General features: G+C 44.2%; 8 protein-coding genes across 10 annotated transcripts; 4 read left to right on the plus strand and 4 right to left on the minus strand.

Annotated features, from left to right (window-relative positions):
* Window positions 1-3946: 3946 nt before the first annotated feature.
* On the plus strand, window positions 3947-7288 carry gtpbp10 (GTP-binding protein 10 (putative)). The gene is made up of 10 exons (XM_079733656.1): window positions 3947-4046; window positions 4498-4691; window positions 4841-4932; window positions 5015-5159; window positions 5259-5332; window positions 5458-5510; window positions 5605-5712; window positions 6182-6259; window positions 6414-6537; window positions 6861-7288. The coding sequence occupies exons 1-10, from the start codon at window positions 4014-4016 to the stop codon at window positions 7082-7084; spliced, it is 1125 nt and encodes a 374-aa protein (XP_079589782.1). The 5' UTR covers window positions 3947-4013; the 3' UTR covers window positions 7085-7288.
* Window positions 7289-7505: 217 nt separating this feature from the next.
* Window positions 7506-60257, minus strand: adam22 (ADAM metallopeptidase domain 22). The gene is made up of 31 exons (XM_079736566.1): window positions 59937-60257; window positions 59447-59610; window positions 54906-54982; window positions 45610-45676; window positions 41345-41427; window positions 37851-37914; window positions 28771-28837; window positions 28398-28474; window positions 27582-27656; window positions 26978-27049; window positions 25594-25760; window positions 25393-25477; window positions 25129-25219; window positions 24685-24736; window positions 21425-21524; window positions 21053-21124; window positions 20362-20454; window positions 20164-20244; window positions 19315-19365; window positions 19135-19198; window positions 18933-19038; window positions 18672-18791; window positions 18343-18511; window positions 16962-17073; window positions 16099-16189; window positions 15950-16003; window positions 15353-15550; window positions 14749-14849; window positions 14575-14641; window positions 11382-11505; window positions 7506-10591 (listed from the first exon to the last, which is right to left on the minus strand). Exons 1-31 carry the CDS (start codon window positions 60025-60027, stop codon window positions 10571-10573), a joined length of 2856 nt encoding a protein of 951 aa, XP_079592692.1. The 5' UTR covers window positions 60028-60257; the 3' UTR covers window positions 7506-10570.
* Window positions 28994-32743, plus strand: cldn12 (claudin 12). The gene is made up of 3 exons (XM_079736577.1): window positions 28994-29108; window positions 30279-30534; window positions 31160-32743. The coding sequence occupies exons 2-3, from the start codon at window positions 30316-30318 to the stop codon at window positions 31994-31996; spliced, it is 1056 nt and encodes a 351-aa protein (XP_079592703.1). The 5' UTR covers window positions 28994-29108; window positions 30279-30315; the 3' UTR covers window positions 31997-32743.
* A 609-nt stretch (window positions 60258-60866) lies between the features above and the next one.
* Window positions 60867-66211, minus strand: dbf4 (DBF4-CDC7 kinase regulatory subunit). Of its 2 annotated transcripts, none has more exons than XM_079749948.1 (12): window positions 65747-66211; window positions 65485-65610; window positions 64945-65151; window positions 64756-64806; window positions 64272-64341; window positions 64078-64154; window positions 63924-63969; window positions 63771-63816; window positions 63547-63663; window positions 63281-63377; window positions 61939-62054; window positions 60867-61822 (listed from the first exon to the last, which is right to left on the minus strand). In XM_079749948.1, the coding sequence occupies exons 2-12, from the start codon at window positions 65599-65601 to the stop codon at window positions 61051-61053; spliced, it is 1716 nt and encodes a 571-aa protein (XP_079606074.1). In that variant the 5' UTR covers window positions 65602-65610; window positions 65747-66211; the 3' UTR covers window positions 60867-61050. The 2 variants fall into 2 exon arrangements, with proteins under 2 accessions (XP_079606074.1, XP_079606073.1); XM_079749947.1 differs by having other exon boundaries at window positions 65485-65614.
* A 540-nt stretch (window positions 66212-66751) lies between these two features.
* Window positions 66752-75031, plus strand: slc25a40 (solute carrier family 25 member 40). Its single transcript, XM_079735752.1, has 9 exons — window positions 66752-67105; window positions 69179-69238; window positions 69415-69521; window positions 72456-72523; window positions 72633-72757; window positions 73719-74002; window positions 74104-74185; window positions 74330-74413; window positions 74499-75031. The coding sequence occupies exons 1-9, from the start codon at window positions 67009-67011 to the stop codon at window positions 74630-74632; spliced, it is 1041 nt and encodes a 346-aa protein (XP_079591878.1). The 5' UTR covers window positions 66752-67008; the 3' UTR covers window positions 74633-75031.
* A 1167-nt stretch (window positions 75032-76198) lies between these two features.
* rundc3b (RUN domain containing 3b) lies at window positions 76199-81473 on the minus strand (the record flags this gene model as incomplete). Its single annotated transcript, XM_079739802.1, has 11 exons — window positions 81376-81473; window positions 80383-80503; window positions 80067-80195; window positions 79292-79377; window positions 78966-79055; window positions 78455-78535; window positions 78178-78352; window positions 77649-77806; window positions 76831-76977; window positions 76439-76560; window positions 76199-76344 (listed from the first exon to the last, which is right to left on the minus strand). Exons 1-11 carry the CDS (start codon window positions 81468-81470, stop codon window positions 76199-76201), a joined length of 1350 nt encoding a protein of 449 aa, XP_079595928.1. The 5' UTR covers window positions 81471-81473.
* An 8420-nt stretch (window positions 81474-89893) lies between these two features.
* Window positions 89894-108381, plus strand: abcb4 (ATP-binding cassette, sub-family B (MDR/TAP), member 4; the record flags this gene model as incomplete). Its single annotated transcript, XM_079749315.1, is given in 28 exon segments — window positions 89894-89961; window positions 90329-90359; window positions 90361-90387; window positions 90951-91095; window positions 91202-91235; window positions 91674-91865; window positions 92484-92655; window positions 93163-93287; window positions 93976-94147; window positions 94434-94547; window positions 95729-95839; window positions 95943-96068; window positions 96218-96421; window positions 96876-97046; window positions 97340-97501; window positions 97615-97812; window positions 97991-98140; window positions 98225-98329; window positions 98522-98599; window positions 98809-98892; window positions 99146-99349; window positions 99448-99548; window positions 99628-99768; window positions 101962-102118; window positions 102406-102603; window positions 107021-107227; window positions 107656-107802; window positions 108178-108381. Coding segments are annotated over 28 exon segments (3828 nt in total).
* A 13691-nt stretch (window positions 108382-122072) lies between these two features.
* Window positions 122073-130608, minus strand: crot (carnitine O-octanoyltransferase). Of its 2 annotated transcripts, none has more exons than XM_079751880.1 (17): window positions 130539-130608; window positions 129810-129934; window positions 129515-129639; window positions 128916-129097; window positions 128695-128819; window positions 128481-128589; window positions 127919-128012; window positions 127686-127811; window positions 127471-127572; window positions 127281-127364; window positions 125865-125993; window positions 125653-125783; window positions 125440-125563; window positions 125219-125297; window positions 124954-125047; window positions 124593-124712; window positions 122073-123601 (listed from the first exon to the last, which is right to left on the minus strand). In XM_079751880.1, the coding sequence occupies exons 2-17, from the start codon at window positions 129922-129924 to the stop codon at window positions 123481-123483; spliced, it is 1860 nt and encodes a 619-aa protein (XP_079608006.1). In that variant the 5' UTR covers window positions 129925-129934; window positions 130539-130608; the 3' UTR covers window positions 122073-123480. The 2 variants fall into 2 exon arrangements, with proteins under 2 accessions (XP_079608006.1, XP_079608007.1); XM_079751881.1 differs by having other exon boundaries at window positions 122074-123601; window positions 125865-125972.
* Between the last annotated feature and the right edge of the window lie 729 nt (window positions 130609-131337).

The raw sequence follows: 131337 nt of genomic DNA on the forward strand, positions 1-131337 counted from the left end.
CATGTCTTTTCTCAAGATAATGCTTGTTTATGAGTTTTTGTAAAAATACATTTGCAGGGTTAAATAAGGGACATTATATCTCTAAGAAAATGTAAATTTTATAACAGCTGCGAATTCAAATCATTTTTTAATAGAAATGATTTGACATTTGGCCTATGTTAGGTGTGAAGAATTTGGTCCAAATTATTAAAATATAATATCCTGAGCTGGAACAATATATTTTTCTTATAATTTAACATGCCCTCCTTCAGATGATAAGATAAAATCATGGAACATTTTAAAGTTTTTGATAGAAAGTTACCAGACTGAAATGGCACCGAATAGTAGGAATGACCCATTAGTGATATGTCATTGACATCTTGCTTGGTAAGGTCAATAAAAAAAAATCCTAATGCCTATCTCTGTGAAACAGTACGCATCAGATATCTGTGCGCAACGAATAAAAGTAGGTCGGTTGAGCTGATGTGTTTGTCTGTGTGTTTGTGTGTTTGTATGTGTTTGTGAATTTAATGCAACCAATCAGTCTTAATGACAACCCACGATAATAGTATAGTTGTGAATTACATTTTACATCTCGACATGTTTACATTTAATAAGTGGCATGAATTTTTTAGTAGCCAAACAGATTGAGGCCCTGTCCACACGGAGCCGATTTTTTGGTGAAACCGCATAAATTTTGTGCGTTTTGGCCGACCGTTCAGACTGAGCAGGCGGATCCGGTGCCCGAAACCGCACAATTCTGAAACCATGTCCCAGGGTGGTTTCAAATATATCCGAACCTATGCGGTTTCGTGTTAGGATTCGTGTTGACGCCTGAAACGCAAACGATTACTGAATCGCCCCCCCACCAGCTAGGCGACGTCAGAATTGCGTTTATTTATTTGTATTCTTTTTGTAACTTTAAACACAGTCCCTTGATATATTTAATTACTAACTACATTAAAAAGTATTTCTGCTCAACTTAAAAGGTTGAATCTCCTCGCGACTGAATGTTTGTATGCATTGCGCAGGCTATATGCACGCAGGCTTGATGCGCCACACTTTTTTCTGTGGAGAACCAGCGCCTTGAATATTTACTACAGCGTTTCTACAGCTCGATGCAGTTTCGCAGTGAATCCGTCTTTAAAGATCTCCTATTATACTACTTTTCTGGTCTTAATTTCTTATTAATGACTCCTATAGAGCAACCTGACACGAATCACAGCACAAAAAACGATGCAGATTTTCGGGAAACTCTTCCTCTCATCTGGGCGTTTTCAGCATTCTCTGTCAACACTCGGCTTTGTCCTTCTCTGCCCCCTCTGTCCCCTCCTGCCAACCCCAGTCCGTTGTGATTGGTTACCTTCCGGAAAAGCATGTTGCAGCATTACCATACATGGAAAATCCGGATTGTTCTACTAGATAAATCCCGGAAATTTGAACAAATGAATCCCGACCGGCGACCCTAGTGTTTAGGGCTCTGCACAGCCACCAAGCCCCCAGGAACAGTGCATACTCCCGCAATCCACCAGTGCTCAGCGGCCAAGCCTGGTATTGCAGCTGTTTAAGCGGGCTGTGGACGGGTCCCTCGACTCAAGGGGCCCAGAAGTAGATATCTCCATTCACTCCAATACAAGTGGGGAACAGGAATGTGTCTCCGCAAAAAAAATGTTAGCTATGTATGACAGTTATCAATGTTGGTGTACTACAATTATTTATGTGGGTAGGCTACTCCAACCTCGTTGCTGATCGATATGTAACCATTTATTTGTATGTAAATTATTGATTGCATTTTTCGTAAATAGTTGGAAGGAATCTGTTTCTTAAGCAATAACATTGAACTATATTTTTTTCTAAGCCTACATACATTTACTATGTTGTTGGTGTTATATTTTATATGGAGCAATCTTTCATATTTATGAAGTTAATTTATACTTCCATGGTCGGTAAACAATGCGATCGTTCAGACCTCTCGCTTATGATGCTACAATGCTAACAATGCTAGAAAACAAGAATATTTCTGCATCCGGTACGTCATGAGCTAGGGTGTGGCTAGGCTCCCATGATGCGGAAGCAAATCTCTCCTTGATGTTGCCCTGCGACATTGAGCAGTTTTCATAGGAATTAATGGGCGCCATTTTGGAATCCGCTGTCCGTTCTATAATAGGTCTATGACAGCCACCCCAGATGGTCAGCAGGGAATAGTCTAAATGCATGTTCTTCATTATTTGACACTTTAGTATGGTTAAACATGACTATAAATCATTATAACAACGTTTATAGGTCATAAAAGTCGGAAAAGGCATAATAGTTGCTCTTTAAGGAGATATTCCTGAACCGCATAAAACGAAACCGGATCGTTTTCGCCCGTTTCGGCTCCGTGTGGACGGGGCCTGAGTCATGTCCTTAGATGTTGCTATAGAGGGATTATCAGTCTACGTCACTCTATGTCACTCCCCGCTCTACGCGCATGCTGTTGGCAAAAAGAGATGAGACCGACAAGAGCCGCAATCATGTCTTGTTGTGCGGTTGGTTGCACAAACCCTTTTATAAGACTGATTATCCCATTTATTCTACTTCTTGCTTTTCACCATAATAAAACAATTCAAATACTTTAATAATTATGCTTTTTCTTATTGTTATATACTCTCGGGTCTATAGCAGGGGTCTCAAACTCAATTTACCTGGGGGCCGCTGGAGGTAGAGTCTGGGTCAGGCTGGGCCGCATCAAGTATTCCACAAAAAAAAGGAACACAACTGACCCAATCTAAGTTAATGAATGGGCTATAATTAGATCACATTGGCTATGTATTCGCTGACAACAGGGGTCATTTCATAGCGGTTGGTGGAAACCAGGACATTTTAGTGTCCTTTGGCTTTTGTCGGGACTCAGGACATGCAACTTAAAATTGGGACTGTCCCGGCAAAACCGGGACACCTGGTCACCCTATCACAAGTGATAAAAAAGCGTGGCAAGCCACTCTGCAAAAATGTGCGTTTGACAACAACGCTGGGGCCGCACTACCACTAAACTTTGATGTCAAGGAGGGGGCCACCAAATATCATACCGCGGGCCACAATTGGCACCCAGGCCGCGAGTTTGAGACCCCTGGTCTATAGCATTTAACCGCCTTTTCTGATTACAATTAAATGTAACAGTAAGCTGACAAAATCGTTAATTAACACCGCAACTGCAAATTAACCACACGGAGATAACCATGGCAACCGGTCAAAAATATATATATTTTTTGCCATCTTTCTGCGCGCGCATCCGTCGTGTTGATAAACAAATAATCCCCCACGCCCCTTCCGGTAGAGCCCGTGGGACCTATGAGATCGAAAAATATGAATGGGTTTCAATGGAGAGTAAGTAATTATTTTCTGGTCCCAGTCTTTATATGCCCCGCATAACACATATGTTGTTTGTGCATTTAAATGCTAATTTTTCACGCAAAGAAAACTAAACATTTTCGTGAAGAAGTTTGATAATGTTAGGTTTTTTCCAAGGGGAGGATAAAAGCATCGAAAGAGGTGAAAACCATTATAAATCGGGGCATGTGGAGAGATTCAGTTATGCCGATAGTGAGATTGTCGGTCTTGTCCACGCCAGTCGCAGGGAGCGTGACGGCACATACGAGACATGTAGTCTTTCTCATTGTGTTTTCTCTATAGCCTTTAACTGAACAATTTCACAATAAACGGTCAAACTCTTGACATGAAAAATTAGCATTTAAATCCACAAACAACATATGTGTAATCCAGGGCATATAAAGACTGGGACCAGAAAATAATTACTTTCTCTCCATTGAAACCCATTCACATTTTTCGATCGCATAGGTCCCATGGGCTCTACCGGAAGAGGCGTGACTTTGCCACTCTATGAATACGGGTTTCCCCGCCCCCAGCATCGCATCAACCAATGAAAAACCAGTACTCTGGTCTGTCCCTCCTCTCATTCCACCAAACACATACACGCCTGCTAGCTACCACTAGCTTCTTAGCAATATGAAAAGACTACATCAGCTCATATTAAAATGGTTAATCTAAGTAGGATTTGCTACCGGAAGGTAAACAGCCACTGCAGTACACTTCGTTTATTATCCTTCATGGTGTTAATTTGGTCTGAAGCAAGTAGCAGTTTTGCTGAATGGGTAACGTTAGCTAGCTACCCTTCTTGAAGGTGAATGACATCTAGCGGGCAGCCTCTGCCATCTGTTCATATAATTTATATAATATAATGTATATGCTTCATTGACAATTGAATGATGTGCTCTGTGCAGCTCAATTTCATATCTATTACAGTGAGCTGAATATATTCTCAGGATGCTACATGTTTACATATGATATATATATATATATATATATATCATATGTGTGTGTTCTAACCCTCTCTGTTGTCTTAACGCTAAATGTGTTTTTTTTAAAGAACAAGTCTCTGGGTGTTCTGAAGAAAATGTTCTGGGAAACAGATGCAATGTTCAGTAAAGATGTTGAATGCTTGATTTTTTTTTCTGCTAGTATGGGAACTTGGTGGACAACCTCCGGCTCTATGTGCGTGGAGGCAGTGGGGGCATGGGTCTGCCTCGCCTCGGGGGACAGGGAGGCAAGGGAGGAGATGTCTGGATGGTGTCCAAAAAGGAGGTGACTTTGAAGCGGATCCACGACAAGTACCCCCATAAACGCTTTGTCGCTGGCGTCGGAGCTAACAGCAGGTTAGCCTTTTCCATTAAGCTTGAATTTTTCCATTAAGCTTGATGTATGATGAAATGTATCAATAGGAAGGGTGAGGATCTATTATGATTAATGGTAGAACCAAAGCTATGTGATGTTATTAACAACAATACTTTTTATTTGTCAACAGCGTTCGAGGGTTAAAAGGGGAGAAAGGAGGGGATTATGAACTCCATGTTCCTGTTGGCATCACCGTCACTAATGACGATGGCAGAGTTATGGGTAGGTCAAATACAATATCATTGTCATCAGCACCAGAGTCTTTCTTTCCTATGACTTTCCTTCTTAATGCCTGGCTGATAAGGTGAACTGAATGCCGAGGGCGATCGCGTGTTGGTGGCTAAGGGCGGACAGGGAGGGTCTTTCCACTCTGCATTCACACCCTCCAAGGGTCAGACCAAACACATCCGCCTAGACCTCAAACTCATCGCAGACATCGGCCTGGTCGGGTGAGTAGAGTTAAGGCTAATTTTGTCCAGGTATGAATGTGCACACCACGTAGCGACATACCAGTTACAATGTGACTGATGCCTCTATGTGACACACAGGTTCCCCAACGCTGGGAAGTCCTCCCTGCTTACTGTCATCTCCCAAGCCTCGCCCCAGATTGCTAACTATGCCTGTAAGTAGTCATCATGCATATACCTTCGCTATTTTGTCTTAGATGACATCTCTTCTTTGTCACAAATAATTATGTTCCTCGTCTGTCCTCATTTGTCTTCCTCTATTCATGTCTGTGATTGACAGTTACTACATTAAGGCCAGAGATTGGTAAAGTGATGTATGACGATCATAAGCAGGTATGTTGACTGTTTGTTGGTTTTCCTATTTTCTTTCCTATATTGCGTTTGGAGTGGCTGGTATTGTAATGGATGTGGTGCTGCAAACCCTTAGATCTCTGTGGCAGACCTTCCTGGTCTGATTGAAGGGGCTCACCTTAACAAAGGAATGGGCCACAAGTTCCTCAAGCACGTGGAGAGAACCAAGCAGCTGCTGTTTGTGGTCAGTGGAAAGGGTTATAGTAAATAAGATAGGGTATTGTAACTAATTTGCGGAATATTAACTGAGTTACGGTATAGTAACTAGTAACAAAGTTAGGTTATAGTAAAAAGTAACTAGTAAGTAAGTTTACAGTGTATTAACTAAGATAGTGTATAGTAACTAGTGACTAAGTAACAGTAGTCACTAAGTAACGGTGTAGTAACTAGTAAAAAAGTTAGGTTATAGTAACTAGTATGTAGGTGAGTGTATGGTAATTAAGAGGGTATAGCTAATTACTGGTACCGTAGTTAGGGTATAGTATCTAGTGTATAGAAACAAATAACTATGTGAGAGATACAAAGTATAATCAGCTTGGGGAATGTGTCATTGGCTCTTGGTAGCTGACCTACCAAGGTATTGTAGTAGTAGTAGAATGATGGAAGTGTTGACTGTTCACAGTATGGATCTGGTCTTCCACCACTGGCTCTAGGTGGATGTATGCGGATTCCAGCTGGCAAGCAAAACACCATTTAGATCAGCCTTTGAAGCTGTGCAGCTCCTGACCAAGGTATGACAAGAGACAGTATATTGTTCCTCCAATCGGTCAGTGTGAAACCCCAAAGACCAGGGCAAAGATCATAGCACGACAACACCTAGAGTGATCATAGACACAGTCTCCCAGTTTTCCGAAACCTAAGCTACGCGGAACCCCTGTTGTGAAGGAGCTGGAGTTGTACAAGGAGGACCTGCTCTCCAAGCGTGCCCTGCTGGTGGTGAATAAGATGGACCTCCCTGATGCAGAGCACAAACTGGAAGAGCTGCGGCAGCAGCTCCAGAACCCAGAGGGTAACTTCAGAACAGTCTCCTAGCTGTACAAATTTACTATGTGGGCATTCTTTTAAATGTTTTGAATGTGTTGATTTATGTCAAAAGTGTTTTATAACCCGAATAACACCAGGTGACCCTGGCCAATGGCCCTATTGTGACAAGTATATTTTAAAAGAGTGGACATTTAACAGAAAGCACTATGTAGCCTGATGAAGTGACAGATGTTAAATCCCTATCAACAATAAGGGAAGGACCACAACCTGTTTAAAAGCCGACATTGGAAAGCAAAGCGCCTAGTAACTCAGCATCTGTGTTTGTCTTGGCTGTCTGCTCTGGCCCAGAGTTCTCCCACCTGCTGCCACAAGACATGATCCCCCGCACCAACCTGGCTTTCCGAGACATCGTCCCCGTCTCCACCATCACAGGCCTGGGTTTAGACCAGCTGAAGCGCCGCCTGCGTGGGTCGCTGGATGAGGAGGCGGCTAAGGCCTCGGAGCCCCTCCACAGGGAGCGTCTGGGGGCCCTTAGGCCAAGCAGGACGCCCCTGCCCGTCTGGGGGATCTGAGGCCCGTTTGGGGGGGCTGAGGCCAAGCAGGACGCCCCCGCCCATCTGTGGGCTCTGAGGCAGAACCCCCTTCCCGCCTTGGGGATTTGAGGCCAGGCCCTGAGCTGGACTGTGTACAGAGGTGCTGGATGGTTTCTCTGGACTCCCATCATCACTGGTGTACGTATTAGACTGCAGCACGCTACAGCCAAGTGTAAATACTGATGTAATGAACAGATTAATTGTTTTGACATATAAAATGCATTTCAGAACTTTTTATTTCAGTGTGTTTATTTCCTGGGCTGCCATTAAACATATCTTAATAAATCCCACCTTTATGTTTTGTACAGATGAGGGAACAGACATTTCACCAAACAAGGACATGTTGTTGAAAGTTTTATTTTATATTAAATATATTACAATACTGAATAATTAAGAGAAAGAAAATATGGGCATTTGCATTTTCAATTCATGTACAGCAGAACGCAAAAACAACATTTAAGCAAACCAAACTAAAACCATACCAGGTGTGCAGCTAGATCTGAAACTATTACATCTATTAATGTGGATGAGGATCAGCTCTGAACGCGTTGGATGGAAGGTCACAGCTTGGCAGTTGGTGAGCTCAAGTGTACTGATGAATGCTGAACGTCTGCCTGGCTGTCTGGTGTGTCTTCGTAGGGGAGAAGGAAATCACAGTTGTCCTGTTGGATATCTCCAGGCAGGACAGTCTTATTAGTGAGTGGATGTAGCACGGTTGTCTCTCTATTCTCTACCACTACAGTTCAAAGACATGAAACCATGGCAATTTTGCAAATGGTTTGGCCACAATATCTGTTTGTTGGCCAATGACAGAGAAAAGGGTCATTGTTTGTTGTTGGCACACTACGTTGAATATATTGCTGTAGTGTTCCTCTTACTCGTCACACACTTTAATAATGAAAAGAAAGCTCTTGTAGCAAAAGAAAGACAATGCAGGAGCCTGTCGGTATAGTTATGGTTGTTATACTCAATGCTTCTTATACTCAATGCTTCTATAGCTTCCCTTCATCCTCCTACTGTGGAACCTTACAGATGGACACGAGCCAGAGTAAAGCCACGGGAACAACTCCAAAACTAGTGCTTAAAGACCCAAATCACCACCAAATCCCACCCAAACTAGCCAATGCAAAGAACGCACAATAATGCAATTCATTTAATTACTGTAAGATTAATTGCAGTTCATAATACTGAGAAAGAAGAGAATATTATAAAGGTAATTAAGAAAAATATATATATATCTGTCACCCAGTTACAATATCAATCCAATATTGTGGGGACATTAGCTATACAGTCAGAATGCTGACAAATTAAAATGAACAGGGCCCACTTCAAACAAAGACATATAGAGACATAAAGAAATATCAGAACGAACGCACAAGAAGCATTAAGGCAATTTATGCACATGAAAGGCGATGCCGTGGAGCTGAACAAGACAGGTTGGTGATGGATCTTGGTTTGCCCATCTCAATAAACAAAACAAACGATATTACCTCTAATATCTGCAGAGTTTTTAGTCTTTGCCAAACCCATGGCTGGATGTTCTATTGAAACTTAACCATTTCAGACAGACTGAATTATTGAGCAGACTATATTAATAGTCGTAAATTACCGTCAGTGCATTGTGGTATAAAAAACAGTAAGACAACTTTAATAAAGTAAAAATTATTTCATTGACATGCTTTTTTTTTAGCCCAAATAGTCTTGCAGGTAGCCTAGGAGAGGACGGACATGATGTGCTCATTGCCCTGTCATTCTGTTGGTCGTCATAAAAGCTTAAACAGCAAGCACTATACAGCATATTTCATCATTTACATAGGTCAATCCAAGTCATCGCAGATAAAATCCAAAATGCAAATTTTTAGATGTCAATACTATTTCCATGTTATTTCATTACAATTGTCATAATTTGACTTAGCTAAGCGCCCTCCCCTGATCCCAATGCTACGTTGTATAGTCTTAATAACGGCCAAGCACGCCATCCAGAAGTAGAAACAGGAGGGAAACGAAACACATCTTTACATGAACCAAGTGAGATTTCTGAGCGAAATCGTCCATCACCAAGTGAATAAGACTAAAATGTGGCGTTCACATCTACAACTTTTACCAAAAAACACATCTTTCTCCGTTTATCGCCTGCAGAAAGACCACATTTAAACGGTTTTACTTAGTTAAACAAATTTCAAAAAGAAAGGTTTACAAGCTTCGCCATAACACTGTTCATGTGCTAGGACATGCCCCTCGCAGCTATTTGATCAATGAGGGCTGAGCACATCTGTGTCACGTATAAGCATATCTCCCCGAGAAGGATGTAATAGACTGAGATGAGACACTGTTACATTCTGCTGTGGATGGAGAAAGCTTAGGGCGGAGGGGGGGGGGGGTTACATAGGAGGAGGAATGAGGTTCTGCAGGGTTCAAAAACAAACACGCGGACATAAGGAGGGTATGATAGCCTGGGGAAAACCCCCAGGAACCCCACCAACCTTCCCGCTTTATGACACAACACAGTATGAGCAATGGGGAGAGGACGCACATCCCCATCCCCTTATCCTTAATAAAAAAAGAAAACAACATTATCATGGTATGTATTTAACTGTACATATTTACACCCATTACTCACTGAGTGGACCCCGTAAGGTGTGGCAGCGGGATGTGAGCAAGTTGGGGTCCGTCTTCTCGAGATAGGGTAGCTATGATGATTATTGATACATTGAGAATTGGTGATAGATGAAGTAGAAGTGGCAGCCTACACATTGAAGAGGAAACGTCAATGGCTAGGTATAAAATCCCTGCTCCTCTGCATGCTTTCCATCCAGGTCGTACCAGCGCTCTTGTCCTTTCTTCGACAATAGACGGAGGTTGTCTATAAACAAAGTTATCTCATGCATACATTGTTGGGTTTGTCTACAGCGGTTTGCGTGCTTTTGAAATGTCTCCATTTGGATCGGAGATAGGTTGACCTGTTTCCCGGTTCCGCCTCCTTTTTGAAAGGAAAGCCAATAAAAGTGTAGAGTTAAGTGTGGGTATCACCGTGGAACTGCTGGGGTTGTCGGTAAGCCAGTCGGTAAGAGCCAGGGCCACAGAAGCGTGTTGTGGGTAAGGGGCAAGGAGAAGACGGGCTGAATGGTGGGGTTATGTCCGGTCCTGAAGGCCTGAGCCCTCAAGAGCAGCTCAGTCTGACCTGACCTCCAGCGGGTCAGAAGTGGAGCCGAGGTTCTCTCATCTCAAAGACGTCCAATGTTTGGACAATTGCTGCCTGCTGCTGTTTAGCAAGTCAGACTAAACAGGTCCTTGCAGAAAGTAATACACATGAACCTGGGATTATCCTTCTGTTCCGCTGGGGCGCGCTCACACTCTCATTGTCCAGTCAGGAAGTCTTGATCGATAGAAAAACAAGAAAAGAAGGTAGGTAGAACAAGGTAGTTCTCACCGACTTCTGCAGATCAGAGAGGGCAACGCCGGCTGTTATATTGAGGTCTCCCACAGCTGAGGAAGAAAAACTATTTCAGTTTAACAAGATCTTAGATTTCCTACATTTCCATCTTATTTATCAAATTTTTACACTGCCAACCCAGTTCCATCGCGGCTTGGCACCCCGGCAATTTCAATGCATTGCCTGTGTAAAACTGAGGGGGTAAAATCCCCCGTTGTCACAGAGCAGGCTTTCTTGGTTGACTGGAGAAGGCGGGGCTGCGCACGGAGAGTAGACCTCTTTAGAGTAATTTGCATACAACAAGTGTTTTTATTTTTTTATGATTCAAGGGACTCGCATGCAAGAATGAGTATACATCTGAGTGTAGGCTAAGAACGCGATTAACTATTACCAAGAGCATAAACGCCAACATATTCTTTATTTCGCTGACCACAAAAACGTCTTTCTCGTGATCTGCAGCTCTCGGATTTCACTGTCTCTCCAGTTAGAACTACTCATGTTGATATCGCTGCGTTGTCTCTGTCTAGCAACACCCCTACCCAAGTCCCGCCCCTGGAACCGTGGAGCCGTCTAATCGCATTAACATCAGAATGAAACCCCCAATGTGTGTAGGGTCCGGGAGGGTAAATTGGGGTGCTAGCTCAAGCCAGCTTTACCTCGGTCAGTGAAAACGCGCGGACCATGCCGGGAAAAAGGCGTGCATAAGACGGGCATATTTGGCAGTGTAAAAACGCTTGTTCCTCTCAGCTCATACTCCTGTGTGGTTGGTGTTGCTGATCATGTCTTTTTTTTTTTTTTTTTTAATTTTTTTTTTTACATACAGACTCGAGTGTATGGATTTACCCTGGCACTCTGCCTGTTGGCTTTCCTCTTGTCGTCGGGGAGCGGCGGCATGGGGTAGGGGTACCTGCGGCTGGACGCGATGGACCCTGTGGAGGAAGTGGGAGACTTGGCAGGAGACAGCGTCCTGTGGAAGACAGGAGGTCAGATACGGATCAGACAGGAACTTCTCTCTCTGTCCCTCAGTGTGGGCGTGGCGGTACGTTGGCCAAAGACACAGATCTAACCATAGGTTTGGATAAAAACAGCATTCCAGAATTTCGTCCTAGGTCTATGACTTTGGGCAATGTCCTTTGACTGACCAGTTCTGTCCAGTTTGAGAGTCGTTGCTCTTAAAAGTTGTCATGGAAACGTTTACTTAAAAAAATAATAATAATTTGAAAGAAGGATAACTCATATTAAATATTCAATTTAAAATCCTTATGTTGTAATTTAAGGCCTGCTTTTAGGGACAACCTCTCCATTGAGTGTTTAAGAACTGCAGCACTGGTCTGGGCATAGGTCTCTCTCTCTCTTACCACTCAAATCTACAACCCCCTGTTACAACACGTCATCAACCCATCAACCTGTTGCTGACATGTGGATGAGTAATGAGGTGGCTCTGAAGGTTAATGTGGATATTTAAAAACTGAGCGGAGGAGGTTGACAACAATGACAGACCAGATCTGCTTGGTAGCAACAACCCAATCAGAGAGAGAGAGAGGACTTTGAAACACAATATTGAAGTTTGTCTTTGTTCTCCATAGTGGGTCCTGGGACAAGGGCGGAATAAAAACACATCAAAGACATTTTGGCAACAGTACTTAATATATTTTTTGGGAGTATGAGATATTTGTGAAGAAGTTTGTGTTCAGCCATCTTCAATGAGCTACATTTCAATTAGAAAGCCGTTTCAAAAGAACACTAAGCTAGAAAGCTTCTATTGAGATTAATTAGTGATGTTCTTTTCTATAGAACTGAACTATATCACAGGAGCAGAGAGTGGATGTCAGAACATGGCACAAGGTGGGTGATGCAGAGCAGGCACAGTGTGACACACTTGACCACGCACATATGTACAGTGAGCATGCAGAAATAAACAGAGTCTGCTGCACGAGTAGGACAGCGTGTAACATGAAACAAAGGAAACCATAAAATCCAATATCAAATTACAACACAAGCAATCATTATTATTTATACTATTTGAACTGCTCTTTCAAGAGAATCAGTCATCTTATGAACACATGTGGTGTGGTCTTTATCAACCCCCTCCAGATGGTCTGAGGGGGGTTAACCTCAGCCCCAGGAAAGGCCAGAGGGGAGGGTGAGTGGGATGTAAGACCGGATCTCGGTGGGGAGGTGGGAGGTCAGGAGGTGGGAGGTTAGGAGGTTAGGAGGTGGGAGGTAAGGAGGTCAGGAGGTGGGAGGTTAGGAGGTGGGAGGTTAGGAGGTTAGGAGGTCAGGAGGTGGGAGGTTAGGAGGTGGGAGGTTAGGAGGTGGGAGGTTAGGAGGTGGGAGGTTAGGAGGTCAGCAGGTGGGAGGTTAGGAGATGGGAGGTTAGGAGGTCAGGAGGTGGGAGGTTAGGAGGTATGGAGGTGGGAGGTCAGGAGGTGGGAGGTTAGGAGGTAAGGAGGTGGGAGGTCAGGAGGTTAGAAGGTGGGAGGTCAGGAGGTGGGAGGTCAGGAGGTTAGAAGGTGGGAGGTCAGGAGGTGGGAGGTCAGGAGGTGGGAGGTCAGGAGGTGGGAGGTTAGGAGGTTAGGAGGTGGGAGGTTAGGAGGTCAGGAGGTGGGAGGTTAGGAGGTTAGGAGGTGGGAGGTCAGGAGGTGGGAGGTTAGGAGGTGGGAGGTTAGGAGGTTAGGAGGTGGGAGGTAAGGAGGTGGGAGGTTAGGAGGTCAGGAGGTGGGAGGTTAGGAGGTGGGAGGTTAGGAGGTCAGGAGGTTAGGAGGTGGGAGGTCAGGAGGTGGGAGGTTAGGAGGTAAGGAGGTGGGAGGTCAGGAGGTTAGAAGGTGGGAGGTCAGGAGGTGGGAGGTCAGGAGGTGGGAGGTTAGGAGGTCAGGAGGTGGGAGGTTAGGAGGTTAGGAGGTGGGAGGTCAGGAGGTGGGAGGTCAGGAGGTGGGAGGTCAGGAGGTGGGAGGTTAGGAGGTTAGGAGGTGGGAGGTAAGGAGGTGGGAGGTTAGGAGGTGGGAGGTTAGGAGGTCAGGAGGTGGGAGGTTAGGAGGTTAGGAGGTTAGGAGGTCAGGAGGTCAGGAGGTTAGGAGGTCAGGAGGTGGGAGGTTAGGAGGTTAGGAGGTGGGAGGTTAGGAGGTCAGGAGGTGGGAGGTTAGGAGGTTAGGAGGTGGGAGGTCAGGAGGTGGGAGGTCAGGAGGTGGGAGGTCAGGAGGTGGGAGGTTAGGAGGTTAGGAGGTGGGAGGTCAGGAGGGGGAGGTTAGGAGGTGGGAGGTCAGGAGGTGGGAGGTCAGGAGGTGGGAGGTAAGGAGGTGGGGAGGAATACCTAAGGAAGGGTCCTTGAGTGTTTCTATTCACATCTTCTACCCATTTAGTGACATCATAATGCTCTTTTTTGGAGGGGGGGGTCAAATACCTGTCGAAGAGGGGGAGTGATGGATACAACACAAGGAAGAGGAAGAGGAGGAGAGAGAGAGAAAGGATAGAAGCAGAAGAGAAGAGGGAGGGGGGAAATGAACAGGACGCGTCATTTCAGGAATCAAGCATGTGGAGGAAGAAGGAGGAGAGTTGTTTTAGGAAAGTGGAGCAAACATTCTGAAAAGACATACCACCAAGATGCAATTGAGACGATGGGGCAAGATTGGGGACAATGAATTCACTGTGTGGTTTTAGATGAACACTACAACGTGCTGTGTGTGATAGGCTCAGATGCATGTTGGTTATTTGTCAAAGCATTCCAAGCATTCGTTCTTGGCCAAGTCAGAGTCATGCCTGCCATGACACCATCAGTGTCCTGCCTTACATGTCCATCATGAACCCTAGCAGACAGACAGAGTGGCTGGGGGCGGCCATTGATGCTTTAGTAAGTTCACAAGCAAATGCAAATCAGAACCATAGGTATCCATTGATTCTATGAACTCTATGAACGAGACGGTTTCTACATTAAGGGTAATCACATCTTTTTTATGTTTTTTCGTAACCATTTGTTTACGCTTTTCTACTGAATATGGCTATCCATCTCCAATATCAGGCAGCACTACAGGGAACTCACTCTGTGGAGTTGGAGCGGGCACGGAACTTCTTTCCTTTCATCTTCTTGCGTTGACCACTCAGATTACCTAGAACACACACACACACACACACACACACACACACACACACACACACCTTTAGTCAAAGGTAGACATGTGCCAGGGATCATTCTTGTTCCTGGTCTGAGGCTCACCCTGCCAGGAGTTGCTCCTCGGCCGCCCGTTCTCGCAAATGTCAGAGATGTGCTTGGCGTCGGGAATCCTCTCGCTCCAGGAGTGGGACAAACCGTTAGATCTGCACGCCAAAGCCACCACACGTTTAACGCAGACTCAAGAACGGTACAGTTCCTGATGTTATGAACCATTCCAACTCCTCAAAGATCATTACAGATGCGGTAGAGTCACACAGGTTTACAGAAGTGTCGCTGTGTGTGTGGGGGTACAGGATGGTGTTAATGGTTGGAGTAAGAAGATGGGAGTCTATTTGAGCCGTCAAATGACCACAGTGGTACCTCAATGGCAACGCAACATGGCTGAATGAAGGCATGATCAACAAATGGTGGCAAATTATCCAGTACACAGCCGCGAAACGGCTACACACACACAGACACAGCGAGCAGACACAGTGGTGGACACAGTGGTGGACACAGAACACAGCAGTGGACACAGTACACAGTGTTCGACACAGTACCCAGCGCTGGACACAGCTCACAGTGGTGGACACAGCGGTGGACACAGTGGTGGACACAGTGCACAGTGGTGAACACAGTGAATGTGGCGATGGGCGAGATGGCGGACCTGAACACAAAAGGCGTGATACTCTGGGGGATGGAGCGGATGGAGTGGGTGAAGGACGGAGTGCAAATCTGCAGGTGAGACAGACAGGCGGACCTCTTCTTGGAGCTGCAGCCAGAGTTGGTGCTGACCCCCGGGGGCCCGTCGCTGTACGAGTCGGGGTCCCCGGGCTTCTTGACGTAGTCCCCAGCCGGCATTTGCCTGGTGTAGGACAGAGGACTGGCGGATGAACACTTACACTCTACATCGCTTTCTTCTTCCTAACATTTAAGTTATGGTTACGTTAAAATTTACGTCACGTTTAAATGAGCGTTGTGTTTCAGTTACTTTAACTCTACGCCTGTTAAGGTTATGTTTAAATGTAAATGTGAATGTCAGATTTAAGTGAATGTTTTGTTTAAAAGTCGACGTTAGGTTTAACGTTACTGTTTAGTTTATGTTCCATTGAGATTTACGTTTAAATTAACATTACGTTAAAGTTGATCCGATGTAAACATTAACGTAACATTGAGTTATCGTTAGGATTATTTGTGTAACTGCCATATATCCTGAATAAAAATGAAAATACTAAATGACAAAACACTGGTGTTGCAAACAAACCGGCAAAATCTTCGGTGAACTTCAGATTCAACATATCTTTTCTGCCTGTAGCTCCTATGAGGGAAGGACAGTGTTTTATTTAGAGGCTAGTGCTGGTGGGAGTTAGGTCAAAGGTGCTCTCTGTAAGACAAAGCCTCGTGAATACTTACTTGTAGCGCCAGGCCGTTATGGCCAGGATTAGGCCGAGGAAGAGAATAGAACCTGCAAAGGCCCATATGATGATGTTGGTAGTGGTGATACCTGAGCCAGACAAGAGGAGAGGGGAAGAGGATAATGGGAAAGGGGCAAGTTTATTCTATTCACCCTAATCCTTTTTTGAGTAATAGACACACAAAAGGAATTCACAAAATGCAAAAAATCACAGCAGCAACACGTAAAACATAAAACACCTAGAACAAAAGGTTTGATATCAGAGCAAAGGGCAAAGTAACAACAAACAATCTGTTAAACTATATTTTTAACGACCCTTGTAGTTCAACCGGGGAGAACTTACGCGTACAGTAAGTTCCCTACAGTGAGAAAACAACTACTGATTGTGGGTCAAGACAAACCAATCATCATTTTTAACAGAGATGTACGAAAAGTAGGATTATGGGGTAGGAAGAGCTGGAAATGACACCAAAGACAGAACAAGCACAATAAAAGAGGAACTCAAATCTGACCTCGAGTGACCCCGTCAAAGACATGAGCCTGTTGACAAAGAATGAGTGTGAACAAAATGGCCAAAAGAAAAGAATGGCGTGCATGGTTCAATGAGCGCAGCTGGTTTTAATGAAAATGCATGAACCCAAAGGCCCAGAACAATCAAAGAAAATGGTCTGGCACACATTTAACTAAACACTCCATTGTGAGGTAACATTGGAAGAAGAGAGGGAATGGCTGAATGAGGTAGTGGAGGTGGACAGAGAAGAGGACTCTTTATGAAGAAAAAAAAGAGCAGAGAGAGAGAGAGAGAGAGAGAGAGAGAGAGAGAGAGAGAGAGAGAGACCGACCGGTGTGGATGGGGCTCTACCTGAAGTAGTGGCAGTGGGTCTCACGACCAGGTAGCTGAGAGGAGAGGATGAGTTACAGTCCTCCCCGGTCCATCCCAGGTGACACACACACTTCAGCTCACTGCTGCACACCTGGAGCAGGAGAAACAAGGGCTTCACAGGTGAGACCAAGAACAAGGTTTTCATTGTCTCCCAGGTCAAGAGCCTCGGCGTCATTCTGGACAACGCCCTCTCATTTGCACCCCATATTCGAAACATCACCCAGACTGCATTCTTCCACCTCCGCAACATCTCCAGACTCCGCCCATCACTGACCCAATCCAGCACCGAAATCCTGGTTCACTCATTTGTCACATCACGCATCGACAACTGCAATGCCCTCCTCACCGGACTCCCCACCAAACTCATCAACAGACTGCAAATCATTCAGAACTTGGCCGCCTGGATCATCACCCGCACCAAATCAGCTGGCCACATCACCCCTGTTCTCATCCAACTTCACTGGCTCCCTAGCCTAGGTAGCCCAACCCATTCTTCCGGTGAATTGAGTTCGCTCTGCACAAGGGTCTGGAGAAGAGCAATACATTTCTTTCTGCTTCCGTTTTTGCAGGAGCCAATCACCAAGCTGGCTTTTCCCCTTGGCGCGCTATTGGCTGGTTTAACACAACGACGACAGGGAAGTGACAGAAAGCAGCCAATCGCGTACAGAGTCAGTTGAACTAGGCCCGTTGATCACGCCTCTTGTGCTGAAGCAAATGACGGCAGCTTCCCCAGACCAACGTGCAATCTACGATTGGCTTGGTCTGGTAATAGCTAAGCTACTGGCTCCCGGTACAATACGGCATCCACTGCAAAAACCTCCTCCTCACCTACAAAGCTTCTCAACAACCTAGCCCCCACTTACCTCTGCGACGTCTTTCATGACTCCCTCCCGCTCCCTCCGCTCAACCTCTGCTGGACTACTAACCATCCCCACATCACGCCCCACCCAGTACCATGGGTGCCCGATCCTTCAGCTGCTCAGCACCCAGGCTTTGGAATTCCCTTCCCCCACACATGAGACAGTCAGACACCATCACAACATTCAAGTCACAACTCAAAACTCACTTGTTCAAACTGGCATACACCTTTTAACTAGACACTATGCACTTCACTTATTTTTATGACAATATCTTTATTTATTTATTTTCTAAGATTTTATACTCATACTTTGTAAGGTGAACTTGGGTGACTTGAAAGGCGCCTTTAAATTAAATGTATTATTATTATTTGGGAAATATATTCTCCCAATGTTTCCAAAGTCTCCGCTGGCTCCACACAGAGGTGGGGGTATGCATGCGGTGTGTGTTTGTTGGGGTCCCGGCATCAGTGGCGTGGTCCTCGTATGAAGGGTGTGTTTACCCCGTGTCCCGAGCAGATGATTTTGTCCGTGGTGCCGGGGCAGGTGCTGAAATTGAACTGCTGGAGGGGGAGACACTTGTGGTTGAAGCAGATGCTGTCTGTGCCGCACGCCGTCCCGTCCTCCACATAGCCCAGGTCTGTGTCTCCATCGATCACCACGTGGCCCCCGCTGCCCCAGACAACACAGCTCAGTCAGTCTCACAGGGGGGCGGAGAGTCATATGCCCGTGTCATTCACAGCGTCTCTCCCCACGATGAGGGGTGTGTGTGTGTGTGTGTGTGTGCGTGTGCGTGTGCGTGTGCGTGTGTGTGTGTGTGTGTGTGTGTTACCTGCAGTCCAGAGATGCGCTGTGCTGGGCCACGGAGAAGGACGTCAGACCCCCATGCAGCTCTCCCAGTCGCGGGGATGGGGAGATGTTGGAGCACAGCAGATATCCACAATGTACGTCTCTGGAACACAGATGAACGAAATGTCAGGCTACGTCAAGAAGTCAAGATCATGGATGATGATGATGATGATGATGATGAGGAGAACGAATTGGAAGTTGACGATGGTGGAGGCAGTGGAGGACGTGGTTGTGGTGGACTCACTGTTTGTTACACTGGATCCAGGTGTCCTTGTCCTTCCCACAGTTGCCCTTCTCTGTGCCCTCAATGTTGAGCTTCTCGTAGCAGAACTTGTCGGCAGCCATGGCCTCTGAAGACGGAGCAGAGGAGCACATGGTACATGGTCAACGTCTGGACGGGGGTTTACTTTGATAAGGTTGAATGAGATCCAGAAGATGTTACTTACTCTCTCCCCAGATGTACTTGCACTGTCTGTCTTTGGTTTTGCAGCGTCCGTTGAAGCATCGACCCTGTGACCAAACAGACATTGAATGCCAGGTGGCAGAAGTCATACTCTGTGGTAATTAACGTTATTTAAACTGCAACAAGGGAACACCTGTTGGTAACCATTGTTGAAAGCACTGACCTGGTCTTTTTCACAGGTGTAGCCATCCATCTTGTGGACATTGGGCGGACACTAAAGTAAACACAGAGACATCTGCTTTAGAGGAAAGGAGAGACCCAGGTAATACCCACCCTTTTAACAGAGAACTTATCGAAGCGCAAACACAGGTGTGGCCCATAACACAAGTGAAGACATCGAGCATGGACCACTGGACCATGGACCAATGGACCATGTGGTGCATAAAGGAGCAGACCAATCGTTGATTTTGTGGCGCCTGGGTTTGGTCTACAAAGAGCTCTGTGAAAAAGGTCAAAGGGTCTCTGACTGTAAGAGATGTACGGTGTTTCTCAGTAACAAGTAGGCCAAGTTCAGACTTTGGTGCTTGGTAGTTCAGACTTTGGTACTTGGTAGTTCAGACTTTGGTACTTGGTAGTTGGGACTTGGGTACTTGGTAGTTGGGACTTGGGTACTTAGTAGTTGGGACTTGGGTACTTACTTGGTAGTTGGGACTTGGGTACTTGGTAGTTGGGACTTGGCAAGGTGGAGTCAGGAGGACGCAGTAACAGCAATCAGTTGTGGGTTTTCTCCACTGATATTGCTTTTGTTAAGTTTTTGTTAAGAAATACATTCCGGGATACTTGGCTGTCTTAACTCCTAAAAAGTGACCTCCTGATGCATTCTCTGGGCAGAGTAAGCAGCCAGCAGGGCATTAGGTGAGTACTAGTTCTAGGTTCTAGGCTCCATGCTCTTTGTTCCATCTTGGATGGAACAAAAGTCTGCGACTTATGTTGACTTGTCTGAGGTACAGACAAGAACGCTGATGGAGAAATGGCTTCAGTGTACTCTTTGTGTGCATACGGTCATACCCACCTGGCTGGAGTTACCCGTGCAATTCTCTGGGATGTCACAGTTGTTCACTGCCTCTCTGCATACCACACCCATGAACTCCATCTACGGTGGACATCGTCGACAGAAGACAGAAGAGTATGTTAAACAAAGGAGGGAGAGGGAGAGAACAGGGTCATGTATAATACCTCCTCCTCCCCCTGCTACTCGTGTGAAGCCCACCTGGCAGCTGCTGCAGCACAGCCCATTACTGCACTTGGAGCCCTGAGTCAGGGTGCACCTGTTGCAACAGTTCTCCCCTTCCTTGGCACACTCCTGGATTAAAAAGACAGGACACAGTACTTCAAACAGTGTTGGTCCTTTATTATTAGAACGTCTACTTGAGTTAAGGTAAAGTCTGAGTTTCCCTGTAGTCCACAGCGGTGTTTTTCAACCTGTGCTACGCATACAACTGGTGGTAAGTGAGAGTACTGCAGGTGGTTTGTGGGATTATATTCTTGAAATACACATTCACAAGAATATATAAAATATATAATAATATATTGTAAATATTGTTTTTAAAACAAGGTATCATGGCTTGTTAGTATTTCAAAAAAAGTGTCACTTTGTTTCATCATATGTTTCCCATTGTAATGTTGACCCTTGATGTTTCGTATTTCTTTGTGTTTGCTAAACATACACAATGGGAGCAGGTCACCTTTTCTTTCCAGGTCCGGTTGCAGTAATAACGTGTACAAACGATGCGCTGGCACTCTTTGCTCAGCCACTGCATGTGTATTTATTAATTTAACCGTTTGCATATGAGGTGGTCCGCGGAAGGTCGTGATGACAACTTAGTGTCACACCTGAAGTAAAAGACTGGTCGAAGGCTGTATCATCTCATGGGTAGCATAGCTAGCTGCTCTCTACTCACCACTGGGCTTCCACAGTCACACTCCTCCCCTGGTTCCACAAAGCCATTACCGCATTCTGGAGGGTCCAGGAGCTGGGAGGGGAAGTGCCACGTTAGCAATCAATTAACTAACTCACACATGGTGGATAGGATTAAGTGTGTTTGTGTGTGTCTCTGTGTGTGTGCCTTGTGTGTGGATGCGTTTGTATGAGCCTCGGTGCACCCCTGCATTTGAGTGTGCCTCCGTTTGTGCCTACGTTTTTGTGTACCTGGATGCGTGTGTGTGTTTGTGTGTGCCTCGGTGTGTACATGCGTTTGCGTATGCCTGTGTGTGTTTGTGTGTGCCTGGGTGTGCACGTGCATTTATATATGCCTGTGTGCGTGTGTAAAAACCTTCAGGGGCTTGTTGAAGAGACAGGCTCCTCCCCCACTGTTAAGGAAGTTGTGGAACTCCTCCACGTTGCACTCAGAGAACTTCTTCGGGAGGTAGAAGCTATCCAACACAACCACAGAGCAGTTATATGAGGTTCCACTGTAACACCACATCCACATCATTATCTCCACCCTCATGATAATGTGGATAATTTGGCCAACCCTAAGTCAAAATCAACCACGCGTGGACACTGTTCCTGTGTAAAAACATTGTGAAACTGATATTTTAAGAATGAATAGCAGTCAGTGTTAAGTATCACAAAACAAATCACATCATCTTAACTGTTCCTAAAAAAGTCACAATACAAAGACAATACAAAGACAAAACAAAGACAAAACAGTAACTTCTTTGTAATTTTTTCATTTCCGGTTTTTCAAACCATACTCACAGTTAGGATGAGCTCCTATAAGAACAAGACAGAAGTGTAATGCTACTGTGTTTGTATGTGTGTGTCTGTGTGTTTGTGTGAGTGTGTGTGTGAGTGTGTGTGTGAGTGTGTGTGTGTGTGTGTGTGTGTGCGTGTGTGTGCGTGTGTGTGTGTGTGTTCTTGAGAGCGAGGAGAGTCTTTGCATTGCTAAATGCAACATGAAATGAAAAATTCATTATTTTCATTGCATCCCCTCAGAATGTTGCGAATGTAATGGATGAACCGTTATTGCATTCCTTAGTCTATCCTTTCAAATGCTGTTCACTTTTCCTGCCCGGACCTCACAGTGGATGAGAAGCCTGAGCAGGAAGGCAAGCAGCAGCTGGAGCCCTACAGAGAGCCCCATGAGGGGAAGTCTCTTCCAATGAAACATATTGCATTTGATCTGAATGCTATACGTGGTTTCTATCCTAAAGCCTCATGTTCCAGCATCAGCGCTACGATCCCACAGTAGATGAGTTCTGCCTCTCTATCCATGGCTGGACGGCGGACCGGAAGCAGCTCAGTGTCGCAGGGAGAGACACAATGCAATAACACGCAGGCTTTCTCGCCACACTGCCAGAGAGGGTGAGCAGCCTGGCTTCTTCCATCTTTTTTAGTGAGTATGATTCAAGAACAATGCGATGTGGCTGAGTGACGATGGCAGGCCATGTTACCTTTGGGGGGAGTGCACTGCAATATTTTGCAAGGATGTCCAGGAACATTTTAGAATGTAATTTGAGGTCAATAGGACATAAATCTGGTGTTGTAGGTTCAACCTTCCCAAAACCTTGTAATGATAATACCACCCCCCACCCCATCCCGCCTCTCTATTTTATAGCAAGATTGAATCATTTGTTTAATAAAATAAGAGGCAATGTGTGGGCAAATGGTAAAGTGGGCACAAGAATAGTAATTATGTAGGTTCACATTATCATCATCAGTACAGTCGCCATCAGAATAGAACAACACACCAGCCTTCTTCAAATATATATTTTAAAGGGTAAAGACATGCTTTTGTAAGGTTTGTTGCAGTATAAATGTTAACTTTATTAGATTTATTATTCTATTTTAATATTATTTAATAAAAGTCCCAATATTATTGCCCTTTAAAATGTATATTTATATGATTTTCCAGTGAAGCCCAATATTTTCCAATGAAAAAAATGAAAATTCTCACAACATTAAATCAAAGCAAAGTAGGAATAAAGTAATGTCATAAAAGAAAACCCATAAACCATGGAAAGAGAACCTCAACATCTTGACTCAATTCATTCATTCCTGCTCCTGTGGTATTGATTGTTTGGGGGTACCATCTGCCAAATTAGAGCAGGCTTAGTTGGGCAGATATATTTAAGATCTATGTCCATTATAAGCCAATATACACATACATGCTTGCAAGCTAGGAAAAACAGAGAGACACACACAAACACGCACACTTAAGCACACAATCTTTCTGAATGTAAACCCTGTGAAAGAAATCTGTGGATAGTTTAGTTGATTATACATGCACTCGCTCATAAAAAAATAATAAATAAAAGACCACCAATTGGCATGATTGAGATGAGATTTTCTTGTTGAATACAAGTGTCTGAAATACCATTGACCTAATTCCTAATAATATCCTTATTAAGGCCATGCCCATTTTTGGAAAAAAGAGTCATCGTAACTATGGTAACCAAATAGTACATGGAGTCGGAACTGTGAAGGATATAGAGACAATAGATGTGTCTAAGATGAGAATGACATTGCAGACTGTATCTTGTTGTTGATCAAGTGGCTAAACACACCAAAACTAAACAAAATATACTTAAAAAATATGTAGAAAAATTGATCATGAAAAATACAACCAGAATTTAAAAGGGCCAATCAGACTGTATTTGTTCATATCAATTGAATTGGAGATGATTCTAAGGGCGGGACATTGGGCCACAGAGGCTGTAATGGTATTGGATGAGGAGGGAAGAGTTGTGATGATTGACAACCCTTCTGCGGCAGCCAGTTGGTTGATAGAGCATGAGCAGCATTCTAGCCAAGCTTCTGCTCACCTGCTGTCCCATTTGGGATTCAGGGACACAGGGGAGGTATTTAAGAAGAAACGTAAACAGACACTCTCTTAGAGCCCAGTCACACAGAGACTGAGGACATCACACAAGTAATACCATCCTGATGCACACACTAGCACTTGTGTTTTGCACCATGACAGAAAAACATAAAATTAGTTATTAGTTATTACTTCCTGAAAAAACCCTAATAGCATTCAACACTACTGTACCAACACAATATAAGCAAGAGTCAAGTGACATCTAGTGGTAACATTCTTAGTGACTGAAATAAGGGTCCTGGACATGTGGTTTAAAACCAGACTCTACTGACATCTACTGGTGACTGAAACAAAGTAAATACTCCAAATTATCAGAGATCTGTGACGATATAGATTGAGAACCATAATTATTTGAATATTGACTGGGAATCATTAAAAAATAAATTATGTAATATATATTCATAGGGTTATACTATCTTCATTCTAGGAACATTCTTGATCAAAATATAACTAAATATATGTTACAGATGCCACCTGCATAGAAATTACTGGTCTTCACCAGTCACTGTCAATCAAAGTGTTTTGGCCAGCAAGAACACATGTACGATGTGGACCCCTGTCCTACCGTAGAACCACCTTCAACCATTATGTAAGGGATTCATTAAGGAAACACTGATGATTATTGCACCAAGGATGAATGGTGAACTTGGAGATGGTTCATAAAGATACATTTGGATTGAACATAGGAGAGGAGTTCAGAAGAAGCTTACCCAACATCATCCATGATGCAGCCTGACCAGCGGTCTTCACATTTACACTCGCCTGCAAAGTACACATACACACACACAGAGACACAGAAGCACACCCACATACACACACATGTGAAGACCCCCCCCACAAACATACACACACACAGAGACACAGAAGCACACACACACATACACACACACGTGAAGACCCCCCCCACAAACATACACACACACACACAGACGCACACACACACACACACAAACACACACACATACCCCCCCGCGCACACACACACACACACACACACACACACACACACACACACACACACAGAGACACACACAAGCACATGCGCATGGACACACACACACACACACAAAAAATAAATATTTTCATGAGCAATGTTGGCTGTAAAGGAGTGTGTATGTGGGAGGGGCCAGACAGATGAATCAATATTTAGCTACCGTTCAGAATCCTCTTCTTGTCAGAGAAGATTCCAATGTTCTGTCCCAGAGACTGGGCGAGGGTGATAGACATCTCGTCTGTTTTCCCATACTAAAGAAAGAAGGAGGGAGAAGGGTAGAGATAAAGCAAAGCTGTGTATTTTTGCCTTCACATAACCTCAAACATCACCACATCAGTGCAGTACAGTCAGTTTGGATGCCTGTGTGCATATCTTTCCCATGAGAATAAACAATGTAATCATTCTTGTGGGACGCTGGGCTCACCTCATTAACACCGCCTCCTTTAGTAAGGGAGCAAACTCCGCCCATATATGAAGCTCCACCCCAGCTGCTATGGAAACGGTTCCCACTGAAACAGAACAACAGCTTTGCTTTTAGTCCTCATGTGATCCTTGATGCACCGTTTGAATCCTGTGTCTTCCCCAACAGTTTCATAAGCTCATTAGTGTGATTAGTAATACTCACGAGAAAAGGTGCACCGAGTCACACTTCTCTTTGATGAAGTCTCGGCGGTACTTCATGAACTCCTTGAGGGTCACCATGGGGTCGTCGTCGATGTTGAACCGGTTGTCAGCGGCCCATGTTTCCATGGCAACCAGTACTATGCGTGTGTTGAGCTGTTCCTTGAAGAGCTGGAAGAGGACCAATTTAGACAGTTTATCAGCAAACAAAACGACTGTGTGTTAAAAACAAAATGTTCAACACAGTCCCTGTCTTACAGAGCTAGCGTCAACAGTACAGATGTATTATCATATACATTATTTCAATCTTATATACGTACATATCCTCAAGGTCCTCTAGGTAAGGTTTAAGATCTATCTTTTAAAAAAAGCCCTTCTTCACCTATTAGTGAAATAGTCAATCACAGGTGGGTGAAATGCAACGCTTTTCAATGGTAGACAAACATGAGTGAGGGGATGTATTTTTGGGTTGCTTAGTTTCAAGATATTGCTCTCTTCAGCTCTTTTCTGCTCCCTCTCTTTACAACTCTTGAATCTTCCCAACAGCAGCTGGAAGCACATCTTGATAACACTTGTATTACAACAACTTGTCATCCCTATAAAAGGCCAGTAGAACATTGAGGAAGGCCAGACAGAGTCAGAACCGACGCTATGAGCTCAGAGGCACACTCAAAGATTGGGTTTGATTTAATAGGATCAAAATCAATCAGGCTTCCCGGCCAGACAAACAGGAGAGGAAAGGGCAGCAGACACTTCTCTCTGGGTAGGCTGAAACCAAGAGTCTCCAGACACACCAGAGAGGCTAAACCAGCACTCTTCTGTCTGCTCTTGCTAAAGGCATGACAAGAATACTTGAATACTTGCACACACATTTAACCATGCTGATCCTTCAATATATTATCTTTAATGTAAAATATAGATAATAGAAAAGATCTGTAATAAATAGAGGAAACTGAGGTAATGTATGAATATATTTTTTTCATGTGTAGGCTTTATCTTAACAGGCTGGGTAACATGGGGAGCCGAGGCAGGTCTGTATTTCTGTATCACAATCAATGGAGCTCATTCACATGACCCCCTGCTTGTTTCAATATCATCGCCTGATTTTCAAGGACAATATATGTATAACCTCAACTTTCACAGGCAATCCTCTTTCTCCTTATCAGGTTTCAGCCGCCCCGCAGACAGAGCACCGCACAACAGATAATGTCAGTATGACAATAATTAGCATTGTGTTTGTTTTGCCGTGGTATCTGTGGAGCTAGGGCCAGTAAGCTATGGGGGTGTAATGATAAGTCCTCCACATATACAGTGTACATCCTGTACATTAAGTGAGGGCTGAGTGCTTGTGGTAGGCTTTCCAAGAACCCGGATCGATGAAATCTTACCATGTCAGCCATGTTGACCACTGACTTTGCATAGTTATTTGTCTGTCCAACAGAAAGACGATGCTTCTTATACTGAAAGGAGAAAGAGTACACGTTATTATACAACATATACAATAAAAAGCCTTCTCATATATATGATCCCTTAGAACAGGCCTTTTAGAATGTGGTCACCAAGTCACACACTAAAAAGACACTTTAGTGTCATAGAGACATTGCTTCCGGTAATGGATGACAAACGTTTTTTTACCATGGGTACTAATTAAGTTATCCTAGTATGTATAAAGTCTGTGCTGTTTTGAAATAATAGATTGCAACTGTACAATCAAATTACCAATATCGTCGTTGAACCAAATACCAAAAGCCTACAGATAGCCTGATAGAGGCATTAAAGTATTTTAACCTTCTGTTAACATTTCAAGAATGTTTCATTAACCACGTAACACATGGCACACATCATACTGAGTCCCTTGACCATGGAATCATCCATATAAGAGGAGACTACTGTATTGATGATGTCATATGTACATAACTTACAGCTGAAAAACACGGAAATACCATTGTATCTTTCTGTACATGATAGCAGAATATGAACAAGAATACTTACCATGAGATGGTCATTAATCACCATCAACTCAATGTATTTGGTCTCCTCTTCCACACTGCGCTGCTCACGAGGGGCCTAGAAGCACACAGACCAGTCCATGAGCTTAAAGACACATCATGAATAACACATGAAGGAAGACAGATTCCCTTGCGGATATTGCAGATGACAGTAAAAATATCTTCAAATGACACATTTGTGCCTAAAATGACACAGACCAACCTTATAGACAGGGGATTAGAAAGTAGATTCACAGAACCGAAGTGTCCTAATGCTATCCTGTATCCTGGCCATGTCCCTTAGAACCAAAGTCTCCTAACGCTATGTCCCTTAGAACCAAAGTGTCCTAACGCTATGTCCTTTAGAACCAAAGTCTCCTAACGCTATGTCCTTTAGAACCAAAGTCTCCTAACGCTATGTCCCTTAGATTCTAAGGGACATTAGAATCGTTAGGACACTTTGGTTCTAAGGCTTAGAACCAAAGTGTCGTTAGCCTTCACTCAAGTTGTCGATATTTGATGTCCCTCCCTATGCAAGGGGAACACTGGAAGTGTTTCTGTGGGAGGTGGCAGAGGTGAAGCTAGCCTCTGTGGTTTTTAGAGCACTCAATTAACAGTGCGCATAAAGGCGGGAAAGAGAATAATTAACTTTGAGGCAAATAGCATGCACACCATAATTATACTTCATCCTTATCTTCCCTGTCTCTCTTTATCCAACACACACCCACACACACACTCATACAGGAATGCACTCACTCACACTCACACACACACACACACACACACACACACACACACACACACACACTTGGTGCTATACCTGTCTCTTCTTTCTTCTTTGTCCAGTCCTGGACCCTGGAAACGGAGGACTGGGAAAGGGGGGCTCTGGAAGATCACCTAGAAAACAATTCAATCTTTGATATATTTTAATGTGTAATAATCTGCTGACCTTTATTATTTTCTATTTTATTTTATTTGGATGTTTATAGTTATTTTCCACAATATATTTATTAGTAGGCCTAGGTATTATTAATTTGGTTTGGTTAATTAATAGTATTGTTTTTATAAATCAAAACACCTTGCTTATTGAGCATCCTATTGGGGAGGGTTCACTGACTAATGGCAAAACTCGCTGTGGTTAAAGCTATGTCCTAATGCATTAGGTAACGTATACTTAATGTTTCCCATCTCACCATTGAGGAGATCAACCAGTCCCTCCTGTCCAGCAGATTTGTAGATCAAGTGGATTTGTACATCTCCCTTAAAAGAAACATAAATATGTAGAAGCAACCATTCATTAATAATGTACAGTCGTACATGTAGAAAAAATAATTATCCTAATCACATTTTACTAACAAAAATATGTTAAACGCCCCTGCGCCTGCGCACATGGCAGGCTAGTGCTCCACAGTCCACATCCCGTGTGTCGCTGCGGGCTATGGAGGCTTCGTTCGTTTCTTAGCTCATGAAAAAACGAGCAAAAATGAATCCAGGTTGTTCCTAAAGTAATTTGAATCGTTGAAAGGCAAAGGTAATGTATATTCCAAGTATTTGTGTGACTTGTGTGGTGATCACTCGGTCAGGGCGTCAGTGTATTAACTGGAGTTCGCACATCATCAGGTTGGGCTACTCAGCGTTAGCATTAGCATGTTGTAACACAACAGCCCGACCTGAGACTTCAACAAGATCAGTATGTTGGGTGAATAAAGCATTTGGATCGCAGAGGCTTTGGTAATGATCGATTGCTAATCTCAGGAAATTAGGAGACCCGACATTACGTCTGCTCTGTTGCTGTGCGGAAAGGAAGGGTCTGAACATGATCAGAATCAGTTACTTTTATTACATCTTATTGTACATAAAAGTAAAATTATTAGGCTTCGCTCCTCAACAGCCACATAGCAGCAACAATACAAGATAGAGTAAATAAAGTAATAAAGTAGTATAAAGTACAAATTAAAACATGTAAAAAAAAATAGGTAGAAGCATAGATCACAATAATAAATAATAATAAAGTAAGTAATAATAAGAGAAACTAAGACAGTGGTAATAAGATAATAAGTACTGAGGTGTAGTGTAAAGTTAAAACGTATACACACTCAAACCCAGAGTTACTGGATCGATGTACATGGTTGACAGGAGCGACACTGTCTCCACTGTGGTAATGGCCGAAGATTTCACCCCTTCGGGTTGGTAAATCAATAGTATTGTTTGTGTGTGCAGCGTAATGTACTTTAGTTTAGACCATTGAGTTGTGTCATGGCCATACATAGTGGTTCTTTCTCCTGGATCCCCCATAAAGGGAGAGCATTGTTTCCGTGGGAGAGTAGATAGTAGGTCAACTATGCTTCAGTGACCATACTGATAGGGGTGCTGCCCATAGCCAGGTCAGTGTGGCCGAGTTGGCCAACTTCAGTTAATGAGAGCATTTCAAGAAACCTGGTAGGTGTCGTATGGGAAGGTTGATTGACTGTTTACTAATTTACTTGAAAAATTACTTTAGAAAATCATTTTTATTTAGCTGTAATGTTTAATCTGCTCCCCTTTTTGGAATGTGAATATTGGTTTGAAAATGTTTCTCACACATTTTCTATTTCAGAAGGATATTTCTTTGGATTCGTAATCTGTCGTATTTCGCGCCGGTGTTCTCTTGTTGTAACTATAATTTCTCTCCTTGTGCCTCTCTCCTCCACATGAACAACAGTGATTTGCGGTGTCCTAGTCGCCTGTCTGAGTTGACCATGTCGTGCCGGGACATCCATGCCACTAATGCCTTCTCCTTCATCCTGGCCTTGGTGTCAGTGGTTGGGATGGCCATCGCGGCCCTAATCCCTCAGTGGCGCGTCACCAGGCTTGTCACCTTCAACCGCAATGCCAAGAATGTCAGTGTGTACGACGGACTGTGGGCCAAGTGTGTGAAGCAGGACGGCTACTCGGGCTGTTACTTCTATGACTCAGAGGTATGGAGAAACACTTCCCTTAAAACCTCAAATCTCAAAGCTGTGTATTGGTTAACAAGTCCTTTCCGCATGCTTGGTTCGATCCTCAATATCTCCCAACGACCTGAAGCATTCTTGACCAAGATACAGAACCCCTACCTGCTCCTCAATAACATGTATCCGAATTCCATGTTCACTCCCTTTGGACTGACTGGCTGCTAGTTGTCATTTAAATATAGGACATTGAGCAGACGATTTTATCCAAAGCGACTTACATAAGTACATTTGTCAAAAGAAGGTGAAACAATATACCACTGTCGTTACAGTAAGGATGTTCATAGAACCAAGTGCAAATCACTTACAATCGCTAGGTTAACCCATTCCCTGTATACAGCAAAGATAGCTTGGATAACATGCTATACAACTAAGTACTATAACTAAGTACAACATACAATAAGTGCGTACATTAAGTGCCAGGACGTACAACATACAATAAGTAGGAGGGGTGGGACAGGGTGGCTATGCAGAGTCTTGGTGAACTCTGAACAGGTGAGTCTTCTGCAGTAGCTGGTGAGCGACTCTGCAATCCTGATATGGGCACAGTGGTCCAGACAGTACTGAGCGGTGTGCCCTGTGTGTTTTCCAGTGGTACTCTAAGGTGGACCAGCTGGACCTGAGGCTCCTGCAGTTCGGCCTGCCCATGGGCCTGCTGTTCGGCACCATGGCCCTGCTGCTGAGCATGGGCGGGCTGTGCAAGACCTGCTGCTGCTCGGACAAGCCGGAGCCGGACATCAAGACGGCCCGCTGCCTGGTCAACAGCCCCGGCTGCCACCTGGTGGCTGGGATGTTCCTCTTCCTGGGCGGAGCTGTCGCCATGGCGCCCTCGGTGTGGTTCCTGTTCCGCACCAAGGAGATGAACCGGCGCTACGAGAACATCTTCACCGACGGCTTTGCGGTGTACGTTGCCATCGGCTGCTCTGGAGGACTGATGCTGGCCTCCCTGATGATGTTCATGTGGTACTGTATGTGTAAGAAGCTGCCCTCGCCCTTCTGGCTGCCGCTGCCGTCGGTGCCCAACTCCCTCTCGATTCAGGCCCTCACCGCAAACGGCTACCCCCCCTCGCCCATCTACGGCCCCCAGGCATTCCCCCCTCACACCTACATGCCTGCCGTCATGGATGGCCAGCCGTACGTACCAGGGTCGCAGGGTTACACGCAGGGGGTGGCGGTCCCTGGCCCTGTCCCGCCCCAGGTCTACATGTCCCAGATGTCTGCCCAAGACGCTTATGGGTCAGAGGTGGGCGGCGCCCAGGCCTACAGCTACGCCCCCGCACAGAGCTACGCGGCGTCTCAGAGCTACGCCCCCTCCCAGGGCTACGCCCCCTCTCAGGGTTACGCCCCCTCCAGCCACGCAGGCCAGCGATACTCCTCACGCTCCAGGATGTCCGCCATAGAGATTGACATTCCTGTTCTGTCTCACTAAAAAAGAAACATTGAAGAAGACATGCTGCCACTCCAATTGTATATAGAAATTCAATGTTGATGCATTATGGATGGGAGCTGAAGAGCTGTGTAAAAGCTTCCACCAAGTGATGAAGGTCATTGTGTCCCCGGGACGGAGCCCGGTCTCAGGCTGGGGTACCATTTGAAGGTGAATTCCCAGCTGGGGTCTTGTACAGGTTAGGGTTGTAGGTTCACTAGCTCTAACAGTGGCCTTTTCTTTTACTTTTGTAAAACTTTTTATGATGTTTATACACTAACTGTCATTTTGTACTTTCTATTGTGTCCTGTAGCACTACTGTAACTTTTTCCTCCTTAAAATGGCCAAGTGAAGAACCACTTTCCTGAGTGACTTTTGAAGGATGACCTGCTAAAGATCATACCATTGTCTTGATCATGTCTAAAATAACATTTTAGTTTTACTCACAATTTACTAAAGATGCGGCTGTGGATGGGATGGATCACTATATGTTGTTGACTATGTGGAGTTATAGTTTTCTGTCTAGTATAACATAGCAAAGAATGCACAAACCAACCCTAAAGTGGTGCCTTATGTTTGGATCCCTGTGTAAGTGTTGTATCAGTTACATGTCAATATTGTTTACTATTAATGCCATTACGGCGGTCAAAAACACTAATAGAAAGCCATACCAGCAATTGGTGTATCTTTTTTTAACAAATCTGCTGTTCTTTCATACCGATAACTAATGTCTTGATCAATTAAAGTCAATTTAATTGTCTGAAGATTAATAACTTTTTTGACTGCGCCACACGATACTGAACTGTTGAGGGTGAATGAGTTCAGCTGGTCAGCTTCAACTTTACATTGATTCTGAAAGAGACAAAACTCTCTTCAAACCATTTGATTATGGGGAACGGGCCCCACTGCTTCTAACAGGTTGACACAAACACCTGGCACTAGACATTCAATCATCACCTGACGGTGATCTGATACAAAGCCATGTGTAGAGATCTGTTGATAGGTTTATTTTCATATTGCACTGACAAACAGTTTGGACAGTGAAGCCAACTCTTCTTTCTCAAGTGTAGTTTGCAGGCTTTGCGTGTCTTTCATAGCGGTAGCATTGAGAAAGGGTCTGCCAATTATTTGAGACAGCAGTAGGCGGTTTCAAATAATTAGCTGCAGAGATGTGGACTCGAGTCACATGACTTGGACTCGAGTCAGACTCGAGTCATGATTTTGATGACTGGTCCCATTGAAGCCGTCTGGCCAGCCTCTGACACTTAAGACATCGTAACTAAATCATTGTTCAACCATTTACCTTCGTTCAAAAAATATAAAAAATCAACACACTCGTATCTTCAATAATATCTAAACTGAATTTCGATATCATAGATGCTTTCTTCCGAATCACTTTAAGTTTCACATTGGCTTCGTTTCAGTTGGTCTCATTGATTTACGCTGACGCAGGAGGTGAGGACGTTCAGCAGTGTTGCCAGATTTGGCGTTTTTTACCGACCTATTGGCCTACGTTTTGAGGAGGTTCAGGCAGTGTTGCCAGATTGGGCGGTTTTCCCACCCTATTGGGCTACTTTTAACAACATAAGATTTCGGCGCATGCGCATATCATAACACATTTGAAGACAGAAACAATGAACATATTATTATATTATTATTATTATTATTATAAACTGTATTGATAAGAAATGACTACATTAGAGTGACATGTTGAAATTATGATCAATAGCCTAATAATGACATTATTAAGTAAGAATACATGGTGACTTGTTCAAGACTTGAAAAAGTTTGGGACTTGGACTTGGACTCGACTTCGCTTTGGTGTGACTTTGACTTGGACTCGACTTGCCTTTCCCTGTCTTGACTTGGGACTCGACTCGGACTTGACTTGCTTGGGACTTGCCAAACAGTGACTTTGTCCCATCTCTGATTAGTTGTATTCATTCTGATTGTATGGACTATACTACAACTTTTATCTGAATTCTTAGGGTACGCACTTTCGCATCACAACCAAAAACAATGAAGAGTTGCAAAACCTTTCTGTTTCCCAAAGCTGTCTTTGATCCAAACAACCAGTCTCTCCCTCTCTCCAGTGTGGTTTTTCTAATATTCAGGGTTTGGCTGAACAAGTTAAAATAACTGAAGACCTATTGCGTTGTGTGCTGTTAGATCCAAAGTCTCAGTCTCCAGTAGTAAAGTAATATATATATCACTTTATAGAACATTAACAGGCAATCTTCTTTTTTTATAGTTTTGGATGGATTTCAAATAGAATAAACTGCTGTTTAAGGTGGAGTGGGGTACTTGGAGGGAAATAATTAAATAAGTGATATATTCCCTACAATATTAACATAGGACCCTTTTCAAATATGAGAACAAACACTACTTATTAAATGGACTTCCAGTGATGTTCATCCATGTCTTTCTCAATTTGTATGCACGCACAACATGAACAACCCAACACATACACACTCACTGGTTTGAAGATCCTAACCCAGATGGCTCTAAGCATGTCTCAGTACAAAGGAAAGGGGCGGGGACTCTGTTGCCATGGGAGATGGTTCGTCAGATGCACGGCCAACTCATGAAATTAAAATTGGGAGGTGTAGTGCCGCTTTCATTTTGCGTTTCTCTTCTCCTCCATCTCTCTCTGGCCTCTGCGTCTCCCTCCCTCTTACTTCATCTGTCTGCATGAATGAGTCAGGCTTTGTTATGGTGGCTGAGGACCACAGGGAACCCCCCGTCTCTACCCAGCCACTTAAGCCTCCCCTTTTCCCCCCATCCCCCCTCTTCCCTTCCTAACCCCCGCTGTCAAACCCAGGAAAAGAAAGCCCCTCCCCAACCACGTGCCCCCTTGTCACCAAACCACATCTCGCTTCCAGAGCCCTCCGCGATGGAGAGCCAAGCCCCCGTTCCTCTACTCGTGTAGGCCGTCTCAACCCTCTGCCCTCCCTCCCCCTCCATCACTCCCCCCACAGCCACCCCCATCCCCCACAACGCCTGCCGTCTCAACCCTATGACCTCCCTCCCCCTCCATCACTCCCCCCACCTCCACCCCCACCCCCACAACGCCTGCCAGTCCACTCATCTCGGCCTTGATGGACCACAACTGATCAGACGCCAGCTCTGGGTTTGTGCTGCATGTGCGCACACAAACGCACACACACCTACCAACACACACACACACACACACACACACACACACACACACACACACACACACACACACACACACACACACACACACACACACACACACACACACAGCAGGAAAGCCCACAAAGAAGGGGAGATGTTGTATGTTGTCAATCAAATGCTAGTCTTTGTTAGATGGAGAGCTAATGTTAGGCTGGGAGGGGGGAGTCAGCCGGGTTAGGGAACCTGTTGGGGGCAGGCAGGTTGCGTTGGGGGGCAGGACTAGAGACAGAGGGAAACATATGGTGTAATCTGCATAATGCAAGTCAGCATCATGCAGCATCCCTCTTGCTGTAACTGCTACACCTAGACACACACAGGCCCAGCCTTGGTATGCTCACACACAGTTGACGGGCGCCCGGTTGGCACCGACGGGCAGGCGCCCGGTGGGCCACCACAAAACCACCAGGATGACATCCCTGCAGCAGGCAACCCAAGCAAAGCTAACTCAAGAACTACAAGTCAAAGAACTACAAGTACTCTCTTCTCTTAAGATAGACGGGGCACTTATAGTGTGTCTGATTGAATCACGCTGATTTGCACGTCGACAAAAAGTGTGTGTTTTGTTAAGTGTTCACTTTTATAATCAAATTTCCTTTAACTGCATTTAAAGAATGATGACAGCTTTTTTTGAGAGACATGCTAATGTTGACAACAACTTTCTGTCCGTCCCGGCGGAAGCAGTGCAGATGGGTCGTCCATATGGCCCACAGGAGTGAGGTACCCCACTCCGTCTCCCGCCCGTCTTGCTCTCTCTTTGTCTCAAACATGCACTCAATATACCATGGGCCTGGAGCATCACACCTTCTAGAGACTGAAGGGCAGGTGTCTGTATGCTGTGTTATTAGACCAGTGTCCACAATGAGTTATCTGTTTTTCTCTCAGCAAACATTGATAGAGATGGCACTTGAGGAATACACTTCAAAAAATATTTTCTTTTTGGCAACAGTATGAGAGTGTAAAAACATGTGTGAGTGTGTGAGTGAGTGAGTGAGTGAGTGAGTGAGAGTATTTGATGCTTTTTTGAAAGAATTCTGTCTGTTTGAGATATCTCCTTGGATAAACTGCAAAACAACCAGCCTGTCAATTAAGGAGGAAGTCAGAGCTTTGTTGTGTGTGTGTGTGTGTGTGTGTGTGTGTGTGTGTGTGTGTGTGTGTGTGTGTGTGTGTGTGAGTTGAAAGGAGTAGAGAGGAAGAGGATCAGGATGGACTATCAGGTCTTAGCAGGTCAGTACTTTCAATCTGACAGGCCCCAGTGGGCCCTGAGGGAGAGAAGATGTCCCTGCATTGTCACTGAGCCAGGATTCTCCCATCTAACAAACCAAGCCACACATGCCTCTGGTGCCTGACCACACAGTCATATACTAGTCTGCTTCCCCAAGGTACACAACCATGATTAGAGAATTATGCTCTGCATAGCATCTGCTCCAATTTAATCAATTACTTCAGCCCATGCTTTACTGTGGTATACTTTCTGTCTGTCTGTCTGTCTGTCTGTCTGTCTGTCTGTCTGTCTGTCTGTCTGTCTGTCTGTCTGTCTGTCTGGAGCAGCAGAAACAGTGGAGGATGAGGATGAGGGGCTTGGGCCAAACAACATATCCAGTCCTTTCTCAGAGTCACCCTTTAATACTGTCTTGTCTTCATGCCAAATTGAACATCCAAAACCCAACCCAGAATAAAACTATTTTAAACCCGGCGAACATATATATATATATATATACCCTGCATTATAGAAAAATAATTGATGAGACAGTATGCTACTATCCAGGGTGCTGTTATTATCAAATGGCTAATGGCTTCACTTAGAAGAGACATTACAGCCAATGTGCTCTACCTCCTCCTGCTCCTCCTGAGTCACCATTCATCTGCTCCTCCTCCAATTGCTCTTCACATCTCCTCAATCCCTCCCCCTCCCCCCAACCTCCCGTTAACACCGTCACCTCCATGTATCTGCCCCCCCCCTCTCCTCCCCCCCTGTCCCCACCGTCAACTCATGTGTCGGCTCTTCACATCTCCTTCCATCCCGCTGCTCTGGTGGCTCTGTGTTCCAATCCTGCTGTTAACAGGACGGCATGTAACGTGTGCGTGCACAAGTACACATACACATGCACACTCAGACACACACTCAGACCCCTCTCCCATCCGTCATCCTCATGGTACCTCCTTGACGTTTTAATGAGAGCGTAGATAAGAGCCTGCACACATGCAGGTGACACTCTCATCCTGTCTCTCCCTCTCCCTCTCTCTCTCTCTCTCTCTCTCTCTCTCTCTCCCTCTCATGTGCATGACATCCATCCATCTCTCCCTCGTATGTCCTCTAAATTAATTCCGTAGCCTCTCAGCATCAGGTCTTTTTGCTCCACGAGTGGAAAGAAAAACATCTGAGTGTAAACAAGCGGTGATTTTTTTGTTGACTGGGTTGGTTTGAACAACACCTCGGTACCTCCCCTGTGTGAGCACTGAAGCAGTGGTGCACGACCGCCGGGACTTCACATGTGAACCGTTGGGGTGCGACAGAGTGAGGGGCAAACACAGATGGATGGAACGACCAGGAGTCCAAAATAGGACTACTAAGAGGGTTTCCAGTGGTGTGTGTGTGGGGGAGGGAGAGAGAGAGAATGTATTATGGTACGGCCTTTGAGCTGAGTTCAAGAGTACTTACACTGGTGCTGCTCTGTCCTCCGGGCTCAATCATGTAGGTGTGATTCCCATCAAAGAACATACCACTGGAGAGAGAGAGAGAGAGAGAGAGAGAGAGAGAGAGAGAGAGAGAGAGAGAGAGAGAGAGAGAGAGAGAGAAGTAGGAGGGTTCAGATGTCATTATTATACCCATTGTGTATCACATTAAGTTACATTCAATTATTTTTTCTGCTGCAAATGATAATATTTATGTGTTATTTTTTGTTTCAGATCTACCACCAGCCTACATGACAATAGATGGAGGTTGTAGTTCTGTTTTATCAGCACTAGAACCATATAATAATGGCAGAGACACTCATAAATAATGATTTGTGCAGTTATGGACAACATGAGCTGTGATGTGATGCGACTTTGTAGAAAGGAAAGGTCAACTAATGAAACCGCAGAGAATTGTACCATAGAACATAACTTAAAGGTCATGCAGGGATCTAAGTGTCCAAAACTGATGTTACCTACAATGGCTTCCTTCAGAGGATCTGTTGGTATTAATGTTTGTGTATTGACAGAATATACAGATAATATATAATTGATTCTAATACAATAGCATTCAGAAAACCAACCAATAAAGTAGTATATTATCAGAGACACCAACACATTTAAAGAATGAAAAATGTCTAAAAAGACACAAAAGGCAACCCATATCCCCAAGGTCAGTCTATCTCTGCCATCTACCAATGACTCTTAAACCTTGGAGATCAGTACCTCGTTCAACCTTACACTGAAGGTCTGTGGTCTCCATACCTGCCAATGTGTGTGTGTGTGTGTGTGTGTGTGTGTGTGTGTGTGTGTGTGTGTGTGTGTGTGTGTGTGTGTGTGTAAGTAGGTAAGTACAATTTTTTTATAAGGCACATTTAAAAACAGTTTTCACTGGCCAAAGTGCCATACATGGCGCATAAAAGGCATATAAAAGAACACATACCACATACATGGACAGTACATGAAAAACATAAAAATAACAGCATATCATAAAAGGCGAGGAAAGGCCAGGGAGAAGAGGTGTTTTGAGCCTAGATTTAAAAATGTTGACGGAAGGAGCGTCTCTAATTTAAGGCAGCAGTTCGTTTCAAAGGCGGGGGGCAGCCACAGCAAAAGCTCTGTCACCCCTGTGTTTTAATCTAGTGCGTGGAACGTGCAGGAGACCCATGCTTCTTGATCTAAGGGACCTGGGAGCTCAGTGGTGATGGATGAGGTCAGTAACGTAGGGCAGGGCCAGACCATTTAGGGCTTTAAAAACCATAAGTAGGGTTTTATTCTGTGCTGGAAGGGCAACCGATGGAGGGATGCTAGGATGGGGGTTATATGATCCCGCTTTCTGGATCCAGTCAGCAGCCATGCTGAGGAGTTCTGGACCAGTTCCGAGAGAGGAGTGATTGAGGGAGTCCTAGGTAAAGGGAGTTGCAGTAATCCAGCCGTGATGTGATGAAAGCGTGGATTACTTTTTCCACATTGTGAAATGATAAACGGGGTTTTATTTTAGCAATGACTCGGAGCTGGTAAAAACTGCTCTTGACTACAGCAGAAATTTGCTTGTCAAAGCAAAAATTTGAGGTAAAGATGACACCCAGGATTCAGCTGTGGGGTTTGACGTAGGGGGAGAGAATACCTAGGTTGGCCGTGCGAGGGCCTTTAAATTTGGAAGGGCCAAAAATAATGACTTCCGTTTTGTCATTGTTAAGTTAGAGGAAGTTGTAGGCGGCACTGAGGTCTAATAAGATCAAAATGGCATTTTCACACACACACACACACACACACACACACACACACACACACACACACACACGTTTACATTATATTTTGACCTACTTGCAATTCGCCAGGGAATATGCACTTGGCAAATAGGTAGTAGTTTTAATAAATGTAAATGCCTAAATATTCTGTATTGTATCACACTGATAACTACCCTTCAGCCAGTTTAGGTTATTTGTCCGATATGCTGTATTGGCCTCCATACGCCCTGATATACATTTACTACTTGAGTACAATATAGATTCTAAGGCTGTTAATATTTCATTGGGAATGGATGGAAGGAAGGAAGGATGGGTAGGGTGTGTGTGTGTGTGTGTGTGTGTGTGTGTGTGTGTGTGTGTGTGTGTGTGTGTGTGTGTGTGTGTGTGTGTGTGTGTGTGTGTGTGTGTGTGTATGTATGTGTGTGTGTGTGTGTGTGTGTGTGTGTGTGTGTGTGTGTGTGTGTGTGTGTGTGTGCGTGGCTATAACAGGAATTATATGATGCCTGACTCAGCATTATAGAAATACTGGAATAAAAACACTCTACACCTTCCTCAGCACACTCCATTACTCTCTCTCTCTCTCGCTCTCTTTCTCTCTTGCTCTCTCTCTCTGTCTAGTTCTCTGTCGTGTGCTCTTCTTGCCTGTCTCTCTTGCTCTCTCTGTGTCTCTCTCCTCAGCATTGGGCTGAGCAGATACCATTAAAGTGGTGTGGAGGAATTGAGGAGGGTCTGTGTCCTCTATAATGTCTGACTAATGTCTGGTGATATTTCCATGCCCAAACACTATTGCATTAAGACTTATGATATTAAGCTCTCCTCACACCAGTGTGTAGACTTGCAGGATGTATCCTACTACCTTAGCAGAGTATGTATCTTACTCACATAGACGCACACACACACACACACACACACACACACACACACACACACACACACACACACACACACACACACACACACACACACACACACACACACACCTTGTAGATAGGCCTTGTTCCTGACCCATCTTTCTGAGAGAGTGGCTTCTTTGGAGCACAAACTAAAAATACTAACGGGAGAAACAGCAACATCCCACAGGAAAACACTTCAGAGAGGGAGTGTGCGTTTGCGTAGGTGGGTGCATGTTAGAGAGAGAGAGGGAGCGAAGTATGACTGTGTGCCTTGATTCAACCTATAGGAGGCAGAAGAAGGATCTCCATATCTGTCCATTACAGAGAGACAACATGAGTGCTTCAGTGTTGAGGACAGCTCTTAGAGCAATGCTGGCGTGCTGGAGTGATGACCTTGTATATTACATAGAGGGAAGGCTGGCTAAAACTAATTATACTGGCCCTAATGGCTAAATGGAAGATAGGTCCAGGAGTGAGACGTGGGGAGAAAGAAGATCTGGTGGAAACAAAAGCACACTCACAAACACACTGACGAGCAGGGACTCATGGACACTCACCTCTACACAGACAGACTAATGTGCAAGCCCACTAACCCTAACCCTATCCACACTCAAACAAAGACACACACACATCCAAACTCACTAATGCACGGGCCAAGGTGCATGCATGCACAAAAACACGCACACAAACAAACTAACGCTTACCCCTACACACACACACACACACACACACACACACACACACACACACACACACACACACACACACACACACACACACACACACACACACACACACACACACACACACACACACACACACGGGTATAGACTTACTGGAGTCCATGGCAGGTAGAGAGGGCCACGAAGGAGTCTGGAACGTTGCGGACCTTCCCCTGGTAGTAGCAGTGCTCCCCGCCCTGCCGACACAAGAGCCAGTAGAGCAGGTTAATGAGATACGTCTACCACAGACATCATACAAAACTACCCACAGCCTCTTTAGCACCGCTCAATGAGAAGTCAATGAGTCCAGAGAGCAGAGCAATGAATAGTGTTCTGTATAGTCTGTATATCTATTCTGGATTTGGTATTACACTGTTTAAAACACAACATAGCGCAAGCAATGCAGAGTTAAACATCCACATCCACTTTTTTTGTGTTTTCCTCAAATTCAGTTGAATCATGTCCCACAATGGGTGTTGTTTGTCAACAGGCTGCGTCTCAATGTTTCTCTGTCTATCTCTCTCGGGTCTTGTATGTGAGTGTGTGCGCACACACACACACACACACACACACACACACACACACACACACCTGCACTTATGAACACATACACACAACTATGAGTACATATACATACACACGCAATTATGAATGGGCAAACAGAGTGAGTATAGATGTGCATGATGTTTAAGTGTCTGAGTGCTCATCCAGATCCATCTCCCTGCAGGCTAACAGCCATTAGCCAGGAAGGCGTCCCCACGGGACGCCTGCTCTTATCATCTGATCACTGGATCCATTTCTACCTCTACACACTGCCCACCAGACCTCCAGACTACACTACAGTACAGTACACTATACTAACAGTACAGTACAGTACACTACACTACACTATGCCATGAATGCACTACAATACAATGCAATACAACACTGCACTGCACTACACTAACACTACACTAAACTACACTGCACTACACTACACTACAATGCAATACAACACTGCACTACAGTACACTACACTACACTGCACCACAGTAATGCAGAGGAGATGATGCAAAGACTGTAGACAGACAGAGTGAAAGGCAAAAAGACAATTATACAGACACACAGACTGTCAGACAGAAAGACACACATGCAGAGAAAGACAGGCAGGATGACAGAGAAGACATAGATAGACTTTAATTAGACAGACAGTCCCAGACACAGAGACAGAGGAGAGGAAGGCCAGAGGGCTCTGTAGGATGTTACATATAGCTTCATGTTATATATATGTAGCTATATATATATATAGCTACAAATACTGAGCAGGACAGCCTCGAGTGTGAAGACTAGAGGCTAGCTAGAGCTCAGTCAGGTAGAAGAGCCAGAGTGGCTACACCCAGTGAAGAGCCAGAGTGGGTGAGTGAGAGAGAGAGAGGGCTATTTATATGTGACGCTGTGCTCTACTATTCAAGTGTCTCTCATCTCTCGTCCTGTCTACCAAAACATTCTGCTCCACTTCTCGTTGAGGTAAGGAAACATAAAAAAAATTGCGCTTGTGTGTGTGTGTCTGTCTGTCTGTTTGTGTGTGTGTGTGTGTGTGTGTGTGTGGGTGTGTGTCTGTCTGTCTGTGTGTGTCAGTGTGTGTGTATGTGGGCATGATGTGAGTTTTTTCAGGTCCATTTGAGCATATGGCTGTATCTAAAAACGCCTGAGTTTTCGGAGTAATTAATCACCAAAAACAATCTGGTCGCAAAACCCTGAAGTATAATTTAAAGTTGAGGTCAGACGCTAAGTAAATAAAGTAGGGCAGTCTGGTCGCCTGCAGTGTCCGTGTGACTTCCTCAGTGCAAACAAGGCCATACTTTTGCATTGTAGCGTGTATATGTAGAAATAAGGATTATAATCTGAAATCACATCATCTGAGCATATTGTAGAGCAGAGCATATTGTTTAGATGCATTTAGTTGTTAAAATGCTCTTAAAAATGGACAGCCATCAACAAATCAAATCATCTGACTATCTGATTAAAAAATAACGTACATCTGGTGTCTGGGCCTGTAGCAGGCCTGTAAAAATCCCTTCCAATCACTTTATTCATCCTGGTTTAATGTCTGTCTGTCTGTGTGTCTACCTACAGACAGACAGACAGACAGACAGACAGGTCCTCGACAAGACTATGCAGACCTACTGCTAAAGCTAGCGAGCTGGCTAGCTGGTCATTTGTTTTCGTGGCTTTGGAGGGAGGCCTGAAGGAAGAGGTGGGATGTTTTTTGACACTTCAAAGTCTAGTTTAGTCTGAGTGCTCTCTCCAAGTGCCTACTCTAGCTTTAATCATGGACAATATTGTGATTGAGTTTCATTCATTCAGGTTGTTAATTGAGCAACATTATTTTAACATTAAATATTCAATGTTGATGTAGTGCTCAATATAATTACAAATAGAGTGTATTCTAGTTACATCTAGTGTATCAGTTCTGTAAAGAGAGGTCATGACATTCCTAACAGCCACACGCATACTACACATTACTCTGCATATTATATATATATATATATATCAATGCACTTTCAAACATGACCCATTCAAACGTGTCAAAAAAGACTGGTCACACCAAAAGCCATTGAGATCCACCTCTGGCATAATCCAGATGCTCTTAAAGACCGCTTCAATCACTGAATCAACTGTTGTGAGTCTATTATCTTAGTAGTAGCAGACGACATTGACTTGTATCCCCGATGTAAAGGGAGGGGGAGAGACAACAACCTTGTGGAGAACCAGTGGATGAGACGAGCTGATTTTACCAAGACACTAAGGTGCATTGATACATATATTGAGGATTAGCCACAAAATATAATATTTTTTAGGCCTTATGATTTATGGAGTCTCTCTTTGTTTAAAAAATTAACATGTAAATGTGGATCAAGTTCAATCTAATTTGTTCTGAAGGGAAAATCGCTTTGCGGGCAGGGTTTAACCTTAAATTCACAAGTGATGCAAATGACCACATGAAAATCACAACATCTGCGGCCGACAGTAAGGAAGAACAACAACAGGACAGCAGACAACTATAATAAAACTGTCCACCAGCTCGTTGTCATCAACTTTAATAACAGTTCGCTTGGGGCTGGGGATGAAATAAAATATAATGTGTTTAGTTTTTGACACGTTTGAATGGAGGGAAGACTGGTCACACCAAAAGCCATTGAGATCCACCTCTGGCATGATCCTGATGCTCTTCAAGACCGCTTCAATCACTGAATCAACTGTTACTGTGAGTCTATTATCTTAGTAGTAGCAGACGACATTGACTTGTATCCCCGATGTAAAGGGAGGGGGAGAGACAACAACCTTGTGGAGAACCAGTGGATGAGACGAGCTGATTTTAGTGGATACCATTTAGTCTTACACAAATATCAGTCAAAAAGGCCACTTTCCAGCAAACTATGTTCAAATCCAGTTAAAAGTGACAGAGAAGTTTCTCTGGGAGCAAGAGTGGCTGAATAGGGTCAAATGCAGAGGCAAGATGGATGAAAGATGGATGAACAGTCTGGTGTGAGCCTGAGGGCCTTGGAGTAATGTAAGGGTGGAATGCTGCACACCTCTGCCAACCCTGTATATAAGTTACAAGGGATTTAGTGATGTCACCACCTGTATTAAGACTTCCTTCTGATGAGCTTTTCAAATGACTTGATGACTAGTGATGTAAGAGATCATTGAAACACTAGGGGGTTTACCGCTGGCTACTGGTAACAGTGTGGAGGTCTATCGAAGGAACCTTCTGCAACCCAACAGATTGTATACATCTATGATTTATAAAAGGATATCATTGTTTTAAATGATTATGCAGGAATCTCTCTCTAGATGATGGGTCAGAAACATATAGCCGCCCTCCAGAATCAGTGTCAGGCATGGGAAGTGACAGGGGGAGACCTCTTATGGTTAAACCAGGAGTATCAATGCACCTTAGTGTCTTGGTAATTTAGACTTTACGGCGCTCTACTCATGCTTCATAAAAATAGAATATATATTTATAGAAAAATATCGACGGGTATTGAATTGCCTTCCTGCAGAGTGTGGACGCCCTGCGGTGTCCTGATGGTGATTTAACCTCGTCATGCAGTACTCCCCCAATGAACCAGATCTGCTCCTTCAGCAAGCCTGCCATTCCTGACAAATAGCACTTTTTCTGCATGAAAGCTTGCCTTTAGATATGCTTCTACCACATATACAATAACGGTGTCACCCTTTCACTTACTGTGGCACAACCCAAACATCCACTGGGTCCAAAGAACAGTGGACCTTTTGGCTGTGAATAGGCTGAGGCAGGGTGTGTGTTATGTTTGTGTGTTGAATGTGTTTCTTTAGTGTGTGCATTCAGTGCGGAAGAGATGGCGAGGTCTTACCTTGGTGATGACTGCTTTTCCATTTTCCGACAAATGCCTCTCCACGTACTTTGAAGACAGGAGATCACTGGGGAGAGAGGAGAGAAGACGAGGAGATGTTAGGCCAGGCATCCATCTCCGTTCACATCCTGTTTCTCTCTCACACATGGTAATGGTGTTAAATAGGAGGATTGGATTCCATACTGTACTCACAGAGCGTCTATGCATTTGCTGAACTACATAAATACAGCCTGAAGACATCCTCCAGTGCACAGGCTGACAAATCCAACAGAGACAGCCTTGAAGCTCAGCAGCTAGTAAGCTAGGTACGCCCATCTGTTTCTCCCACCGATGCAGATAGACAGTGTGTGGGGCTGGACGGGCTGAGGTTCAATGTGCTAACGGGTTGTGATTTACCGAGAAATGAGGACGGGATGATATTAACAAAAACAACCACATGAGTAGAAAGAAAGCCATGAAAGCCAATAAAGAACTAAAAGACAAGGAAGCAATATATGATAATGATACATCACTAAGGGGTAAATTAGGTGTGCTTCCTCAGCAGAGCTGGACCCGGGAATCCCCAGCAGAGTTGCCCACCACAAGCTCTTTTTGAGACAAAGATGTATGAGTTACTCTCAACGCACACACGCGCACACACACACTCACACACTCGCACTCACACAGGCCTACAATACACACACAGACATGCGCGCACATCAATGCACACAGACATTTAAACAAGCAAATACACAAACAAACACACACAATGTGATTCTGTATCACGTATAAAGTGATCACTTTCCTTAAACAGTGAGTTGCTGTTTCAAACAAAAATAAACCGACGTGGTCAGTATCTAATTTAGTCTATTTGGAAAAAAAGGGAACATTTTAGTTGTGGTTTCAACAGTTTTAACGGTTCCTAACCACATTGACTATTCATAAGGAGAACTCAGTGACACTGTGAGTGTCAAACAGATGTTTGAAACCAATCCCCCCTCTGAAGCGATTTAACCATGAATAAATATGGAGATTACATTGGCAGTACCCCAGAGAATGAAAGGAACGACACACACAAAATCTATAACCAAGATGGGAGGCGGGGCCTGAACCGGCCAGTCACACCACAGGCCCAGAGACTCATCAATAACTCTGATCTCCTGCTGGCAACCAATCACCCACCAGAAAAGGGTCGCAAGCAGGAGGGAGTAAACTCAATTTAAATGGAATAGATCATCCTCCTTTTAATTGGAAAACGTTTCAAAGGAAAGGGCCTGTTTGCAACTGAGATGTAAGTGGGGGGAACCATAATTACTAAAAATTATATTTCAGCTTTTGAGAACAACAAGTAAATTAATTGTAGCCCCTCCCAATTTTGTGACTTACAAAAAGGAAGACAGCATTAGGAGAGAGAAAAATATACAACTGCACGTTATGTGCTTTTGGTGACATGGTATTAAAATATCCCAGAATGTGACAGAATCTATCTATTTCTTGTGTTATCTGTATTTGTCACCGTTGGACCCAGAGTCCAGGGCAGCTCTCCCCTCTGCACCCCCTTTAAAGTGAGGGGTTCCGTCTGCATCCTCTCTTGTTCTGACAGAGCGGCCGCAAGGTGCTAGACACGTCCCCCCCAGCCTCACCTTCTGCCCCTCGCCCTCCACCATCAGCCAGCTCACACCCATCCACTCTCCTCCCACCCTCCCCACTGTGATTACGACCCCCCTTCGACTCCCTTTGCCTCCTCCACCTGGGTCTGACCCCCTACAATCAAACACCACCTCCAAACTAAAGCATCCAGAAACCACCGGGCCAGGGCTATTGAGACATGTCCTTGCTGTATTAATGGATTAAGAAAAACAACCAATGTATATATTTAAGACCAGATGCTCTTTGTCCTGGCCAGGGTGTGTGTGTAAGATCCAGGGTGTGTGTGAGCTCTCTCTGGCTGCATGCAGCGCTGCTCTTTGTGCGGACCAGGGTGTGTGTTTAAGATCCAGGGTGTGTGTGATCTCTATCTGGCTGCACGCAGCGCTGCTCTTGCTGCCTGGGAGCATGCCGGGCCGGCAGACCCCAGAACGTCTAATGGAGGGCGCAGATAACAGATTTCTGCCTTTAATTGTTCCGGGATTTAAATAATTTATTGGATAGACAAAGACGCAAAGTCAGCCTTGCGCGAGCAAGGTGCTCCCACATCACCCATCCCCCTTCCCCAACATAAATCTCACACTCACACACACACAGACAAAAACACAACAGCACAAAGCAAGCTCCAGTCATGAAGGCCACTGAAGACATGAATAAAGCCTAATACATTATCATGAAGGGTTACAGTGCGAGGAGAGTAACATACTGTCAATAGACAGACAAAAGACAAGATACAGACATCTAGAGGAATACTGGTAGTATTCCTAACACACATATACTTCATTCTCTAGAATATAGTGGAATATTACAATGATATAACTATCCTTCTTTTTCTAGAATCTAGTTGAATATTACAAAAATATAACTATCTTCTCTAGAATTTAGCGGAACATTAAAATGATATGACTATACTTCCTTCTCTAGTATATAGTTGAATATTACAATAATATTACTAACTTAATTCTCTATAATATAGTGCAATATTACAATAATAGAACTATACTTAATTCTCTAGAATATAGTGGAATATTACAATAATAAAAATATACTTAATTCTCTAGAATATATTGGAATATTACAATAATATAACTATACGTCATTTTCTAGAATATAGTGGAATATTACAATAACATAACTATACTTAATTCTCTAGAATTTAGTGGAATATTACAATAATAGAACTATACTTCATTCTCTAGAATATAGTGCAATATTACAATAATATAACTATACTTCATTGTCTAGAATATAGTCCAATATTACCATTATATAACTATACTCCATGCTCTAGAATATAGTGCAATATTACAATAATATAACTATACTTCATTCTCTAGAATATAGTGCAATATTACAATAATATAACTATACATCATTCTCTAGAATATAGTGGAATATTACAATAACATAACTATACTTGATTCTCTAGAATTTAGTGGAATATTACAATAATATAACTATACTTCATTCTCTAGCAGCCTAACCTGGTTCCATTAGTCAATCTGCCCCTCATTTGTTTGCCTCACACAAGGCAAACCAACAAGGGCACATCGTGTGTGTCTCAGGGGAGCAGACGTGTGACTGTATGATATTCATAAGCAAACGATGGCTCTCAACTGCTGCTTTTCATAACTGTCCCCTTTTTCAAAAGATTCCTCCTTCCCCAAGGTACCAGATTGAGATGTGTTGGACCATTGCCATGGTAACAGCTTAGCTTGTCTGCTGGCATCCAGCTGTCAATCACATAGAGAAAGGTGCCTTTCTAGAGTGGATTAGCAGACATCCTCCAGAAATACCACCAGCCACTCAAGGACAGAGGTTCACAGCACAGGCCTAGATTGTTCTACACACACACATACGCATACACATATGCACACGCACAAACACACACGTGTTTGTGAGCACTATGGGAAATAGCGTAGCAGTGTGGTGATCTTCCGTGAGCCAGCCTTTTCCACAGGACTTTGGGGAGGCTTAGAGGCTGTGGGGGTATGGAGGATGTGTTACTGTGCGTGTGCGTGTGTGTGTGTGTGTGTGTGTGTGTGTGTGTGTGTGTGTGTGTGTGATTGACTCACTATGAAGGGATACACACACACACACACACACACACATATACAGATACAAACCCATAAACCGACTGTCCCAGTGTAGGGATATTCTCTTCACGTACTCTGTCAAAAGACATTGCTATAGCACCCGGGTAAGAAAGAACCCACAAAGGTTGGATTGGCCGGCCAGAGTGTGTGTGCACGAGTGTGTGTTTGCTAGGTCTTTGACAGATTCCTGCACCCCCCCCCCCCCCCCCCCCCCCCCACCCATCGAACGGTCCATTGAAAGAGCATTGTTAGCAAACCTACTTAAGAAAACTAAACAAACTAGACCAGTCCTTTCAAAGCACAAACTTCTGTTGGCGTTCAAAACACTGCAATCATTAAATGCACTTTCTGCTACATATGTGATCTGCCATTTAACCAGTGATACAAGGACACCTGCACAAAGTGGTAGAGACACGTGTCAGGGTCCCTGAAGAGCATGGGGGGGGGGGGGGGGGGGATGAATGAATGGAGTGGAGAGGCCAAGCCAATGGAGAGAGAGACATGGGCGTGGGATCAAAAAGACTAAAAACAGATGACAGATAACAGAAGACATCATGAGAAGTAAAGCAGAAAGCAGCAGAGAGTGGGGGAGAGACAGAGAGCAGAGGAAGTTGGATGGTGTTTTAGGCAGTGGCTCACAGCTGCCCAGCCCCCCATCTCCCCTTTCTTGTCATCTTGCCCTCCCTCTACACCCCTCTTCCCTTTTCTCCCCTCCATCCTTCCACCTCCTCCCCCGTCCCACGCAGAGGCCTCATTAGAGGTCTCCAGGCTGCAATTCATTGGCTCTGCAATCACTTATCAAACACAATTTCCAGAGACCCCCCCACACACACACACACACTCACGCACACACATACACGGCCGCATCAAATCTTCTCCCTGCACTTGGAATACTGATGATCACAGAACAAAGAACAACAACAAGTCAACCAACACAACAAAGCTACTCATTTGATTTACAGCACGTCTAATAATAATAATAATAATAATGACTTCAAGGCCGGCTAAGACCCTGATAGCATGCTTTAGAAGAGTCTCTCCATCATGCATCACGCACATACGGACCAAACACCGGGGCTGCTGGGTAACGCAGGCACCAGGGAGAGAGCGGGACCCCGCCTGCAGACCCCTATCAGTGACCCATGGTCCACAAACAGAAGGCAGCTTGCTGAGCGACACACACTCTTAGTTGACGGGATGACATGTCGTAGGGGCTGTTACACAAAAGGTGGAAGCATCTAATGTTGTTTGTTTCCCTCATTTATTTTGTAGGACTGGAGGATTTTAACTTTTTCAAATACATTTTCAATATTGATGCTTTTGTTGTTTGCTTCCTCCTCTGCCTCCTCAATGTGACCTTTAACCTTGCCCTCTGTGTTCCTGCTCCGCCAGGCCGAACCCCACCCCCACAGCACCTGGTAACCACACAAAGCTACTGCTGGTCTCCTCAAGCCCATCTTCTTCCCACAACGTTGGAAGCACGCGTACGCACACAAATACAAACAGACAGACACACACACACACACACACACACACACACACACACACACACAGATTCCTAGGCCCACTGCACCACAGAAGTGGTGATGTTGAGCTAGCTAAAGCATGTGTCTGACCACACGACAAATGAATCAGGGAGAGCCGCCCCTCCTGGGGCAGCAGAGGGGGGAGACGGCTCGGGAGGAGAGAAAATAATGGTGGAACGAGCAGGAGGAGGATGGGAAACCCACTGTCCAGTCTGTGTGTTTGTGCCTTTTTCCCACAAATTCTCAATCCCCATGCTGAGACTCAAGGGTGCATGAAGGACAATCTCTCTCTCTCTCTCTCTCTCTCTCTCTCTCTAGAGGAATACTCATTCCTTCTCCCTTTTTAAATTTATTTTTACAGCTCGTTCTCTCCCCTCCCTCTCTCTCTCTTCTATTTGTCACTGGGACCTCTCTCTCAAACATTCTTCCTCGCTCCGTTTTTTCCCATTAAGTCACCGGTAAAGCAGATCGTGTCATACGGCAATAAATTACTCTCCTGGGACCAGAGGAACGAGAAGAAGAGAGAGAGAGAGAGAGAGAGAGAGAGAGAGAGAGAGAGAGAGAGAGAGAGAGAGAGAGAGAGGGTGTTGTAAAGAAGGGTAGAATGAAGGGACAATGATGAATGACTCTACGGTGAGACAAGCAGGTAAGTTATATCATGGTCCTAGACGGTATATATGGATGCTCCCCTGCATGCACCCACACATAACAACGCACATCACACTCACACACACACATAAACCCACACGCACACGCCTGGTCCAGCACAGCCCATTGCGATCCATTGATAGGAGCTGTCCACACTGCAGCCTCACCACCCGTCTTTAGACGTGTTACATCTAAGCTTGGAAGGCTTTGAATTCTCACACAACCAATGTCAAACACACCTGCTCTCAGTGTCCGGAAACATTGAGCTTTTCATTTTATTATTTTGTTGGCCAGAAAGTGAAGGCAGGGTGTTGAACTCGCATTCGCACTGGGCTCAGTCCTCAATGTCCACGTTGAGAAAGATGCTCCTCAAGGACATGTATCAGAAATCCCTGTACCCACTACACGTACATGGTACACACTCACTCGCTCACTTGCTCTAAACACACACACACACACACACACACACACAGGCTTGATGAATTATGTATTCTAAAAGGCGTTATTGAGGTAATTGACTCTCAGCAGCATTAGCAAAAACAATGTGTCTGCATGCTGGCACTAGTGGTGGCCTAGCTAGGACACTCTGCCTGAGCCGGTGTCATGACACAACAGCCTGCGCTATCAGATCAGAGAGAGCAAGGGGCTCTCTCTCATCATTCGTTATGTCATCCCACTCTGGCTAGTTAAATACTTCTTCAGTTTTGTTGAAATTAAAACTTTAACACTTTAACACAGGCTTTATGTTGCGTCGCAGGGGGGCTTGGTAATTGTATGGACACGTGCAATGTTTCTCTCCCCTCTGCCTCCCACACACACACACACACACATTCACACACACACGCGCGCGTTGTCACCGCTGAGTCATCAGTTATGCGGAGGAAATGATCAACAGAGAACAAACAGAACAACACTGTTTCCCCTTTTCAAATGTAAATCTGACCATTGCGGTGTTTATACACACAATCCCTATACATTGAATCTGGAACACACAGCGTTATTAGTTAGAGAAAGCCACGCTTTCACTCATCCAATCACATTCAAATCTGTCCAGCTAACACATCAATATTTCATTCATGATATGGGTTTATACTGGCAACATAAATATATGGATATATTTGAGACTTATTATTGAATTGCTGACAACTACCGTGAGCACGTGGGTGTGTGTGGGTGTGGTTGTGTGTGTGTGTATGTGTGTTTGTACCCTGACTTGACATTTCCGATTCACAACACAGTGGAAAGAGAAACCCAGAGACAGACAGACACACAAACATGCAAACACATGAATTTGCATGCACACGCACAAGCACGCACACACACACACACACACACGCTCTTCCCATTTCAGCCAGCAACCCTTTAATCTCTCAGCATCTATTATTCAGTGTGGGCAGGTGGGAGGGGTGGGTGAGAGAGAGGCAAGGGCAGGGCTGAATGGAACATAGGCAGGGAGGGTCATGTTGGGGGATGTACGTGTAAGCATGGCGGGGGATGGTGGATACTTAAGAAAGAGGCCTCATCATCTCAACACACACACACACACACACACACACACACACACACACACACACACACACACACACACACACACACACACACACACACACACACACACACACACACACACACACACACACACACACACACACACACAAACCCAACAAACTCCAAGCCCATGAATTCCAATTTGTAGCCCCGCGGACAGGGGCCCGGGACAAAGGCCTCCTGGTCCCCTCCCGCAGACGGACACACTTCAGTGACATGTGCCGGAGTCAGAGGCGACACGCACACACAACAAACGCATAACAAGCCATACACACAGACGCTTGGTGAAACCATTACCAACTTTGCTTTTTTTATGAGAGGTTGTAGCGCAGACATGAGCGAGGGCTGGAGCACAACCTCTCCCAGCACTGAGGGAGAACCCTATACATTTCAATCCAGTCAAGAAGCCATCCGGCACCAGGGATCACTATTCCTCTTCGGGAAAGGGCAACTGAAATGGAAATCGGTGATGCTACCACACCCCCTTTAGACAAGTCAGGAATCCTATCCCAAGAGAGATGGGAATTAAAATTGAGATGGTGAGAAGCCTCTTACAATAACAATGTGCAGCCATGCAGCCGTGTGTGTGTGTGTGTGTGTGTGTGTGTGTGTGTGTGTGTGTGTGTGTGTGTGTGTACAACATTACAGAATAGAATGCTTCATTGGTTTCAGCCGACTGCACTTGCTCAGTGTAGAATCCTTACCAAGTATATTGAATATATAATATTATATAATATTGTATATTGAAGTGCTGCGAGTGAGGCTAAAGGCTAAAGGCTCACAGGCTCACTATATCATGACTTCCTACATTAGATGTGTGGTCTGATGGGTTTTAATGCATGCTGTTGAACTATCCCTCTGCAGGTTTGCATGAGAAAGGATAGAATCCGATGCAGTGAGCATACACGATGTGCCGCAGAGATGTGAAAAAAAAGATAATGCTTATGAGGCAATTGAAGTGAATACATACAGAAAATTGTAAGAGAGAAAAGTTGGAGTTGAATGAGAGCTAGAAGAGAGGGAGAGCGAGAAGAGATGACAGAAGCACAGAGCTGGAGAGAGGAGCAGACGGGACAGATGAAAGGAGGAGCAGAGATTAAATAAACGAGAAGTAAAGAGAGAGAGAAAAGAGAGAGCAGAGAGACATAAGAAGAGAGAGTAGAAGGGAGAGAGAAGAAAACAGAGAAGCCAAGAGATTCTCCCTCTCTTGACTTCTCTCTTCTTCTCTCTCCCTTCTAGAGAGAGGGGAGCAGAGAGAGAGAAGTAAAGGGAGAGAAGAGAACAGAGAAGTAAAGAGAGATAGAAGTGAAGAGAGAGATAAGAACAGAGAGAATGAAAGCGAGAGGTTCAGAGCGATAAAAGAGAGAGGTAAAGAGAGAAGCTATTCTTTCTTCAGCAGAACTGTGATCAATATCAGAGCCTGACAGGTCAGCTGCAGCCTTTACCGTAAAACACTGGCTATTATGAATGAAGCTCTAAATCACACACACGCATTTGCACACGCACACACCTGCACGCCAACACACACACACACATACACACCTGCACACCAACACACAGATGCACACACACACACACAAGAAGACATAATATTCATCCCAGACCACCAAAAGGACTCTACGAAGGAAAGAGAATGGATGTGCATTCCTGTCCGTTCTAAAAGCCTCCATGGTCAGCTATTATAAAACTTTGTCACTTTATTCACTACTCACTGGTGGTGACTAGTAATAATGCGCAACCTAGGGACTTTATTGAGGACAGCCAGCCAGACAGTTAGGCAGACATATAGACAGACAGCCAACCACACAGACAGAATACCAGTCAGACAAAGGGACAGACAGACGGTACTCACTGGTTGAGTTCCACATCCAGGATAAATGTCCTCCCGAAGGCGTCCACCTGGAAGCTGGCCTGGGCCACGTGGTTCACCTGCGGATCACAGAGGCCCCAGGATCAGAACAGCACTTGTTAAGATGGATACCAACGCACACCCAGGGTGTTTCAAACTGGGCTTTTCCCTCCTGTTCCTGATTGGCTCCCGTCCTTAGGACAGATGCCTGCACAGTGTTTAGAAACCCTGAGCAGATGTCATGAAGGTCCCCTACTGACATTAAGGAACCAGGAGCTTCTCATTGGTGTGGTCCACCATCTCACGGAGGAAGACATATCAACACATATAAACACACACACACACACACTCATACACACTCATACACACCCACACACACACAGTCAATTATGTGGTTTCATGATGGGATGCACAGTGTGATTGGTTTGGGTGGGGGAGGGTTTAATATATACGCAGCGCTGCATGCACACATATGGTGGGGCTTTATTACACTGCCCAGGGGTAATATCAACTCCCTGCCATGGTGCCGGTGGATGTCTCCAGGAGTCCCAGAGCTTAGCCTACACAGAGCCAACCCTCCCCCAGGCCCGGCCCACGGCCCAGCCTCATTATGGGGTAGACACTGCATGACAAATCACTGGCTGACGCTGGGGTTTCACTCCTTTTTAAAAGGGGAGCTCTCTAGTTTTCACTCAAGACCAATCTTAAATCACATCAGGGTCTGCGTGTGTGCGTGCGTGCGTGCGTGCGTGCGTGCGTGCGTGCGTACGTGAGTGCGTGTGTGAGTGTGTGTGTGTTTAACCCATTGACAAATGTAACCAGACTGCTTGTATCTGTATGAGCTGCTAACAGTAATGATTTATAGTGGTATAGCACATTTCCCAGTCCGGCCCAGCTCGGTCCATACCGTCAGAGGATCGCTGACTTCTGTTTCATTGATTATCCGATATGCAAAAGGCTGACTCTCAACATCCACCCCACGAAATTATAAAGCTGTAAGTGCTTACATTTCATTGCAGGAGGACAAGGAGGGAGAGACAAATCCAGAAATAAAATAACTATTGTTTAGTTGAACAACAAGCAAGCCCCTGCCCTGAGTGACTCTTCTGCCAGGACTCCAGCCGCCCATTTGATGCATATTGACATTTTTGCACAAGCCGGAAAATAGGTAAAATAACAAAAGAATATGAATTCTGCATGTCACACGTTTCACTTTTTAATTAAATTGGTTGTTGATTAGTTGGCCTTAAAATAGCAACATAAAACCTAAAAGTATAACTGAAGATAAATGTTAATGGAAGGTTGAATAAGAAACTCCACAAAATTCAAACCCTGATATTGGATTGAACCTATTTTGTGATAATCATACATAAGCAGCTGCTTATTCTGAATATCACCAGAGACAAATTAACATTGAATATTTAAATCTGCTGGCTGCAGACATTGCAATGGCTTTACGTTTGGAACAACCAAATCTTTATCTTACTGCAGGGTCACAAAGGCCCATATGGGAGCAGTTGCTTTAGAGAGGTTTCCTGTATGATCATGCCTGACTATAGCCTGGCTCCGCCCGCCTACGTACTTCCGCTCAATTTAAATTTCCCTTCATCACTACGTGGCTGAGAACGATAGAACTCTAAAGAATAAGTCCCGCCACCGAGGCTTCGGTTCCCTCGGTCAAATGTCTATGGGAAATAACATGTTTTTTTTTAATGATCGTACATAACAAACACTGTAGGTGGCAGAAGTAAAAGCAGTAAAAGAAGTAAAAGCTGCGTCACGTTTTGAAATACACACTTTTTCCATCTAGTTTTGACTGGGTTTTTGGATTGTCGGTGCCGTTAAAGTATAATTTTTAATCGTTTACTACTTTAACGGCACAGACAATCCAAAAACCCAGTCGAAACTAGATGTAAAAAAGTGTGAGGCTCGGAGGCGGGACTTATTCTTCAGAGGTCTATGACGTTGAGGTCGTGAGCTAGTTTGAGTTGTAGTCCAACGTTAGCGATTGGTTATGGCAGATCCAGAGTGGCACTGGGCAGATCTAATAGTTTTAAACTCCAACAGACTCCCGCCTTAAAGTGAGTTAATGGTGTGTTCCAGATTCCTCGGATGCCAGCCTTCAAAGTCGGAAGTTGGGAAATCTCCCAGCTTTCTTGCGGCATTTCTCTGAGGCACGCCCCCTTTTTGTCTTCACCTCTCGGAATTCTGAGATTAGACCGAGCATTGATGACGCTCTCAACAAAAATGGCTGCGCCCGTGAAGAGATTTAATGGGTGTTTCCTATTATTAACCTACTGTTTCCTATTATTATCTTTCCATGGAAGTCTATGGCAGCCCATAGAACGCCTTGGTGAAAAGTTGTGAAATTTGGCACACTGGTTCAGGACAGTCCCATTAGCCCATGAAGCAAATTTGGGGTCGCTAGCTCATCAGCTCTAGCGCCACCAACAGGTCAAATTTGGACATGCATTCATGTTTATAACTTTCGACCCATTCATCCAATAGTCACAAACAAGGTATCATTGGATTCCTTGATCCAAGCAGAGTTCAACGCACCCTATGTCGTCGATTTACGCCATGATGGATTTTCCGCCATCTTGGTTTATGTCAAAAACCTTCAAAATGCATCTCCTATCAAAAATTTTGTCCAATCATCTCGAAACTTGGCACACATGATCTTCAGGCCATGCTTGAAAGAAAACATCGAAAGATTTTGCAAATCAAAAACGGTTTGGCCGCTACAGCCAATCAAATTTGACGCAAAGTTGCCAAACAGGAAGTAAGGCAATATCTCAGCAGCCCTTTGACATATCATAACCAAACTTGGTACATAGACCAATGACCTTGGTGACCTTTGACCTCTAGGGGGTGCTGTTTTTAATGTCGATGTGTTTTAACTCTTCTCTCTTCACATGTGTATATTTCAAACTAATTTCCAATGTCTGGTGATACTATCAGACCGCCCCATGTAGCTAATAAAATATTTCTAATGGCAACATCAGAATTTGGCCGCCATGTTGAAAGTTGTTAAAATCAATAGTACATATCCACAGGACACAAATTATGTCCAATCATCATGAAACTTGCCATATATGATCTTCAGACCAAGCTGAAAGAATTTGCCAAACAGCTTTTTCAAATTCAAAACCGTTTGGCCGTGACAGCCAATCAAACTTGACGGCAAAGACGCCAAACAGGAAGTAAGCCTGTTCTCAGCATCTCTTTAACATATCATAGCCAAACTTGGTACATAGACTCATGACATCATTCTGGGGACATCCAAACAATTAGGTGACCTTTGACCTCAGGGGGACGTCAAACAGGAAGTGAGCTCATTTCTCTGCAAGGCCTTCATGCATCCAAACCAGTGTCATTTGTTCTTTCAGGCAGACGATAATGCGCCCTTACCTCTAGGTGGGGTCATTTTTCCATTTGGTAAACATTGACGAAGACTCGCATGATGCTGTAGTTCATTCCACCAGCTGTCGTTATTACTAATTACCGAGACGGTCATCATGTGGCCACCTAGCCTATTACGTCCGTCCGGCAGAATAAGTTTATAGAGTCCTATTCTGCTTGACAGCCACGTTGCTGCTCGCAGCTATATTTTTCTTTGTATTTGTACCACAGGGTCATTTTAATGTCGATTTTAAATGCTCTTACACCTGATTACATTTCTACTTCATTCCGGTCACCAATTTATGCATTGCACGGTCTTGCTGTGTATGCAATAGCCTACAATGTAAAGTTATGTTGTTTGTTTTCGAGCGGGTTTGCTAAAGAGGCTAATGTAGCTAACAATAAACAACGACTAGCCAACTTCATGACACAATGACAAAGTCGAACGGGAACGCTAGTGCTCCGAGACAGACGTCACACAGAATGACGTCACAATTGCAACTCGGAAGGCTGGTGTCCGAGGCATCTGGATCACACCATAACGTTTGGCAATGGAGAAAGGCCCGACTCTGTGCAAATGAAATGAAGTACGAGAGTCTGGTAGGACCAGGCTAGCCTGACTAACCATGACCACAGTATGCATTACAGCAGTTTAGTGCAGCTCCCATAATCAACCCAGATAGCCTTTCGGACTCCCACAAATTCAGAATGAACAATTATTCCAGAGGATACGAATTTACCATGTGGCATAATCAAGGTGGCAATGATGGGCCTAATCTGTTTCTCAAATGACAAATGTTTTTCTAAAATGAATGTTAACAATAGGATAGTCCTATCCGATTATTTTATTTGGCACAGGTTCCTGTCTCCGCGGCCTTCTCATTGTTTATAAAGGCATCCCGCGGTGGCACACCTCCATCCCTATTGGTCAATCTAGATAGCCTTATTGGACTCAGAATGATCAGCATCAGCTCATAGCCTCATAAAAATAACTATACACATGCGACGGAACACGCAAGAATAGGCAGGATGTAAAAACAAAAACAAACATTCTTTATTTATTTATCCATACGTCTCCCATGGTAACGGCTGAGGCCGAGGCCTCGTGGTGCTGTGCCACAATGAAAACAGGGGACAGTTACCTGCGCGGGGCTGGGGCCGCTGGCCCTGATCCGGGTGGTGAGCTGGTCGTGGCTAATCTGGCTGTGATTCAGCCGGCTGTAGACCAGGCGCATCGGCACCGTGTCCTCCTTCCCCGCGAACCGGCTGGTGTCTCGGAGGCTCTTCGCGCTCGACAAGGCGTTTCCTACACGACGAGGGAGATACCATTCACAGTTTGGACACCTGAATCAATACGATTCCACCCCGGGAGCCTTGTTATTGTTAAAATGTCGTCCCAAACGAGGATAATCATTTCGGGTCGTTTATGTATTTTATTCGTAAAGCTAACCGACAGAATTCCTTTCATAACATAAAAAATGGACTGCATGCACATATTAAATATTTGAACGGCGTCGACTATTAATAACAACGCACATTGATATTCTTCACGCTCGCCTTCACCCATCTCAGAAGTACGGCCTGTTTTTCTACGTCCTATAATAAAGCATCTAAAATCACTCATTCGCCTACCATTCCGGGAGTCCCCATTTCTGGTGTGAATGACATCCATCAATCCATAGATGCACAAAAGAGAAATCAACCATGTCGAGTACATCATCATCCCCCTTTCCCCTCTTGTTGAGCCGACGAGATGCAAAAACGAAACCTAAATTGCGCTCTAAATAAAGCTTCGCAATTTCCAGCCTGTGCTACGAACGCTCTGCGCCGGGGAGGCTGGGACGCGGATTCACGCTGGAGCGTCTGGTTAGCGCAGTCTCTCCGGCGCGGGGGGCCATCGGGCTCCTCTGATTCTCCCACAGAAAAGGCAAGCGCGTTTGAGGATGGCTGAGCACCCACGGAACACACAGCGCAGAGAGTCGAGGAGAGGGAGACAGAGAGAGAGGGAGAGAGAGAGACAGTGAGGAGGGAGGGGTTTGGGGGGATCTCCAAAGGCGTGAATATCCACAAGCCCTCTGCAGGACGTCAGACTATAACCGGGATGTCGCAAACCATTGCCTATATTGAGCTCGAGCCCGCATATACAACGGGGAGCTGCGGGGAAGAGTGCAAAGCAGCCGAGGATTAAGGAGAAATACATTTTAAATGTATCAACATCCTAACGAGCAAGTGTTTTTGGCATGGCATGCCCTCCCAATTGTTTATAAACAGCCAAATAATGTAATTGAAACAGGAAGTTATAGCAATGTAGCAATGTATAATAACAGCCAATTTAAATCCCAGACAAACAGGACATATAGATTGTGAATATCAAAAGTATTCCTATTCTATGCCTATAATTGATCTGTTTTGTATTCAATAGTTGATTTTTATACATTAAATAGCTCAAGACAAGAACATTTATAAGTTGAATGAAGAACTGCACCTGGGTTCAGCCTTATAAAATAGCAACAAAAAATATCAATTTTAATTGCCTTCAGTATGTTTGAATCTTTCCCTTAAGACAGTCAACTATGTCATGTCTATGCAATGGCAGCGAGTCACAGTTGACACCAATTTGAGATTGGCCACACTGACCCTTGTATCACAGTTGACATACAGTATTTCCACAGATAAAACAATTGTATTTTTTAACTGCGTTTCAAACGCTATGGTGTAAAGACTTCCCTTCCTCCATCATCAAACCCTAGAAACCAAGGTCCACGGGGGTCGCTGGACTGAATAAGGGCTCATCTGGTACATCACATGCTGAGCTGGCCTGGTAACGACACCCCGACCCCATGTCCACTCTCCGCCTTTTCCGTTTTTGAACTTTGACCCTCCTCTGTATTGTGCTTACTGTAGAGGGTCTTTGTTCGGGCAGGTCAATCCCCTGACTCGCTGGGATACAAGTCTCTTTCTTCTGCTCCTGAGAGAGTGGTTCTTCCTCAGGACGCTCTGATGGAGAACCGAGGATGCTCTCACACACTGTTTTCTGGAGAGAATGCAAATGAGGGAATGTCCTTGAGGAACATCCACTTTGAGAGAATTCTTTATGATACTGTGGCAATGCCCTGGCCCTGGTCCGACTGAGCCGGGAGAGTCTGGCAGAGTCCACAGCAGAAGAGCTGCCTCTAGGGGGAGCCAGTTCTACCTGAGGGGTAGGAGTCGGGAGCCACTGAGCAGCAGTCTGGCCACTAACAGAGCCTGCCCTACAAGTTTGAGATGTGTGACAGGGTAGAGGTTGGGCCGAACTCCCATCATGGTTCCTCAAGGTGCTCTCTTCACCGCTTAATGCCTTTACAGAACCAGGAATGGGTTCCATAGCCGGTCTATGAGAGGCTTCTTTGCCACCAGCAGCTGTTGAAAGGTTGTAGGGCTTCCACCTTCTCTCTGTTGCGGAAGCATCTGGGGGCTTGTGTAGCGCTGTCCAATATGGTCGTTGGACAGCAATGGTGGAGGAGACGCTGCACTTTGGTCTGAAGACAGAACAGAACAAACCAAAGATGAGCAGGACTCAGTTGGATACATGCAGGTCTCTCAGAGCAGACCCAGCAGTATATTTTGTGGAGAAAATGTCATGGATTTGAGTTACCTCTTGTTTTTAGGTTTGAAGAGAGCGAAGTCACATTGCATGGTGGAGACTAATCGGTCCAGGACCGAGTACTCATTTCCTTTGGAAAAGACACGATGACTCTCACTCTGGACATGCTAAAGACAGGAATCAGAAATTAGTAAAGGGAAGTGTATTCAACTATATTGTTTACAAAAACGACAAACAAATACATGTTATAGATTCAACATTACAAAAACAGAACCAGGAACGGTGATCAAATTAATATTTTTGAAAATCCATGCTCTTTCCAATAGCTTCATCTTTGGATTGCAAAGGTTTTCAGATTTTTTGATGAGCCGAAAAAAATAATTTTATGCAGACGCAACGGCATGTGAACAAAGAAGCATGGAGTTTAATTTGGACCATTGAAGAGTGGAACCCAACGGTTTTCTGACTGTGTCACTACTTTTGGATGGAAGGGACACTATAGAGATATGGAATAAATAAGCCACCACTTCAGTAAAGGAGAAGGAGGCAGTGCGATCTCTGATTATTGGAATCAGGACACCACTCTCCCCCGTGCATTAAGGAAAGGAGCTATAATGGGTAACACCATAGGCCGCCAAATACTGATTTGACCCTACATATAATCAATGTCATAGATTCTCCTGTAATAGGCTTTGCCTGTATATGCAAAGGCAGATGAAAGGAATGCAACGCTGTTCTGGGTCTTCTACTGGGAAAAGGCATCACCATATGGGGCCTTTGGATAACAAGCAATGAGCCAGTTCCATTGCCATTATAGGCGTGGTGTGTATATAATGGATTTTACAGCATGGCTTTGGATTGTTGTAAATGGCGTGATGGCCAACATACATGATGATGCCGAATGTGTGTACGTTTGGCCTCCTGTGACGTGGCGCAGGCCAAGTGCAGTCTATGCAACTGTTAATCAAGTAAGCATATATACTTTTCATTCATTATTGACTTTTGCACACACTGAAACAAACTGGAAACAAGTTGCGGACAAACAAATTGAGCCAAAACTACAATTCAGATAATAAACAACTTAGTTAGCAAGTATTCAAAGGAAGAATATACAGTTTCTCATGTATAAATACAGTACATGGACTCAGTGACTGAGTGATGACGGTGCTTATGATTGCGTGACACTTTCTTTTGAGTCACGTGACCAGCCCCTGCAATTTGCAAATTTTAAGTGGATCCGCTGATCACTGTTATATGGTCGATAATAAATGGTGGCGGATCAATGGGTGGATCAATAGTTTCAGCTTCAACTTACTGCAGACTGCAAGTGTGCTAGACACAACAAAACAGACACACACAATGGGACTCCCTGTTCAGTCATAACTGAACTCACCTTGACGAGGTTGTCGTACTGGAGCATGCAGCACTCACAGAAGCCCACCTGCTTCTTGGCTCGATTCTTCTTGGCTCTGCCATGACCCCACTCCTCACTGCATCCAAGAAACCACACATTAGTATTGTCTACTTATGTGTACTAAATGGATTTCTACATTATAACATAAATGTTGTTGAAAAAAGTTAATAATAAATTGACCCCGTCATTGTTATACCCATTAACTATTTTTGTAGTTATTGATTAAGAAGACGGGATCGGCATACCTGTGTCCATTTTTATGTTGATCCTTTTTATCACCACAGAATGGAGTGCAAGGAGGAGCAGTCGCCATGTTGATCTCAGGCATTTTAGACATGGCAGCATAGATTGGCCGATAGTGTCTGCAGAGAGAAAAATAAGCTTTCAAAACATATTTCAGTCTCATCACACTAGCTTATGTTTGACTTGAATTGATTTACTATTTGTTTATTTGAACCCATTCTCTCACCTGCTTGTGTCCTCAACCTTTATGAAGGGTGTATTGATCCGTTGGGCTGGAAATTAAAGAATTATAAATGAACAAAGTAATAGACGTTTTCCCGAGTAAGAATGTGTAGGACCGAAAACCGAATAATTGCACAGTAGATATTGAAATGTTCACCTTGGGATTTTGGAAAGCCTGGTCTAGGTTTGGATTCAGGTTTAGTCTACAAAACAAATGAAACATCTAATAAAAAAGGATTTCAGAATTGTTTTTAGAAATTTGCTTCAGTGCTTCATTACTTGCTACAATGTTTTCGCTGTCAACTACTTACCCTTTTTTTGACAGCACTAGTAACAGGTTGGCTGGGTACAATCAGTTTCCTCCTCTTTTCCACATATGTGACAACATCTGAAATCCGATCAAGGAAAATCAGAACATGATCTTCAAAAGCTACAAGTCACAACAGTTTTCAGCCTGTATACTAGAATAATTACATACAAGTTTAACATTTTAAGTGCAACTAACCATCAATGTAAAGGACCTTCACGCCCCACTCCAGAGCATCTGATAGGGTCTTATCCATTTGTATCCTCTCCTGTGAACAAGTACTTAGTCAACCTATTGTGCATAATCAGACATCTGATTTTCGCTGCACATACAAGAAACAATTTGTGATTATTTTTTTGTTAGCTTTGCAGATAACCGACAGAACATGGACTACTGTTGAATATAACAGCAATACAGTATTACAAATCATTCTAAATGTAACTCCAAAACTGCTCTCAAATGTTCTAATGCAACATAGTCTGAGATGTATGTAGACTGAAGGATTGCATTTGCAGTAATAAGAACACTTAATCGTAAATTAAATTCTCGTTTTCAGTTTTTGTGCTGCAATAACACATCGGCGACACAACTGCATCACATGGAAGCTTACTGAGCTATTTGATCCTATAATAGTAAGCCTGCCTGCAGTTCAAAGTAATGTCTAGTGCATCAGGGGACCCACCTGCTCTTTAACCACTCTCTCCACTAGAGATTTCCCACGACTCTTAGCCACCTGCAAAAACAATACAGTGTATTTAAAGCTTCAATCAACAAGCTTAGACTTTGATAAAGCCTTAATTAGAACAATGTATTGCAATGTATGTGCCACAATTAAAAAACGTTATTGGTTGACGTAACAATGCAAACTCACAGAATCAACTTGACCCTGAGATCCACATTTGAGACGAGCCTTCTGGCCTACGGCGGGCTGGTGGACCATCTGGCGGGGGAAAGGGGAACTTGGTCCCGAATCGGGGCTGGGGACAGCGAGCTCGCGTCTAAGGCGCTCCACATACTTGGCCTCCCTTTTGTTGGACACCAGGTACCTTATTTCCTTACTGAAGAACTTCTCAACCGTCTGAGTAAAATGACAACATGTTATTAAATATGATCTGCAATACGTATATTACATTCAGTCAATCACATAACAGACCTGTCTAGCAATTATTGCAAGCAATGTAACCAGTGATCAGTCTTATTCCCTGATAAATGCCCTTTTGGGATCACCCAGCATACGTACAACAACAACAACAAAACAACAATAAGCATAAGAATCAATATCATTTGTTTAGAATAAATAAACTCCTTCCAGAAGGAAAGGTTTAAGATTTGAGATTAAGACATATTCAAAAGAAAAAGCTTGTAAATAAACAGTTATTATACTGATTTGACAGCAGTGAGGGTGTCTCACCCCTCCAAGCAATGTGATATCGTTCTCCAGGGCCTGGGCTCTCCTGTTTGACGGCAGGTCCAGATAAAACACTCTCCCAGACAACGGTTTGGCACAGACATTCTGCTGGCCTGGCATGGCTCAGTGCTACCTGACAAAAAGTACATCATACAAACACGAAACGGAAAAAATATCAGCGAGAATATGACAATTAATCCATGTAGCTTTAATACATTAATTATACAGATTCATTTGAATGGCAATTAAGACGGAGGAGCCTGACCTTTTAACATGGAGGTGACTGTCATCTGGATGAACATCGCCTCCGTCCTACCGCGATATGCCAGGTAACAGCTAATGAAACCTCGGCGATCAAAAGGTTCACATGAATCCGGGAGGTTGTCGGTTCGCGTCCCTCGTGTATTCTCTGTAGAGGTCTCAGTGGGTCTCTGCAGAGGTCCCGGTCTCTGTAGAAGTCACTGTTACAGTCTGTCAAGTTAAGCTCTCTGTAAAAAAACTCTGTAGGTCTCTGTCAAGAAAGCTTCTCTGTAAAGGTCTCTGCCAAGTAAAGGTCTCTGTGAAGGTCTCTGGTCCCCGAAGTGTCTACTGCCTCAATGCCAACCACGTCAATATGTAACGTGAGCCTAATAAAAACGGATTTAGAGTCAGCTAAAAAATAAAAATTACTGGGGAGAAAAGGGAATAGCCATGGTAACAACAACCGCTGTTTGCAGTTTGTATGAGTCGGTTCGACGTTTTCAAACTTGCTCTGGAGGAGGTTTACGAAATGAAAACGTCCGTTTCCCGCTTTGAATCGCACAACATCCGGTTGCCAGGTTGGTTTGAAAGCTTCATGCATCCCGAGCTAAATCGTGGAAGGTGTACATTATGTACCTAAATCGTTGTTTTTGTTATCACAACTGAAATAATGAATAATCAAGTTTAATTTCTGAATATTGAGTCACATTAACGACCATAGATTGTCACTAGGGTAAAACTCACAAATATATAAAAGTAAGTAGCTGATTTCGTGGATAAAGGAACCGATCTGGCCACCCTAGATCGGCTGTATTTTGGATTGAGATCGGATGTTTCCACACAAAACAAATACATACAAAGAGAGTTACGTTGCTTGCAGCCATCATACAATTATTCATTTGTTTAATAAATGTATGTCCATATTTGTTGTTGCCATACATATAATCCAATTATATATAATTAGAAGAAACATAGTAAAGAAAGTGCACCTAGCAATTAAAAATTGCATAATAAACGTAAGGCGATTTAACCAGCATTTCGAGGTTGTATACTTATACTTAAGTACTGTACACTTGTATACCTTGACCATTTCTTTATGGTATTGATCATGTTTGCCAACACTGATATGAATATCTAGGCGTGTTTTCGGTGCTGTCATGCGGATACTGAAGAACTGCGCAACATTTATGGATCAATCGTGTCATATCAGTATGGATCAACTTATTTCAAATGAGTTATAATTCGTGACGTTAGGGTACTAAATTGTTCGATATCCAGGACAATATAATGACCAGTAAATGCCATGAAATGACCCCTGGTGGGATCACTCCAGCTCAGCAGATGGTGTCATCTTGCTCAGGAGCAATCCTCACCTCACTCCTCGGTGAGTTGGTTCCCCTCCATCACTCTTATAGTATAGTATTATATTATATTATATTATTATGCTACTCTTATACATTGGAGACCGAGCCCCATGCTAAAGGCTTCTGGGTTCGATCTCCAATGTCCTCTGCCTGTAGCAACATAACCTGTCCCTTTACAGTAAGGACGTCGCTTTGGTTAAAATAATCAACTCAATTACTTTAGTAGTTATTAATGATTCAATCCTAATAACTGTCTCTGGACGTTTCCTGAGTACATGCGTAGTAGGGTATCTAGTAGTGTAATATAGAAAGTATAGAATAGTATAACACTGTAGTGTTATTCAAGGAAGTATTGTCAGCTAAGAAGTGGAGTGGGATTTAATTGGCATGTGTGCATATGATTAAAGGTCCCATGGCATGAAAATCTCACTTTATGAGGTTTTCTAGCATAAATATGAGTTCCCCTAGTCTGCCTATGGTCCCCCAGTGGCTAAAACTTGCGTTCGTTGTAAAACGAGCATTAGGTGTTCTGCTCGCCTTTGAAAAAACGGAGGCTCAAGCGCGCTGATTTGGAATGTGGTCCCATATGTCGTCATAAGGATCTTAACTCCTCCCCTTTCTCTCCCTGGCCCGCCCAGAGAATTTGGCCCGCCAATGAGACACGACGTGTATGTGATTACACACACTGTTTGCTGTTGTTGATATGGCGCATAACGCGTCAGTTCTTTGACGCCTCTTGTATTTCCACAACGAGACTGCAGTTGGGGTTATCTCAGCCATGGTTGAGAAGGAATTGGGGGATAGGAACTTTGGCTTTGACTCCCTGAAGTACGAACTGCGACATGCTGCCTGCCGCCGGTTCCCCCGAGGCACCACCGCCGCGAAGCAGTACAGCAGGCAGCGCGCGGTTCAGTCTACTTCAGATTGATGTGGGAGTGGAAGAACCAGAGACTTCGGAGAACCCGACAAAGTTGTTTGTGATTCATAATATCTTCTGGAGGTGCACACAGCTTGGCCGTGATAATATGTATTATATGATATAGATATCTATGTATTATATGATATTATTTAGATATAGAGCTCCAGGACTGTAACGCGTGTGTCATACACACGTGTACACACAAAGTGTTGCACAAGCTGTTGGTGTTATGGCGCATAACACGTCGGACTCTCATCTCTGGTATTTCCACAACGAGACTCGTAGTGGGGGTTATCTCAGCCATGGCTGAGAATGAATTGGGGGAAAGGAACTTTGGCTTTGACTCCCTGAAGTACATGAACCACGACATGGAGGAGAAAGGGATTGTTGGCCTCGAATGTCTCCTGCTTGAGCCCCGCTTCCCGCTGCTGAGGGACCACCGCATCGGCGCTGCAGGAGGCGGTGGTGCCTAAGCACTGACCGGCAGCAAGGCTCCGGTGGGAGACAACCGCTGTCAACAATCCCTTTCTCCTCCATGTCGTGGTTCAGTCTACTTCAGATTGATGTGGACGTGGTAGAACAAGAGACGTCGGAGAACCCTACATGGTCGTTTGAGATTCATAATATCGTCTGGAGGCTCACACAGCTTTTGGCCGTGATAATATATATTATACGATATAAATATCCAGGTATAATATGATATTATTTTGATATAGAGCTCCAGGACTCCCGTGTGTTCTAGAATATTAACAGAACACGGCTAAAGGCTGTGTGTGCCTCGCCATACACCACTGTAAACAGAGTGCTTGGTACCGTGGCTGCAAACTGCTCAGGGCCACACCCCCACCCTCCTCCTTGACCCGCCTCGCTCCTCCTCATTTGCATTATAGCTACAGACACCAAAACAGCGCATTTGGGGAAAGCTCAATGTGCCACTGGCTCGGAGTGGCTGTAACGGCTGAATTTCGAGAATGTCTTTGAATACTGTGTTAGTGGCCCACTAATACCTATATTAAAGCATCCATAAAATAGCATGTCATGGGACCTTTAACGTCTATATATATATATAAATATATATATATATATATATATATATATATATGTGATATAAGGAGACATTTAAAAAGATGGATTATTGTGCATAGACGCTCATATTCCGGGTTTTGTTTTTCAGTTACACCTTTGGATGTTGTGAAGATCAGACTTCAAGCACAACACAATCCATTTCTCAAAGGTATTAGGAAAATCTATGTTTTACAATGTGACATGATGTTACATGAATATGATTATATCAGAACATGGCATTATTGGGAATTTCTTCTGACAAATGTGCTTATTCTAAGTCGCTTTGGTTAAAAGCGTCTGCTAAATGTAAATGAGATTATTCAATGACTTGTCCACCTTTTCCAGGCAGATGTTTTGTCTACTGCAATGGCCTCATGGACCACTTATGTCTGTGTGAAAACGGCAACTCGAAAGTCTGGTACAAGGCTCCTGGTCATTTCAGCGGTACACTGGTAAATTATCCTCATTCAAATAGGGGTTCATCTCCCTTCAGTAATGTCAACTACCCTGCCTGGGGTACATTGTTTTAGGCTGCAACTAACGATTATTTTAATAATCGATTAATCGGTTGATTATTTTTTCGATTAATCGATGAATCTGATAAAAAAAGAAACATTTGTAATTGCCGCATCTTTATTCAAAAACTGAACATTACTTCAAATTCACAGTGCAGACTGAAGTGTAAAAACACCCGGTTATTGCTCCAACGTCCCGGAACTATTAAAAGTAATATTAAATGATAAAAAAATAACATAAAAAAAATTGCATAACTGGGATAACGCAAAAAAAACATACAGTGTATGATATACATTTTTTATATATATATTTATACAGTATATAAGGGATGTCCATGGTTAACCGGTTAACCGATAAGATCTTTAACCGGTAAATACTAACGGTTAAAATTAAATTAAATAATCTTAATTTCTCTGAGATGACTGGACGTCGTTCATTTTTATTGATATTGATACCATTTTCGAGACTCCTTAACAATCCAAGTCTTTATTAATACCACTATTGATACTTTTCTATTGTTTTGTTGAAATAGAACTTGTATTATTGCTTTAATTGCTGATAAGATGATCATAGCTCAATATAGGACGTTAAACAGGTCATAATTCCATCTTTACTATCTATTTTATATTGCTGGGAAAACAAGTTTTCGCCAAATTCTCACTTTTTGCTTTTTGTGTTGCATTTGAACACATCCATCATATTACTGAGCCGACCTGAACGCATCACATTTGACGCTGTTTGCTACTTTTTTTTTTAAGCTAACTAGCTCTATATCCTGCCAATTTTAACATGGATTTAAAAACTGGATTACTATTTTTAACTGACGGGACTTTCTACACCGTCCGGTTGTGTGATTACTACCGCTGCTTTGAATGACTGTTGATGCACGCGGTGCCGACTGCGAGCCTGTCTGCAGCAGCAGCAGCAGACAGGAGACAGGAGTTTTTTTTAAAGGTCCCATGACATGCCACCAGGTGTGGGCTGATTAGCCGTTACAAGCCGTTTTGGAAATCTGTCCCTTATGACATCACAGGTGGGCGTGTCCACCTAGATGTGTGCTAGATAGATCAGTCTACCAGCCTACCCAGTGGACTGTATCAAACGTTGCTCATCTATCCGTCACACATCTAGGTGGACACGCCCACCTGTGATGTCATAAGGGACAGCTTTCCAAAACGGCTTGTAACGGCTAATCAACCCACACCTGGTGGCATGTCATGGTACCTTTAACCCAAAGACAGTGAAGGTACAACACTTTTATATAGGCCTACAGTCCAGTGTTAAGATATGACCAAAATACAAGCTGTGGTCGCTCACACTAAAGCTCGCTGTGGGCGTGCATGAACCAACAAACCAACAGCCAGCCAATGTCAGTGGCTGGCTGTAAACAGTGCAAGACGCTGAAGTTGGCATCTGATTCGCAGCATCCGATTCGGCAGTTAAGGAAAAGGTTAAGGGATTCTTAACGAGTGGCATGAAGCGACTGATTCTTCGTTGTTTAACCTCTTCAGTCGCGGTAAAGCCGCTTTAATTGGTCTAGATTATCTAAGAGAGTCTAAACAGTCAGTTTTTTTGCTACATTATCACAGTGAGGCTATACATTATATAAAAGTAGTTTCAGATTTGTGAAACCTTTACCCTATTTGTGAAAATGCAATAAGGCACATTTTAATGCTTTTTAGGGGTCCACACCGCATTAGAGCCGGTCCTGATTGAAAACCACTACACCTAGACTCTAGGTGTAGTTATGTTTTTAATCATGTATAGGCTTACTTTGATAATCTAGTCCAGATTTGAAGAGTGTAGGTGTAGTGGTTTTCAATCAGGACCAGTTCTAATGTGGTCTGGACCACAAAAAAGCGTTGAAATGTGTTTTTAATGCATTTTCACAAATAGGAAAAAAAGGTTTCACAAATCTGAAACTATGTTTATAATCATGTATAGCCTCCCTGTGATAATGTAGTCCAGATTTGAAGAGTCTAGGTGTAGTGGTTTTCAATCAGGACCAGTTCTAATGTGGTCTGGACCACAAACAAGCGTTGAAATGTGTCTTTAATGCATTTTCACAAATAGGGAAAAGGTTTCACAAATCTGAAACTATGTTTTATATAATGTGTAGCGTCAGTGTGATAAACTTGTCCATATTTGAAGAGTCTAGGTGTAGTGGTTTTCAATCAGGACCAGTTCTAAGATGATCCAGATGCAAAAAAAAGCAGTGAAATCTCCCCTTTTTGGTATTTAAACTAATCAAATAAAGGTTAAATAAATTGTAAACTGTGTTTTAAAGACTGTTTAGACTCTCTTAGATAATCTAGACCAATTAAAGCGGCTTTACCGCGACTGAAGAGGTTAAACGACGAAGAATCAGTCGCTCCATGCCGCTCGTTAAGAATCCTTTAACCTTTTCCTTAACTGCCGAATCAGATGATGCGAATCGGATGCCAACTTCAGCGTCGTAAACAGTGCCGCGCCTACGAGTGACGAATTAATTGCGCGGCGCAACTCAATGAATCGATGACCAAATTCGTTGCCAACGCTTTTAGTAATCGATTGTTATCGATTTTATCGATTCGTTGTTGCAGCCCTCTTTAGGTTAAACAGATGCTATTGCATGGTTAATCTCTTATTGGCTTATATGGTTACCCGGTAACCTGCTGATCATGCACTGAAGAGACAAACCTGCATATTGAAACTGATTTGCAGTGCATTTACAGGGGAGCCGCCAGGCCTGGCCCTGAATGACCTGCAAGCATTAGTATTAAGCATTAGCATAGGTTTTTTTTATTGCTTCCTATGATTCATGTTGTATTATGCCTATGACCGCTATCCTATGCTATGCTTTTCTTTACACATGTATACCGTCTCTGCAGGATGCCTTTATTAAAATTGTACGACATGAAGGAATCAAGTCCCTCTGGAGCGGTCTCCCTCCAACCCTGTGAGTCTGAACTCTACCGATGCACACAACAACAGAACACATGTATTGGGTTGCTAGGATTGGTGTGTGCCATGGATTGACTTGAATATGTCTGTTGTGTATGATGCAGCGTGATGGCCGTACCGGCGACTGTGATCTACTTCACATGTTATGACCAGCTGTGTGTGGCCCTGAAGGCCAGGATGGAGGGCCAAATGGAAATGGCTCCTCTCTTTGCTGGAGCTATCGCTAGAGGTGAGTGCGCGTCTATGGAACAATGCTAAACAGGATAGAATAATTTCTTTATCAATTAAGATATTTCTTGATGTGAAAAAATCGACTTTAATAAACCCTGGCAGGAACATTTCATGGAGATTCAGATCGAAGTCTAAACTTTTTAAATGTACCATTGTTTGCTCCCACACAACGTTAACCCTACCTACATTTACATTTACATTTAGGGCATTTAGCAGACGCTTTTATCCAAAGCGACTTACAATAAGTGCATTTGTTACAATAAGTACATTTGTCATAAGAAGTGAAACAATATATCGCTGTCGGTACAGTAAAGACGTTCATAGAACCAAGTGCAAGTATTACAATCGCTAGGCTAACCCATTCCCCGTGTAAAGCAGCGATAGCAGCTACTGTAGATGCTGCACAATTAAGTACCTTGAATAAGTGCAATGTACAAGTGCCAGGACGTACAACATTCAATGGTGGCTGTGCATTGGTTTCTATGCAGAGTCGAGATGAACTCTGAACAGGTGAGTTTTGAGTCTTTTGCGGAAGCTGGTGAGCGACTCTGCGGTCCTGACATCGGTAGGGAGCTCGTTCCACCACTGAGGTCCCAAAACAGAGAAAAGTTGTGACTTCGCTGATCGACCTTTGCCTGCTCTTAGCGATGGCGGTACCAGACGTCCAGCTGAGGTAGTTGAGCGGAGGGATCGAGCTGGGGTGTGTGGCTCCTATGGTCCAGATGTGACACATGAGGTTATGTAAAAGGTTTCCGCCCTTCTTAAAATGATCCGGCTTTTGTGTTACCATCAGATTGTCAGGGAGGGCATTCATAAATCCCCCCCCAGCAGAGTGAAAAACCAGGTCCCCCATTCAGATACATGCAGGAGCCAGAAAAGGCTAGACATCTGGCTCAAGGTAGACATTGAGGTGTGAATCCAAAGCCTTTAGGCCTAACCAGCAATCCTGTGTATTTCAGTAGGCTCAGTGACGGTGATCAGCCCCCTAGAGCTGATCCGCACCAAGCTCCAGTCTCAGAAGCAGTCCTACAGGGAGCTGGGCGCCTGCATCCGCTCTGCGGTGGAGAGCGCCGGGTGGCTGTCCCTGTGGAGGGGCTGGGGCCCCACGCTGCTCAGGGACGTGCCATTCTCCGCCATGTACTGGTACAACTACGAGAAGGGGAAAGCCTGGATGTGCGAGCGGAACAACACCACAGAAGCCACGTTTGCCATCACCTTCCTCTCCGGGGCTGCATCTGGTGCTGTGAGTCGCTCAAGTTTGAGCTTTAACCACCCAATCAGAATTGGACATTATTTCATAGTCAAGTAATAATTAAATAATTGACTTTGTGTGTTCTGTTTCAGATTGCCTCTATAGCTACTTTACCATTTGACGTGGTCAAGACACGACGGCAGGTCGAGCTTGGAGAGTTACAAGCACTGAATTGTAATTATACAATTAGGCTTCTGTTTGTTCATTCTTTTTCGAATTTTTATTAGTAATGGAAGGAAGGCAACTGTTTGTTTTTTACAAAGTCACCCTCAATAGAGCTGTGTGTTTTGCTAACCAGCAGCGTCTCTTCCTTGTCAGTGTCATTGTGCAAGAGCTCCAGCTCCACATGGAGCGTGATGAGCAGGATCGTGGCAGAGAGCGGCCCTCGCGGACTGTTCGCAGGTCGGTACTGATACGAAGCTTCAGCCACGTGATTTGACCCACCGATGATCTGCTAACCCTTCTCACCTCTCCCTCTTGTTAACAGGCTTCCTGCCCAGGCTCATCAAGGTGGCCCCGGCCTGTGCCATTATGATCAGCACCTATGAGCTTGGGAAGGCCTTCTTCCACAAGCAGAACCAGGAGACCAGACTGGTTCGGCTTCAGCCTGGCAACAGCTGATTCGCCCCCCGCTCCTCAGTGCATTTGCTTGACTGATGCAAAGCCCATGTGAGCCCATGTACCCTGAGCTGGTCCTTTGCAAGCGAGTGCCAAAAGAAAACTATTGCATATATTTAGATTAGTTATGTTAATGAATGACAGGTATATAAATATCATGTTTTGATGATCAATGCATACCAGTTCAGAGTCCTTCTGAGTCGGGTGTGATGCAAGCTGTGATTTATGTAGACTAGTTGATTCAGGCTAAAGAACCTCCCATTTCCCTGGAGAACATGTTTGGTTTTTTGTCCATACCCCATTTCCTTTAATATATGGGGGAGTGGAAGGGGCAGACGTTATTAAGTTACCACTGGACCACACGGTCCATTATGAAAACACCTCTTTGAGTCTCATTCTATTTTCCAAAGCTGATGAGGTTTAAATTAAATAAATGATGTGTTTTTCTTTACTCAAGATGTCTACATTTCTAATTGTTTACACATAATAAATAAGCAAAGTATAATTTGAATATGTAATTGAACATAATAGAACATAAACATGTTTATCCCAGAATGGGCTAATCATATTTATAATGATAAAATAGTAAGGAATCAATATCATAGCAATCGACTTGGTTCACATTTTATTTCAACAGACAGAAAAAATAAATAAGCACAATCAATCTAGGTGCAAATGGCCGCTGTGATTAGCTAAAGGCAAAAGGTAGAAAGGTAAAAGTTTACTCTCCAAGTACACAACTGGTCATAAACCCTGTCCTAACAAATCTTTATATGTGATGGCACTTCATTTATTAAGTTACTCCTTCAGGACAATTGGGTTAAAAAAAACAACTAAGAATAAAGAAAAGTTGTATATAAAAGCAAAAATATGTAAATTTCAGAATTAAAGATAATACAGTCAGTGCAATCACCTCCCCAAATTATAACTCGGAGTATCAGGGCTTGTGATATTTACCTGAGAACCAAACAGTTGAATACTTGAATAGACAGATAATTTGTTAAATGGCTGATAAAATGCTGATACAGTCAACATCGTATCCAAACGAGGAGCACAGATAAAAGGAACAGTTTAAAAGTGGCCAAACAGAGGGTACTTTGTAGTACAACATCTGATATGGGAGCAATTTTGCAATATGTCCCAACCTCAACACCTTTTTTTGTTAAATAATTTTTCCCTTAAATAGCTTGTCAGTAGTAAAATGTTGCTGTGCTAACTTTGGATCAACTTCAATGTTTATCTTTAAGAAAAGATAGGCGTGAGGAGACAATGTGATGAACCACAGATGACAACACCAATTAACCACGTCAAAGCCTCCCACAAGGTGTCTTACAGCTGAATGCAACACAGAACATGTGGTTAGAGATCATCTCAACACTATTTATTACAAACTCTACATGCAAAGGCAGATTCTTGGGCACCATCACCTTTACAGTCACCATGGTTTAACACCCCTTGAGTCCTACTTGTCACAGAATCCAACACAAATAATACCACTCAGATCAGTGGAACCATTGTGTTTGAAGATTGTCTGAAGGAAGGCCTGACTGCTCTCCACGTGTCCATCCCCTAGGAGGGGGTCAGGCCCGGTGTGCTTGTCTCTGTGGTAGGACTGGCCAAACATTCGCTGGATTTCAGGCTGGCCAGAGACTTATAGCTGGCTACTGAGGTCAAGGAGCCACACAGGCCTCGCAGAGAGGGCGTCTCCTCCTTAGCTGCGTTACAGGGAACACAAAGGGTTAACCATCATCATCTCAGGGACACAGGGTCCATTAGCCGTAAGCAACATGCTGCTGCAGTCCTGCGCACCGTGATGTGGCCAGTGCTCCCCGGCGGGCCTGGTCTCCGTGCTGGGGGTCTGCGCAGGGTCCAGAGACGTCTGGGAGAGACTCATATCCACAGACAGCTGCTCCAGGCTCTGGAAGCTCTTTCTGCAATGAGAGTACAGAGGGGAAGAGGGAGGTGAATATTAAAGGGGACATATTATACCACCAGGTGTGATTGTGATTAGCCCTTACAAGCCGTTTCGAAAATCTGCCCCTTCTGACATCACTAGTGGGCGTGTCCTCTTAGATCTGTGCTGGATAGATGAGTAACGTTTACTTCAGTCCACTGGGTAGGCTGGTAGACTGATCTATCCAGCACTGATCTATCCAGACTTGGATCTATTGAGAGAGCATGATAGGACCTGGTTCACCTACTCCTCCCACGGCTCCGTGCTTTTCCTGAAGAGCAGGGTTTCCAAGGCAACAGCGCTGGCATCTAAGGTACCAGGAGAGGGCCACTGATTAGTCAGGTGGGCCGTCAGCTCCTGTCTGGAGCGGAGGTCGTTGTTCTTCAGGACGGTCCTGTGGAGGTAGGGGACTGACAGCTTTGACAGTGACCTGATTCAACATTGGTTTGTATGGTAATTGGTCCTTTGTGAACAGGAGAGAGGAGAGAGACAGAGTGGGTGGAAAAGGAGAGGGGATGACCCCGCCAAGACACTCTGATTTTCTGATTGATTAATATTAGTCACATTTTATTTATTTATTTATTTATTTAGACTCTACAATCTGTAATTTAGGGAAAAAGGCTTTCTGCATGTTCCAACACAGGCATAGACGCGAAGAGAATGATCTGTCATCCGTCATGATTTACCTCAATTTAAAAAATCATGTCAATTATCACATTGCAGACATGTGATTGATATTTAAATGTAAATATCGATCAAAGGGGCTTTTAGAGGTGAAGATATTTAAAAGCACTGAAAATGCAGAAAGTTTAAAAGTTGAAATTGTCCACATATTTTGAGTGTTCATCAACAAGCAGGCCACAAACACACATGCACCTCAACGCCCCCAGCTGTGTTCTGAATGTCAACTCCACAGTGGACCTGCTGTCATACCATCTCCACCCAGCCATCAGTGAGGTCACACGGCCACAGTTGTGAACGCACGTTCCAACACACGCACGCACGCATGCACTGACGCATGCACACACACATGACGCACACACATAGGAAACAGAGCACACTTACAGTTGGTTCTGTAGCTCGAGTATGATGTATTCAAGCTGTTCCTTCTCCATGCTGTGAGATAAATGTGTGTCTGCCAGCTGCTGTTCTAGAGCTGAGTTGTTTGATATTGACTTGGACAGTTGGACTTCACGCAGGCGGACCAGGTCTTCCAGGTAACTCTGAGTTGAGATGAGAAGGACGCACACACACAGACGGAAACACACGTGCATTTTAACAACACACCACCTTCAGCACAAATGTTCTTGAGAAGCTGATTTTGTCAATGTATATGCACTGTTTGTTGCACCTGCATCAATTCTCCAAAGATCATCCCGACATTTAACTTTTTGAAAAACTGAATTATTTAACTCTTGACACCATTCAAAGTAAATGTTAAATCTGGCATTCATTATCTGCACATAATTGCATCTGATCTGACACACACACACACACACACACACACACACACACACACACACACACACACACACACACACACACACACACACACACACACACACACACACACACACACACACACACAACCTACCTTTTGTTCCAACACCATGCGGTACTTTTGTTCGAGGCGTTTGCATTTGCTAACCAGGCTGCTCTGCTCAGTAAAGATGTCGGCTGCCGTGGCCATTTTGTCAGGAGTGCTGCTTTCACTGCCACTGCTCCCAACAGTCCTCATCTCGTCCTCATCACTACTGATACTGTCTGCACTGATGGACGCACACACACAGCATAGCACCATGTTAGGGCACTGCCTTGTAATTCTGATTTAGGAGTATGTTGGCAGTGAGACTTGAAAGCCTTGTGTTTACTTCAGGGTGAACTTCAGGTAGGGCGTGTAGTCGATCACAGAGGGGTACGCTCCATCTAGCCCCTCTCCTTTCAGACAGAAGCTGAAGAGAAAGGATATTCAAATGGCCGGAAATTAAAAAGGACACTGTTACTGTTTTTTGTATGCACTAACCCCCTATTCAATGTAAGATTGCATCAGCTAATTAATCACATTTATTACAATAGTGAAGGGCATTCTATGGTCTATATTCAATCTCTGATTTGTCAGATCAGTTACGCACAAGAACGCTGCGCGGTAATGGAGGTCTGCTGTGAGGGTGCTACCTCAATTAATAGCTGTAGTGTTTAGAAGCTATTTAGAAGTCTATTTTTTTGCCAATTTCAAACATCCTGGACAATTTAAAAAAATCAAGGTTGGTTCGGACAAACAAAAAAAATCGGACAGTCATGGTAAAAAAGATATAAATATGTAACCCAGAGAAAAAAGGGAGTGAATTACAACAGCAGGCAGAACGACAACAAGAACTGCACCTGAAGTCTATGGTGTTGAGGCCAATCAGGGTGTCAGCCAACAGGCCAGCCTCCTCTCCAAGCATGATCGCTCCTTCCTCATAGAACCTCCTGGAACCAACATGTTCAGACCCAGATGAAGCACTCATATAACCAACAATGTCTCTGTCCAATGGTAAGATGGGACATAGGAGTAAGAGGAAGTTTAAACTGTAAAGTCTTTATTGTTACTGGCATAATGCTAATATTGGTAATGCATTAGAATACCTTTTTGTTTACAATTTGCATGCAATTTAAATCATCTACCATTAAGCTGGCACTTGCATGTGTACCAAGAAAAACCAGACCTGGATGTTTTAAACTCCCGCAGGGCAGTGGAGATGTACTCTGAAAATCTTTTCTCCATTAGAACCACCCTGATCCAGGCCCTTCCCTGCACACATGTCACATGAAAGAAAGAAAGAGAGAGTTAATTTGGATTATTTACCATCATGAATGACATCAAATGGATATGACCAATTAGTATGAATCAGCAACAGCACCCAGACCCTCTACTACCCTGACCCCCCACAGATGGACCACCTAGACCTGACCCCCCAGGCCCCACAGATAGACCACCCAGACCCTGTACTACCCTGACCCTCCACAGATGGACCACCCTTTGTAGTAGAGGGTCCCAAGGCAGCCTACCTCACTGCATTCGAAGGAAAATGTGCGTGACTCTTGTTGTCTCTTGTGGCGTTTTCATTAGGCAATCATTTATGAACAGTACATTTCATGACCACAAGGCTCAGTATAATGTGTGACTGTGCAACAAAACGGTCGTACTAAGTCTGCCTCAACCCCTGACAAAAACAACCACAAAAATAATACACCATTCACAATAGAGTGTTTGTGGTGTGTCTTTGTGTATGCATGTGTTTGTTGCGGTTTGGAACAAAGCAAGCTTTTTGTAATAAAAATCAGTTGACAAGAGGCAAGAATGACTCATATTTAGTTTCAAACATTCCCCCATTTCCCCTGCTTTTCTGTCTTTCAATATTTATTCAAAGAAAAAAAATCCCATTCACACTGACTCATTCATTCAGGTCATTCTGTGGATTCTTTAGTCGTGATGTTTACCTTCGCCCGAGACGACTGCACATTCTCCATGCTTTCAATGCTACGTATGCAACTGTGTGGGACCTTATTGCAGGCCACTTTAACATAATCCCAGAAGGTTCGGGTGCTCTCATAGCCAAACCATGTCACCTGGCCTGAGAGTGAGAGTAAAAGAGAGAGAGAGACACAGTATTAATCACACATTTAGACTTCATATCTCCTGTTTGTATTGCACCTGTGTAGCGTGTGTCTAGTTGTTAAATAATAATTAGAATGCAGCTACTTGCATCCCTTGGGATAATGAAGGATGATTGACGGGTACTGGAGTGGTCTGTACGTTACCTTTGAGCCTGTGACTGAAAATGTGCTCCAGGATGGAAACAAAATTGATAAACTCTGGAGATGAATCATCTATCGTCTCAAAACAAGAGCGGTCGAGCAAGGTCTTCACAGAAAACCTGAGTATGAGAACATAACCGGCCCAGCTTGTCACAAAGCAGAACGTGTCGCACAACGACAACAACAACAACTACAACAGCAGCAATGATCCTAAATATAAAACACTAATCAATATAATTTCACCAGCTAGGGCCTGGAATAGATAGCATATCGTCTCCAGTATAAGCAAGATGCTTTAATTTACTATTTTGGATTAAGCCATTAATCTAGTTAGAAGCGCAGCCCACCATAGAATCATGTGCACTGACTTTACCTAATAGGGGCTTTGTCAATTAGGCAGAAATCAAGAGTAAATGGACATGGTTGAGTGTATTCTGATGCTCTACAAAAGCAAGCTCACTGCTCTAATCCAACCCATGCACATTTGATAACGAAGCCGTATTTGGATTGGATATGCAGATGCATTAATGGCAAGGCGGACTACCATAGATTGACTAATGATGGTCAGGTAGCATTTACCTGTGTATGGGTGCTGCGTGGTCATTCTAAATACAGGGTGTGGAGAAACTTTGTGTGTGTATGAGATAGGACATATATGAAAATGAGAGGAGAGAGAGAGAGAGAGAGAGAGAGAGAGAGAGAGAGAGAGAGAGAGAGAGAGAGAGAGAGAGAACGATGTAAAGTAACATTTACGTCATAGAGCAGCTAGCAATATTTCCCTTCTGCTGTGGTTTGTTTATTGATATTAAAACCCCAGAACCAATTCTGCTAACGTCAGAGAAAGATATCTGCGTGGGGGAGATAAGTGGCTGATGTCATCAAAATGATGCCCTCGCAAGTTGGACATGAATCCCAATCAGCTAACATAAAGCTCATTCTCACTAGACTTGACCAATCACCGACCGTCAACATATTTATAATTGATGCTTACCTGCATACAGTGAGAAGATTCCTTCTCTCCACCGCTCCGCTCCGGAAAGATCCCCGTTTGCGGGCGAGATGCAGCCCCAGGCTGAGCGATGCCATCCCCGGTTCTGTTCGGTAGTCCCACTCCGAATCAATGTTGGCCGATAACGCACTGGCTTGTCCGCCGTTCACTGCATTAGAACAGGACCTAGTCAACGGGCCCGGTTCTGACGATGATCTTTAGTCAACACGACTGACGTTCGCTCTCTTACCAAAAAAAATGACAGGATGGTTTGAATGGGAGTGGTTTTTTATCAGTGGTAGGTTCGCCTGTTCCGTGGCCTGTCCGGTTCCTTTGATAGGCTGAGGCGGAACCACTGTTGAGTGATATGACACTACTGCGTAGGACACTCAAGTTATTGATCAGTAGGTAAATCCATCGTTTGAGAATAACAGTGATTTCGTTTCTAATGAGCTTCACAGTAGTGTGCCGAAATTGTCTGACCAAATCAACGGATGGACATTTTGTGACATTGTTTACATTGAGATGTAAACTGTAAAATGACAGCTTTACAATAAAGTAGGCCTACTAACTGTTCAATAGGCATAATATAGCCCACTAACTAACAATTTGGGATTTTTATGAAACACGTCTTAAATAGACCTACATCTTTGCATATAGAATGTTGAATATCATATTTAATTTGTTTACTTACACGTATTTAAGAACTGGTATAGGCGTGATCCAAACTACCACTGCATTTAAATCCTCAAACAAAATGCAGAAGACCCTGATGACGTCATGTGGGAGTCAGTGAGGGACAACGACACCCAGCGGCCGTAAAGAGATGAGGATTCAGAAATGATTCCAATGATTAGAATATGATTGGGCCTGCTTGCTCACTCATTTTGATGGCGATAGCTTAGGCCTACAAGATGAAGAATGCATTGTATTCACATTATATAGGCTGTCTCAACAGAAAAAAGAAGGCTGTCTACTGTCTTTTTCTTACTACTGCATAGCAGTGAATGTATAGAGGCGCTTTGATTTGTTGCGCAACGTGTGTGTGTGTGTGTGTGTGTGTGTGTGTGTGTGTATGTGTGTGTGTGTGTGTGTGTGTGTGTGTGTGTGTAACACACACACACACACAGAAATTGGGGAGGACAGGAGGCATACATTTTAATGGAGAATTTATTCATAAAATAAATCCTGTTTTGAAGTAGTAAAAAAAGTTGTTTACGTCATAACCTAAGCCCCACCCAGTGTAAGTTAGGTACTGCCAAAATTATGTCATCGTCTATGACAGACTATCCCTAAAAATAAGGGAAAACATTAAATTGACTTTAAAAGGGTTGCTAGGGAGAACGAAGCAGCACATTTTGCCGATGTAAGCAAATGTTGACTTCAGATTAAAATAACCTTCACTAGTTGATGGGCTAGCAGAGGGTAGTATTAATATATTTAAAGGGACACTTCACCTATTTGCATTAAGCTTTGTATCGTTAGAAACCAAGTCATATATTCGAATGGTCTTTCATCATTCCCTCATTTTCCCCTGAGACGGGAGCGATCCATATCTACCTCTAACATTTCCTGCTTTAAATGACGTAAAATTACGATTATTGCGTCATTTAAAGCAGGCAGTGTGTGTGTGTGTGTGTGTGGGGGGGGGGGGGGGGGGGGGGGCTCTAAAAAACTACAAGCACTAGTTCCTCATTTTCAAACCCGCAAGGGGGTGGGACCCACTAACGCTGCAAACCTATTACAGATCAGTTTAAGTGGGTGGGACTTAGGGGTATATGGTATAAATGGTTTAGAGAGTACACCGGTGTGAATTTGCACTACGGTATGGATTTTGACATAACCGTGTGACCTGTGTGACCGGTAGATCTCACGAGCGCTAAAGAAGCATTGATGTAGTACCAGAGAGCAGTCGATTATTTGTAAGACATAAAGACATAAAGAAACGTTAAATGGCTTAAATCAAGTGAAGGGATTTGAACAAAAGTTCAAAAGCCTAATGGACTAAACGATGTAAACATGCACACCATTTAAGAAAATGTAAATGGTTGGAAACAAATAAAGTGACAGCTGAATGAAATGCGCAAAGCATTGCTAAAAATGCAGAAATGTAAAATGAATTGAACTGAAGAATCTTTAAGGTCAAATGTATTGCCCTTCACTGCTGGCAGTGTTGGGAAAGTTCGCTCTCTACGTGAACTAATTCAAAGTTCAGTTCACAATTTTTAAAATGAGCTAGTTCAGTTAAACGTTCATAATTCAAAATTTTGAACTAAGTTCACCGTTCGAAAAAATGAACTAGTTCATAGTTGTTTTTTTCAATATGTTGCTGTGAGCTATTCGTTTTATCCGGTATTTTGAACATTGAGCCCCCTTTGTGGTTTGTCTAGGATGAAATAGAGTGGTTGAATCAATTATCGTAGCGAAATACAGTTTATATCGTGTTTTATTGCACATTTAGCGCATTTTGTAAATCCCATTGATTTATGTTGGAAGACTCATTGCTCGTTGGCCGGAAACGGAAAGGGGGGGTGTTCACGTTTGGTTGTAGTCTTTTCGCTCAGTTCTAGCCCTACTGATGAGACGGAGAACCGGGCGAAAAGACTACAACCAAACGTGAACAGCCCCCCTTTCCGTTTCCGGCCATCAAGCAATGATTCTATGAGGTATTCTAGTCCGCTGAACTATGAGCCAGAGAGCTAACGTTATACCACAGATACTCTAGGGTCTATAGCATATAACCGCATTGTCTGATTACAGTTGAATTCATTTTCCACAATTTAACAGCTCTCGTTTTGAAGAATAATCACCGCGCCATTCCTTTCAATGGGAATCGCGCCGGTCTATACTTTCAAAATAAAGTGTACATATTTATAATTTTAAATTCGTCCCAGGCTTTATACGACAGATACTATAGGATCTATGACATATAACCGCATTTTCTGATTACAGTTTAATGTAACAGTAAGCCTGCAACACCGCAACTGCAAATTAACCACACGGAGATTACCATGGCAACCGGTCAAACAAAACGGCGATCTGCGCGCGCATCCACCGTGTTGATAAACAAATAACCCCCATATTGAACGAAGTTAAACCAAGTGAGCGTGCCGTTCACAGACACCAGAATGAACGAGTTCACAGTAACGTTCATCAGGCAGTAATACAGTACGTTCAGTTCACGTTCGCCCAAAATATGACCGAGTTCATGAACTATCGTTCAATGAACGCGTTCAGGCACAACACTGACTGCTGGTGTGTGTGTGTGTGTGTGTGTGTGTGTGTGTGTGTGTGTGTGTGTGTGTGTGCCACTGCATTGAATGTGTATAGTGTGGAAGCATATATGTAGCAAAATTCAAATGGCAATGCAATTTGCAATTTGCATTTCAATAAGTCATTACATTATGCAATTGACAATTCATTATGCAATTTAATAATGTAATTTGTAAATACGTTATTCAAAGTTTGCAAAAGTTATAACAATAAAAATAGAATAACATTTTGTCAAATTCTTCCTTTATTCAGTTCCTTTATTCAATTTGAAAAGCTTTAGCGTCCCCGTGATTGCAATGCACTTCGCCACGCTCCGTGTGTTTCGAAATTCAAATTACAATCAAAAATTACAACAAAACACTTTGCAAAAGACTATGCAAAACGTTTTGCGAAAGATTTTGCAATATTTTTAGTAATAACGAGAAAAAAGCGGAAAAGACGGTCGAGGAGCTGCTGCGGGAGGCCGCTGCAGCTTTAGAGGAGCAGCAGGATGCAGGGTCCGAAACAGCGACCAACATTCCTGCACCGGATCGCACCGGAGAAGGGCGCGCCAACCGGTGTTTCAGTTCAACTAGTGTCCGTGTTAACTGGTGACCATCAGCCGCATGCGTCGCTTGTTGTCGCGGCTACGGAAGCTGTTGGAAATCGGGAAAAAGACTCGGGGAAAACCCATCTCATTTGTATTTTGTTCTAATTGGAGGAAACTTGTCACGTAGAACCATTTTAACCCAAAATAAATGGAAAATGTGTGTTGTTTTTTTTATAATAAATACGGGATTCAAACTCATACAATTTTGGGGGGAAAATATTTCGAGTTGAGATTCCATTCCATTGTGCCGTTGAGCCACAGTATTTATCATCTGCAGTGCTAAAAACCACAACTCTTTCTCCTAATAAAAGCAGGAGGCAGCCAGATCAACTTTTGACCCGACTGTCCATGCTATTATAGACCATGGTATTTGTCTCGTTTCCAAAAAGAAGAGGCCATTATACCAGTTATTCAAAACCTAATATTGTGTTTCCCTCCACTGCCTACAACCCAGCCAAAATTTATGTTATTCGCTCTTTCGCATTTCGGTCGACTGATGTGGTGTAGTCTCTTGCTCTGGATCGTCTCTAAGCAAAGCAGCGAGCTCGAGAATCAATGTGACGCAAGGCAGTACCACTCTGAGACACAACATTTATTCAGATCAACAAAGCATACCTACAGATCGTCCAAGGGAGATAATGCCCCTGACTAGTTATTTCAGTAAAGTAGACTATACGCGCAGAAAAGTGACACACGCGGTTTGCGCGCCCTTCTCTGCGACCCACCGAAAAGTGTGACCCCAGGGGGCGCTGTTGCACATTTTCTGCAATATGCAAGAGTTTGAGGCGTAGACAGGCATGACAAAAACATACATAAAATATAAGATCTCCCCCCAACCAATTACCTTTTTTATTAAAGGTGCTTAATAAATACATTTCATTGATTTGATTAGCATTTTACCGACCCATACATGGATAGGGCGTTTAGTACGGTCCTTCACCGTTGCTTCTTTACCCATAAAAAGCTACAGTCAGTGTTAAATTACGCTGAGCCGCTTTATCTTTGAGCATTTCCTATTATAGGCTACTGTGTAAAATGCTGTTTAGAATTAATGTTATTATCAAGAAAAGAAAGACCCACTGGTGGGGGGAGACATTATGTTCTGTTCGGTAGTATAACACCGGCATGTGTTGGTCGCTGTTTCGGACCCTGCATCCTGCTGATCATTTAGAGCTGCAGCGTCCTCCCGCAGCAGCTCCTCGACGCCATTTTCACGTTATTACTATATACTTCAACCCAGTCAAACCTGGCACAATGCTATAAAGAAAGTGCCAAGTGCTGGGTCGTGGATGATCAGTTGGTCTGACGAGGAAGTGACGTAGTTCCCGCCCAGACGCAATTGGCTGATACGTTATGCAAAATCCTTTGCAAAGCGTTTTGCATAATCTTTTGCAAAGCGTTTTGCTTCATCTTTTGCAAAACGTTTTGCAAAGTCTTTTGCGGATTGAAATGTATTTGAATTTTGCAACACACGGAGCGTGGCGAAGTGCATTGCAATCACGGGGACGCTATAGCTTTTCAATTTGAATAAAGGAACTCAAAAAATTGGACAAAATGTTATTTTATTTTAATTGTTATAACTTTTGCAAATTTTATTGAGGATTTCATTGTTGATTTTCATTTCATTTCAATATTTACATATGCTACACATATGCTTTCATAGTGTAGTTCAATTCTACACTGAATTGAACTACACACTTTTTCCTTCTAGTTTTGACTAGGTTTTTGGATTGTTGGTACCGTTAAAGTAGCATTAATAATCGTTCACTTACGGCCCCGACAATCCAAAAACCCAGTCAAAACTAGATGGAAAAAGTGTGTAGTTCAAAACGTGAAGCAGCTTTTACTTCTTCGCCACCTCCAGAGTTCGTTATGTACAATCATTAAAAAAACCCATGTTATTTCCCATAGACATTTGACAGAGTGAACCGGAAGCCTCCGAGGCGGGACTTATTCTTCAGAGGTCTATTGTTGTGTTCCCGAATCCTCGGACGCCAGCCTTCCGAGTCGCGTCATTTTCGGTCTCAGAGCATATATCCTTCCTGTTCGTCTTTGTGATTGTTTCATGAAATTGGCAAGTCGTTGTTTATTGTTAGCTACATAAGCCTCTTTGGCAAACCAGCACGAAAACAAACACAAGTTTACATTGTATTGGACGCACAGCAAGACATGTGCGATGCATAAATTGGTGACCGGAATAAAGTAGCAATGTAATCAAGTGTGTAAGAGCCTTTAAAATCGACATTGCAATGACCAACGTGGTACAAATACAAAGAAAATAAATCTCTTCACGGGCGCAGCCATTTTTGTTGAGAGCGTCATCACTGCTCTTGGTCTACTCTCAGAATTCCGAGAGATTAAGACATAAAGTGGGCGTGCCTCCGAGAAATGCTGCAAGAAAGCTGGGAGATTTCCGATTTCCGACTTGGAGGCTTGCGTCCGAGGATTCAGGAACACACCATAAACTGCAGTTCACTCTGGACTGCAGGGAGTGAACGCTGATTGGCATTGTGGGAGTTGTCGTCTTCAATCCACAAGCGCCAAAAAGTCGCTGTCTGCCTTTTCTCGGTCAAGAATGCACCAAATTAGAAATCTATGTTTCTATTAAACTACATATATGACCCACATTCAATACAGTTCCATGTCTCCACCGGTGAAATTCTCGTTTAAAATATTATTCTACTTAACATTTCTAAATACATGTTCTCAGTTTCACCAGCAGAGGTCTCCCGCTACCTGATGCCCAGGCCGAGCTCATGTTGCAGTGGTTTAATGCAGGGGTGTCCAAACCTTTTTCAAATGGGACCATGTTGAAAAAAGGAAAATACCTCAAGGGCTAACTGCCTCTCCCGTCACATATTTGGACCATAAGAAAGTCACATACAAATGCATTGCATCTCGCCATTTTTATTTAACTGCATGCAATAGTCTTTTGAATTTAATTTGACTGTAACAAATGCAAAAGAGAAAAAAATAAGTCTCTTCCACAATATGCAGATCAAACAACACAAAGAACCAGCAGTGAGAAATATATCAGCCGAGGTTCATTTGAGAAGACTTGTGATGACTACTTTTTGCCCATAAGTCAAACTGTATTAGAACAATTGCAGTCAAATAACAATAGTCTTTTCTTCAAATGGCAGTGCATCCAAGCCACAAGGTGAGATTAGGTTTACAAAACAATTGTTTGTGTTCACATCTCTAGAATGACGAAAGTAGCAGGTAATGAATCCTGTGAAGCTATAAAACATATTTTCCATGTAGCCCACATTTTATCCACTAAATTTAATTAACTCAGAACACTAGGAAACTAATAACTATTTGACAAAAAAATTGCACATGAAAAAAATACATAAAATACGTCTCTAACAAATAGCAGATCAAACCACACAAGGAACAAGTAGTGAGAAATATCGTATCTGCCCAGGTACATTTGAGAAGACATGAATGAATTTAAATTGACCATAACATTTTTGACCATAACAAAGTAACATGACCTGTGTTGTTTGTGTGTGTGTGTGTGTGTGTGTGTGTGTGTGTGTGTGTGTGTGTGTGTGTGTGTGTGTGTGTGTGTGTGTGTCTTTGCGTGTGAGTGAGCTCTCGCGCGAGAGAGAGAGAGAGAGAGAGAGAGAGAGAGAGAGAGAGAGAGAGAGAGAGAGAGAGAGAGAGAGAGAGAGAGAGAGACGATAGGCGGTGTGGAGGGCTGCTCAGAGAGGTCTACTGGTCGATGTGTCTCTAGTCCATATCTGTCTCTGGGGCAGAAGGAGGCAGCAGGGGAGTACCGGTGAGTTGCGCGTATTTCTTTGCTGTCTGTTTTTTATTCCTATCAAAGGTACGGAACCTTTATGTCGAACCTTATATCGTATAAAGATATGATCGCATCGTTCTGCGATATATATATATATATTACTAAAGTTCAGGGAGTCCCGGTTAAGACGGCAGCAGAAATATAAGGAATAACAGTTAAATGCTATACATCAAATCAACTAAGCCTACTAAAAAGATAACATGAACTACTCAAGGGAAAAATGTTGCATATAGGCCTCAGGCCATCATCGGTATCCATTACAGACCAGACAAGGTTTTATAAAACAGCAACAATTTCCTTTAAGTTCTTTTTAGACCTTTAAAAGTTTTTTAAAAGGGGAGAGAAGTTATAACGTCTAGTTTGCAGCTCATTACATGTCCGAGGTCCAAAAAAGGAGAAAGTTGTTTTACCCAGCTCTTGCACACTGGGGACTTTTACAAGAAACGGATAGGAGATGTAGTGATAGGATATGATAGGATAGGATAAGAGGCATGAGGTATAAGTAGGTCGTTTTCCTAACAATGCTTTTTCAATGAATATTAGCATGTGTTTTCCTCTTCTGGTATAGAGATCCTATGGATTCATATGAAATACAATGGTGCTGTCGTGAAGCCTGCACTTGTTATATTATTACACCACAGTTAGAAATGAGATTTGCATAATCTGGCTTCAAAATGAAACGTTTTTTTAAAGGGTAGAAAAGCTCAGTTTAGGTCTACATTTTTCAATCAATGATCAACATGTAGGCCTACATTAAAAGCCACCTTTTTAGTAAGCCATATGCCTATGTATTTGTAAGAGGAGAGTCTCTGTGAAGCCTTTGGTTCAACTCTTTGTGACAGGTCGTAGACATGAAGGACAAGGTCGACCCCGAGCTGTCGAGAGGCAGACCTCTTCAGAATGGGGAGCTGGCCCAGAGGTGAGTCTGTTCTGCAGGCCGTTGGCTCTCATGGTCCGCCGCTCTGAGCTGAGCTCAATTAGTCTAAAAATTGACCCTGACTTTTACTAGAAATAATTCATTATACATAGGCTACTAGTCAGAATGTATTTCTGAATTACATTACTAGTCAGAATGTAATTCTGACTAGTAAGACTACAATTTGCACCATTAATAATTTAATGAGAATTAAAATCTCTCTCTCTCTTTCTCTCTTATCAATCCAAATTCAAACCATTATGATATCAACATTTAGAGGATTTAAACATGACATATTACTATTTTGTGAATGGTAATTATCATAACTTTGATATGGCCATTAGTGGCGACTCAGACAATGATGTGGGGGAAAAGAAGAAGGAGAAGAAAAAGAAAGAGAAAATCCCAATGGTGGGCCCCATCGACCTGGTAAGGTTCCCCACCCATCCCATTGTAGCCAATACAGTATTGGCCCTGTATGGTTATTAATGTAGTAGTAAGCAGCATTCTAAGTGTATTCTAGCTTGCAAGCATGCCGGTGTTTGCTAGTTTGTGTGTGTGCGTGCGTCCGTGCATGCGTGCGTGTGTGTGTGTGTTTGTGAAATGGTGGGCCAGGGTAAGAGAGCATCCTCTCAGTGCTAGGGAGGACCTCTCCGGTCCCCTGCTGTGAGAACATAATAGCTGCCTAGTGTTTGAAGTGAGCGTTGCATCAAACACAGACTCACAAACACACATTCAGAAACACACACTCACACTCACACACACACACAAACACACATACACACACACAGCTATTTTTTCAGGATAGTGGAGACAGAGAGGTACGTTAGTGAGCTGAAAGAGAGAACCTCAATCAAACCTACGTGGTCAGTGCACCATAGCAGCTTGAGCCCCCTTCTCTTATTTACCTTTTTCACCTTTACAGATTTGGAATGCGTTGTTGTGTTTTGACGTTGCTACCTGTCCTCGGTCCCCACACACCTTGTGTATAGTTCAGGTTTGCAGATGGCCTGGATATCACCCTGATCGTGGTGGGGACGCTCATGTCCATGGTGAATGGGGTGGTGCTCCCCCTCATGTTCATGGTGTTCGGAGACCTGACGGACAGCTTTGTGGATCATGCGTCCAACATGACCAGTGAGTTACACCCGGACCACCACGACCAATCCGCCCATCCCCTTCCATTCCACTGAAAATTCCAAATAATGGATCATCAAACATTGACTGATCTCTTCTTTGACAGATAACACTCAGTCTCTGGGCGATCAGATAAGTGGGTAAGGCATTGTAAAACATATTCATTGATTTTTTACCAATTGTTTTACTAATTGAGTTACAATTAGTAATGAATATCATAAAAAACTATGTACCAATATAAAAATAGAAATACCCAAACACATAAGCAGAAAAAGAAAGAAATTATGCAACCATATATATACAGGATATACAGCCCAGAACATATTTTACATAAAGTACAGAACCTTTAGTATATGCAGTACAGAACCTATAGTATATACACTACAGAACCTATAGTATATACAGTACAGTATGTCCAGTACAGAACATATCATATATAAAGTCCAGAACATATAGTATATACAGTACAGTATAGTACAGAACTTATGAAACTTCTCTGTCCTAATGGTGCTTCTCCCTTTTTGTTAATATTCTCCCCCTCTTACGTCTACTCACCCGGTGTCTTTGCGTCCCTGCAGCTACGCCATCAACTACTCAATCATGGGGGTGATTGTGCTGGTGGCCGCCTACATGCAGGTGGCCTTCTGGACGCTGTCGGCTGGGCGGCAGGCCAAGCGGCTGCGCACGCTCTTCTTCCACCGCATCATGCGGCAGGACATCGGCTGGTTCGACGTGAACGAGACCGGGGAGCTCAACACCCGCCTCATCGAGTGGGTATTAGAGGGCCCTGCTGGGCGGGAGACAAAGGAAGGACGCAGATACAGAGACACGGAGAGAAGGGTGGGAGGACAGGACGTAGAGACAGAGACACGGAGAGAAGGGTGGGAGGACAGGACGTAGAGACAGAGACACAGAGAAGGGTGGGAGGACAGGACGTAGAGACAGAGACACAGAGAGAAGGCTGGGAGGACAGGACGTAGAGACAGAGACACAGAGAGGAGGGTGGGAGGACAGGACGTAGAGACAGAGACACGGAGAGGAGGTCACTAGATGGGCGGCCAGACGGCCAGATGGACAGACAGACAGATGGACAGGCGGACAGACGGATAGGCAGGCAGGCAGACAGACAGACAGACAGACGAACAGGTGGACAGACGGACATGCAGATGGTGTTGATTGATTGATTGATATCATTGATATCATAAAAGATTTTTTATCATAAAAAATCTTAAAATGAACACAATGCTGAAAGGTTGTGGGTACAATCCCCAAAGTCCATAAGCCATATGTCTTATGACATGTATCTAAATGTGCAGTGAACATGGCTCCGGGGATAAGTGATAAGTGTGTGCTCACTGTATTCAAACAGCCCATGTCCTTGTCCCCAGTGATGTCTTTAAGATCCAGGAGGGCATCGGGGACAAGATGGGGACCCTCATCCAGTCCTTCGCCACCTTCTTCGCCTCCTTCATCATCGGCTTCGTCAACGGCTGGAAGCTGACACTTGTCATCCTGTCCATCAGCCCCCTGCTGGGCGTGTCCGCCGCCCTCTTCAGTACGGTGAGCGTGCCTCTGGGAAGGGTCTGGGGGACCTCCCGGTGGGCAGTTAGTTCCTAATGCCTGGCCATTGGTTGGTTTGTACAAGGTAAAATAGTGTGTGATTTCTGTCATTTAAGGATTTACAGGAATTCATTGACTTTGTAGAAATCTGTCCTGATTAGTCACTACAAAACTAGAAAAACGTTTGACCGCCTACTTCATAGTCATGTGGCACTCGAAATGTTATGAGTCATTGGATAATTTTGAATGAATTATTTAGCAGGAACATTGCCTGTTGCTCCTCACATTAGTTTGTGTGTGTGTGTTTGAGATACGTGTGTTTGTGTGTGTGTGTGTGTGTGTGTGTGTGTATGTGTGTGTGTGTGTGTGTGTGTGTGTTTGTGTGTGTGTGAAAGAGTTTGTGTGTGTGTGTGTGTGTGTGTGTGTGTGTGTGTGTGTGTGTGTGTGTGTGTGTGTGTGTGTGTGCGTGTGTGTGTGTGTGTGTGTGTCTCCCTCCTCCTGTTGTAGGTGTTGACGTCCTTCACCTCTAAAGAGCAGAGTGCGTACGCCAAGGCGGGCGCGGTGGCTGAGGAGGTGCTCTCTGCCGTCCGGACGGTGTTTGCCTTCAACGGGCAGGACAAGGAGATCAGCAGGTCAGAGATCATCCCCTCTCTGCTAACAGCTGAGGAGGGGAGGGATGATTAGGTGATAACGTAATGTCTTGGGCTGGAAAGGTTACACGTGATTGATTAGAAATTCAATAATAGGCATATATAGCCTGTATAGCATGATGCTGTTCATTGATTATAATTATACATTTAGTAAAAAGGAAGAAGGAGCAAATATCATTCTTTGGTAAGCCATTGGATCGTTGGTCTTGTCTCTCCCAGAATGCATTTGGAAATGGAGGGTCGGATAATAATTGTGTTTGTGGTTTATAGCAGGATGTGACTCAGACTCTTGTTTACTACATCATATATGATATTTGATATGAGAGCCCAAGCCATTACTGTTACTCAACACACATGAACAATTAGATCATTGTCTTATTTCTAAGACTGATTAAGCTATATAGCAATATGCACAGCTGTGTTCTCGGCCTACATTTTATATTGTATTGGGAGTGTTAAAGTTAAACTTGCATGTGTGTCTTCCTGTGTGTGGTGTGTGTGTGTGTGTGGGTGTGGGTGTGGGTGTGTGCGTGCGTGCGTGCGTGTGTGCGTGCGCGCGCGTGCGTGTGTGTGCGTGTGTGTGTGTGTGTGTGTGTGTGTGTGGGTGTGTTTTTGTGTGTGTGTGTGGGTGTGTTTTTGTGTGTGCATGTGTGTGTGGGGGATGACACAGATATTCCAAGAATTTAGAGGATGCTAAGAGGATGGGCATTAAGAAGGCTGTGTCCACAAACATTGCTATGGGCTTCACCTTCTTGATCATCTACCTGTCCTACGCCCTGGCCTTCTGGTACGGCAGCACACTGGTCCTCAGTGAGGAGTACACCATTGGAACCGTGCTGATTGTGAGTAGCTATTATTTGGACATTAAAAAGTAATGAAAATCCTAAATAAATCACCTGGAAGCATTTTTTCTTTTTTTCCATTTATTTGCGAAAGAAGAAATTATGAGAACAATGTAACCGTTGGTGCTGGTTGTGGCCCCAGGTGTTCTTTACTGTTCTGATCGGGGCGTTACCATGAGAACAATGTAACCGTTGGTGCTGGTTGTGTCCCCAGGTGTTCTTTACTGTTCTGATCAGGGCGTTACCATGAGAAAAATGTAACCGTTGGTTCTGGTTGTATCCCCAGGTGTTCTTTACTGTTCTGATCGGGGCCTTTTCTCTGGGTCAGACGACCCCTAACTTCCAGGCCTTTGCCAGTGCCCGTGGCGCTGCACACAAAGTATACAACATCATCGACAATGTAAGACTTCTCCCCCTCTAATGCACACCTTTTGATAGTCATGATGACCTATTAATAACAAAACTGCCCCTTCATTTCCCCCTGGACACTTGTCAGTTTGCATCATGTGAAGGCAGCATTCTGCCGAGGCACGGCGGCACTCAGCTTTGAGCTGAAAACCTCCGGAATCCCTTTTTTCCTAATAGGACGACCTGCTGTTTGACTAGAGGGATTACAGGTTGTTTGGTCTATAAGCAACCGTACTAGAATTGTAACTGCTTGGAGTCACATATTTCTACTAATATGTAGAAACATTTTATAACCATGAAGTTAAACATTCAGCTTTTCACATATACCAAGTAAGTCTCATAAAGATTAAAATAGTTTTGGTCAAGTTTACAACACTTCATTCATGTGTGTCAGCAAACACATCACAGAGAGACCTTGAAATAATTGTCCAAATTACTTTAAACATGACCTTTGACATAAGGACTTGTATGGTCGTTCCTGGCAACAGTGCTTATTGTAGCATGGGACTGTGTTTAGTTTAAATAGGCCTGTTTCACCCAGACACCACACTCTAAATACACCATGGGGCCCTTAGTCATCAAGCAGAGGGTTACATCAAACACAAACACGTACATACAGCCCGCTACACAAGTGTGTGAGTGTGTGTGCGTGTGTAGGTGTGCATACATGTGTGTGTTTGCAAAGAATAGCAGGGAGGAAAAGTGAAACACAGTGAGTTCAGTAAACAAACGTAATCTGCTCACATTGTCCTGGCTAGGCAACACTCTTCCTTCTATTGTTTCTTAATGTTTATGAAAGAGAGAGCAAAGCACTCTGATGTGAAACTTGACAGAGGATTAAGAAATGATGGAGAGAGAGAGAGAGATAGTAAGCAAAAGAGAGAGAAAGAGGGAAAGGATCCTTATTTTTCTCGTTCGCAAGAGCAAACGAGAAAAATAAGGATAGATGAGGGAGAGAAGTGAGAAAGGTGGTAGTTTTCCTGTTGAAACCAGTTGAATACTACTATTATTCTTGAATATCATAATAAATAAACAGTTAGAGAGAAAGTGAGAGAAAGTGAGCAAGAGAGAGACCCCTGGATCAGAGTGGATAATAGTCCCCTTAAAGCTTGAACTAGGAAAGCGGGGATGTCAGACTCCCCTAATGATACAGCGCTGCCTGCTTCTTTTCAGACGCCGAGCATCGACAGCTACTCAGAGAGCGGCCTGAGGCCTGACTCCATCAGAGGGGACATTGAGTTCAGGAACATCCACTTCAACTACCCATCGAGGAGCGACGTCAAGGTGAGGTCGCCCGACACCAGCTCACGTTCATAAGACCTTGCCCAGTTCAAGAACTCCTTGCTCCATTTCAAAGCGCTGTGCTTTGACCGCTGTCCACCTGTAGGTGTTGAACAACCTGTCTCTGAGCGTGAAGACGGGCCAGACCATTGCCCTGGTGGGCAGTAGTGGCTGTGGCAAGAGCACCACCATCCAGCTGTTGCAGAGGTTCTACGACCCCCAGGAGGGCTCGGTAAGGCTGGTCCAGCCGCACACAACTCCTCACCTCCTCTCTGTCCCCCCCCCCCCCCCCCCCCCCACACACACACACACTGTCACACTGGTGCAGGGGCACATAGACGGAGCCCTTCTTCCCTTATCTCTTAAACCCCCCACCCCTAGGTGCACATCGACGGGCATGATGTGCGCGCCCTCAACGTGCGCTTCCTGAGGGAAAAGATCGGCGTGGTGAGCCAGGAGCCTGTCCTCTTCGCCACCACCATCGCAGAGAATATCCGGTATGGCTGGCCCGAGGTCACCCAGCAGGAAATCGAGCGCGCCACCAAGGAGGCCAATGCCTATGACTTCATCATGTCCCTCCCCGACGTACGTCACCGTCGTGTTGTGGTGTTGTGGTGCTGTGTTATTGTGGTGTTGTGTTGTTGCTTCCTGGAGGACGGCCGGATGTTATTGAAACACGCTTTTCGTCGCAGCAAATCGTTGACAAATCAGGGCATCCTTTCTGTGATTGGCTGGGCAAATCCAGCTCGCCTGTACATGCCGCACTTCTCAATGGCGGACCCACGTAGGGAGGGAGCAGAGAGGGAGGGCACATTTGTTTTGGTTGTTAAGTTTTAAAATCTTGCTCTCCTCCGCTCTTTTCTGCTCTCTTTCTAATCTTACCTACACCAACATGAAGTCGCTTTTGGATGAAAGTGTCTTTACTTAACTTTTACAGTTCAATGCTATCTAGTTTTAAAGTCATTTGTTCACATTATAGTCAAGGATTAAGCAAATGAAACAAGAAGGAAACCCATGTTTCTGATTTGTTATGGAGCAGAAGTTCGAGACCCTGGTGGGGGACCGCGGGACGCAGATGAGCGGGGGGCAGAAACAGAGGATTGCCATTGCCCGAGCCCTCGTCCGCAACCCCAAGATACTGCTGCTGGACGAGGCCACCTCCGCCCTCGATGCTGAGAGCGAGACCATTGTGCAGGAGGCCCTCGACAAGGCATGGGAATACACACACACACACACACAAACACACACACACAGACACAAATACACACACACTCACACACACACACACATTCACACACACACGCACGCATGTACAAGCACATGCACAAGCACAAATACACACACACACACACACACACACACTCACACACAGACATGCATTCATGTAAACACAGACCAACACGTGTGTCTGATAACATAAACGATTGATGCCAGTGATATGGGATTTATTCCTGCAACTCAGGGAACTGGAATCAACCAGCGTATTATTGGTTCTATCTTCAGGTCCGACAGGGTCGCACCACGCTGGTCGTAGCCCATCGCCTCTCCACGATCAGAAATGCAGACGTTATCGCCGGCTTCCGCAATGGAGAAATAGTGGAGTTGGGAACGCACAGTGAATTGATGAAAAAACAGGGAGTGTACCACACTCTGGTCACAACGCAGGTAACACACACACACACACACACACACACACACACAATGATGGTTGAGGATGTGAATTTGGGCAAGAGTTTTCGGTCATGAGGAAAAGGTCAGCCTATGCGTGCGATCCTCAGACCTTCAAGGCTGCTGAGGAGGGCGGCGAGAAGGAGGAGGAGGTGCAGACCATGGACCACAACAGCCCCTCCATCATGTCCTCCTCAGAGTCCTCCTTGTATCAGAGGAAGTCCACCAAGGCCACCTCCTTCATCGGCTCAGAGGGAGAGAAGGAAGTGGTGGAGAAGAACCAGAAGAAGAAGGAGAAGACTGAAGAGGTGAGATGGATGGAAGGAACACAGATAAGGACAAAAAGGAATTGTTTGTTTGTTTTGCTTCAATGAAACGCTCACTTGCTCACTGGCTTATTCAATTCAGTTGACCTTCATAAGCAGGCTCTTAGTTTCCTATCAGGACTCTGTCTTCCCCTCAAGCCCTCTCTTGTGTGTCTGTCAGGAGGATGAGGACGTCCCCCCCGTGTCCTTCCTCAAGGTGCTGCGGCTCAACCTCCCCGAGTGGCCCTACATCCTGGTGGGCCTGATCTGTGCCACCATGAACGGAGCCATCCAGCCCCTCTTCGCAATACTCTTCTCCAAGATCGTCGCTGTGCGTTCAATCTCTCATCCATGGCTCTCTGTTCAGCGCTCACAGCACTGAGCGCAACCTAAACACCTCTTTGTGATTCTTCAGGTGTTCTCAGAGCCCGACAAGGACGTGGTCAGGGAGAAGTCGGCCTTATTCTCCATCCTGTTCGCAGTGATCGGTGTCGTTAGCTTTGTCACTTTGTTCCTCCAGGTAACATGTCGGCTCACGCCCATCACCCTCGCAACAGTCTTATCTGTTTGTTATCTCTGTATCTAACCACAGAGTTCAACACACAAACACACATAAATAAACATGTTTCCAGTGAGGGGCTGTTATAGAGAGCACCTCAGAGGCCACACACTATAAAAAGCGTTGTTATGTATCTGTGAACTTTGCCCCCAGGGTTATTGCTTTGGAAAGGCAGGTGAAATTCTGACCATGAAGCTGAGACTCAGGGCCTTCACAGCCATGATGAGACAGGTGGGGACTCAAATGTGCACCTTTGAAGCCACTGTAATGTGTAATGCTTTAAACTGTTAATAATAATAAACCATGATTGTTATTTATTTTTTATTATTTTATTTATATTATTCATGGGAATACCTAACCTTCTATCTGACTACGATTATGACTGATAAACCCTTAGTTCAGTAGTATGAGCTGCCATTTAATCATTTACCCTTCTGTAGGACCTTGGTTGGTACGATGATCCAAAGAACAGTGTGGGCTCCCTGACTACCAGATTAGCCACAGACGCAGCCCAAGTACAAGGAGTAAGTCCTGCCGAAGCATGATCAAACACCTACACTTACAAATACGCACACAAACACACACACACACACACACACACACACACACACACACACACACCTACAAACACTTACACACCCACCTACTAGAACAAACAAACACACACACATATATACACATATAGCCAAACACACACACACACAAACCAGCTCTCTCCGGGCAATGTACTTCCCTTTGGAGTAAACTTAACATGCCTTCTCTTTTGTGTGTCTTCAGGCCACTGGGGTGCGAATGGCCACGCTGGTCCAGAACGTGGCTAACCTGGGCACCAGTCTGATCATCTCCTTTGTGTACGGCTGGGAGATGACCCTACTCCTCCTGTCCATAGTCCCCATCATGGCGCTGGCTGGGGCTCTGCAGCTCAAGATGCTGGGTGGACATGCCACCGAAGACAAGAAGGAGCTGGAGAAGGCTGGCAAGGTCTGGGCTCTGGCTATACTCAAGAGCCTTACACAAACATACAGAAAAACACATGGAAACTGTCTGAGTCCCATAATAATGAGGTTTGGATCTGCCAGATCGCTACAGAGGTCATTGAGAACATCCGTACCGTGGCGTCCCTCACAAGAGAACCCAAGTTTGAGTCCTTATACCAGGAGAACCTGCTGGTCCCTTACAAGTATGTATTATTACCTCAGGATCGATTATTGGCCTGGATGTATTTGCACAGATGCTAATATAAACGTTTCTCTCCATAGCAACTCCAAGAAGAAGGCTCACATCTACGGCTTCACCTTCTCCTTCTCACAAGCCATGATCTACTTTGCCTATGCTGGCTGCTTCCGCTTTGGGGCCTGGCTCGTCGAGGCGGGCAGGATGGACTTTGAAAGCGTACTACTGTGAGTAACAACACCTTCATCGGCCAGCGTCTTTTAATTTAGCTTGGGGAGTAGATTGGTGCTTTGTGAGTTAGCAGGCTGGCTCCTTTACATTTCATTATTACACGGGTCTTCTCAATACCGTGAAATGCTCCGTTCACTTGCATGGGCTCTCCACAACTTCCGGCGGTGAATCATATTTGTGATTCACCGTTGCTAAGTATAATTGACCACTGTAAAGGAAAACAAATGACTTTTTGCCTCTAATGACGTCTTTGGTATCACTCCTCAAGTAGTCCGGTAACTTGTCAACCCCAGCGTCTTCGGTTGCTAGGCGACGTCAACGTCTTTGGCGGACTATTTCTCTGCTGATCAACACTACGAATGCTGGTAACAAATAAATTGTAAAAAGACACACCATGTGAAGTTACCTTTTCGTTTTGGCAAGTAGCCGTGTAATAAGCAGGATAATGTATAGAACGACGCTGTTAATTATCGAAAGTTATTATTATCGAAATTATAGAAAGAAGCAAGACACCTCCGCTGCGCGTCGGTGTCCTGTTTGCCCTGTCGGGGCTTATTTCTCCGATAATGACCGGCGTTTTATACATTATCCCTTACATAATTGATGAACTATCTGCCCTCACTGATCTCTCCCCGTCCAAACCGTCTAATGACCGTGATAGTGAACCATATAACACATTCTCAGGAGATTCCACCACAACACAGCTGGACTCGAGATCACAAGCAAGGTGGAAGGTTTACGACAGACGGTGTGCTAAGATTAATCATTAGCCTCCTCCAAACTATGTAAAGGGTCAGGCCTGTATTCAAGAAGAACAGAGGGACATGTCTGGGTAATGAAAGAGATATTCATAAAACCCTACTGTATAATACAAACACAATTTAAATATCAAAAAAAAAATACTCCAGTTTATTCATATTTTTTAAGTTGTATAACAGTATAAATAAAGTCCAAAGGTCAACAGATATAGAACTCCCAAGAATGAATGAAACAAAGACACATTAGCAGGATTGTAGTCATCCTCTTTGATGGAGAGTTCTCATGCAGATAGCATCGTGTCATCGCTGCTTCAGTCATGTGATAAAGCATAAAACAGGAAACATCGTTTGGTATCAAGGCACAACATAATGTAAACATACAGTAGATACTCAAGGTTTACCTTTATACAGCGAAAAAAATATTTTATTGCTCATATAACCATGAACACATCCAGAATGTAATCAGTAACATGGATACCTTAGGGCAGCCTAGCGTGACAGTGTTTGCCCTTATCTCCAGGTGAAAGGCCCCTGCCTCACACACCCACACGCTAACAAATGGTCACATGGACACACACACACACACACAGATGCTCCTTGCCACTCACATGGACACACCCACCCACACGCTCACACTAACTCACGGAGACACAGGGACACACATCAGCATAACCTTATGTTTCTGAAGATGTTGGCACATAAGGAGTGGATGTGGTCGGTCGGTTAGTCTAGTGTTTAGAGGGTTTGACCCCCAGTTGAAAGGCCCTGGGCCCAAACCCCAATTTGCGCAGACCATCTGTAGGCATTGTTGATCCAAACTCTCTGAATAAGTGGTTTTATTTACTATTTCTGTACATAAGTAAAATAGAATTCTGTTTTGTTTTTTTTTTCAATGATTTTGTGTGTGATTGTTTTGACCACGGTTCACCACACAGACTTATAACATATCTACAGGGAGGCCACTCATTCAACTTGGAGTGAGCAAGATAAACTTATGTTACTGGCCGTCATGTCGTTTGAATCAAATGGCATGGCAAACGAGACTATACCTAACATGAATAAAACATGAACACATGAACCCGTCCGTTAACTAGACTGCCTGAGACCTGTCAGACGTGACCTGACTGTTGACTAAGTGCCTGCCTTTGTATGAGACCGTTTGGACACCTCCCAGCTAATTTCAATGCTGGTTTGGAGAAACCATCTTGCCTGTCAATCACATTTGCGCACACATCGTTATCATATCTCCACCACAGGTGCGTGGATGCTCCACTTCTTAATAGTGGAGAAAGTGGGGAGGGAGGGAGGGAGGAAGCAGAGAGGGTTGGGAAGGTAAGTTTCTGCTCTTTTCTTTTGTCTCTTTCTCTGTGACTCTTGACCATTAGCTCCAGCAGCTGTAAAGGGCGTTCGCTGCCTGTGTGTTTCTCCCAGGGTGTTCTCTGCAGTGCTGTACGGGGCCATGGCTGTAGGGGAGGCCAACACCTTCACGCCCAACTATGCTAAAGCCAAGATCTCCGCCTCCCACCTCATGATGCTGATCGAGCGAGAGCCGGCCATCAACAACCTGTCGCAGGGGGGAGAGAAGCCGGTACACCACACACACGCCTGCACGTATGCACGCACGTACGCTCATACACAGACACACACACACAGACACGCACACATGCACACACTCTCTGGACTCTCCCTCTCTCTCTCAAACTCTCATACACACACATACACAAACAGGCAGCATGGGGACAACATAATGGGGATAAATCAAGATGCTAATCGTTTTCTCTCTCTCGCTCTCTCTCTCTCTCTCTCTCTCTTTCCCTCTCTCTTTCTTTCCCTCTATTGCTCTTTCTCTCCGTCTCGATCTCTCTGGGGGTCCAGGACAAGTTTGACGGCAACGTCCGCTTCCAGGACGTGCGGTTCACGTATCCCTCGCGGCCGGACCTGCCTGTCCTGCAGGGGCTGAACCTGGAGGTGTGCAAGGGAGAGACGCTGGCCCTGGTGGGCAGCAGCGGCTGTGGGAAGAGCACCACCATCCAGCTGCTGGAGCGGTTCTACGACCCAATGGAGGGGTCCGTGGTGAGAGGACTCGCTCTCTCTAACACTGTCTCTCCAATACTCTCTCTCGCTCTCTCTCTCTCTCTCTCTCTCTCTCTCTCACTCTAGTACTGTCTTTCAAGTACTCCCTCTCTAGTACTGTCTCTTCAATACTCTCTCCCTCTCTCTAGTACTGTCTCTCCAGTACTCACGTTTACATGCACAGCTTAATCCGATTAAAGCCATAGTTCGACTATGCTTCTCAATCGGACAACTGCAATTGTCCGAGTATACATGGCGTTGAGATAATCGATTCATTGGCCGAAGCACTTCATACCCCGGTACGATAGGTGGCGCTGTACCCATTTCAACTAGTGGCAATAGAGCCACTGGTTGACCTCTTTACATCATTAGCAACAACAAAACTCAGGCGGCATTCGAGAAAGATGTTTTCAGTAGAGCTGTCAGTTCACTTCTGGTCCATGTCATTTCTCTGACGATCCATTGTTTCAACCTCTCGTCGTATGCGGACATCTCTGGCGGCGGCGGAGCAGCTCATCAGGGAATCCGCATACGGCAACCATCCCTTTCTCCTCCATGTCGCGTTTCAATCTGGACTTCAGAGAGTAAAAGCCAAAGTTCCTTTCCTCCAATTCCTTTTCCACCATGGCCGAGATAACCCCCATTACGAGTCTTTAATTGTTGCGGAAGTACCAGAGAGTCTGAGAACCCGACGCAGTCTTTAAGATCTGCTTTCATAATATCAGAGGAAATCCAGTCAGTTCGGCCGCGGCGCAATGAATGAATAAAGATTGTAAAAAAACATTTATTTTGACGAATGTGCCCGAAGTTACTACTTTACAACCTCGTTGATGACCAACATTTAGAACGATATGTACTTTTAATTCAGCCTTGGGTGAAATCGAAGTGTAACACCTTCCCGGCTGTCAGCTTCCAGACCGTAGTCGAGGAGCACAAGAGAGACGTTCCCTCCAGGGCCAATGTTCTCTCGGGGGTAACACCCTCACTTTTACCTGAAGTGGGACTGCTTATAAGTCGGAATGAAGCGGCCACCGATTATTGACATGCTGGGTACTTTAAATTGTAGTTCCACTAATTTAACAGTACATGAGTACACGTTTGCTTACTAACCGGACTCGTTCATTCACTAAACTGACACTCGCAACCGCTCGCTCTCCTCGCTCGTCCACTCACTCACTGAAGTCACTCACACACACACTGCCATTCACGCGCACACATACGCTTCTCTCGTAACAGAAGCATAGTGTGTGCTGAATGTATGTTGATTATGATACACTTCTTATAGGGGGTAATGGTGTGTTCCTGAATCCTCGGACACCAGCCTTCCGAGTCGGAAGTCGGAAATCTCCCAGCTTTCTTGCGGCATTTCTCAGGGGCACGCCCCCATTTTGTCTTCATCTCTCGGAATTCTGAGAGTATGGTGCGTTTTAGTATTCTCTGCGAACCGACTCGGACCTCGGATGTGACGTCACGCCCACCCTTCAATCGTTTTATTATGTTTCGCTTGGTCGTTGGAGAAAAACATGGATGCCACCTGGAAAGCTGTTGTTGCGGAGTACCAGGCACTCCAAAATAAGTAGGCTATAGGCCATAGGCAGAGATACGGAAGCAGTAAGGTATTGCAGTAATACAAGTGATTGAAATTGCCATTTAAACCACCAAAGCGGTCCAAACACAATGAAAACAGTTCATACTTCAAGTCAGACTGGCGCAGCCATCTTGAATTCTGTCTCGGAATCCTTGCTCGGCCTCCTCTGAGTTCATCCCAGCAAGCAAGTTCGCCGTCCCAGGAAAAGGGGCGTGTTCATGAGTGTCGCTAGGCAACGTCCTCGGACCTCCGAGACGGATGGATAATAAAACGCACCAGTAGACCAAGAGCAGTGATGGCACTGTCAAAAAAAATGGCTGCACCCGTGAAGAGATTTATTTTCTTTGTATTTGTACCACGTTGGTCATTTTAATGTCAATTTTAAATGCTCTTACACACTTGATTACTTTGCTACTTTATTCTGGTCACCAATTTATGCATTGCACAGTGTTGCTGTGCGTGCAATACAATGTAAAGTTGTGCTGTTTGTTTTCGAGCTGGTTTGCTAAAGAGGCTAATGTAGCTAGCAATAAACAACGACAAGCCAATTTTATGATACAATCACAGAGTCGAACGGGAACGCTACAAATACTCAGAGACCGGAAATTACGTAAAAAATGCAACTCAGAAGGCTGGCGTCCAAGAATTCAGGAACACACCTGTAGTGAGTCAGAGAGCGCGCGGAGACCACAGTTCGTCGTCCCTCACTGGGAGCTTGTTTATTCCAAACAAAAGGAAAACCGAACAGAGGCTTGAAACTATAAGTCAACACAGGGCGGGAGAGTCCTTTCGTTCCGCGCTCCGCGATCGGTGATCTCGTCTGGGGACCGCGTTGGATCTCTCTCTCTCTGCTCCCGGTTCCCACTGCTACAACACAAAGCAGGCACATAAGTACACACTCCCAGATTGACCTGATTGCGAGCAGGTGTCCGCAATCAGGTTCAACCCCCCCAGCCAATCCGGTGTGCTCCCAACCTGCCCATACTCCCCCTGCAGGCCAGACGTCGCACGTCCCCCCACAACACCATAACTACATTGGCACGAAACCGGTTTCTACCATCTTCTTGGCCACCTTTTCAAATAAATCGCTGTTTCTCGTTTTCCGATGGCGGCAACAACACGGCTAACGTCTCATTATACTTCCGGCTCACGGCCCCGGGAAAAGATCTCGAGCATGCACAGAACGCAAAATCCGATTCCAATCGAATTGACCATATACATGCACGCTTAATGCGACTACCAATCGAATAATCTAGGGGTCTTAATCCGACTATGAGTAACCCGAAACGATTAGATTTTAGTCAGACTAAGGTGTATACATGCATCTTAATAATCCAATCATAGTCGGACTAAGCCAATAATTCGATTTTCTTGAGTATCATGTAAACGCACTCTCTCTCCCTCTCTCTCTAGTATTGTCTCTCCAGTACACCCTCTCTCTCTCTCTCTCTCTCTCCCTTTCTCTCTAGTATTGTCTCTCCAGTACACCCTCTCTCTCTCTCTCTCTCTCTCTCTCTCTATCTCTCTCTCTCGCTCTCTCTTGCTCTTTCTTCTTCACTTAATCGCCATATGTTCTCTCTGTTTCTCTCACTATCTTTTACTCTTTCTCTTACTCTCTCCATAACTATGTTTTACTCTTCAATTCTAACAATCAAACAAGGACAGCAAAATCTACCCAAACTAGACACTAGTAAGTCCCCATACAATAAAGGAGATAACACTTGAACATAACAAATTACTTTTTGTTTTGTTATGTTATTGTTATTTTATTACGTCATCTTGTAATCTAATAAGTAGCTTTTAAGAGCACGATTAGCCAACAACTACAGTTCAAACAGTGAGTGAGACCGCGGACAACCTATGACGTGATGCTCTCTAACACTGTCTCTCCAATACTCCCTCTCTCTCTCTCTAGTGCTGTCTCTCCAATACTCCCTCTCTCTCTCTAGTACTGTCTTTCAAGTACTCCCTCTCTAGTACTGTCTCTCCGATACTCTCTCCCTCTCTCTAGTAGTGTCTCTCCAGTACTCACTCTCTCTCTCTCTCTCTCTAGTATCGTCTCTCAGTACACACACTCTCTCTCTCTCTCTCTCTCTCTCTAGTATTGTCTCTCCAGTACTCACTCTCTCTCCCTCTAGCTCTCTTTCTAGTATTGTCTCTTCAGTACTCTCTCTCTCTCTCGCTCTAGTACTATCTCTTCAGTAAGTATTGTCTCTCCAGTACTCACGCACTCTCTCTCTTTCACTCTAGTACTGTCTCTCCAGTACTCTCTCTCTCTCTCTCTCTCTCTCTCTCTCTCTCTCTCTCTATCTATATCGCTCTCTCTCTCTCGCACTTTCTTCTTCACTTAATCGCAATGTGTTCTCTCTGTTTCTCTCACTATCTATTACTCTTTCTCTTACTCTCTCCATAACTATTTTTTAGTCTTTAATTCTAACAATCAAACAAGGACAGCAAAATCAACCCTAACTAGAAACTAGTAAGTCAACATACAATAAAGAAGAACACTTGAACATAACAATAAGTAACTTTAAAGAGTACCATTAGCCACCACTACAGTTCAAACAGTGAGTGAGACTGCAGACAACCTATGATGTGATGCGTGTGTGTGTGTCTCTTATGCTTCAACCTGCTATGTGGTGGATGTGAAGGCATCAGAATGTTTATTATCACTGGATTGTGAATGTTATCGTAACATCTTGACTTCCACAGGAAACATCCCCGGCCCCGCTGTGATTTTCTTCTCCCCTTGTTGTGACTAGATGGGATGGAAGTGTTCCGTCAATGTGAACATGTTTCATTTAACTCTAAATCCACTTCTGATCTTAGATACTGGACAATATGGATGTAAAGGTGCTCAACATCCATTGGCTGAGGTCCCAGATAGGCATCGTGTCCCAGGAGCCCGTGCTGTTCGACTGCAGCCTGGCCGAGAACATCGCTTACGGAGACAACTCCCGCACAGTCAACATGAAGGAGATACAGGCCGCCGCCGAATCAGCTAACATTCACAGCTTCATTGACGGCCTGCCACAGGTAACATTGATAACCCCCAGTCAGTACGACCTGCCACAGGTAACGTTGAGAACCCAGTCAGTACCGCCTCCCACAGGTAATGTTGATATCCCCCAGGCAGTACGGCCTCCCACAGGTAACTTTGATAACCCCCCGTCATTACGGCCTCCCACAGGTAACGCTTATAAACCCCCGTCAGTACGGCCCGCCACAGGTAACGTTGTGTGTGAGTCAGTGTCTGGGATAAGCAGAGAAGTCCTTTAAAGAATACACACAGGTCAGTGGAGGATGTGCTCATGTTCACCAACAGCCAGATGAATAATTCAAACAGTGTGCAAACCTAAGCGGTACAGAATTATTATTATCCTTCCTCTGTTGACTGTGCGTATCCTGAAGCTGGCCTCTTGGTTTGTGGTCCACAACGATGTGCCTCGCTGTGTGTTGAGCAGAAGTACGCCACTCAGGCTGGGGACAAGGGGACCCAGCTGTCAGGCGGGCAGAAGCAGCGCATCGCCATTGCCAGAGCCATCCTGCGCAACCCCAAGGTGCTGCTGCTGGACGAGGCCACGTCGGCACTCGACACCGAGAGCGAGAAGGTGAGCGTCACTCGCTGTGTCTCAGATAACTGAGAAAAGGACAGCAAACAAACGCAGTTAAAGTTCAAAAGTTCAACAAATGCACTTTATTTAGATCTATATATATTATATGTGTTTGTAAACAATGTCAAAAAGAATGGGTATGTATATATATATGCATTTGAAAATATATATATATATACATATATATGAATGCATGTATGTATATGTATATAATAGAGAAGTAAATATATAGAAAAGTGTATATATATATTTTTACTTCTCTATTGAAATAATTATGGGACAACCATGCTCTTTGCAAATGTTTCTATAGATGAGCTCCCCAAAATTTTTGGCCATGTGTCCGGTTGTGTCATGGTGTCGTTGTTCCCCCAGGTGGTCCAAGAGGCCCTAGACCAGGCCAGCCAGGGCAGGACCTGCATCGTGGTGGCCCACCGCCTGTCCACCATCCAGAACGCTGACCGCATCGTGGTGTTCCAGGACGGCGTGGTGGTGGAACAGGGCACGCATCAGCAGCTGCTGGCCCAGAAGGGCTTCTACCACACACTGGTGACCAAGCAGATGGGCCACAGCGACTGAGGCCCGGGGAGAGCAGGAGGAGGACAGAACACAGCCACTGGATACATGGTCTCCACAGTGTATTTAATAAGGCATATCAGTCTGGTTCCCTGGAACATTTCGGGGGATAGATACTTATGGGTGCATTGCCAATGTCAGTTAATAGGGAAGGTAAAATTGAATACCAGTTAATATCTCTCATCAGCACAGTAAGATCATACATAGGAAGTGCCGCTATACTGATTGCGGTCGTACATATGGCCTTAGGCCGGTGCAGAAGATAATCACAGCCGATAAACATATTTTTTTATACAACAGCTCTACGTCAGTTTTTTTATTGAATCATTTATTTGTCTCCGCCAACACAAATAGTTACTTAGACTGTTGCCAAGTAACTTATATATATTTTCCTGCATACTGTGTAACTGAGTGTGGGTCTACATGTTATCATGTGCTTTCTATCATGTACATTCATCAGTTTCTTTCCATTTATTGTGAAACCTATGAAATAACAGCCTGTTGACATTCCTTGGGTGGCCTGTGTAATTGCGTTCAGTTATACGTTGCTCGAACATTAAAGAGGACACATTATGAAAACAACAATTTTCCACCACTCCTTTCAGCTGCCCACCCCTCCTTCTCCAGCAAAAAATAATTACAGAAAACGGCTAATAAAATGCTTGAGGTGGCGTTTTGAAAAGAGAAAACTTTAATTTTTTCAGTACATGGTATAAAGATAATTATGAGCCTTTGATTGATATCCAGACATTTTTTGCGGAAACACATTCCTGTTCCCACTTGTATTGGAGTGAACGAGGATATCTACTCTGGGCCCCTTGAATTGAGGGACTTGTCCACAGCTCGCTAAAACGACTGCAATACCAGGCTTGACCGCTGAGCACTGGTAGATGGCGGAAGTACTGTTCCTAGGGGCTTGGTGCTGCCCAGTGTTTGTAACGTTCGGACTTTGGAACGACTTGCTAGTGTGGAAGCGTTTCCGCTAGTAAACACAGCGCGCTTATGAATAAAACATGTGAGCAATCAAGCTGATCGATATTTATTTGACTTTTGTCCGTTATGAATGCGGGCATGTCTCCTTCGCATGGAGCTTCTTTGAGGAAGTCACAAAAGCTTTGTTGCGGTTCATCGAATCGTCTTTATTAGAATAAATTCCATTCATTTTTTATAAAACTAAGTGAAATTGTCTGAGAACTTAATTTATGCATCATATTTAGAGTATGTTTGATTACTATTATGCAGGGGAAAAAAGACAAAGAAGGTGTTGATAAACATATTTTATTTGGATATATTATTTAACTTATCTGATTCATTCATTCATATATACCTAACAACTACCAGTGCTATGAATATAAGTAAATTATATAAATTACAATTATATATGTTCATTACAAATTACAAACATTGCAAATGATTGGTGGTGCATTTATTTAACAACATTGGATCCAGCAATAGCTTCTCACCGACAGCCATTAATGGCAGTATCCCTTCCACCGGTAAACAAATGTTTATGCGCCACCCTCAGGCGCACAGAAGTCTCCGTTTGCTGGGCTGACCCTAAAAGAAAAGATTAAACACAAACATAAATAGGTATATGTAACCCAGGCCGTGCGAGCTCACGCCACTCCACACCCGGACTCTGCGTTGTGTTTGGTGTAGGTGTTGGGGGGGGTGCGGAAGGAGGGACACACGGATGGTTTTCTTGATTTATGGCTCGGACCACGCCGCCGTTTATTTCTCTCATTCACAGCTCAAACGTTCAACCTTACGGCAGAGAAACAAACAACTGACATAAGTATAAAAAAGAAAAGAAAGAAGAGAAGGATTCACCTACGGCTAGCATTCTACCACAAAACATACGGATAAAACATAAGTACTTTACATTTACACAGAGCACCGCTTATGCAGCTTACCTTACGGCAGAGAAACAAACAACTGACAAAAATGGCGCTTGCGCGGGCAAATCCCTGCAACAAAACGGTGGCCTGTAAGGCCAAAAGGCCACAATCGCTAAACCGCTGAGGACCAACAACAACACAACAGCGCCATCCATGGTCGCGAAAAGGCAACTACCCTACATCCACCCCTTCTTTAATTGATGGCGTCTCAGTCATCATAACAAAATAAGCAAAATAAGGACCACCTATTAAACATAAACAAAGAGAACTGCCAAAATATGTGAAGAATGAATAAGTGTGGTGTGCAGTGTTTTATGATGAAAATGTGTGCATGTACCCCCCCATTAAGGTGGGTGCTTTTGCTGTGTTAAGCTACATGTGTCCTGCTGCTCTTCTTGCTTTGGCTCTCTGCCACAACTTCCATCCTCTCTCTATCTTCTGCCGATCCTCCTCTGACTCCACGACTCGTAGCTCACAGGACAGCTTTTTGGGGGGACGTCGATTTCTCGGCGCGTTCCTCCTCGGAACATTGGGCCTGGGAGGCAGGCTGGTGCCCCTGGCTGTTAAATGTCCCTCCTCTCCTTCACTCACTCGTCCCGTCTCTGTATCCACTTCCTCCAGTTCTGTGTGTTCACACTGTCCATTTATTGTCCCAGGTACACACTTCTCCACATTGTCCTCCGGGTTATCCACTTCCAAGTCCTCCACTCTGTCTGACTCCTCTCCGGCTTGCTCTCCCATGTCCTCTGTATTCTCCATCTCCATGTTCTCTGTATCCTCCATGTTCTCCTCTGTGTCCGGTTCTACCTCTCCTCTTGTCATCCCACCAGCCCGATCGACTGGAAGAAACATACACTGTGTGAGGAGATTGCGATGGACCACTCTCTCTGTGTTGCCATTTTCTGAGCGCACCACATACACAGGAATGCTGGGCTGCTTCTTCACCACAATGTATGGCCGGGGCTCCCACTTGTCTCCCAGTTTCTGCCGCCCCTCCACATGACACACTTTAACCAGAACTCTGTCACCTGGGTTGAAGACTTGACTCTTTGCTCTCTGGTCGTAATATTTTTTCTGTTGTCCCTTGGCTTGGTGAGAGGTCTGATTAGCCTGGGCATAAGCTTGTGACAGACTCAGGACATACAGAGTCATGCAGAGTCTGGACATACTCACTATACTCACATGGCTCATTAGTGGTCTGCAGCCCGAAGATCAGGTCGACAGGGAGCCGGGGATGCCTGCCAAACATCAGGTTATACGGCGTGTAACCAGTAGAGTCATGGCGTGTGCAGTTGTAGGCGTGTGTCATTGCATCCACATATTCATGCCACCGCGGCTTCAGGTGAGGCTCCAGTGTCCCAAGCATGTTCATGAGGCCGCGTTAGCGTTGCTCTGGCCCCTCCTATACTGGACATCGAAGTCAAAGGCAGCCAGCCGAGACACCCACCGCTGGCCCGTAGCATCTAGCTTTGCAGAGGACATGACATATTTAAGAGGGTTATTGTCTGTCTGGACTGAGAATCTACGCCCATAGAGGTGGTCATAGAATTTGTCTGTCACCGCCCATTTTAAAGCGAGGAACTCGAGTTTGTGTGCAGGATACCTCGTCTCAGCTGGACTCAAACCCCTGCTGGCGAATGCTATGACCCTCTCTGCTCCACTCTGAACTTGCACCAAGACGGCGCCGAGCCCCTCCCCTGAGGCGTCCGTCTGAAGGACAAAAGGCAGGCTGTAATCAGGATAGCCCAGGACTGGAGCGGTCGTCAGCCTTTCTTTCAGGGTCTGGAAAGCCTCTTCACAATCACAAGTCCACAAGAAGGGTGGGACAGGTGCCAGACTTTTCTTCCCGCCTCTTTTCTTCTTCCTTGGGTCACCAGTAGTGAGGCGGTACAAGGGAGCAGCTAGGGCGGAGTATCCACTCACATACCGGCGGTAATAACCAGCGAACCCCAGGAATTGCAGCACTTCCTTCCGGTTTGTGGGTCTCACCCAGTCCTTAACCCTGTTGATCTTCTCTGGGTCTGTCCGGACTCCCTCAGCAGACACCAAGTGACCCAGATACTGCACTTCCTGCCTCATCAGCTGGCATTTGGAGGGTTTTAACTTCAAGCCATGCTCCTGGAGCCGATCAAACACCAGCTGCAGCCTCTCCAGATGCTCATCAAAAGTTTTGGAGAATATGATGAGGTCATCAAGGTAAATCAACAGGTGAGTGAAGTTCAGATCTCTGAAGCAGCAGGTCATGAGTCTCTGGAAGGTGGAGGGGGCGTTCTGCAGTCCAAAGGGCATCCTGTTGGCCTCAAACAGCCCCATCGGTGTGCTGAATGCTGTCTTGTGTTTGTCATGCTCCGCCACCTCCACCTGCCAGTAACCCGACGTGAGGTCCAGTGTAGAGAAGAACTTTGCTTGCCCCAGAGCTTCCAGGGCCTCTTCTATTCTGGGCAGGGGGAAGGCGTCTCTTGTGCTGCAGGAGTTTAACTTTCTGTAGTCAATACACAACCTTAAAGAGCCGTCCTTCTTGGTCACAAGCACTACAGGTGAAGCATACGGACTCTTACTGGGCCTGATGACTCCTGTAGCCTCCATCTCAATCAACAACTTTCTCACATCTTGCCACTGTGCTGGGGGAATCTTGCGATAAGGGAGCCGAAAAGGCTTGGAATCAACTAGAGGGATGTCGTGCTGCACTGTCTTTGTGTGGCCATAATCCATGGGATGCTGGGAAAACACACTTACATTCCTCTCCACAAGATCTTTAAGGTGGGAGCGCTGGTGCTCATTCTCAACTGCTGCTTCCCCCAAGTCCACTCCACAGCTCGCCACAACCTGATCCAGACTCATGCACGTCTCTTTGCTCTTGCTCTCGTGACATTGGCCCTGCTTTTTGTCTGAAAAGTCCACCACGCTGTTCACCAGGGAAACTTTGGCCAGATGTGTGTGAGGCTTGATGGTAATAGTCTGCTGGGACAGGTTCATTACCCTGACAGGGGCACATCCTCTCTTTACATCAGCGAGGACTTTGGCGACTAAGAGGTCTTGGGGGAGCTGCAGGGAGGAGTGACCTTCAATCATTGCAGTGTAAGTCTTTCTTTGTGGGCCAGCCTTTATCTTGCACATTAAATCCATCTCTTTTCCCCCAGGAATGTGTACCTTGCGGCCAGTGTACACAGCAGGGCCCACCACGTCATCCACATCATTATGTTCTATGCCCCCAATCTCCAGCAGAGAAGTGTACCACTCTGGATGGCTCTGCTTGACCTGGTGGAGAAACTGCTGGCCATAGGTTGCTCGGAGATGGGTTCTGGAGGCACGGAGGACATTAGTTCCCACAAGCAGAGGGACAGAGGAGCGATACTCAGAGTCAGTTACAACAAAAGCTGGCACATTCTTGAACTCTTTTCCCAACACAGTCAAGTTGATGCGCAGGACACCATGGTAAGTTACACTCTGACCGGCTGCACCTTCAATGGGAATTTTAGAGGGCTGGAGCTTTTGTGTCTGGAGGATGGGGTGGTTGCACCAGTATTGGTGTGTAATACTGGTTATCTGAGAGCCTGAGTCAATGAGCGCTCTGCACTTCATTCCATTGACTTCCACCTACCCCTCATTCCTGGGGCCCACTAAAGGGGTATCCTCTTCTCCATCACCAGTCTTGCTCACCTGCAGTGGGGGGTCTTGCTGCTTGCCCATAGTCGCCCCGGTGACCATGGGCTCTAGCCGTTTAAAGGCAGAGTGGGGTGAGGTGTGGTCCCTTCTGCAGGGGTCATGGGCTGAGGTTGTTGGGCCCATATCTGATTGGGATCTGGGAAGACTGCTCTGCAAACCCGGGCTATATGTCCTTGCTTCCCACAACGGTAGCATGTGACAGCTGAAGTCTGGGTTGTGGGTCCGGGGGGCGGCCGGGCTCTTGGTGGGGGGACAGGGGCAGAGAAGGGAGCAGCCATTCTTGATTCAAGGTGCGTCAGCTTAGCCATCTGCTCCTCTTGACAAAGGGCTAATTTCTTGACGAGATCTGTAAGCTCTGACCACTCTGATGTATGTTTAGCTTTGTCTGTCTTCATATTTAAAGTACACTCTGATGCAACCTGGACCTGTGCATAGGTTTTCTTTGACTTGTTTAATGACTGGAACTTTTTTGTCTCTTTTGCCAGATTTCTGAGCTCATCTTGCAGCTCCCGGAAGCTCAGAAGCCGAGGTTTCATTGGAGCAATCCTCATGTACACCTCCTCCTCCTTTAGTCCTCTTAGAAACTGTCGGGTGAGTTTACTGTCACGGTCAGGGAAAAGCTTGCCCCCACTTTGGGTTTCTTCTACAGCTCGCAGTGTTGCCTCTAGTGCTATAGCATAAGAGCAGGCAGACTCACCTGGCCGCTGGCCACGTTCATAGAAGTCGGCCAGTGGGTCCAGGGAGCCCTGTGTGTCACCGTACTCTGCCCTCAGCTCTTCAAATGCCTTCTCAGGGGTTTGGTTATGGGGGGGTAGATTCAGGATCAGCTTCCTGGCCTCACCACTCAGGTGACGTACCACAGTGGAGAAGCGGAGATGGGGCGGGAGCTCTATTGCCTCCAGGAGATATTGCATGTCACGAACCCAGTCCTCTATAAGCATCTTGCTGTCAGCGTTACCAGTGAAGACTTGGACATTCTTCACCTGATGAGTCTGCAGGAAACTGCCATAGGCTGCTGGTGGGGGGCTTGGGGTGGCTGTGGCTCTGACAGGGGCGTTTAGAGGTGCAAGCATGTGCTGGATGGAAGATGGAGGCAGGAGGGCGTGTTGGGGGACTGCATCTGGATACATGCTGACTTGAGGGACTGAGGCAGGGGGCTGTAGATATACTGGGGCTTGGGTGTGGGGAGAAGATGTGTAGTTGAAAGCAGCATGGGCAACATTCAGAGAGGTGGGCGCAGCTGAAGTGGGGCCCCATGCACTGGTGGCAGATGAGTGCAGGGGAATCTGAGCATGGTGTGCAGCAGCTTGTGACATGTGCAACTGGGGGATTTGTCCATAGTCTGTGCCTTGGGAGGTCTGTTCAGCTGTAGAGGGGTTATTCATAGTGTTCATTGTGTGTGGTGTTGGGAAACTCAACATGGGGGCTTGGGGTGCAGGTAAGGGAACAGTATCGCTGGTGGGGACCTGGGGGCTTGGCTGATAAACTTGCGTTGGATAAGGGGAGACAGCTGGCTGGTTCATGGTGGGCTGCTGTATGACTTGTGTCTCTGGGAAGTTGGGATATGGGGGGCTTTGAGGTGGCAGGGTGACTGTGGGGGGCCTTTGCACACTGGTCTGGGGCAGGAGGACAGGGGGCATGGTAATGTGCACAGCCGGCTGGAACACTGGGGGAGTTGCACGGGGATCAGTATAGGGGGACAGAATTGGGGGTGATGGGGTGAGCTGTGCGCCCAGTCCAAAGTCTGTGGGCAGCCGGACTGGAGTGTGGTACTGCAGCTGCTGAGTAGGGGACCTGAGGAACTGGGTGGTTAGCTTTGACCTCACAGATGGTTGTTGGTGACTGGTGGAAGCTCCTTCACTGGGGAAGTGAGTATGCGTTCTGCTTGGGGAGTCATAGCTGTGGGTTGTTGCAGGCACAGGGGTGGGTGGGCCTGATGTTGCTGCAGTGAGACCCTGCTTCAGTGGAGAGTCTGCATGGTCACTCATCATCTTCAATATTCTCTGTCTCAGATTTAAGCAGCAGAATAAAATGTAAGTGTGTGTGCGAATTACTTGTTATGCTTGACTGTGAATGGGTGTAGCTGTGGTTGAATGTAATAAACAAAATAAAATGTGTGGCAGGCACAATTATCACTTAATAACCCAAAAGCTCACACAAAACATTAATTCAACTCAAAACGTGATTACACTACTCTATGTTCAGCACAGAGAATATGAATGAGAAAAAAAACAACAACACTTGCTTAATATCAATCACAAATTATCCTTATAGAAATGTTTCACACAGAATATTCATTTAGGTACTGTAGCTTTAAGACTTTTTTTTTTTTTCGTCTCTTTAGAATATCATGGAAATGTCTTAAATAGGAAACACAACAAAATAAGATGCACTTCAACTTTCAAAGGATATGCTGGATAGGATGAAGATCCTGGCAATGCACCTTCACAGGAATAACTCAGTTCGTCACACACAGTTCAGTACGGCGGCGGCGTTGAGGGGCTGCGGCCAGCCTCGCTTCCTCTTCGGCCTCGGAGCGCCACAAATCCGGGTCACGGCACCAAAGATGTAACCCAGGCCGTGCGAGCTCAAGCCACTCCACACCCGGACTCTGCGTTGTGTTTGGTGTAGGTGTTGGGGGGGCCGCGGAAGGAGGGACACACGGATGGTTTTCTTGATTTATGGCTCGGACCACGCCGCCGTTTATTTCTCTCATTCACAGCTCAAACGTTCAACCTTACGGCAGAGAAACAAACAACTGACATAAGTATAAAAAAGAAAAGAAAGAAGAGAAGGATTCACCTACGGCTAGCATTCTACCACAAAACATACGGATAAAACATAAGTACTTTACATTTACACAGAGCACCGCTTATGCAGCTTACCTTACGGCAGAGAAACAAACAACTGACAAAAATGGCGCTTGCGCGGGCAAATCCCTGCAACAAAACGGTGGCCTGTAAGGCCAAAAGGCCACAATCGCTAAACCGCTGAGGACCAACAACAACACAACAGCGCCATCCATGGTCGCGAAAAGGCAACTACCCTACATATACATAAATAATGTAATCTTTTGAGCGAGTAAATTGACATTGTTATTGTATGGGGTCAGAACAGTCTCATTTTTGTTCATGGATTTACTTTACATTTATGCATACCAATATCCATTTGTGTTTGCATTGAAAAGTATTTGTGAGAAGAGAGAATACGTTTGTGAATCCTTCTCTGTGCATCATGTGTGGATCAGAAATGTTTTTCCCAAACACATTTCTGATCCACACACAATTGTGTCTTGTTTTAAATAAATGTAATATAAATCCATAAATATATGAATTAAAAAAATATTTGCAATTTTCATCAAAATGTATTTGGATGTTGTTAAATGTATATACTAACTGTTAAACGTGAATTTACAAGACGCTTTTCATTTGTGAACTTGTCATTTATGTGTGAACTGGTCTGTATTTATATGTGGATTGTTGAGACTCTGCCTCCCTCGTTTTCAGCCAATCACATGACTGCAGTGACTGGGTTTTTTTACATTTTCAGTGCCGTTTACTACTTTAACGGCACCGACAATCCCAAAACTCAGTCGAAACTAGATGGAAAAAGTGTGTAGTTCAAAATGTGACGCAGCTTTTACTTCTTCGCCACCTAGAGATTGTTATATACCATCATTAAAAAAAAACATGTTATTTCCCATCAGTGGCGGCTGGTGATAAAAATGTTGGTGGGGCACAGTAATAGACAGGGGTCCCCCCCCCACAAAAACAATTGAATTGAATAGATTCGATTTCCTGTATTCTGGTGCAATTTGGGGATGGCCACTACCTATTTACCTACTATTCATTCAGATTCATCGTGGTGATAAGAAAAAAGAAAAGCGATACCATTGGCCTGGGGCGCAGACTGGTGCGACCCGAGGGCAAATTTTCTTGCGCCAATGAAAAGCTGTCTCTGCTTGATAGACAGCAAAATGTTTGCGAGCTTACTTCAACATGGCCGGCGCCCCTGACTTGGAGGAGGGCTTCATTTCGAATGACCAATAACTAGCCTAGCCCAAATCATTGACGTTCAGACGCATTTAAATGGTTGCTGGCAGTGACAAGTATATCACACAATTACACGAGGATAAACGCTATGTATTTGTGTTGATTTATTTCGTATTGATAATAGTTGATTAATAGTTGGCAGAAGCACTCGAGTTGAGGGGGGATGTCATCCCCCTTTGGAATTAAAATGATTAAAATTATCCCCCTTCTGAGACAGCCATCCCCCCTTCCCATCCCCTGTTATTTTATCAATTAATGTGTAATAATACCGCTATTTCATTATAGCGGCTTCCTTTTTCAATTCGGGGCAACGTTACTTTTCCCAGAGAGAGATATGACAGCGATACTGCATTCTCGGGCAGTATGCTATTGCGCAAGCATGCAGGCACGCTTGTTGCGCGCCTGCGTGCTTGCGCAATAGTGCCTTCACGAGCTCTCATTCCATACCGTACGAGACAGACACTGGTAGTGTGAAGCTGTCTCTGCATCTCAGACATCGCTTCCGCAGGCAACTCTGTCAGCTTTTGTCCCTTTCATTCCAACCCGTGAGCAACGCTAGACTTCCTCCTCTGCTGAATGCATTTTTGAAAAAAAAGAATAAGAATCAGTTTTTAAAATCCTTAAATGTGATGCATGCCTCCGAATCGTTTGATGGGTCCGATCAGCTGCGTTTTAATATAATAATATATAATAATGATGATAATAATAATAATAATTATCACACCGTTGGTCTCCCACCATATACGCTATCATCAGCACAAATGATCTGTCCCCAGGGGTGTAGCCACATGGGGGACCTCTGACCAGCCACCCTGGTCAGAGGTTGGCCACCCCCCTGGCCCCCCGAGTCAGATAAATATATAAATAAATATATAAATATATATATATATATAATTACATTTAAAAAAATAATAATTAAAAAATCCTGAACGGAAAGAAAGCTGAAATATATACACTGTTAGTTTGTAGGGCTGGGCGATATACCGGTAGTAAAATTTATACCGGTATATTTTAAGAGATATGTAGTTGAGACAATATCGCCATATCGGTATATTATATATTATTTTGATGTTGCCTTGTGAGCTCTATTTTATAAGGCCGACCGCTGCTCTCTGAGCCTACAAGCCATGTTCAGCTGCTCAATCCCGCCCCTTACATGTATGCAGTGTTCTCCCACCCACGTTACGCATCACAACTAACTTTGAATAAACACGTGGTGGTAGAGTACGGAACCCGTAAAGGGCCATGGGGTAAAAAAAATGTTTTTAATGTTTCTCGTCAGCACGAGAAAGTATCGCACGCATATCACTGGCAGTGTACGTGTGTGACGTCAGCGAGTCAGTGTACGAGCGAGGAGAGCGAGCGGTAGCGTGCGTGTCAGTTTAGTGAAGTAATGAACAAGTCCGGTTGTGTGTAAGAATAAAGTACCCATCCTGTCAAGAATCGGTGGCCGCTTCATTCCGACCATATTCCGACCTATAAGCAGAATCACTGCCAGTCCAAGTGAAGGATGTTGCCCCCGATAGCATCTGCCCTGGAGGGAACGTCTCCCCTGTGCGGTTTCCGAATGTTTCAAACAGGCAACACTATTGGGTTTTTTTTGCACGGCTCTTCTCAATGCCGTGGAACGCTCCGTTCACTTGCATGGGCCCTTCACAACTTCCGGCGTTGAATTTATATTTGATAATTCACCGTTGCTTAGTATAATTGACCGCTGTCAAGGAAAACAAAGGATTTTTTGCCTCTAATGACGTCTTTGGTAGCACTCCGCAAGTAGTCCGGTAACTTGTCAGCCCCGGCGTCTGGTTTCTAAGCGACGTCACAACTTTGGCGGAGTATTTCTCTGCTGATCAACACTACGAATGCTGGTTACAAATGAATTGTAAAAAGACACACCATGAAGTTATTTTTCGTTGAGGCAAGTAGCCGTGTAATAAGCGGGAAAATGTATAGAACGTCGCCGGTCATTATCGAAAATAATCCCCTTTAGGGCGAAGCAAGACAACTCCTCTGCACGTCGGTGACCTGTTCGCCCTGTCTGGGCTTATTTTCCCAATAATGACCGGCGTTCTATACATTATCCCTTACATATCTGTTGTTAAAGCACAGCTGTGCTTCGTTGAGCAAAAAACAAAAAACTAAACCTAAATAAATGGTTGATGGTGAATACTTGTGGCGTGGAGTTAAAACTACACACTTTACCCGTTTTATTCAAAATATCGTTATAATATCGTATATCGCCATTCGAACAAAAAATATCGAGTTTCCCATAGACATTTGACCGAGGGAACCGGGAGGCTCCGAGGCTGGACTCAGACGTCGGAACTGCAGTGAAGAAAGGGCGCCCTCTGGTGGCGCCCTTAATTGATTAATAAAAATATACGAAAAGAGCGTAAATTTTTGTGGCTTCCCTGATAATGAAGTCACTTTGAATAATTCATACAGTTCTATTATTTGTTTCTCAATAACATTGTGTAGCATGTAGCATGTTTGTGTGTTTTAAAATGAAAAATAAACAGTTGTATGTAATTGCATTGTAATTTAGTTGTGTGATATGTGATAAATATATATTAAATGCATAGAGTATTGGTTAAATCTATTTTTCTTTGATAAATAATTCTTATTTATCAAAAGAAAACTGGCTATTGCCTAATTTTAGTGAGTAATGTAACGTAATGCAACCAAGTAAATTAAAATGTCAAGCACAAGAAAATAATTAAAATCTACTAAATTACGTCATAACAGCAAATACTACAGATATAGGAGGGAAATTATGTTCTTGACTATGAAAAACAAGTAGACTTAACTTAATTTGTTTAAATAAATATAACTTAAAACTTGGATGTAATTAAGCAACTGTTACTTAATATCTTCACAACTGTTATGTTTTATGGTAAGTAAAATTTACTTGATACAGGCAAGTTAGTGTTACTTGATATTGCAGCATTAAATTTTACTTGAATCATTTGCGTGCAAATACTTACAATATATGTAAATCTTATGAGTTCTTTTTTCAGTGCACACACACACACCAAGTACAGCACAGCAAATTCAGAACAAAAGCAAAGGTAAAACAAGTTTACTGATTTACAAGTTTAGTAGTTTACTTTAGTGCTCACATTTAGTGAAGAAACCTAAAATCAGTGTGAACAGCAGCTTAAAACTCTTTCATATATTAATGACTATACCAACACAAGGATTTTTGACTAACCAAGAATTGTCTTCAAATTGGATTGATTGATAGATTATTTCTCCCGCCAAGCATTACGTCCGAGAATGTCAGGCTCTGGTAACGTTCAGCCATCAACATTCAAAGTTTAAGCAAATATAATATAAAGCCAAGACCACCGCATCTTCTTCTCCTAAGTTGCATTGACACATTACTGCCGCCAATAGTTTGGGTGTGGAATTGCATCTGTGATCGTTGAAGTCTCCGGTAGGGCTTCTCGTCAATTGATTGACGGAACAGGGGCACATCAGGGGGCAATCAGATTTCAGCAGGGGTCATTGCCCCTGTGGCCCCGCCCCTAGAACCGCCACTGGCTTTAGCCTCAAGTGGAAGTTGGCGTTAGTTCTAACCGGGCTTAATCAACTAAGCGCCACCTTCGTTAGCGAGTTTGATGGAATATCCCTTGGGTTAGACTGAGGGATTTTTATAAATTTTTTATGTTACAATAGCGGTTTTATAATGATAGAAAGCCGGTTCTGAATCGGTGAAGTAGCCTATCCCTTTAATGAGACCATATCTTTCTCTTGAAATACAATAACCACTTACTTCAACCCTGTATTGAACCCAACCATTCGTCGTGCAGGGATCGAAAGAGACCTGCCTTATGCTTCGTAGCCACAAGAGGATTACTATTTGGACTATTTCAGTGTGACATTGATATTACGGCCAGATAGTGATTGAAGCCTTTGTTAAAACATTGTGTGTGGGAGATGTAGTCTGCATTTACAATGATTGTATGATATAAAAAATTGGTGTCCGTGTTGCTGTCGAGCTTCAGCTCACTGGAGTAGTTCTTATTTGCAATAAAAAAGCATTCTTTAAGGAGCACGTTAGTTTATTTAAAGAAGGATCATGTTTACATTAGTCATTTTAGTTCTCCAAACAGTTTAACTAGTTCACATAAAATAAAAACATTGCAGATTAGTGACTCATATTTCATGTTTTAACTTTATTGACATGGCTCATTGCATCAAGAACAGATTCATACAGAATTCCTATTTCACATTCAATAATCACTTCATTGGGTAGGTATTCAAACAAAGTCAATCAAAGCCTGCAATTTATTCAACATATAGGATCATTTTTGCTTTGCTGTTTAAAACATTCAATGTTAGTTTAAAATGACTGCAGTATGAATGGTCACTCATGAACATTATAGAGAACACACATCTCATCAGCAATATACTGTAAGTTTGTTCTTTAATAAGGTTCACTCATTGAACCTTATTGGACGGAGAACAAAATATAAGGGAAACATATTTTGTTTCACTGGCTTCAGACTTTCAGCAGTTAATAACAATTATCAGGCTAGTAAAATAAAACATCATGAATGAACAAGGACGAGTTAATATACCCCTATACCTTTTTGGCAAAATCTAAAGCCTTTTATTACGGAGAACAGAATATCCAGTTGAAAGTAATCAAAAGTATCAAGATTGAATGATCAATTATTTGTCACAAAATGCATTTCACTATGTTAGGAATGTACCTCAAATTAAAAGGTACATAAATGTAAATGAAATGTCCATTAATGTAGACTATCTAATGCCCACAACTACCTGACTAGCTATTGTTCATTGTCAAAAATTATGATTAAACAAGTTAAAAAAATTAACAAAATTGGATATGTGCCTGAATTAAACAGGGCACCAAAAGAGGTCGGCAGAAAGCTGAAGTGGGTGAAAGAGCAAGTGCTTAAGTGTTCAATACGTTCGCATTAGGAAGACTGAGTGATAAAATATCATATGTATAATATAACGAGCAGGTTTACGAACTGTGTGAAACGGTCACACCTTGATGAGCTATGAGCCTCTGTGTTGCCAGTGTATTCCTGTGGAGTGGCGTGTGAAGCCCGTCCTAGTGCTGCTCTACCCCGGGCAGCTCAGACTCTCTACTGTCACGCTGCACTCAAAGTTCAAACTGTTTCAACTTTAGCCCAGTTCACACTGACCTCACCATGAGGAATCAGATTACAGCTCTGTTTGATGTTTTAAAACCAGCTGCATCTAAGCAACTTTCTTCATTTCTAAACCTAAACCTACATGTCGTATCACTTAGAAGGGTTGAACTAAAGCCAGTCGACAAGTTAAGTCAAGCCGGACGCTTTCCTGTGAGACTGAACCAACGGAAGAAGCGGCCTCTTAACATGGAGCGTTCACCACAACAGTCATCTCACCTTTATTCACAATGCCAAACCTGGGTGTCCATTTCTTTTCCTAGACGCTCATCGTGTGTGGACTACTTCAGTTATGGGTAGTTAGAGCTGAGATGTCGTGGCTAGGTGGAGAATATCATGCAGAGAGGAACACAGGGTCTTGAAGAGTGACTCTGTGTCCGTCTCTGGGTCAGACTTCCAAGCAGTGATGGACATCACAATCCTGTCGGTATAGATTATCACATAAGATATACATTACATGAAGTCAATGTACAAGGTAGCCATGATCAAAATAGACCATAGTTAATGCAACAAACAAAGGTATCCATTACTTATAATACAACCAAACTAGCTGTCCATTAACAGATTCAACCAAGCTAGCTGTCAACTGGCTAATACAACCAAACTAGCTGTCTGTTGACTTATACAACCAAACTAGCTGTCTGTTGGCTTATACAACCAAACTAACTGTCCATTATCTAAAACAGTGGTTCTCAAACTATGGTACGCGTACAACTGGTGGTACATGATTCGCTATTTAGTGGTATGTAAAATAATAAAAAAAAAAAATCATTTTAAAACATAATAATATCAAAATACTAGTACGAAGGGAAATATATTAACCAAGAAGTGCCTTTCCTCTAATATTTTGGTTTCAATATTACCCTGTCCGTAGACATCCAAGATTACAAGCTAAACTGACGGCAAGATATAAGTGCTACAATTATGAATGGTTCAAAACACTGCGATCGTGGTTCGGTAGTGCAGACAGGAAGAGAATATTTTGAGCAGAACTATATAAAACGGTGACAGGGAACCGAGCAGAGGTGTTATGTGGTGGTGTGTGTTGATGTCCTTAGAAATTAATCCATGAAACCATTGCATCTCGGTTGTAAGTCATCTTACAACCAAATACGCAGCCTTCCCATTAGTCTTATAATTTTGTAATAATAATTAGGCTTTTTCCAAAAGGTTGTTGGTTGCCTCCTGCGTGATCTGTGCGTAGATGAATAGGGCCGCAGGCCAACGCAACTGTATTTTGTTATATTTTATAACAACGGTCATAATGGTGGTACTTGGGGAGACAAATTTTCTGAGATAGTACACGGTATAAAAAGTTTGAGAAAAACTGATCTAAAACAAACCACCGATGTCCCATATAATAGCAATGCACATGACATTTATACAGAATAAGCAACATAAATAGTTCTCACCGGTCGTCTCTGATGCGATAAAAGAATCCATAGCCATGCTGCACCATCGGAGCCACAGCACCAAGGACGGTGGTGTACCCGACCAGACTGGACGATAGCGTAAAGTTACCGCCGCCACCACTGTAGACACAGAGACACTTACACAGACACACTCTAACCAGTCGGTATCCAGTGCTTCCAAAAAGCAAATGCACAAGATATCAATGTTTGTCCTTGCATCACAATCTAACACACACACACACACACACACACACACACACACACACACACACACACACACACACACACACACACACACACACACACACACTTCTTAATGAGTGTTTTCAATTCATCAAGCAGGTTTGAGTTTTTACTGCACCTCTTGGCATAAAGTGGATCCATGAAGAGATGTGGAGTAGGAAGTCCCTCCTCCTTAGAGATCAGATACAGGCCCAGCAGATGCCTGTCAAAACCTGCAAGCAAGAATTGCGAAATATTGTGATGAAATATATAGTTTAACACGTATGCAATCAAAAAGTTACTCCAAGATGTCCACAGCTATTTTAGGAATGTCTTCAATACATTACAACGATGGGGAATACACACACAAATAAACCTCATGTCACAGAAAGAGAAAAACCCACCTTCTCCGTTCTGGGCCAGAGCCATGAGTTTGTTGTGCTTGTTGAAGGCCTTCAGCAGAGCTTTCCTCTTCACATCCTCCTGAGAGTTAACATGGAGAATAATGAAGGACGTATACATACTCACTTCCTCATCCTTCTGTCACACACACACACACACACACACACACACGCACACACACACACACAAGCTCAAACAGACTCACACACACACACACACTCACAGTGCACGTGGGGTCGGTCATGGCCTGACACCAGAGGACGGCCTCCTGGGTGCAGGGTCTCATGGTCTCCGTCCGGCCGTGGTAGAACCTGCGTGTCATCGCGGTCTCATAACAACTTCCTGGTCTGAAACAAGGGAGAGAAGAGTTGAGTCCAACAGGTCAGAGGATGTGTTGTGATGATGATGGAAGAAGGGCCTGTTCTAGGCTCAGTACCTTCCATGCTTTCGGTAGTAGGCTAACTGCATTGCCAGCTGAACAAAGGTATCAGGATGGAGTTTCCTCTGTTTAATGGCTTCTTTTCCAAAGGCGGTGAATGCATAACAAATAAGCTGCAGGTTTTGTGCCTGGGAAATCAAACAGAATATTAATAAGTGAAAATAACCTTCAGATCCAGATCCAACCCCTAATGTTTGCTCCTTGCTCACCGTGTTCCGGTAGTGATGTTTTGCCTGGTTAATGTCACTTCTGACTTTGGCATCCACTGTGAAAACCAGTTCTTCAGGGAAAGGCATGGCTCTCACAGCATCAGAGCCCTGGTTATAAAGGACAGATGTCTAGGACAGATGAGACTTCTAAATGTAAAAAGCACACAATAGTTGTAGACAATTAACCTATTTTAATGTATGCCTACACAGAATCCTCTCTAGAAAAGTGACTCCAGAATACAGTTAGACAGAGCTATTAAAACAGTTTCACATCCTCCCCACAATACAGATGTCAATAATCAAATCCGGTAACGTTTACCCAAGACACAAAGTTGCCTGTGTTTTTATCAAGCAGAAAAGTGCTTAAGGGGATGCCTTCTCCCTTGTGACCGGTTTACCCCAAGCACAAAAGTTGACATTAAGATGACACTGAGGAAAGGCAAGCTGGCTAGACAATACAAGGAGCGGGAACAAAGCTTTAAATGATTAAAAGGAAACAACATATGGATTTTTTCATCACATTCCCTAATCTCTGCAGCCAGCCTGCAGAACGAGATGCTCTACTCCTACATGCTCCTCAATGTCCTGTATCTGAACTGACTGTAAAGCCCTTTCTCACTGGACAAAAACCACACTGACACCCACTAACATCTGGCTTTGGTCTTCAGTCTGTAAGGTTACAATTTGCATTCAGTCCCAGGACAAAGGACTGCAGTAGCCACAGGTATTTATCAGCTCCATCTCCGATCGGCAGTCATGTTAAAGGTCCCATGACATGCCACCATGTGTGGTGTGATTAGCCGTTACAAGCCGTTTTGGAAATCGGCCCCTTATGACATCACAAGTGGGTGTGTCCACCTAGATGTGTGCTGGATAGATCAGTCTACCAGCCTACCCAGTGGACTGTAGCAAACGTTGCTCATCTAGCCGTCACACATCTAGGTGGACACGCCCACCTGTCATGTCATAAGGGGCAGATTTCCAAAACGGCTTGTAACGGCTAATCACACCACACCTGGTGGCATGTCATGGGACCTTTAACAGACAGCCGGGTCACACGACTTGACCCCTTGACTTGACCCCATCACACAGGACCCGCCCCGGTCCTGTGTGATGCTATGACGGGTGTGGAAGTGCCAGACGTTGGGGCGTAAACAAACAGGAACTACAATTCACTGGCCTCCATGCTGCTTTCTACTGTTTACTAACCATTTTTCCAGTGGGTTCATTACTTTGCAAGTGACACATCAGATAAAAAGAAAGGCATACTTGCCAACTGGGAATAAGAAATGGGTCAATCACAAATTTGAGAGGGTTTATAACAAAGACCTTGTTATCCTTTATGGCCCGCATAATAAAATGAGCTGGAGTCTCTTTGGATCTACAGTAGGCCCACAATTTGAATGTGATGCTTACCGTCCACTCCCCACCTGTGGCTTCAAGTCTCTGGTCTATGTAGTAACACAGAGACACCAGAATCATCGCATCGTAGGGTGCGTGCTGGAACAGACAGTGAAGAGTTCACATTGAAGTTAAGGCAGTAAAAAGGTTGTGTTGTCCTTCTGTGCGAACGGGTTAAGGAGGAGGATCAAAGATTGGAACTTACATCACAGTTGGATCCAAACGTGCCATCTGCGTATGAAATGGAGTTGTACGATTTGTCTCCCCAGCGAATGGTGGGGTCACCCGTTAGAGTTTCCAACGTCAGCTGGGATGTGGGTAAGAAAAATAAAGACCAAAAAACGTTTCTTGTTGGAACACTATCAGTCAACATCACAATACACTGGAAGTGTTCTAGTGATCTGGTTCTGAAGTACGTACCGGGGTGTAGTCTTCTGCCGTGGCATAGGGTTTAGCTTCGTCCAGAGAGACAACAAACAGACTGCTTTGGATGATCTCCAGGATGCTAGTGTTGACGGGGTCAAGGCTGATCAGATGCTCTCTGGCCTGGGGAGGTGGACAGAGAGGAGCTGATAACTGAGGTATGGTGAGAGGTTTGTCGCTACACAGTTGAGTTTAACAAACGCCTCTAATGCGGTACATGACAGCCTCACCTTGGCCCAAGTGGTTCTCTCTTCTGAGGTGAGGGCAGCGACCCCATCTCCTTCTGGCCCTCCTTCACAACACTCGGTCACATACTGCAGCTGCCTAGAAGCATGACATGCATATCAGGGAAAGCCGCAAAATGTAAAAAGACAATTTACATAACAATTAATATAACATTTTGACACCAAAATGTAAAACTTTAAAAGTGCTCCAAATCCGATGCTGTATGTGCAAAACAACAATCAACAGGACTTATTGCTGTTGCTATAATTGCAAACAATAGTGATACAGCAAACATAATAGTTTATAATAACCTTTGAGATAAAGGGTGTTTCTACAGAGCTAAGTGTGTACGCATGCCCAGAGACTTATAAAACAACAAAACAAGAAGGTTGTTGAACTACCACCCTCATAGCGATAACGTCTCACATGACCTCCCCTCCCTCGGACTGAGCACGCGTTCACCTTTGGTACACTGTGTGTGTGTGTGTGTGTGTGTGTGTGTGTGTGTGTGTGTGTGTGTGTGTGTGTGTGTGTGTGTGTGTGTGTGTGTGCATGCATCAATGATACCTGAGCAGCTCTGGAGGAGTTAGAATCTTTCCATCACATAGAGCATCAAAGGTAAAGATTCTCCCACGACGCATCACCACAACATGGGAGGGACAGGAGCCCTCACTCTCTGTGAGAATCACCAAATAAAATCACAAATTGCATTGCCTCATCTTTATGTCAACGAAGGAGAGGGATGGGGGCAAATACTTTTGTGATGAGGAAAATACAATACCTGTTTTAAAATAGTTGAGGATGGTATCCTTGGTGACTCCAGGTACCTTACAGGTGCAAAACAGCATGCGGTACTGGTCCATGTCCAGCCCTGATCTGCCAGCCTTATGAGGAGCCATCCTCTCCCTAACAACAAACATGAAGACCATCCATCTCATTCAGCCCCTGCACCATCAGGCACAGAGCAAACACCCCTTTGATTGGTGATATCTGTGATCTTACGTGCGGATCAGGTCCCAGTATTGCAGCATGTGCCACAGGCCAACACTGTTCCTCTGTAGCTGAGTTCCCTCAGCGGGGGGCCAGCAGTGCTCCAGGTAGGGGGCCGGTCCTCCAAAGTTGACGTTGAGCTGAGAGGGGGTCCGGAGCTCCAGGTAGGCCGTGTTCAGCCACCACTCCTCCAGCTGGGGGACAGAAAAACAAAGATAAATGATTGCTCAGAACGCAAATCTGAGCTAATCTGCTCAAGCAGAAACTGTAACAGAAAGTAAACTCATAGGAATTTATAGGAAACTTGAGGATAACCAACACTCCCACATGACATGTTCTCTGCTGATATAGTGTATAAGTGTATTATCAAGTGGCAATCTTTAACATAATCGGTTCACAACTAAACTCAATGTCACATTGGTGTGTTTTCGTACTAATGAGCTTATAATGGTCTACGACGCAAGCCAAATAACTCTTGAGTATATCAATGCTTGATTTCCTCTTGCTTCTGCATTGGATCATTTGTCTGGGTATTAAAAGGTGCTGAAGGTGAGATTTGAGAGTTGTACAGAGAGAGACGTCAGGAGAGTGGCACCAGGTGTAGCCCTCACCCAGTTCCTCCTGGTACTCGCTCTGTGGAGTAGTTTCTGCTGCAGGACTTGTCCAACGCCCTCTTGGAAGCTCCTGACATTCTCCACTGTAGCCTCGTACTCCTGCTCGGTTGCAAATGGACGCACTGAAGAGGAAACAAACCCTCCAGAATGAGTGCTCCCGATGGTTTATTAGTTATGTACCTGTGCCTGGTGTCTGAGGGCCATCACAACTATTTGAATCACAACTTTGAACAAATACGGGAATACAGTGAAATCTATTTGGTGATCACAAATCTGTTTAGTCATCGTCTACCTGCATCCAGGTACTTGGACAGGCTTCCCTCCAGCGAGGGGACGGGAAGAGGAGGAAGGCTGTCCTGGTACTGAAAGGTCCGCTCTTGCAGAGTCCCTGACATTTGATGTGCCATGATGTTTCGTCTTAAAGCGGAAAACAAAACAACTAGTTCAATCCTAAGGTAAATACTACTTGAATATATTTGAAACTAAATATGTACTTACTTATATTTACTTAAATACATGTATGATGTATATATATATATATATATATATATATATATATATATATATATATATATATATATATATATATATATATATATATATTTACTATTATGATATATGAATAATGGTATATTAATCAGATGATATATTGGGTATTATTTGACGTGTGTCTCGGTCTGTCTGGTTAATAGTAACGGGCTCTTTGTGTGTCTAACGAGTCACAGTAACGTCCTCCTAGTGGCCCTTAATGACACCTGGACTTTTTGTACACCTAATTATGTTTGAGTAATTAAACAAGCGTATGATTTGCAAAGTGTAAGTGAATGGTTTAGTGTTAATAAACGGTTATGAATCGCTTCCTAAAAAGGGTAACGTTTTGAAAAAAAAAGGCGATCGTGTTCTATACAACGTTAATATCTTATCACGTTAACGGGGTTTCTAGGGTCAGAGAGGCATCGGCGGCTGTATGTCAGACCGATTACATTACGACAACAGCAATAAAGTAGAGACCAAAACTCACCTGTTATTCTGTTTTGGACATTTGTGCTCAGGCCGACTTTCGCAGGCAGCTTCTGAACCCCTTCCTCCGGGCGGACTGTGGTGGATGTACGCTCTTCTCTGTTCATTAAAGGAGCAGTAGCAGGGTTCATTAAAGGAGCAGTACCCGGGCTTTCACCTTTGCCCCACTGAGCGGCTGCAGACCCGGCAGTCGCCATTGCGCATGCCTGATATTAGGGCATGCTAATGCTGTAATCCATTTGGATGGTGCTGGTACTGCAAGTTGTAAGTTGCAAATCTCCCAGTTTTTTTGCGGCATTTGGCTAGTCATTGTTATTGTTAGCTGCATTAGCCTCTTTAGCAAACCAGCTCGAAAACAAACAACACAACTTTACATTGTATTGCACGCACAGCAAGACCGTGCAATGTATAAATTGGTGACATAAAGTAGCATTGTAATCAAATGTGTAAGAGCATTTAAAATCTACATTAAAATGACCATCGTGATACAAATACAAAGAAAATAAATCTCTTTACGGGCGCAGTCATTTTTGTTGACGAGAAGTACGGTCGGCCTCACTGAACTCGCTCTACTTTAAAAGCGACGAGATACTACGATCAAAAGGGGGCGTGCCTCAGGGAAATGCTGCAAGAAAGCTGGGAGATTTGCAACATACAACTTGCACGTACCAGCGTACCATCCAAATGGATTACAGCATAACCCTACGCTTGTCTCGGTCACGTGTAAAATGTGGTCTTATTTCTTTACATTACGTATACAATAGTGTTACATTTTGTCGCTAAAGTATAAAGGTCCCGAA

This window comes from Pollachius pollachius (genome assembly GCF_949987615.1).
Source record: "Pollachius pollachius genome assembly, chromosome: 1".
NCBI lineage: Eukaryota > Metazoa > Chordata > Actinopteri > Gadiformes > Gadidae > Pollachius > Pollachius pollachius.

What these genes read in the sequence shown, in the direction of transcription:
- gtpbp10 (XM_079733656.1), top strand. Translation starts at nt 4,014, where the DNA reads ATGGTTAATCTAAGTAGGATTTGCTACCGGAAG. An exon ending in TGACGATGGCAGAGTTATGG is followed by an intron (nt 4,933 to 5,014) that starts GTAGGTCAAATA and finishes CTGGCTGATAAG; the next exon opens with GTGAACTGAATGCCGAGGGC. An exon ending in CCAGATTGCTAACTATGCCT is followed by an intron (nt 5,333 to 5,457) that starts GTAAGTAGTCAT and finishes TGTGATTGACAG; the next exon opens with TTACTACATTAAGGCCAGAG.
- cldn12 (XM_079736577.1), top strand. Translation starts at nt 30,316, where the DNA reads ATGTCGTGCCGGGACATCCATGCCACTAATGCCTTCTCCTTCATCCTG. An exon ending in GTTACTTCTATGACTCAGAG is followed by an intron (nt 30,535 to 31,159) that starts GTATGGAGAAAC and finishes TGTGTTTTCCAG; the next exon opens with TGGTACTCTAAGGTGGACCA.
- adam22 (XM_079736566.1), bottom strand. Translation starts at nt 60,027, where the DNA reads ATGATGATGTACTCGACATGGTTGATTTCTCTTTTGTGCATCTATGGA. An exon ending in CTGGATGTGGAACTCAACCA is followed by an intron (nt 45,677 to 54,905) that starts GTGAGTACCGTC and finishes CTCTCTCCCCAG; the next exon opens with TGATCTCCTGTCTTCAAAGT. An exon ending in TCTTCAACAAGCCCCTGAAG is followed by an intron (nt 21,125 to 21,424) that starts GTTTTTACACAC and finishes TTCCCCTCCCAG; the next exon opens with CTCCTGGACCCTCCAGAATG.
- dbf4 (XM_079749948.1), bottom strand. Translation starts at nt 65,601, where the DNA reads ATGCCAGGCCAGCAGAATGTCTGTGCCAAACCGTTGTCTGGGAGAGTG. An exon ending in ATATCACATTGCTTGGAGGG is followed by an intron (nt 65,152 to 65,484) that starts GTGAGACACCCT and finishes CATTTTACTCAG; the next exon opens with ACGGTTGAGAAGTTCTTCAG. An exon ending in GAAGGTCCTTTACATTGATG is followed by an intron (nt 64,155 to 64,271) that starts GTTAGTTGCACT and finishes ATCGGATTTCAG; the next exon opens with ATGTTGTCACATATGTGGAA.
- slc25a40 (XM_079735752.1), top strand. Translation starts at nt 67,009, where the DNA reads ATGACCAGTAAATGCCATGAAATGACCCCTGGTGGGATCACTCCAGCT. An exon ending in GTCATTTCAGCGGTACACTG is followed by an intron (nt 69,522 to 72,455) that starts GTAAATTATCCT and finishes CCGTCTCTGCAG; the next exon opens with GATGCCTTTATTAAAATTGT. An exon ending in TGCTGGAGCTATCGCTAGAG is followed by an intron (nt 72,758 to 73,718) that starts GTGAGTGCGCGT and finishes TGTGTATTTCAG; the next exon opens with TAGGCTCAGTGACGGTGATC.
- crot (XM_079751880.1), bottom strand. Translation starts at nt 129,924, where the DNA reads ATGGCACATCAAATGTCAGGGACTCTGCAAGAGCGGACCTTTCAGTAC. An exon ending in ACTCCTCCAGAGCTGCTCAG is followed by an intron (nt 128,013 to 128,480) that starts GTATCATTGATG and finishes TCATGCTTCTAG; the next exon opens with GCAGCTGCAGTATGTGACCG. An exon ending in TCTGGCCCAGAACGGAGAAG is followed by an intron (nt 125,048 to 125,218) that starts GTGGGTTTTTCT and finishes TCTTGCTTGCAG; the next exon opens with GTTTTGACAGGCATCTGCTG.